This window comes from Silurus meridionalis, chromosome 25 (genome assembly GCF_014805685.1).
Source record: "Silurus meridionalis isolate SWU-2019-XX chromosome 25, ASM1480568v1, whole genome shotgun sequence".
NCBI lineage: Eukaryota > Metazoa > Chordata > Actinopteri > Siluriformes > Siluridae > Silurus > Silurus meridionalis.
Genome location: NC_060908.1, coordinates 5,068,540 through 5,190,435, shown reverse-complemented (window position 1 = coordinate 5,190,435; position 121,896 = coordinate 5,068,540). Strand labels below are relative to the sequence as shown.

Sequence of the window (121,896 nt, the reverse complement as noted above, 5' to 3'; positions counted from 1 at the left end):
TGCTAAATGCCATAAATGTAACTGTAAATGACCAAATAAATATATTAAAATAATTTTTAAACATCATTTATAATGGTCTAAGCATGACCAGGCTTTTTTCTTTGTGTCAATTGAGCAAGCCCCCCAACTTTTGAATAAGTTATAATAAATAAAGTGTATGTTGTTTTTTATCTCTAGAAGATTTGTATGAATATTTTACTCACTTACCCAGTTAAAAGTTTCAGTACTAAAATCTATGCAATAAACCAAACACCCCTGTAAAAATATTCTTTCTATCTAAGTTGGGGCAGAAATCTGATTCTGTAATCTTATGCACCATCACAGCCTGAGCACTAATGACTCACATCCTTGTTCGTGGATCACTAAGTGACCAGTGCTCTGCCCTAATCAGGTCACACAATTAATATGTGGCCAATTACGATTATTTGCGTGTAATAGATAATGATGCAATAATATCACGTTTTAAAAGGAACTTAAGGGTATATAAAGGAAATTCTTACGGCTCACAGAGAAACAGCTACTGCAGCTAGTGAAGCTACCAAACCTACTGTTTTTTTTTTCTTAACATCAGCCTTGACAAAGTAAGTCTTGTAAATATTGGTGCTTTTTCTCAATAAAGCAAATGATATTTAGATAATCAGACCAGAGTTTGACTTTAGGTTTGTTTGGAAATGTATGTATGATTTGTTGCATTGTTCCAGTCTAATATCCTTTTGAATTTTTTTCCACACAGAGATGTCTGGAGCACCACTTACTATCTTCTGCATGCTGTGTCTGCTGTCCATTTGTACAGCCTGCTACATCTCTAACTGTCCAATTGGTGGCAAAAGAGCAGTACAGGACATCCCTGCTCGACAGGTTTTCACATTTTCAATACTTTTATTATAATAAATCATAGCATTAGTAGAAATTATTCATTATGTGATCTGAATGCAATAGATCAGGAATAACACATGAGGCAGATGTGATTTTTATTCATTAAAGAAAAACAGGTTGCCATTGTTAATACCTTTATAGTTAATAAAAATTTCAAGCATTTTTAATTAGTTATTATCATGTTCTAGCAGCTATGAATCTTTATGTTCTAGCATTTGACTCACGCTTTTAAAGTGTGCAAATAAATACTAAGGTAACTAATAAAATTTAAAATTTGATGGCAAAATGATTCCTAGCTAATAGAAAACTGCATACATGAATTTTCAGAATGAGACTGGTTGAGAGATAATTATATTAACATGTGGACTTGTCTGTCTTCAGTGTATGGCATGTGGTCCTGGAGATAAGGGTCGATGCTTTGGTCCCAATATCTGCTGCGGAGAGGAAATGGGCTGCATGGTGGGAACTCTGGAGGCCATGCGCTGCATGGAGGAAGACTACGTGCCTTCTCCATGTGAGACTGGAGGAAAACCATGTGGCTCTGTGGCAGGACGCTGTGCCGCACCAGGAGTCTGCTGTGACTCAGGTCAGCTACTGTTGTCCGTCGCAAAGTAGACAATATATAAGTAAAATGCCTAGTATTATTTATCTTCAAATTACTCCATAGTCATTTTATTTGATCATTTAGCAGTTTAACTGTAAGAATTACAAAAACTTAATACAATGGGTATTTTTGCATCAGTGCTGAAATACACATACTTTACATTTAAACTATACATTTCTAAATATAAACAATAGACAGACAGACAGACAGACAGACAGACAGACAGACAGACAGACAGGCAGGCAGACAGACAGACAGACAGATAGATAGAACATTTTAATTTCTATTTATATTCTCTACATGTGCAAAAGTTTGTGGACACCTGACCATAAAATGTATGTGCACTTATCTGACCATTCCATTCCACATTTAGTCCCCATTTGCTGTCATAATAACATCTATTTTTCTGTAAAGATGTTTTTGATTTGTACTTCAGCCTCAAGGCCACTCAAGATCTTCTACTCCAGCGCATGTAAAGCATATTTTTACAAATGCTGAAACAGGTTGAAGTTTGTAGTTCAACTGAATGGAAATTTAATGTTACAGTATTCACATTCTATACAATTGTGTGCCTTCAATTTTGTGGTAACAGTTTGGTTAAAAATCCACATATACCTGCAAAAATCAGGTGTCTCAATACATTTGCCCATAGTGTGCATATATAGAAATAGGTTAACATAAATAAATTAGAAGCTGATTTGCTAACAAACTGAATATTTTTATCTGTTATCTGGTTGGAACTTTTGAGGCCTTTTAAACAATAAATGTTTAGTTATAGAAACATTATTATCTTCAGATTTACATTACAGCTGATTTTTTTAAACTAAATATATTGCTAAACTTCTTTTCTTAACTCTTTTCTATGACAATTAACGCAAATATGTTTGATGTGTGAAACAGAGAGCTGCACCACTGATCCCTCATGTCTGGAAGGAGAAGGTGACACATCCTCTCACAACCTTCCTGCCAGTGGCAAAGACCTCCTTCTGAAGCTTCTTCATTGGACAAACTACAGACCTTACCAATGAGCTGTCCAAGCAGGGATTACATCGTTCTCTTTAGGAGCAGCCAAACACCAGCCAAACCGTCACATGACCTTGTGAAGTTTTTAAAGTTGGAATCCCGATTTAAAATGTGAACAGATACGAATATCGGTCATGTATTTTAATAATTGTAATTGATTTAGTTTTTCTGCAGTAATAAAAAAAAATCACGTTATGTGGTGCTTGAACACTTTAACAGGACTTTGTTTACTTTGTGTATTGAGGTGTTTCATTACTATATAAAAAAATCTGATTAAGTGTTTGTGAACAAATCAACACAAATCAAATACACCGTTGACAATGTCACAAATAGAACCACTAATTTGAAAATCAGTGAGCTTCAGTATTTTTCTGTAGTATTGCAATCAGTTCAATAGGTCAAGAATATTGAACAGGCGTAAAAAAGTCACAGTCAACAAACACACACACACACACACACACACACACACACACACACACACACACACACACAGGAGTGATCTATAGCATTGCTGAAAAAAAAGCACATTTAAATAACTGAAAATATTTAATGAATAAGTCTTTAATCAAAAACAAATCTGACAAGTTTCTGCGAACATTTTTGACAATTCACATGAAATAAAAAATGTTTTTTTTGTGTTAAATAATCCACATACACGAGTCAGACTCCAATACAAGGCTTTTATTTTCTAACATCTCAATTCAATTTTATTTTAAGTGATTTACAAGTAAGTAAGAAGTAATTGTATAAATGTCAACATGATAGTGATGTAAAGAAATCTTAATACACACTCTATATGTTCTTCTCCAAAATGTGTTAGCCACAAACCTGAAAGCACACATTTGTATGGGATGTCTTTGGATGCGGTAATAACATTTTGCATTCACTTGAACTTGGAAACCTAAACCTGTTCCAGCATGGAGCCCCTGTGCACAAAGATCTTGAGTGGCTTGCTATAGAGCTCTGATCTCAACACTACTGCAGCTTTAGGATGAATTGGAACACTGAGTGCACCCCAGGCCTCCTCACCTCACCCACATCAGTACCTGGCTTTACTAACACCCTTGTGGCTGATGAACACAAATGTCCAAAAGCACATTCCTAATTCTACTGGAACATCTTCCCAGAAGAGTGGAGGGAATTATGAGTGAATTGGGACTAAATGTGGAATGAGATGCTCAGAAAGCACATACCATGACCAGGTGTCTGCAAACGTTTGGCAAATTAGTGTATTTAAAATTGTGAAATCTTTTATAGTAATAATAAATGTGCTTTAATAAACATAAACCTCAGGAATTTAAACTCACTACCTTCCAGGCACTAAAAACAGTTAATGTGTATAAAACAGCACGCCATGTTGCCGTGCAAAACCGATAGCCTCGATACGCTCTCTTAATGCCATTTCCCAGTTCTCACTTTGCTCCAAATGTGTAAAACGTGTCTCCATCTTTTCCAGCCGCCTCACTGTTTCAGGGAGGTCGATAGTCAGGCCTGCTTTCTGTACCACTTCGGGAAACTTGGCTGGGGATGCTGTCGCAATGCAACACCTAGAGAAAGGCATGGACAATTTCTTTCAAAACAGTCATTAGATTTTTACTGAACTGTGTTTACTCGTATGACTTTGTGTTTGACTTTGGTGTGATGTGTTTGCGTCCAATGATGAGGAGTAATACAAGTAAATACAAAGCTTATGTGTGAAAGGGGGGTTATGTGTACGCTTGTGTGTGTGTGTGTGTGTGTGTGTGTGTGTGTGTGTGTGTGTGTGTGTGTGAGACCTATTCTTCCCAGTGCGCACAGGACAGTGGTAGTGATGCCAGACTCCCACAGCCGTATGAGGACACACCAAATACTGATTTTCCTCCCAGCATCTCTTCATGGCCTCAATGATCCCTTCATCAGACACCGAACCTGAACACATGATCGAAACCAACTACCCAAACAAAAGATTTTTTATTTTTTTTAGCCACGTCCACAAATTTTAGGGCCCTAATTAGATTCACTTATCACCTGAAGGCTAATATTCCCTAGCAAACCTGGCTGCTGTTTTAACAATATAAGTTACCTTAATGGTTATTAGCTTCCTCAAAACCATGACTATTAATTTTAATTTTAACACAAAAATAATTGGCCCAACATCTGCTAATGTCTACACAAACCTGGCAATTGTTTATTATTATACACAGTACTAGCTTGCTTTTAACCTTGGCTACTGCTTTACATAATATAATTACCAGATACATGTTTGCCAACTTGCTAGTAACCCTCACTTTTACATAAAATAACAGTATGCTTAATGTCAGCTAACATGCTACTAACCTTGGCTACTCTTTTATATGAGTTAGCCCAACGTTAGCTACGTTGCTAGTAACATTGGCTGCTTTACATAATTAAAAGATTTAGCCTAATGTCAGCTAGCTTGCAAGTAACCCTGACTTTGGCTTTACATAATATAACAGTATGCTTAATATCAGCTAACTTGCTAGTAACCTTGGCTAATACTTTATATAATATAAAAAATTAGCCTAATGTTATGTGGGTTTCTGCAAACCTGAAGTGCTGCTTTAACATAATATAATCACTAGTCTAGTGTTTGCTAGCTTGCTAGTAACTCTGAGTTTTGCTTTACATAATATAGCCAAATATACTCAAGAATTATATTAACTTTGGCCACTGATTTACATAATTATGTGTTAGGTTATTGTTAGATAGTTGGCCTGCATAGTTGATCACTGATCTGCAAATTCTCCACTTGGAAAAAGGTAGAGAACCCTGGAGAACCAATAAGACTGCAGCTTTTAAGAACCTGAAGCTTGTGGCCAGAAATGTGTACAAACGCTATCAAGATGCTTTGTATTGCACAGCCATTTATTTTAAAAGGGATAAGAAATAAATAAAAAAAGCTGTATAAGACTATATACAGACCTTTTTGTGGAGTGTTTCAGGTAGACAGAGTGTGTGAGTGTCCTGAAACTGCTCCATCATCTTCTTTACCAAAGCGCCATTATTTCCAGATAAGAGCCAGAACACACGCTCCATGTTATAAGGATCCTAAAAACAGGTCATAATTACAAACATGCTTTGTGGATGAGAACATATACTGGAAGAAAAAATGTGAAGCACCTGGATATCGATGGCCGGAGCCAGAGTTTGCTTGACGCTGTCAGCCATTGAGAAATCTCCACTCTGAACTGCACGGTGCACCACATCATTAGAGTTCACCATGGCCACAAGGTGCAGAGGAACCCCCATCTGCTTAACGATGCATCCAGCTACAATCCACCAACACACACACACACACACACACACACACACACACACACACACACACACACACACACACACACACAATTGCTAAATGCAAATTAAACAGGACCTATTATTATACATTATCTCAGACTTGAATTGAGGGATTTAGAGGCATTATCAAAACTTTTGCATCTACTGACCCATGTGCTATTGTCAAGATTATATTTACCCTGTGTTGATCTAAACCCTACAAAGAGCCAGCTGATAAAGGTCAGGCCATGTTGTTACAAACTGTCCAGTTTTTAGGAGCCTTCTTTTAAGCTCACTGACATGAAATGCAAAAGTGGTCCTTTTCTGTTGTCTTCTATCAACCTCAATGTTGCACATTCAGAGATGCTTTTCTACTCAACATGGCTCTAACCCGTGGTTATTTGAGTTACTAATAAACCACAAGCCCAGTAATAAACTATCAAACATACTGTAACTAGCAAGCAAACATTCTGAGGGAATAATTAACAGAGTTCACAGACATTTTTTATGTATCACATGGCCACACTGCTGCCATACAATACAATGCAATACAAATAGTAAAAACATTATAAATAGTTAAAATATCTTGAATGGAGTCAATTTATCTAGTATTTATTATTACAAAATTGCAATAAATCAAATATCGGATTATGAAACCTTTTTCTGAACATCAAGCTTTTATTGTTCTTTTGGCAGTTCTTTTTTTTATGAGCAAAATGACCTAATAATAATCTTTAATATTTAATATAATTTAAAATATTATAGGAAATACAGTAATAGATACACTGATTTATTGCAATGCTGTAAACAAATAGTGTATAATGCTCTTTCAGTTACATGAAGACATTAATTCAGGTACAGATAAAATGTTTGCACTTAATTCTGGTATCTGAGATGAGTCTGGTGTAGTACATTTTTCCAAAAGGTATTTAATTCCATCTTGCATAATGTACCTAAGGGTTTGTAACTGTTTGTGTATGTTGGTAACCTATCAACAGATGCTGCCCACCTTATAAGTGGTCCTTCTAAGGCTTCTGTTTCATGCCTCTCATTTGACAAAAATAATAATGATCCAGTAAACAAAGCTAGAGATTTAATGCCTGTAGTCTATACCTGTTATATTTCCTGCTCCTCCTGTGGGCACCACTACCTCCAGAGTGGGTAGTGCGTCTCCTTCCGTATCCCCGACTCCACTCAGTTGCAGGTAGGCGTATATAAAATGAGCGAGCTGCACCAGAATGCGTGACCAGTTCACAGAGTTCAGGCTCATCAGACCATAGCGCTTCACCAAGTACTGATCGGCAAACAGCTTCCTCAAAGGCACGTCGATTTCATCCGAACTTCCGTCCGCTTTAAATGGAGCACATAAACAGAATGAAATAACAATATACAATAAAATAGAAGCCGTCATAGAATTTGAAGGGCTTTTAAAGGTGATGATTGGAATTGTATTGGTTTTAATGGAAACATTCATGGTCCCTGTGGGGGTCTACTGGTAATTTGTTGCATTCAATTAGTGGTAAATCTGATGGACCAATAGAACTCTTTTTGCAACTTCTATTACATGTCACATAAAATATCTATTGGATACTATTAAGGCCATTAAGACACCATTATGCATCCAGACTCCAGTTAGTTTCTACACTGGTTTTTTAAATGGTTTCGATAGTTAACAGCTAATGGTTTGCTAAAGCCTTTTTAATGAAAACTATTACAATTTTAATGGATTTTTTCAGCAAGGAAAAGTTTGGGAATGGTAACAATGGTAGGTGAGTGCAGATCATGTGGTGGTCATGTGACAGGAATTCAAATGACCTTTCAGTTTTCTGTTGCTACAAAGGTCACTAAACATGAGATTGCTAAACGTCATGTAAAACCAATATAATGGGGAAAAAAAGAACTGCTCAGAATTTTAGATGTTCTCTGTATGTTTTGTAGTTTTCTCCAGGTTCTCCAGTTCCCTCCCAAACATGATAGTAGGTGCATTAAATTGCCCCTAGGGAAATGGAATATATTTTGTAATGGTTTTGTTGGTCACAGCTGATGGTTTGTATTAACGCTCGTAATGAAAACCATTAGAATTTTTTGGCAGAGAAAAGCTTGGGATTGGCAGCAATGGCAGGTGAGTGCAGATCATGTGGTGGTCATGTGTCAGGAATTTAAATATCCTTTAGTTTTCTGTTGAATATATATTTTAAGCCAAACAGGGCATAATGGTTAAATACCTGCAAAAACATGGACATTGTCCGCTGTATGTGTGGTCATTTGTCTCTCCTGCACCTGAGTGATTCGTCCACGTGGGAAAACCACCACTACGTCCACGGCACTAAGATCACACACACTGCTGATGGCTGAGCCTCCGGTGTCCCCAGATGTCCCTATATGGAAAGAGAATTATTAACTTTTTTTATTTAGTAAGAGGTACTGTATATAAAGTGCTCAGATATTATGATCATGCTCTACTTCAGATATCCTGTTAATTTTATTACGTTTTTCACTTACCCACAAGGATGATGGCACGTCGATTGTCCTTGCACAGAAAGTACTCCAGAAAGCGAGTGGTGCAGCTCATGGCCAGATCCTTAAAAGCCAGCGTCTTTCCATGAAACAGCTCCAAAATAGACAAAGAGCCCTTCAGCCGCACCATCTTCACTGCATCTGGCACGGAGAACTTGGACAAAGCACTAGATATGAGGCCTGGAGTGTATAAAAAATGCATCAAGAGATTAGAGATGCATTCGGGATGAGCATGAGTTCAGAGCATTTGGGTTACCTTCCAAGTCATGTTTTGGGATGAGCTGCTCAGGGATGAAGAGCGAACACACTTCTGACACGAGCTGCTGGTAGGACAAAGAGTACCAGGATCGGAGAGTGGCAGGGGAGATCAAGGGAATTGTCTCAGGCATGAACATACCCCCATCAGGAGCATAGCCTGAGAAGAGAACTTCCTGAAAATCCCAACCGTGAACCTCTCCACGGGTGCTGCAGTACTGCATCTCGTTTGAATCTGACAGCCTGAAAAATACCACATGCTATTTTAAAAAAAAAAAGCCTGTTCCAAAAAAGAACATTTATAATAAAATACATGTTTAAACGGTATTTAAATTGAAAATGGCTTTTATTGGCAAGATGTTGAATTGTCATACACATTGCTATCATTCATCTGTCTACAAAAAATATCTCCATAGTGCATCTTTGTCATATGGCTACATTGCATTTCAAACTCTAAAAAACTTTGGAACTAGAACCTTCTTTAGATTTTTGATGCTAATTCAAATTTTTGTGTAAATATTCTCATATCTCCTCAAATCTTCTCCTACTTCTTTTATCTTTTAAACTTAGACCTTTTACTTAATGCACAATTTCTAAGAGGCCGATGGTGTTTTCATTTGGCTGCAAGTTGTATTCTGCAAATAACTACCGTATGTTTGTGACAAATACAAATCTTGAATCATATTGAACAATATTGTACATATTGAAGATATTGTTTCTTTGAACAGGAGGAATAAAAAAAACAACTCTGAACAACACATAAGCACTGGGATCACTATACACATCACAAATATTGCAATATGAAGAGATCTAACGGGTTTTACGCCAAAGTTTTCCTTTGTGTTTCATCGAAGGGGGCACCAATTTGGCATTCGAATCTATGGCAATTGAATTTTGTCAAAAATCTGGATACTACAGTCAATTGTAGATGAGAAGCATAGAAATAAAAAAGACTAATAGATTGGGATTTGTCAAATTGTTACTATATATATATATATATATATATATATATATATATATATATATATATATATATATATATATATATCATTATTTTGTCAAATGTCACTGATTTATAATAAAAGTTTTGAAATCAGAAAGCCTAGATTGATCTACATACTTACTGCAATGTTACAGAAGCAACTCAGTGACTGCAGCTATCCCCAGAACAGCAATATCAAACTGTAGTTTACTGTTATTTAGGCACACTGTTTAACATTAGAGTATGCACTTGTACATGAAGCAGGCATAAAGGGGGACAAAGTTAAGTGTAACACCAGAGCAAAGATCAGAGTGTCAGGATTAGATCTTCACATTCTGTAGATACTGTGCACCCTGCTGGCAAGAGTTAGAAGAGCAGTAACTTTAGAAGGTCTGGAAGGTCTGGATATATATATATATATATATATATATATATATATATATATATATATATATATATATATATATATATATATATATAATTAATACTATCATCCAAAGAAAGATGTAAAATGTAGTATGTAATCATGTACATTTTTTATGATTTGTATTGTTTGGTGATGTAGCAGGTTGACCTTTGAACCTATTCATTCAATTATTCTACATAGACCTTCTTTAATCGTTTACTAATCTGGATTAGAGAGTAATTCAATAGCATATTTCAGTATTGTTTATGATCCCATGATTTGCTGTGATGTAAATGCAGTGATTAGATATATTCTAATTTCCAGTGCTGGTAGATTCCTGCAATTCAGCTAGAAATTGAAAAGAAATAGGCTCTGTATTCATTTATCATTAATCAATGTTAATTCATTTACATTTGCATCTATTGCAAATGTTTCATGTATATATTGGAGCAGTTAAAGGTTAAGAGCCTTGCTCAAGTGCCTAACAAATGGTACCTTGGTAATGGGATTTGAACTCACAACCTTCCCCAGTACTTCGAAGTCCAACAGTTTCTTGTACAAACCAAATTACTGAATTCACAGTTGAAATACCCACTGTCACAAGCAAAAGCTTTGCAGAATCCAGGTTTGGATTCAAGTCCCTAGTGAGAAAGCCAGAGATGACAGCAACGAGGGAAAAAACTTTGCTGGACATCAGAATAATAGTGAATGTTGTAGAATGTACTGTAAAGTAGTGTATGTCAAGAAACCAGAACACCTTATTCAAAAATGTATTGGCCAATTTCCATGTCTTTGCAAGGTTTATTTACACAAACATTTTCCACATCAGAGATACATCCAGGGATATTTACCAACCAAGTGGGCATTTTTCTTCAAATCGAACCTCAACATTAGCATTGCCATTAACACTGCTCATAGTGTTATTAGTTATTTATTAGTACTTCTGAAGGGTTCGGGTAAATCCACCATTTAATTCGGATACTCGATACTCGATAGGTGTCATCAAATGAGTTACACTGTGTTTTAAGACCTAATTACTCTTGAGCAGTCTAGCAGTCATGGGTTTGTTGCTGAAAGCTGCCTCACGCATGCTGTGGTAGACGTGTTCATTCTCCTTAAACATGCGCAGCTCCATCTCAGTCTGTGAGCGCATAGCCTGGGGGGAAAGACATACACATGAAAAATGAGCGTATACATGAAATACACTCTTTACAATCTTCTAGGGTGATGGATTCAATGTCCGGTTCTCATATAGTGTATATAGTGTATGTAATCTGTATTACAACAAAACCACCATAATTGCTGTATGTGTGTATCACCTCATCAGTGTATTACCTCCAAGTCTTTAGTAATTGGGTGATGGGGTCCGTGTGTGACCATGAGGATTGCATAGGCTTTACAGATCAGGCCATGTGCAGCTTCGATCAGTCCTGCATGCCAGTGTGTCACACCGGCCCTCATAGTGGCCATACCAAGCTGAGCATTGTTTGAGTGATAGAGTTTCCTAATGGATGGCAAGGAAACAAAGATATAAACGTGAAAGGTTATTAACGGGGGTGTGAGATATAGTCCGTTATTAGAACACGCATACTTACCTGTAGCCTTCCACCATCCTGCGTGCGAATTCTGCAGCCTCCTGGAAGGACTGCTGATATGAGAGAACCTCACTGATCACCTTAAACACACGCAGCAGGTAGAGGTTCGTCTCAGCCAGCACTGGTTCCTGCTTTTTCAAGCACTCACGGCAGATTTTAACAACCTGTAAAAACAAAGAATAAATAATGGTATCATCTTCATTTTATATAGTGCCTTTAAAAGTTACATCTCAAAGCGCTTTCCAAGGATAAAAATAGGAAATAAATATAAAATATAAATAATAATAATAATAATAAATACTCTAGCATGGCATATGTCTGTTATTTAAATAGGACTGGAATTATTACAAACTAAACTGTAGGCTATTAGTAGTAGCGGCTCCCCAGTTTTGCTTGAAAAATTCCAATCAATTCCCAGTTTTCCCTACAAACCAAGGATGGTAAAGGCTAACTCAAGTGCTTGCTGAGAGAGGGATAAAGCCAGCTGGCTACATCTTTTTAAGCTACTTCTCATGCTGAGCTGAGTCACATATTTGAGTAACACACCCTGAATACTATTTACCCTCTTCTGCATACATGAGCTCATAGACACCCATACATAGCTAGTACTGCTTTGATTGACAGGGGGAAAAAGATTCAAGCACAGCTCCCCAATAGAGAGCGCAGACAATTTTGATCCCTTGGCTTTCAGCCATGGATTCTGTTACATCAGATATCTACTGATATGACACTATTTGTTTATTTGCCTTTTAAGAGCCACTATATATATATATGTGAAACCCCTCATTATTATAGTGTGCCTTATCTACAATTCATGCTTAATTATTTATTTGATTTATACCAGGCAGTGCAATATGAACAGTGTTGTATATTGTATGTATGGAACATAATATAGTTAATAATCTTTGATATTACCTCATGAAAGTTTCCCTCAACACGAGCTTGTTCAATTTTGGCCAAGGCCTCCACACTAAAGTCCATGACCTCCTTCACCAGCTCTGCTGAAGGCTGAGGATTCAGCATAGAAACTGACATGAAATCACATCCCATGCATCATCACAAGGCTTAGTCAACACTTTAAAATGTTCATGGTCTTGTTCTTAACCAAATGACCATTGATAATTCTTAATTAGTTTTTAAATGCAGGGTTTTAAGCAAAAAATAAATAAATATGACAACAGCTTTAAAAAAACAACAATTTCTGAATATAAACATGAGCAGATTTTGAGCTTTTGATATATTAGACTAATGTGATGTGGGAATGTAAAACAACAGAGTATGCTACTCAGAATTTTTATTTATTTCTTATGTCATATTGATTTACAATATAATGTAGTAGCTGTAAACATTCATTGACCCATGACTGCTAAAACTGCAAAACACCTTCCATTAATGTTAACAAAACATGTCCTTTCAGAAAGTGTTATTGTACCAATGATTATGCATTTGCTTTGTTAAATAACCACACTGTGGCTGTGGGAGTGTGGTCAAGCACCGGTTTGTGAATGGAGGGTGGAGTTGGAGGAAACTGAGGGGTAAGGCACACACACGTGATGGTGGCTTTCCACTAACAAATGTTCTCTGTCAGAAAGAGAGCCTAGAGAACGGGAGAGCTGGTAACAAGGAGCTGTGTGTGCATAGGTGTGTTCAGGAACAAAATCATTGAAAAGTTAAATGAAACTCTGTGGTACATAAAAAAACGTTTTGGGTTGAACTGTTGCCTCCCTCCTATTCTTTACTCCCTGAGCCAGAAAGCTCTCTACATACACAAAAAAAAAATTCTATTTATAATTAGGCTAGAATTTTGGAGTGTGGCATTACTAAATCAGGCATTACTATAGAAATGGTAACATGTTATTAATATGTTAAATATGTTAGTCAATAAGCCCACCTTTTTGCCATCGGTCTCTTTAACCGCCATCATGAGTTCATCCTTGATGCCACCACTGCAGTGTTCGCACTTGCAGTCAAAATAATACTGCTTTTTGAGCAGCTTCTGACGATCCTTGGATAAGTTTAAGAAATCCACATAGCTGACTGTAAGCTCAACGCCTTCTGGGATATTTTCTAAGGCGCGCAGCTCAATCCTACCGTCAGGAAAGAATGACAGCATGGTCAGAAGAAAAGATTAAGCACATCACAGAAGAATATTTTTTTAAGAGTGGATACACTTGAAGGGTTTGCATGCTTTCTTCAGGAAACTGATCTTAAACACAAGATGCATAAAATAATCATGCATGCCTCCAAATTATACAATTCAATCAATGTAGACACATATCTGTAAAAAAACGAAAAAACAAACAAAAGAAGTCTATTACAATGCATCTAAAACAAAAAAATGCATCTAATCCTAAATTGAAAGTTCGTATACTCTCTCATTAATATAAACAATCATTTAACTGCACAATAGTTATTAATATTAACATCACAGCAAACAAAAGCCACATACAGATCCTTTTAAACTGTCACATTGAGTAACTGTATAAACCTGAGATTTATAGAGATGATATGGAAAGGTATGCGGTAAGTTCATCCAGTCAAACATTTTAAATTCAGTTACACTTCACGAGCCTACCTCCTCTGAGAGTGCAATGCTGTATCCAGAGCTGTCTGACTGGAAGAGAAGGTAAGAGGCCAGTTCACAGACGACTACAGAGCAACACGATTTAAAATCACTTGCTAGACCGTGATCTAGATTTCTCAAATAAAACATGCATGCATACAAAAGATGCATACGAAACTTTGGTTAATCACAATTTACTGAAAAACACCACCAGAAACACGAAGTCTTTGTCTGATTGTTCTGTTTGTGATATGGTATATTTTTTTCTTACCAAATGTCTTCAGTTTTCAGAACATGGCTGTATAACAGGGATCTACCCCAAAGTGAAAAAATAATCCAGAAGGCTAAATCTTTTATATACTTATACATATACTATATAACTGTTTCATTTTATTTTTTTTTACATTTACTACAATTTAAACAATGAAAACTAAATTGAAAAAGTGAAGGGGGTACAAATACAAAAAAATAAATAAATAAATAAATAAATAAATATATATATATATATATATATATATATATATATATATATATATATATACAGGAGTGCAGAATTATTAGGCAAGTTGTATTTTTGAGGATTAATTTTATTTGAGGATTTAATTTGAACAACAACCATGTTCTCAATGAACACAAAAAACTCATTCATATCAAAGCTGAATATTTTTGGAAGTAGTTTTTAGTTTTAGCTATTTTAGGGGATATCTGTGTGTGCAGGTGACTATTACTGTGCATAATTATTAGGCAACAACAAAAACAAATTCATACCCATTTCAATTATTTATTTTTACCAGTGAAACCAATATAACATCTCAACATTCACAAATATACATTTCTGACATTCAAAACCAAACAAAAACAAATCAGTGACCAATATAGCCACCTTTCTTTGCAAGGACACTCAAAAGCCTGCCATCCATGGATTCTGTCAGTGTTTTGATCTGTTCACCATCAACATTGCGTGCAGCAACCACAGCCTCCCAGACACTGTTCAGAGAGGTGTACTGTTTTCCTCCTTGTAAATCGCACATTTGATGATGGACCACAGGTTCTCAATGGGGTTCAGATCAGGTGAACAAGGAGGCCATATCATTAGATTTTCTTCTTTTATACCCTTTCTTGCCAGCCACGCTGTGGAGTACTTGGGCGTGTGTGATGGAGCATTGTCCTGCATGAAAATCATGTTTTCTTGAAGGATGCAGACTTCTTCCTGTACCACTGCTTGAAGAAGGTGTCTTCCAGAAACTGGCAGTAGGACTGGGAGTTCAGCTTGACTCCATCCTCAACCCGAAAAGGCCCCACAAGCTCATCTTTGATGATACCAGCCCAAACCAGTACTCCACCTCCACCTTGCTGGCGTCTGAGTCGGACTGGAGCTCTCTGCCCTTTACCAATCCAGCCACGGGCCCATCCATCTGGCCCATCAAGACTCACTCTCATTTCATCAGTCCATAAAACCTTAGAAAAATCAGTCTTGAGATATTTCTTGGCCCAGTCTTGACGTTTCAGCTTGTGTGTCTTGTTCAGTGGTGGTCGACTTTCTGCCTTTCTTACCTTGGCCATGTCTCTGAGTATTGCACACCTTGTGCTTTTGGGCACTCAGTGATGTTGCAGCTCTGAAATATGGCCAAACTGGTGGCAAGTGGCATCTTGGCAGCTGCACGCTTGACTTTTCTCAGTTCACGGGCAGTTATTTTGCGCCTTGGTTTTCCACACGCTTCTTGCGACCCTGTTGACTATTTTGAATGAAACGCTTGATTGTTCGATGATCACGCTTCAGAAGCTTGGCTATTTTAAGACTGCTGCATCCCTCTGCAATATATCTCACTATTTTTGACTTTTCTGAGCCTGTCAAGTCCTTCTTTTGACCCATTTGCCAAAGGAAAGGAAGTTGCCTAATAATTATGCACACCTGATATAGGGTGTTGATGTCATTAGACCACACCCTTCTCATTACAGAGATGCACATCACCTAATATGCTTAATTGGTAGTAGGCTTTCCAGCCTATACAGCTTGGAGTAAGACAACATGCATAACGAGGATGATGTGGTCAAAATACTCATTTGCCTAATAATTCTGCACTCCCTGTATATATATATATATATATATATATATATATATATATATATATATATATATATATATATATATATATATATAATGCATTAAATTTATATATGTATAAATATAAATTAAATAACATTTATTTAAATAGAAATCAATTCTAATCATATAAAATATGATTTAAACATTTAAATTGATTAAATGACTAGTTGATTTTTACATTGTGTGAAATGTTAACACAGTTCCCTTTCTCATTTTTGCAACTATTATGAAAAAATTACTAAATGAAATGAAAAATTCAAGGTATTTAAAGAATTTACTTGGTGAGTAACTGAGTAACTGATCTACCATGTTGTGGACCAATAAACCTTAATATACTAAAAAAATGTTTTTTTTCATTCAGACTACCTGTTATATTTTTAATACACTGTTATGAAATTGAATTTTTTCTTCTAAACTACTGAACTCTTGTCAAGCCTCACCTGCCATGATTGAGGATGACAGTACAGTTGGGCCAGCAGTCATGGTTGACCAAACAGAGGTTAGGAAAAAGGCCCACACCGACTGCCTGGATTCCACGCTGGTCACTCATAGTGAAGGCATTGCAGTTGATCTAAAAATGAAATACAGAGATACAGAGAGTGCTACAAATGTGTAGGTGTAGCCTTGCATCGGCTTTTCTGTTTATCTGTTGTGTATTACTGTACGTTACAAGTGAACAGTGAAGGCGTGCATACCACACCGAAGATATGTGAGACGTAGTCTGTGCTATACTGCTTTTTGTTTCCTTTCCAGTAGTCCTGGAAGTTGTCAACATCCTTTTTGAGCTGCTCAAGGTCCTCTGGGGACATTGAAGAGATGTGGTCCTCCAAGAGGTCCAGAGTTGTTAGCTGTGTGTCAAAGACTTTTCCTTTGTGCTTCTGTGTGCGCCACAGAGCTCGGGCCACCAGACTGAAAGGAAAATCTTACACTAAACCTTAAAACATTCCAGAATCAGAAAACACAACCATAGGTAAATTCTAAGTACTTTTAGTGTGTTGTGTAACAGTTTATACAAAGCATTATAGTGATATTTAATATAACCTGTAACAAAAGCTGATTTCTGAGAGAACGTCATAATTATATATGTGTTTTAATGTTTTCTGCTTATGTTAGGATGCTAGCTAACAATTATTACAGCCTGACTAGATTTCTGAGCAGGTTTTTCAGTCATAAAGATGACAAGATACTAAAGTTATGTTAATACTACAGCCTTTCAAAAAAAAATAAAAAATTCATCATCAATGTTCTGAATCTTATACTACTACTAGCTCCTAGTGCTGGATTTTTAGCTACCATAAGCTAATCTGACAGGAATGTTTCATGTGTATAATCTTTACTGCCAATATAAGGCACATAGATTCACAAAAAGTGATAGGATTTCTGAAGGAAAATCATAAATGTTCATAATTTATTCCTTAAAAGTTCTTTTTTATTCAGCATTCATAACCCTTCCTGTTTATCCTGGAATGTTAGCTAACACGAGCCAACTTGGCAGTATTTCTGCAAAAATATTCTGATAGGATTTTTAAATTGTCATATTCAAAATTGTCGTAATCTTGGTAAAAAGCATATGCTACAAAGTTTGCCAGCAGACTAACCTGAGAGGATTTTTAACTCATAACTATAAATGTTAAAGAGCTAATTGTTCACTGAATGTTCATTGCTAATTCTGGAAAGCTAGTTTACATGTCACTGGACAGGATTTCTGATGGAAAATCATATTTATGAATTGCTAAAATGTGCAAGATAGCTAATATAAGATAACTGTGGTGATTTCTGAGGTGAAAGTCACATTCAGAAATGTTTAGAATCTTTAATGTTAACGTTGGCAGTGTAGCATTAAACATTGAAAATCTTGACATAACATGACGGACCTTAAGCAGACCTAGCGGCAAATGTCATATGTGCGCTCATAGACTTATACACCAGAGCTTCTTTTTAAATCCTGTTCTTCCCATTAAACAATGGAAACATGACAATTTGGATGAATCTGATATTATGAGACGATGTTTGGTCTCGGATGGATAGAAAGATGGATAGATGGATTGATACTATGTTGGTCTCTTATGTCACAGTTTAAATCCTTTACTCACCGCACATTCTCATTGGGTGCCTTGCCTTTTTGTCTGATGGCAGCACACTCATGCTTGTGCTCTTCCCAGGCAGCTCTCTGACATGTGCGGTCACAGTAGTGGGCAAACTTGCACTGGGCACAACGGTGTGGATTAACCTGTCTGCGGAAGCAGCTGTGACACACGTGCATGAAGATACTGCAGACCAAAGAGAGAGAATATTTAAGTATTGGTTTTACTACCCTAGTACGTTCAACCTATTTTAAAACAGATTAAATAATCTCTAATCTTGTACACTACACAGTTATAAGTATGAAAACACTTGACCATCATACTCATGTTGTAATAAGTTTCACTCTTTTGGAAAGGCTTTCCAGCACACATTTTGAAATTTGAGTTCATTCAGCCACAAGAGTTTTGGTGATGTTAATTGGTTCCTTTGGGATGAACTGGAACACCTACTGACATTGGGTTCACTTGGTGTTCCAGATCATTCCAAAGGTATTTAGTGGGGTTCATATCAGTGCTCAGTTCAATCATTCAAGCTCTTCCAATTCAAAATTGGCAAACCATGTTTTTATAGAGCTTGCCTTGTACACAGTGGAATTTTCATACTGGTTGGAATGATCGCATGCCTAAATTGATGTGACTGTCTTTTTTTTTTGCTTTAGATAGCTTCAAGCTTTTATGTACATTCCTAAACAAAGTTTAACTTAAACATTTGACAAATAAAATCTGATAGGAGAATCTGTTTGCCATATACATGCTATCTGTTTGTACATATACATGCACCATCAATACCTCAATAAATATAGCGAATGAAAAAAAATATGAGGAAATAATGAAACCTGCCAACTATTTGTTTTTACCTACAATGTGTATTTTATGGTGCAGCTAGTTATTAAAATGCAAGCTAATTTGTATTGTCATGCTAGAGAAACATGATATACTGTAGTTGTTTGCTAGCTTTAGTTTCCTGGTTTATTGGTAAAAGGCATCCAACATGTAAATGACCAAAATCCCAAAAAGCTTATCTTCAATTATATTCAGGTGCAAAATCCTTACTTATTTTTCATGATTTTTTCTTTAATTACGGAAGAGGTGTCTATGTATTATGTACATAAAGTATATGGCAATATCAGAAAGAGCTTTATTGCCAAGTATGTTTTCACTTGCAAGGAATTTGTTTTGGTGACAGAAGTTTCCAGTTGCACATTTTTATGAAAAATAAATCAAATAAAAAAGTAATAAAATAAGATTAAAAGAAAAGTGGTGTTGCACATTTTAGGTAAAAAAAAAAAAGAAAAAAGTAAATACACAGAAAAATTACAAATAAATAAAATATTGGTGGTAAAAAAATAAATAAATAAATAAATAAAAAAGTGGTATTGCACATGCCGACTGCAAAAAGTAAAAGGTTTTTATTGAATGTGTGGAAATTAGCCTCATATTTTTAAGATATATTTATCCTAAAATGACCTTTCAGGGCCTGGTTTTTTTCTACTTCCTCAGAATTCATCTGTATACACCTGTCAGGCTTCATTAAATAAGCCACTTGTCATCATGGCTTTCCAATATTTACATGGCAACCCATGGTAACCGGCAAACGATTTGGATCTCAGCTACCTCAAATATAAATACAAAAACAAATATCCTGTGCACCAGATTGGAAGACATCGGCAGTTTGCTTGGACCCTTTATAAGGGCAATATTGAACTCTTATCTCAGTATGAGTGACATAAAATCTAAACCCAGATATTTAGTTTTTATGAGTGTTTTTTATGAGTGGTATAAAATCTAAACCCAGATATTTTGTTTTTATCTTGGATATATGGGCATCATGGGCTGTACACTACTGTCATGATGCTTTATATAACAACGTTCCAAGATTGCAACTACAATCTTGAAAAATAACAAATATCAAATGATTTATGTGATTACATTTTTTCATCCGTCGCTCTTTCTGTGTCTTTACACAGTGCCCTGTTACCATTCAGTCCAGCAATAATGGAAAGCAGTGTTTCTGTTTACAAAGTCTATAAGTGGAAATTTCTGCATGCTAGCTTCTGACATGCATAACCTGACAACTATGCAGACCCTTCTTACTTTTTATGGCGGTGAAACAGTGATCCAGTCACATGAGAGTGAAGCCTGCTTCATCCTTTTGCTGCTGAAGAACCTTCTACAGTACATGTAAAGCTAAAATCTCAGGGCAGGGCTTCGTTTAGAATTTTACCGTTACATACAGTATAAATGCGAGTTAATAGAAATTGGCATTAATACAAAAGACACTAAATCTTAAATTATAAATCCAAGATGTAAATTAGAGCAGTCATCTGACAAATGAATATCTGAACTTGCTTCAATCTAGAAATAGTCCTGAAGTACATTGGCATCAAAAGTCATAGGATCTGAATCATGTGACTTGTGTTACTCGTTTGCACTGCAGCTAGAAAATCCCAGTGACAGCAGTTTACTATGTACTGATATTCTCCAGTTGTTTTCTACTATCACACATTTAAAGTCCATTCAAGCCACCCAATTCTTATCAGCACAGTTATATACAGTACTTGTATACAAAATTTACTGTACTGTGCAAAACATTACACTGTATTTATTGTATCCCAGTTTATACAGTTTATTTAACTGTAAACTATACAGCAGTGCAGTTATTTTGTAAAATTGTTTCATTTACAGGCAGCTGTTGCCAGAGGTGGACAGGATTTTTGATACATTGCATGTATTTCAAAAACGGTTTTCAAATATAAAATTGAATTTTGTCATGACAGGGTTGATGAAAATGTCTTCATATTTTGTGTCAAAATACTTTAGTGTTTTGTATATTTGTATATTTAAAATACTGTCAAATACTTTGTAAAAAAAGTCTACATGATGACATCATAAAAATGTGGCCTCTGATTGGTGCCTACTCAGTAATTTGCCCAGACTTGTTGAGATCAGATTGATCCATATGGAAGAAGGTGGTAAAGGTAAGAAACGTGCAGGCTATGTTACTGATGCAAAGTAGCCCTTCATCACCAAACACCAAGTAACTAAATTAGGATACAATTATGAGTCATTTGCAAAACTGTAAAACATTAAACTGTTGATTACTTTAAAACTAATTTTCATCTGGGAGATCACAGGGATATTGTATGTGAATATTTGATCTGTTAACTGGTTGCATATGTGAGATTTATTGCATCGGCCAGAGAAAAGCGGTTGCTATCAAACATTGTTTACTTAATCAACTAAATTAAGTGTAATGGTAAAGGAACAGATCAAATAGGCCAATTGATGGAAGGTTTGCTAAGAAATGTCATGCTCCATTGTAAAAGTATTTTTTGTATAAAATATTAAAAAATATTAAAAAAATATTAAAAATATTAAAATACAAAAATACAGTAGTTTATTTTTATAAATGGTGTGGCTGCTGTATTTTGTAGTTTATTTTGATACACTTAAATTTAAGGTATTTGTTATTTTATTATAAAATACATCTTGATGTATCTTTGCCCAACCCTGACTGTTATCAAACACTAGCTAAAACCTACGAAAAAAATTACCATTTCTTTTTTCTTTATTCATCTCCAAAATATTTTATTAATATTACCATTGAATTCTATATATTGTATAAGCTTATATGTACATGCAGGTATCCTATCCATACATCTAAACGTTCTTTTAAAAAAAATTTATGATACATTTTGAACTTGGTAAATAAATTGGAAAGCAGAGAAAGTGACAATTTTGCTGGAATCTGTGGATTAAAACATAAAAGCATTAACTAACTTGCTAAATGTGCCACATATTACCTTGTATGTAGCTGACTATGTAGGAATTTTCAAACTACAACAGCAACAACTTGAGTAAGCTGACTAGCTAAACTTGCAAGATTTTTTAGCTAGCTAAGTTTCTTAGTTTTCTGTATCTAGCTAAGATGTATCTAGATGAATTTCTAGTTTGCTAATTTCTATCTAGGTAAAATTCCTATATAGCTTATTGTTATCTAGAAATATTTAAAAATCTAGCTAGTTCATACCTAGCGACAATTCACATCCAGCTAGTTTATAACTGGTTAGAAATTCAAATACAGATAGTTTGTCAAGCTAGATTTTCTATTTGGCTAATTTGTTTCTACCTAAATGATATATATAGCTAGTTCATACCTAGCTAAATTTTATATCTACATATGATCATTCCTTTCAACTTACTGGTTCAATTAGAATCTAAACAGTGATGCTTAACTGAACCTGACTGACATGAAACATTAGCCGTGGACAATCAAGTCTTTGCAGATAAATGATAGGATTACTTTTTACTTTACACAATTAGTCTTTAATCCTATTTGAAAATATCTGTAGTATTGTCATATTGCTTGACAGAATGGTCTACTGAGACCCAAGCTGCGCAACTCTTCTAATAAATCTGCTCCAAGTTCTAATTTAAACGAATCTAATCTAATCTAAACCTACCCATAAGAGTTGTTAGAGTATCAAAAATGTGTTTTGAAAGCTCACAGCAGTGATCTTTATCGCTTCACTGTGCTAAGTTTGTTTTTATTAGCAGCACGGTGCCTGTTGTATCATTAGCTCATTATCTTTTCATTGCTAATTAGCCCATTGCCATTCTGTATTCTGCTCTTTCACATTCATAACTGTGTCAATTATGTTAAAATTAATTTAAATAAAATGTGTATGGAAGTTATTAGGTTAGCATAAAAGTCAATCTTGAGACCTCAGTAAGTGCTATTTACAAAGTCACAGGGTTTAAAGATATCATGTATCAGGGACCATGAACGAATTCCTTGCTCCCTTTTTATGAAATATAATATATAAAGGAAAAAGGTCCTTAATAAAGGCAAATATAAGTTAAGTTTTGTATTATACAAAACCCTTAACATTATTTAACAACTGTTTCCTTAAAGTTTTTTTTTTTTTTAATCAAAATACTATAATTTATACATTTTAGAAAAAATTCTAGTTAGGTCAAATACTTTGTTAATTAATTATTCAAATTGAGAATGATCAGATACTTTTTCTTTATTTAGGGATGAGTTCCTAAGTGCCTAAGTCATTCAGAATATCCTTGTGTAATAATATTTTTTTTCCCAGAACAGAATCATTTCATTGAATAAGAATGTCAGTTTTGTTGTTTTTGCTGTTCTTAAAGAAAATTCATATGCAGCTTTGATTTTAGTGTTGGGGCTGGAGTTTTTACTTCATGGCCTAATTTCTTGAGGACAGATTTGAACATAATTGAACAAACCAATGTGATTGGAATTTCTTGTTTGCTTTTTTATGAATTGTGACAGAAAAAATATTAACCTATAAGTACAAATAGCTTGTGTCAATACTACCTGCTTCTCCACTGGAATTATTTTGTAGGTATATTTGTAATTGCTACAAATTAAAAAAAGAACTTTTGTTACTAACTTTAAGTAGCACTGATCCTACCTGTCAAAGACCACAGCAGCATAGCTAGACTCCGTGAACACCACCTCACCAGTCTTCATCTGCTTGGTGGTCCGGAGGCCGCGGCCTTTCTCTCCGGCCGGGAACACCTCTACGCCATCCATTTTTTGAAGGGTCGTTGAGCAGAAAGAGAAAGGTGGCTGCTGCTGCTGCCGAGAGAGGAGCTGCACACACACACAGTGCACACTGACTTTCCCTGAAATTTACCTATCCATCCACTACTCAGCACATTCCCAAAAATAGACTCACCCTCTCTCTCTCTCTCTCTCTCTCTCTCTCTCTCTCTCTCTCAGAGCTGGACCACGTACACCATGAAGGGGGAGCTGGAGGTGTTGTCCTGATGTGTATGGACTCACTGCAGAGGTTGCAGGAGTGTGTATGTACCTATGTGAGTGTGTGTGTGTGTGTGTGTGTGTGTGTGTGTGTGTGTGTGTGTGTGTGTGTGTGTGTCTGTGTGTGTGTGTGTGTGTGTGTGTGTGTGTGAGTGTATGTCCTCCCCTTGTTTGGGAGAAGTAAGGCTCTGAGAGTATTTTTATCCAGCAGCTGCGTCTGCCTGTCACAGGAGAGATGGATGACATGGTATGACTGCTGTGAGACCTCAAAACAACCTGCAACTCAACAGACCTCCACCTTTTTTTACTGTTTAATTATTTATTCAACTGCATTGTGATATTTGTTTTTTAATGACAATGTAAAGCTTTTATTTCTGCGTATTTTTGATGAACCTTCCAGTTAGGGTTCCAAGTAGAGCTCTGTTGCATTTATGGTATTAAGCTCTTATCCAGAGCACCGTGTAACAGACCAGAAGTAGGATCAAGGGCCTTGCTCAAGGGCCAAGGAGTGGCAGCTTGGTAGTGCTGGGATTTTAACTCGTGAACTTTCAATTCAGTGCCTTAACCACTGAGCTAACACCTTCACAACAATTTTAGCATTTACATGCATAACCTTTATTCTTAGTGTACTTGCACCCGCTTCTGCACAACTTTACACTGCCCAGAGCCTTTATATTTATTTCTGTACACACACACACACACACACATTTACTAAAAGTGGAATAATGTGTAGCTGAAACATGCTTGTATAGTAGTGAATAACAATTTTTCTCAAAATAACAATAAAATAAAAACATCTCTTTTCTAAATATTATAAAAATAGTTATATATTGGGAAACCTGACTTTCCCAAACATATGTGCTTTTTCCCCAAACTGTTACCTCGAAGTTAAAGGCACACAATTGTACAGGATGTCATTAATTGTGATAGCATTAAATTTCCCCTTACACTCAGAGACCCACACCTATTCCAGCATGACAATGTCCATGTGCACAAATCCAGCTCCATGAAGATGGTTTACATGCTATAGAGCTCTGACCTCAACCCTATTAAACACCTCTGTTTCACCCCAAACCTTCTCACCTTTATCAGTACCATTCAATGTAATCTCTGTTGTCTGTAAAACTCCCAGAGATCCAACATTTTCCAAAAAACTCAAACCAGCCTTCTGTAAACAAAAACCATGCCATTTTCAAAGCCACTGAGATCACATTTTCCCACATTCTGATGTTTAATGTGAATATTGTATATCTGATTGGATGATTACCTAAAATGTGCACTCTTCTTTTCTGAAAGACTATTTGCTCACAATGTCTATATTCAAGTGAGTACAAACTTTTATTTGACCCTCCATTGACTTCCCACTGACTATTTCCAGTGACTAATCACTTTCATTCTTACCCTGTAGTCTAAAGAATACATTAGGGTGTAAAAAATGAATGAGGCAACCTAAAAAAATACAAATTGTTCTGTTTTTTTTCTTCTTTATATATTAATATTACCACATCATATTGCTTTTTTTGCAACTCAGTAGAGATAATTTTTTATGCAGGTGATTTATTCAGAGCTGACAGGCTCTGATGGATTTTTGGAAAGGGTCATCGCTATAGTCATGGACGTTTCCATAAACTTCCCATATAGCGAAATGTTTATACCAAGAGTGTGGAATGTGGAATGTGTTGTGTTTAGAGGTTGTGGGCTGTGTTGGATCAAATGAGACAAAATAAATACCCAGTGTGAGAGTTGGGAACATTTGTAGCCAGGATAATTACTTGTCCTTTAAATTGAGATTGAATAAAATACTATTTGCTGAATTAAACAGAACATTGGAAATAAGTAGCATAAAATAAGAGCACAAGTGAAATAAGGCACCTTTATTACATACAAGAATATTGCACATCACAAAATCACAACTGTACAACTACAAATTATACAAGACACATATTGGCTACAGATTACATGAATTATATTAACAAAACGTATGCACCACACCACAATATTGGATAGATTTTAGGTGGAACGTTGTACTTTTTGTTCCAATACAAATTGGCACGTCTTTATATTGCAGAACGACAGCTATAGCTTTCTACTTTGCTAGCTAATTCACATGTTATTTGCTGTATATTTATATTTAGGTCCTAGGAATTTAACAAATATTTTTAAATTGGTATGGTATGTCAGCTAACATTTAGCTAAGTGTTCTATTGGTAGATAATGTATGTATCTGTTTACCATGTTGTTTCAAGTAAACAATAAAACCTAAAAGTAACTGTTATGTGATTAGAATCCACAGGCTAGTAAACTGAAAATTAGGAAGCTAGCTAAATAAAAGGGCTAATTATTTTTGTATTCAATTCAGTTCAATTTAGCGTTATTTGTGTAGTGCTTTTAACAATAGACATTGTCCCAAAGCAGCTTTACAGCAGCTCTACTCAGATAAAGAGGTTATAAAGTTGTGAGGAATGTCATGTGGAATGTCATACTGTGATTCAATCCAGAAGCTAGGTTTGCTAGCATTAGGGGTGTAAGCTAGCACAGAATAGCGTAGTAAGTATGATAGTGAACACTTACAGTGTGTGTAAACATTTACTAAAAATCTAGCTGACAACTAGGTGGACATTCTTTAGTATTTATAAAGCTGATATAAAAATAATATTGGTAAAATGTTTTTGATGTAATGTTGACTGATGAAAGATGTCAGTGTTTAATGCCAACCAAAACTATACCTATAACTCTCCTCAAAGAGAGCATCTCCATACGTTCTCCACAAGTTTTAAAATCTCACAGGAATGCATTTACAAATCGTAAAAGTCTAGATGAGCTCCAGAGGTATAGTCATCTTTCAACAGGACCTTCATCAGCTTCCCCACAGACTCCTCACAGGTCAGGATGCGGCCTTCACAGTGCAGTGCCATTATAGACTTCCTGGCATTGTCGTCCGCTGTGTAGGTTCGGGCATGGACTTGCATTTCTGTGTCCAGAGGACCTGAGGAAAAAAATACAGGTACGTAATGCACTGTAGTCATAAGGAAACGCATGTTGGATGTTTAATAAATGTATATAAATGTACAAAACCAGACCTCTTTATTACACAAAGGCATTAGTTTTATTGGATTATTAGATATTCATTTGCTTCATTTTTGGTAATTGTGTAGTAGTTTATTCTTATATACTTGACAGTATAGGTATATAATTATATATTCTTATATTTTTGTTATTTATTTGTCTAATATCTTTGCCATAGATACAAAGGAATGACAAATTCAGAACCCAAAGAATAAAAATTGAGCTGTTATAAACCGTATATATTTATATTTATGGCATCTGGCAGATGCTCCTATCCAGAGTGATTTGATCACATTTATGAAACTAACTAGTTGAGGGTTAAGGGCCTTGTTTAAAGGCCCAGAAGGGGCAGATTGGTGGTGCTTGTATTTGAACACATGACATTCTGATTAGCATCTAAAATCACTGATCTACCACTTCCTCTACTATACACCATATATGCTTTCGTTTATGTTATTCTAGAAGCTATTCAAATGTGTACCTAGCAATAAGAATAGGTTCCTTAATATTTTTCTAATCAAAAAGGATGGCTGTTTAAAAGTTGTTTTAAAGTTTTTTTTTTTTAAATGCATTTTTTTTTTAATTATGTTCATATACATTCCAATAAAAGCAATAATTTTTTAGTCACCAAGTGTCAAAAAAAGATTTGTTTAACCCAGTTATTTAACCCAAAATATACCTGTCTACTATTATACACTTGTTTTTTATGAATTTCTAATACATTGATCTAAAAAATCTTCTATATTTGTAGTCTTGTATATTTTGTATATATAACGTTATTGAATGTTTAAGGTTTACAAGTTTACCAGGAGCATAGCTGAGAACCCTGAGCTCAGGTTCTTCCTTGGCCAGCACGCAGAACATCATGTCCCGTGCTGCTTTCCCTGTACAATAGAGAACCCAGGAGGGAATAGGCTGCAGGGCACACAGAGAGCTCACGTTCACCACACTGCGCTGCAGACCCACACGAGCTGGAAACGCCTGCAGGATCCCAGCTGTCAAACACAGGGCTGAGCTCACGTTCATCGACAGATACTCGTCTACATCGTCCATGTCAGTGAAACTTCGGAAGAAGCGTGAAACATCGCCCAGTGCAGCTAAAAGGGAGGAAATGCAAAAGATTATTCGGCTCACTTTTTGAAATAACACTCTATGTAAAGAAGTGATATGTGTCCATATTTTGGTCCCTTAATGATTCTTTGACTGATTAAATTGCTACCAGTGGGGGCTATTTCATATTAAGGGGCAAAAATCTAACTTGATTAAAGGGTCGGTGGTAAAAAGTAAATGTAGCTTGATAGTAAATGGGCCAAAAATATTTGTTATATTCCAAAAAAGCTAAAGAATGTTTTCTTACATAATGAACAGCACACAATTTCCTCGTCATGTGCCACTACCTCAATCTCTCCATAATTAGCAGTTCGTTGATTGTCAAAAAGCATGCTGTGACTGTACATTGAATTAAGCATGTATTAATTATAAAAAGTCAAATTCATACATTCATATATTTATATTCTCTATAATTAATCATTTATTTCAATTTACATTATTTGCAGCTTCAAAATAAAATTCTCATATATGGAATGGTTGGTCAAATCAAAGGTCAACAGGAGCCAACTTTGGCCCTCAAGGCCGTGGTTTGGGCATCTAAAAAAATTATTATTTTAAAGTAAACTTTATAAGACTATATTTGGGATCGTCGTTGTTGGATTCGATTTGTATTTCTCTTAAAGATAATCAGAATTAAGTGAACCATATAGGTAAAAGTAAGATTATATTGTATAATGATAATAACATTATATTATGATAGGTAATAACATTATTAAAATATCTCACAGCAAAACTAAAACTGATTATGGGACTTCTATTATTATTATTTTTGGCCAATTAAAAGAAATCTGATCCCAAAAATAGATGTAATATTAAATGAAAAAAAAAGACAATATTTTTAAGTATGAAAATTTATGCATATTTAATTTGACCATTTGCACGACCTCGTTTTTGGAAGAAAGAAAAATCACTCCAGAGCAAAAATAAATAAATAATTAATAATTAAAAAAAAAATTAATAAAAAAAGCAAAGATTGTGATGTTTGCTTGTTTAATATTTATAAATTCTATTCCACTTTATTGTTTTGCACACGTTTATGCTTCTATTTAATACAAATAGCTGTAAATAGTAAACTCAGTTTTTGACCATCCTAAAGCTTAAAGCCTACACTGTGTAATCATGAACTAATGATCTATGGGTTTTCTGTTCACATTTTCCTCACCCGCGTTATTAAAAAGCAACAGGCTGTTGATTTCAGAGCTTGGTGTCTTTTTGGCTTCTCTTATAACGCTTCCCACTCCGTCTTTCTGGCCCAGATCTGCGACCACACAGCGGATAACCAGGCCGTTTCTCTGCGAGGATAATTCCCCCTCCAGCTCCTGCAGCTTTTCTGCAGATCTGGCAACCAGCAACAGAACCGAGCCCGGTTGTAAAAGAGCTGATATTTCTTTAGCAAGACATCGTCCAAAACCTTTCGAAGCTCCTGTTATGATGCAGAGAGCCTTGCCGAAATCTTTCCTCTCACACGGAGCGACATTTGAAGTTTTACCGGCTTCCATATTGCTTCTCCCGAGTGTGATTTCAAAGCGAGTGTACTTGTTAATTATTTTGGACGCGAGACTGCAACACTTCCGGGAGTTGGACCAATGAGCTCCACGCTTTAAGGCACGCCCCCCTGGAGCAGCCAATTAAATATTGCATCATTACTCCAATGGGTAAAGGGAAAAATTTTGATAAACCCTGTGTCGTGCCATCGACCTGTTGCTGAGCTCAGTCATATGCTAGAATCGGATTTTCTTTAGTAATATTTTCCCTGAAAAATCCCTTTCAGACTTGTTCACTTATACAAATAATTTTGTATTTATATAACACAGGTGTCTAAAAAGCTATCCATCATCAAATAAAGCAACAGAGCAAACCGAGCAACAAAAACTTGAAAAACTGAGAAATTAGAAACTAACCATCATAAGTATATTTTATTGGACATTAAAATGAACATATTATGCATTAAACCTAAACATACAAGCTTAGATTTTCTGTGAAATCTTTCTCTGAAGTCAGCAAAAGATACCTATTTATCAAACACATTATAATTAACAGCTTGATTCAAGACAGAAAATGAAAAAAGTATAGAAAAAACAAAGAACGTGATACCAGGACAGATACACAGATCACTGATCACAGATAATGACTTTAAATACTATGCATAGCATTTCAAATGCTCAGAATTTCCATTAGTAGTTTCTACTGGTACTTTCAGGATGTGTTTCATACTGTTTATTTATCACTTTGTCCTCTAAATCTACCATTTTCAAGCCAACCACCTGCATGTCCTCCATCTCCACATCCATAAACCTCCTCCATGGCCTTCCTCTTCTCCTCCTGCCTGGCGGCTCCATCCACTCTGTATATTGTGTTCTATTTAATACTCGTATTGTCTGTATTGTCTCGTAGAGTCTATGCTAAATGTACAGTGTTATTTATGTCTGTGTTGCTTTTGAGAGTCACCAACAGCTGGAACCAAATTCATTGTGTGTCTCAACACACATGACCAATAAACCTGATTCTTATTCTGATCTTAGCACTTTTCTTCCCCATGTCCCTCCTCTGCACATGAACAATCATGCCTCTCTCACCTTTCTCAAAAACGTCCTACCTGCACGGTCTCTCTCATAAATTTGTTTCTAATCCTGTCCATCCTCATCATTTACAATGAAAATTCCAGCATCTTTAACTCAACCATCTCCAGCTTCTCTTCCTGTCTTTGTCAATGTCACTGTCAATGCCATAGCAGGTACTCATATATATATTTTTTTAACATTAAACATTAATACTGCACATATGGAATTGTGTTTTAAACAAAACGTGTTAAACAACCCAGAATATGTTTTATATTTTCAATTGTCCAAAGTAGCTAAATTTTGCTTTGATGACAACTTTGCACACACTAATGACATTCTCTTATCAAATTTACAAGACACTCATCAAATCATCAGAAACTGCCAATTTACATTTATTGCAATTTACCTCTTCTCAGAGTTTATAAGGCAGGCATATTTTAACATCCAGAGGAGTTGGTCTAACTGCAGAAATAAACCATTTATTTTGGAAAAACAACAAGCTTGCTTAGGCCAAGAAACACAAGGAATAGACATTGGATCAGTGGAAAGCTGTCGCTCCAAATTTTTGGTTCTAACTGTCACGTCTTTGTTGGATGTACAGAGGGTTAATGGCCGGTTCCTGAACGTGTGGTTCCCACTGTGAAGCATGGAGGAGTTGCTTTGCTGGTAACAGTCAAAACTGAGGGCACACTTCAGCAGCATTGCTACCACATCATTCTGCAGTGAAATGCCCATCTGGTTCGCACTTATCGGAACCATCATTTGTTTTCAAACAGGACAAAAGACCCCAAATATGCCTCTAGTTTATAAAAGAACTGTTTGTTGCAAGAAGGAGACTGATGGAATGCTGCATCAGATGACTTGGCCTCCCCAATCCCCTGATCTAAATCCAGTTAAGATGGTTTGGCATAAGTTGGATTGGAGGGTGAAGGAAAAGCAGCCAACAAGCAATGAACACCTCTGTGAACCATGACAAGTGACTACCTCATGAGTCTGATTGAGAAAATGCTAGGAGTTTTGCAAAGCTGTAATCAAAGCAAAAGGTGGGAATGAGAGAAAGAGAGAGAGAGAGAGAGAGGGGGTGAGTTGTACGTGAAAGGTTTTTTTCTCAATCTGGCAACCTCAGACAGCTCCTGCGGTACATACATGGCGGTATTTGTGTGCGGAAACACGGCCATTTTAGTGTAAACTCACGTGGTGCAGGCATGGCGGTGGATATGAGATTACCTGCGAGAAAACAGACGTGTTTTCCAATTTCTAATTCCAGCTCAGACCACAAACATTTGGTAGTTCCAGGGGATGTGATCACATCAGACACAGGGTTCATGAGGTGAATATGAAGTCTAATGTAGTCTAAATGCAGCACTATGACTCAATGAATGAGGGTTATGGATGCTGGATGCTAGTTTAATATATCTATTTTTTCCCCCTAATTTAATTTGTATTATTCTAATGTCTGTCCAACTGCATTGTAACACTTTTCTTTATTTACTTACGTCATTGGTTTTGTCAATTTGTTTATGTACCTACTTTATATTAGTATTTACATACTTAGGATACCTACAGATAACAATATATAAGCTAAAAGCCATTGTAAGCATTTTTTCCCCATTAATTTCATGTTAATCTAATAGTTTACTATTTTCTAAATTTTTCATCGTGTCCCCGTCCAATAGTTTATCCGTGCAAAACAATTCGGTGTTACATTTTATCCTGTCCTCCTGTTGCTAATGCATTGTGACGTAAGGGTGTGTAAACTTTTGCACTACGCTATATGTCAATTTTACCCCTCTTTTTTTGTGCTTCAGAGGCCATGGAACGTATATGGACGATGAGAAACTCACTGCTTCTGTGGCTGGTGAGGTAGAACGAGTCAACAAGCTCATCTGCGTGAGACCACTGAAGACAAGGTGAGTACTTTTTGTGATTGGATGGAGATCTCATTGATTAGGCTGTGAATGAGGGTTTTTCTCAAACCAACCCCAGGAAATCACATGAACATTGCATATACTACAATGTACCAAATGATGTACCTTTTGCTGTTCTTTTATTATTTTTTCTCTCCTTCCCCCTTCCCTCAGGTTCAATGGTGAAGTCGGTGATGTGATTGTTGGTCGGATCACTGAGGTTTGTGAATGTTTTAAATATAGAAACCTGCATTGTTTTGCCTCTAATGGACCAGAAAAAAAGATGTCTGTCTTTTTACTTGACTCTGTGACTGTAGGTTCAGCAAAACGCTGGAAAGTGGAGACGAACTCTCGTCTGGACTCAGTATTACTTCTGTCTTCGGTCAATCTTCCTGGAGGAGAGTTGGTAAGTAAACTATAACTTCATTTTATATGTGCTGTTAAAGGACAATCATATACCACAGTGGAGTTGGTTAAATGTTGAGCTTTTAAACTAAATGAAAGAATGATATAAACCGTCTTAAGATGGATTTGGCGAACTGGAAATGATGGCGTTAAAAAAATGACATATAACGAAAAACAGTAGCAGGAATTAACACCAACAGCTTCATTATTTAATCTTTGTCGAATTATATTTGTTAAAACAGTCAAGTAAATGTAATGCACTACTTGCGGATGGAATTTTCTCTCAAATGCCCTGTCATTTCAAAATATTTTATATTATTATTATTATGTATTTTATAAAATATTTGATATTTTAGTGTTATTGTGCAGAGTACAAGTACAAGGCCAATGAAATGCAGTTAACATCTAACCAGAAGTGCAAATTACTCTATCTATCTATCTATCTATCTATCTATCTATCTATCTATCTATCTATCTATCTATCTATCTATCTATCTATCTATCTATCTATCTATATCTAACTATATAAATATACAATGATCATATTATAGGAGTCCGAAAGTGCAATATTTATTACAATAATACTGTATAAGGTGAAAATGTGAAGATAAACACAGAAGGGTTGTGAACAATGTGAAAAAAGGCAACATGAGGTAAACCAATGACTATTGCTATATGATCCATGAGTATTTTGCATAAGGAGACAAGATCGAGATTTATCCTCTGGTTGTCATCCAGTATTGTGGTAAACGGTTTCTAACACCTTTAGGGGTGGCACGGTTCACAAAACCCACAGTTCGGTTCGTATCACGGTTTTAGGGTCACGGTTTTCGGTTCTGTACGGTTCTTGTTGTTATTTTTTCTCTTAATCTTAACAGTTATTTAACACTCCAGAAATTTTCATCAGCATTTGATATATAGCTTATTAGCTTTATTATCCACAATATCCACAGTATTTTACTGTCTATATGTATGTTCAGGCGAAACTGAGCACGGGGCTACATTGCGCATGCGTCGAACCGTGCGACGCACACACGAACCGAACCGAGACAAGCGAACCGAACGGTTCGGGTGTTTTTCCATGTACTGTGCCACCCCTTACTAACCTTTAACAATAATATTTCAGAGGAGGCGATCAGCAGAAGACGAACTTTCCATGAGAGACTACCTTCAAGAAGGGGACCTCATCAGTGTATCCTAAGGAGCATGACAAGGGTGTTTATATATTAGCACATGTCTTCAAATGACTGTCAGAAACTCTTTTTGCTTGTCATTATAAAACGACTTCCTTGACTTGTCTAAGGCAGAGGTACAGTCTGTGTTTTCAGACGGCGCCCTCTCTCTCCACACACGCAGCTTAAAATACGGAAAGGTACGTAGCCAATAATATGTTCACACAGAAATAAAAAATCAGCGACCACTTCCTGTCTTTAGTGTTTTAATATTTGAATGTCTTGCCCAGCTGGGTCAGGGTATTCTCGTGCAAGTCTCACCATCACTCATCAAGAGACAGAAAACCCATTTCCACAACCTGACATGCGGAGCGTCCGTAATATTAGGGAACAACGGCTATATCTGGATTTACCCCACCCCGGGGCACCATGATGAAGAGGCAGGAGGGTATTACACAAGCCTAGAGGTGAGAAGACTATTTGTTTTTGTTATATTATATTGATCAGGTACTGAATTTTCCGTGTTTTCAGTTTTCGGTTTGGTTTTCAGCCCGTTCCTCTCTCAGACCGGGAAGTCATTTCTAGACTGAGGAACTGTTTACTGGCTCTGGCAGCTCACAAAGTGATGCTGTATGACACCAGCATCCTCTACTGCTATGAATCATCTCTGACACACCAGGTAAAGTTTGAGTAGATTTGTTTAGCGGGATTCATGTGGATTTTTGGATCTTTTCGCGTGGATGTGTGGAGAGGTTCGATATGAAGCTTGTGGGTCAGAGATTCCATCTGATACCACATTAACATAAAATAACACAAGGCGTTAGGGCGACAAGTTTGGTTATATTTTGGGGAAAAAGTAGAGCATGTTGAATGTGTTTGGAAGATATTGCAGGCAAGGAAAGCAAGAAATGCATCAGAATGATGAAGCAGAATTTAGTCAAAAGAATGCAGAGTGATGTAGCTGAGGTTGAGGAACTGTTAAAGCCAGAATTCACACTCCTTCATGTAGAAATGCCAAAATTTTTAGCTCAGTGTTCCCAAGTGTATATTAGTCCTAAGGGTTTGTTATATTCTTCAAAAATATTGGGACGCCTAATTTTCCCAGCCGCGTATGCTACTTCTTTAAACTGTTACCACATAGTTGGTGGTACACAATTGTATGGGATGTCTGGCTGCGGTAGCATTTAATTTTTCCTTCACTTGAACTAAGAGACCCAAACCTGTTCCAGCATAACAATGCATAAAGCCAGCTCTATGAAGATATAGTGTGCATGGGTTAGAGAGGAAGATCTTTTGTAGCCTGCTATAGAGCTCTGATCTCAACCCTATTGAACACCTTTGGGATGAATTGGAATGCTGACTGCACCCCAGGTCTCCTCACCTCACCTACATCAGTACCTGACTTTAGTAACACTCTTGCGATCGAATGAGCACAAATTTCTACAAGCACACTCCGAAATTTAGTGGAACATCTTCCCAGAAGAGTGACATTTATTATAACAGAAAATACTGTAGGCTAAATGTGGAATGGGATGTTTTAAGAAGTCCACACTTTTTTGTATGTATAGTTTTTACATTGAATCACAGGTTTGTACGATCTGTATCTTTTAATGAGCAGCACTTCGGAAAGCTGCCTGGTTCATAGGTGTTTCGTTTTTGCAAATTATTTCAGAAACGTATAAAATTGCTCTTCTTCTTCAGATCAAAGACATCCTGAAACCGGAGACCATGGACGAAATCGTGATGGAGACACGGCAACGGCTTCTCGACCAAGAGGGTTAGAAAATCAGTCATCGTTCACAACGTGAGAAGACGAGTTCACACCCAACGTTATTTACCAGTGTTAAGAACAAGGTTAATATTAATTCTATGTCATATGTCTGAGATTCTTTTTGCGCTGATCATAAGTTGGAGAATGTGATATATATACTGCAAGAAAATGCCTAAATTAATACTCCAGATATTTTCCAAACCATTCTCTGTCCTTTTTGTAATATATCTATCTTAGTTATAACTTGCTTATGATAAAAGGCTAAGGACAGGTGTGGAAATATTAAACATTTCATATATGTGACCATTGTACCTCTTATTAATTCTGTATATGAAGAATTTTGTTTTGAATTTTCTAATAAATGGAGTAATATGTTAATGCTTTTTTTTTTTTTTTTTTTTTTTTGTGGTATGTATTCATGGACAAATCTACCCTGATAACACACCCTAATGTCTCCATGAAGATAGGTAGCTGGTAGTGAAGGATCTTGAGTGGGCTTTTATAGAGCTCAGACCCAAACCCCTATATACATTTGAGATGAATGTGAATGCTGACTGCACCCCAGGCCTCCTCACCCTCACCCTCTATCACCTACACTTTACTATCACCCTCGTAGCTGAATGAGCACAAATCTCCACACACAAACTCCAGAACATCTCCCCAGAAGAGTGGAGGTTACTACAGCAGTAAATGGAGACTAAATGTGGAATGGGACATTAAAAAAAGCACAAATAAATCTTACGTTTAGGTGCCCACAACTGTTCCTGATTGTGGTGTATTTTCTTTCTAAAAGAGATTCTCATCTCTGAACGGACATTCTACATTTTTTACTGATACATATAAAAATTTCACGAGCGTGTTCTTCAAACAAAAAAGCTTTGTATTTTATCTGCAAATGATGGAATGTGATTTTCCCATTCTTTTCTCGGTATGGGTCATGGCAACATTTTTGCCCGTGGTAATTGCGCGTGATCAATCTCCACTTCAAGACATGAATACGCATAGAGTTGACAAACTATTTAATATCCAGTGTTATTAAAAACCTACCAAATAATACAAGCTTAACTGTGCTGTATTTCCAAACCTGCACGATGTTATTATTAGTCAAGTCAAGTTTATTTCTATAGCACTTTTCACAACAGACATTGTCTCAAAGCAGCTTTACAGAAATTAACAGTTAAGGTGAACGGTGTGCATTTATCCCTGATGAGCAGTCGTGGCGACTGTGGCAAGGAAAAACTCCCTTAGATGTTATGAGGAAGAAACCTTGAGAGGAACCAGACTCAAAAGTGGTTAGTATTGTTATTGCCAAGAAGTAATAACCCGAGTTATTGTTATTGCCAAGAAGTAAGTACTAAACTTATGGAAAGAAAATTACTAAAATCCCCTTTATATAGTTGTGGATGGAGGAAATGGTAAAATTACTGTGAAAGCAAGAGATCCACAGGTCAGATTGGAGTAACGTAGCCTGGACACCACACACTGCATGGAAGACTTAAATTGAATCAGAAAACATGGGAAAGGTTCCTTTCTAGTCCAGGGAGTCCAAAGCTGATACTTTTGGCTCTCTTTTGGGCAGAAAGGCCCTTCATTCTCTGTGCTTCAGGGTTGTTGTATATATTATGGCTGATCTTCCTTACATCATTGGGATATGCAAAGAAAGAATTTCACTGTGCTTTAATGTACATGTAAAACGTAATGTATTATACAAACATTCATATATGTACATCATGTTAATTAAGCATGTTATTTTCTTGACATGTCTTATCCTCTGCACAATCTTGCACAGTTATACTGTATATTACTATATACACCATATCTTATTACCTACCACACCTTCTGTAAATTAAATCACTCTTACCCATGTACATATTGCTATTTATTGTAAATTGGCCAATTCTGCATTTCTGGTTAGATGCTAATTTCACTGGCTGTGTACATGTAATTTGCACAATGACAAAGTTGAATCGAATCGAATCTTTTGACTAAAATGCACTTCTCTGGGACATTTGTCTGATTTGAATAAACAGATACAGATTTTAACTCTGATGCTAAAGAACAGTTATACATTATACACGTAGGAACATCACATTGCCGCAAGGGGGCAGTGTTTACTCCTGCTTAAATGTATGTCCTCTATTGGTAACGATTCATGCATTTTTGGTTTTCAGATGTTTACAGATGCAGTAAAATAGGTAAAGGTGTTCATTAGGATAGTTTCCATGAAAGAGATAAAATATAAATAAATTATTGTTACTTTAATGGAAAGAAAAATAAATCTTGCCAATAATTTATTGCTACTGAAAAACATTTTTATTATAACATTTTTGAATGAAATAAGTATTCGATACATTAGAAAAATAGAACATAATATTTGGTTTGTTTACAATTACAGAGGTCGGACATTTCCTGTAGTTCTTGACCAGGTTTGCTCACACTGCAGCAGGGATTTTAGCCCACTCCTCCATACAGGTCTTCTCCAGAGCCTTCAGGTTTTAGGGCTGTCACTGGGCATCACTTTGTTTCAGTTACCTCCATAGATTATCTACTGGGTTTAGGTCTGGAGACTGGCTAGGCCACTCCAGGACCTTGAAATGCTTCTTACAGAGCCACTCCTTATTTGCCCTGGCTGTGTTTTTGGAGTCATTGTCATGCTAAAAGAACCAGCCACGACCCATCTTCAATGCTCTTACTGAGGGAAGGAGGTTGTTGCCCAAAATCTCACGATACATGGTCCCATCCATCTTCCCCTCAATACAGTGCAGTCGTCCTGTCCCCTTTGCAGAAAAGCACCCCAAAGCAAGATTTTTCCACCCCATGCTTCACGTTTGGGATTGTACTTATCCTTCTTCTTCCTTCTTCCATTTTCGAATAATTGCGCCAACAGTTGTTGCCTTCTCACCAAGCTGTTTGCCTATTGTTCTGTGGCACATCCCAACCTTGTGCAGGTCTACAATTTTGTCCCTAATGTCCTTAGACAGCTCTTTGGTCTTGCCAATAGTGCAGAGGTTGAAGTCTGATTGATTGAGTGTGTGGACAGGTGTCTTTTATGCAGGTAACTACTTCAAACAGGTGCAATTAATACAGGTAATAAGTAAAGGAAAGGTGGGCTTCTTAAAGACAAACTAACAGGTCTGTGAGAGTCAGAATTCTTGCTGATTGGTAGGTGATCAAATACTTATTTCATGCAATAAAATGGAAATTAATTATTTAAAAATCATAATGTGATTTTCTGGATTTTTTTTAGATTCTTGGTAAGTGGAAAATCTTGAAAAATCAGCAGTGTATCAAATACTTATTTGTCCCACTGTACATATATTTTATAGATTTTCTTTCTTTGTATTTTTATTTTTCATGTAGTATTTTTTTTTTACTGCTGCAACTGTGGTGGGTTTGTGTGAGTTCTTGTTAGAAACAAACTATATTAATAAACAAGCTCAGAAAATCATCCTATTGTCTATTCATATAACCTCCTCCTATTTGTAACTTCTGTTATATAATGTATATTTTGTAAGAATATTTTAATAGATGTTTTTTTTTCTCTATATATACAGAAAGAAAGAAAGAAAGAAAGAAAGAGCAAAAAACATTCAGCTTTTTCCAAACCAATTAAAAAACAATTGAAATACATTTAAAAGATGAAATAAATTTTTTCAGAAGGAAAAAAAAAGTTGTTTTAAATTGTTTTTTTAAAAAAAAAAAAAGTTTTAACTTTAGAAGCAAAATAGTTTTTTTTAGAAGGTAATTCCTTTTTTTATAAGAATAACAAAATAAATCTTTAAAAAATAATTTTTATTTTTATTTTTTTAGAAAAAAAACCCCCTGTAAGTTATTATAATTTTTTTTTTTTTTAAATAAGAATGACTGGAAAATAGTTTTTAAGAAGAAAGTTTTTTTTTTTTTTTTTTTTTTTCTCCCTTTTTTCTTTTTTAAGAAAAAGTTTGTTTTTAGAAGAAAATTTTTTTTTTTTGTGAAGTTTTTATTTATTTATTTATTTATTTATTTATTTATTATTATTATTATTATTATTATTATTATTGTTGATTTTAGAAGAAGAAGCAGAAGGGAAAAAGTTTTGTTGGCGGAAGTTGTGGACGTAATGACGTCAGACGCACGCCTGCTCAGGAACTAGCCCACCGTGCGTATGGAAATATGGCGGCCCCTGCGTCGACGACTACACGATAGACATTTTATTCCTCAAAACTTGTACGAGCACGCAAGAGATTCTGCCGGGCTGTAGGTGTGTTCACACCGGGGGCTGTTCCGCTTAGTGCCGCGGATTGCTGCTTTAGAGAAACGCGCTGACAGAGCTCGGGCGGAAGGCGAGAAACGCCAGGTTGTGCGGCAGAGTTGAAGTGCCTCAGGTCCGGGTGTAACGTTATCTGGAGCCCGGGAGGGACCGAGCGACGGGAAGCTCGTACACGGAAGTCGTGGAGAGGAATTTGGCAGGAGATACCGAACCTGGGAAGTGTGTAAAGTGTGTTTGGAATGACTTTGGAATGACTTTGGAATGAGTTTGGAATAAGTTTGGAATGAGTCCAAGTATTAGTTTATTGTGCTCACGAATCGTTTTTTTTTGGAAAACTTGCCAACTAAGTCAACTTGTTGACCGACTGAGCGCGTGAACCTGAGGCAAAGTGCAGCCAAGTGAAGACCTCGGCGATGCTAAAAGCTTTTTAACATTAATATTTTAAAACATAACCTTTAACAGTCATATTTAAAGTATAATTAATCGCAGAGTATAAATATGTCAAGTTCTATAACCTTCCAGTTCAGCAGGGCTTTAATGGTACAGCAGGTGGAGACTGAATGTGGAGACACAGTTCCCATTAATGATCTAAATAATAATAACAACTTCTAATATTAAAGTCTAATTTCACTACATTCCTTATTCCTGATCATTTAATGGATGTTTTTCCTAGTTTAGGGCTAATTTAAAAGAGACTTTATATATAACCCCAAAGACAAATGCAGTATAGTTCTTAATTAAACATATGCAATCTTTTCTACCAAATAAATTCCATGATAACATTCCTGATTATTCATTGGAAATGTTCTCAGGATATGTCTGTAAATGTGCTTGACAATAATAATGGATCTTCGCCAGGTCCTTCTACACGCCTCCTTGTACATTAGGGACATTTAGTTTTTGTGATTTCGTGGATTGGCGTTATCACGTCTAGACGCAGAATGTAGATTCACGTCCTCATGAACTTTGTATTCCGCGCTGGGATGATCCAATTTTGCGTTTTGCTTTTCACCCCGTCGTTCGTGTGCGTATGTGAAAACTGAGCACGTTTGGGCAACTCGATTCATGACACACATAACAAACCCGCCAGAGGTGATCCGGGTCGATTTGGTCCCCGTGGTGGACAGGGAAAAACGTCACCGTTTGGGATTTGGGGTCTGGATCGCGTCACGGGATCGCGAGCCTCTCTGACGGAGAGCGTGCTGCTCGAACTGGCCTTCACAAGGAATTGGCTTTGCCCTGTTCCAAGTGAACCCCATTTCTGTTTACCGCTTCGAGATTGACACCGAGCTCGTGATTGTGGACGGTTGAGAGTCCCGGCTCCGGCCTGGCATCCTGCCCTTATGGGGCAGCAGCCAGGGAAGTTTGTTGGTGACCAACGGAGGCCAAGTCTCCCTGCTCTGAACTTCATCAAGAGTGGAGGCAAGAGGGACTCGTCACGCCATGGGCCTCAGCCCCTCAACGTGTTCGCAGTTCACGGTAAGGAAGTCGAGTTTCAGTTCCTGATTTTGGGTTCTTTTAGGCTTCGGAGTGCTGGGTTTTGGGACGTCTGGCAGCAGGAGAATCACAAGTCATGGATTAAAGGGAGGTTTCTGGCATTTACATTGGAGCCACACTCATTTTGGTGTAATTTTGGATGCAGCATTTGGTAGATGCCTTTTTCAAGTGCTCAGTTGTATAAATTACCTTTATTGATTATTTATAAAAATGAGCACTTGAGGGTTAAGGGCCATGCTCGAGGGCCCAACAGAGGGAACTTGGCAGTGCTGGGATTTGAACTCGCAACCTTTCGATCAGAAGTCAGACATCTACTTCTGGTATAAATTAGAAACTATAAATTAGAAACTAGATTTAAGCCAATGCATTAAGCAAGTTCGACTGTTGGCTGGGCTGGTACATCACCTCCTGAGGGGGTTGTTTACAACTGTACCACAGCCAACAGTTCAAATGTGTAATTTATTCATGGATGGCACACAATCCAACGACTTATTCCTCCATCATAACGACTGAAGAGGTGGAAAGTCAGTAGTTAAGGCTCTGGATTACTGATCGGATGGTCAGGGGGCTCAAGCCCCGGTATCGCCAAGCTGCCACTCTGGGCCCTTGAGCAAGGCCCTTAACCCTCAGTGCTCCAGGGACATTATATCATGACTGACCCTGTGCTCTGACCCACATATTCCTGGCATTGCAGGCATATATAAAATAATTTATGTGCTGTAAAGCAGCGGTCCCCAACCTTTTTTGCGCCACGGACCGGATTAATGTCGGACAATATTTTCCTGGACCGGCTTTTAAAGTGTGGCGGATAAATGCAACTAAATAAAATGATACAACCGGCATAAAAACTGGTATTTTCTAAATATTATAATAACCGTGAATCCACTGTGGTGTTTTTTGTTCATTTTGCTAGCTTGCGGGTTTCAATTTAGCGGTAATGTATTATGTGTTAGCAGCCAGAGCTGCCCCTTTAAGAAGGTAGAGGATGGAGGTAAGACGTGACCGAGGCAAACATCTTGACATGCATCAAGTGTGAGTCATAGACAGATGTAGTGAGGAGAATCTGGTAATTTTCCAAAATAATACATCGTTCAGAATCGGATAATAATTAAAATGGAAATAATGTAAGTTATGTATTCTTTCAGTGCGGCCCGGTACCAATTGACCCACGGCCTGGGGGTTGGGGACCACTGCTTTACAGTACATGTCCCATTACAATTACATTTACATTACATTTCTGTCTTTCACGTGGTGGAAAAACCACTATGGCGTCTAAAAACGCTCCTCGTCCACACTGTCATTTTTAATCGTCTCCCAAAATGTTCTTATCCACACAGAATCCTCTGAAAACGCACGTGTCCCTGTGCTGCACACAAGCAAAAAAAACATACGACGATTCAACCGGCATCGTTTATTTACTTCCCGGCTTCACCATACATGTGACTTTACTGATATTCTTAAAATCATTACGCATTGGTATTGAATCAGTGAAATTGCTTCATTGCTGCTGCTTTTGAGATGGAACACTTTCTGACCAATCAGATTTGAGAATGAATATTCTTATATATCTAATGTATTTAATCATTTCTATATGTAAGAGTAGATAATTGGATTTTTGTCCGGCAATGATGAAGAAAGTGTTGGAAAAAGGAAAACTCCTGTCATGTACCTAAAACGGACTAAAGATTGAGGATAAACAGTGACTCGATCATGCGCAAAAAAAAACCCTGACTTCACATCCTGCTCCGAGATGTCTGTCCACAGTAGTCTGTGACGTGTGACGCTGATAACAGAGCCGGTGCTGACACCTCTGTTTTGTTCAGGACGTATGCCGAGCGAGGCCGTCCGCAGCAGTTCCTTCCCATAGCACACGCGTTGTCACGGCAGGCAGAAAAATGTCAGGTCTGTAAATCCGCTCTTGCGCAACCCGAGGCCGAGGACTCACGGGCGGGTTGGCAAACAAAACCTCCTGCCAGCTGCCAGTAAAGCCGAGAGTTCGTGTTAAGTGGCTGGAGGGTCAATGGGGTCATTCACAATGTCTCTCAGCGCTGTTTTTTCAAACTTGAGCGCTCGTGTAAAAGGCAGGGCCCTTTTTAGAATTTAGACTGGTCTTAGGAAGACTCCTCCTGGCTCGCGCTGTGTCTCACCGAGCAGGTTCGAACACCACACACACCGCAGGGAGACAAGCAAAGACCTGTCTGACTGCACCGCTTCGTCTGCCGAAACACTCGTATTCATAGAGCTTCATTTACAAGTCAAAGGTGTACAGTAAGATTACCTGTGTGTGTGTGTGTGTGTGTGTGTGTGTGTGGGGGCAGCAAACATGTTAGGATGTGGCGCTCTCATCGCTGCCGCCCTGGTTCGATTGCCGTTTAGGGAACCAACCCCAGCCATTAGGGTTGCTGACCACAAGATTCATATGTGCTTTATGAACATTGCATTCCACATTTAGTCCCAGTTTGCTCTTCTAGAACCCTCCACTCTTCTGGGCAGATGTTCCACTAGATTGTGCAGATGTGCTCATTCATACACCAGGCTGTTGGTAAAGTCAGGTACTGATGGAGGTGAGGTGAGGAGACCTGGAGTGCAGTCAGTGTTTTAATTCATCCCAAAAATTCATCACTTTTAAAAGGGTTGAGATCAGAGCTGTGAAGCAGGAGATCTTCCGTTTAAACCCACACACATGTACAACATGTCTTCATGGAACTGGCTTTGTGCACAGGTTTAGTTCAGGTGAAGGGAAAAATTCAAAGCTGCCACATCTAAAGTTATTCTTCCCAATTGATACATTTTATTAAATCAATATTTTTTTGTATTAGTACAGAATAAAACCAGTATATTCTTATTTTCATTACTATATATGTGCTTACTAGGTAGTAGTGCTGGGCAGTGTTATGAATTAATCAGCTATCAGCAGTGAGTAACGTGGAACTGGCACCATTCCATGACACCGGATTGCTCTGGAATACAAGTGTTTGTAAACGGGTTGTTGCATATGAGCTCAGATTTGCAGAATAATTTTTTTAAGATTGGAGATGAAGCATGCTGACAAACAGCAAACAAACATGACCAGATTACTGGCAATGCACTGTATAAAATATTGCTCGCTAAAAGATCCTCTTAATTCTTGTTTTTCTTTATCAAGAATATAGTGCGGCTCATGGTTCATTGGGAAGATCTCCAGGCTGAAGAGTGTGTGATCACTGTATGTGATAGTTTGAGTAGTGTGCATGCTACAGTTGATCTCTGGTTTTGAGTATGTGATATAAGCAGACATGTTGGGCTCCAGGACCACCAGGGGGCCTCGTAAGAATGCGGGATTTACTGTTCAACTTCGTTTTAACCAGTATTTTAATCTGGTATTGAGAATTGTGAAACCATGGAATTGAGGTCAAAGTCAAATTTCTGGTGCTAAAACATTCCTTGTTTTGGGCAAGTAGCGATTTCTGTATTTGATATTTTCCTTATATTTTTAATTTCAGATGTTCGGAGATTTCTCCGTTGCTTTGTTTCACGGGTGTACGCTTCATAACCAGATTCCTCTCCAGGCCAGCAGCTGTTCTGAACATGTATGGACCGCAGTGGAGTGGACCATGGTGTTTTTAAGTCTCTCTCCAAACCCCCCAACCCCCCTTCTTCTTGGCTGGAACTCATGGAATCTGCACAGTCTAGACACCAAAGCTCTCACCCCATGATTCTTCTGGGTTGTGAGGACATGGTTTTGTTTTCAGCTGGAGGGATTGAGATGCAGGCGCCTCGGCCTTGGTCATTTTCAACCAGCTGTTGAGCCACAGAGGCTCTTTTTAATTTTTTTCGTTGTCCAGCTTCTGCTTTGTACTCTTTGCGGACGTGAATTGCTTCTGTCTTTTGGAACAACCGAGTGTGTCCCACAGAAGACGTTTTGTTGAACTTGTGTGGATTGAGATGTTCTAATGAAAATGATCTCGATCGCAAATGTTATCATTTAGTATAAACTAACATGAGTTTGGCTGTCTTCGCTAAATTTGGTCTCAAAATTGTTGTAATGTCCGAAACTCTCCATTTTGGACATCTAAAGAAGCCCTCGCTTACACTCATGAACCACCCAATGAAAATTCCCCTCCCACAGGTTTTATCATAACCATGTGACCTGCACTTCTATAATGTTATGGACGTTGGAATGTTCTCCCACTTCAGTAGACAAAAGTTTGTGGACACCTGACCATAAGATTTGCATGTGCTTTTTGAACATCCCGTTCCACACTTAGTCTTCTCTTACTGTCATAAGAACCTCCACTATTCCTGGGAAGGTGTTTTCACTAGATTTATAGAGATTTGTGCTCATTCAATCATAAGGGTGTTAGTAAAGGCACTGATGTAGGTAAGGCGATGATGCCTGGGGTGCTGTCAGCATTCTAATTCATCTCAAAGGAGGTCAGAGCTCTATAGCAGGCCACTCCAAACCATATCTTTATGGAGCTGGCTTTGTACACAAATACTTTTGTCCATGTAGAATTCAGAAATTCTACAGTGATCAATGTTATGCACAGATCGTTTTGATTCGCTGACTGTCTTTTCATCACAAGTGAATTGTGGCGAATTCCTGCAGTAGGTAGAGATTAGATATGAAAAAAAGTCACCTTACTTTATCACAACACTTTATCTCAGAGCTCTTAGTCAGGGAAATATCTACCATCCGAGTATGTCTAGTAGCCGGAAACAAGGACTTTGAAACCGTAATTATTGGTAAAAAATAAAACAACTAAAAACTTAAAGTAAACTAAGGGTTCACTTGTGTTTTTCGTCAAAAACCTGATATCTGTGGTTTGGGGAAATTAATACACATTAATCCGAGTGATAAGAACCGTTGGAAAGCTAACAGATGCAGATGTTAATGCCTCACCGACCGTGTTCTGCAGAAACTTTCTGGCGTTTCTGAACTCTGAAAGGGATCGACGCTCGTGTGTGCAGAAGCGCAGCGTTCAAATATTACAGCCTGTTTGGAAGACATAGTTGAACACAGGGCAAGCCACAGCAGTGGAGCAGGAATGTGACCTCCTGTGCATTCCTCTCAAGTGTGTGTCTCTCGCTCTTTTTTTTTTTTTTTTCTTTTCCTTCCCCTCCCTCGCTTTCTTGTTTTCCCTCTATAACATCGGCATGCGGATATTTGCGTATTCGCAGCAAACGGGTATTAACCGCGTATTAACGTTTACTTGCTGACCAGGGGGTGTTTTTTGTTTTTTTCTTTTGCAACAGATGAACAGTTCTTCAGTGTCAATGTGATATTGTTTGTGTAGTCAGTTTGCAGTGTGTCTTTTAATAATAAGGATTGCATTATGTGATTGTGGATTTAGAGAAAGCGTACGACAGAGTGCCAAGAGAGGAGTTGTGGTATTGTATCAGGAAGTCAGGTGTGTCAGAGAAGTATGTGAGGGTGGTGCAGGACATGTTTAAGGACAGTGTGACAGCATGACAAACCTGTGATAGCAGTAAAGTGTGCAGTAGGAACAACAGACTGGTTCAAGCTGGAGGTTGGACTGCATCAAGGATCAGCTCTAAGCCCTTTCCTGTTTGCAGTGGTGATGGACAAGTTGACAGACGAGGTCAGACAGGAGTCACCGTGGACTATGATGTTTGCGGATAATATTGTTATTTGTGGTGAGAGTAGGGAGCAGGTTGAGAAGAGCCTGGAGAGGTGGAGGTACGTGCTGGAGATAAGGGGAATGAAAGTCAGTAGTAGTAAGACATTTACATTTGTGGCATTTAGCAGACGCTCTTGTCCAGAGCGACGTACAAAAGTGCTTTGAGTCTCTAGCAATGAATAAATCTACACTGGTACGTTAGACAGACAATATAAGTCAGACTATGTCAAGACGTGTGTGAATGAGGGAAATGGCAGTGGAGTGGTGCGGTTGCAGGGAGAAGAGGTGAAGGTGGAGGAGTTTAGGTACCTGAGATCAACAGTGCAAATTAATGGAGAGTGTGTTAGAGAAGTGAAAAAAAAAGAGTGCAGGCAGGGTGGAGTGAGTGGAGAAGAGTGATAGCAGAGCAGGAGTGATTTGTGATAGAAGGGTTTAGATGCTTGAACTCCGGTAAACGTTGCTTGCACCTATATTTTCTTCTTGATCTTGCAATGAAAATGGCCAGTGATTCTGACATTGCATTAAAAAGTACAACACACAGGGTGGGAGAATTCACACAGAAGTATCAATACTTTCGATGCTGGTTTATGACTTTTCTAGCCATATGTGGTTCTTTCTCAAACTGTTACAGCAAATTTTGTGGCACACTATTGTATAAGACATCTTTGGGTCACTTGTAGACCCAAACCAGTTCCAGCATGACAGAGCCCCTAGGCACAATGTGAACTACATGTAGATATGGTTTACATGGATTGGAATGGAAGATCTTGAGGGGCCTGCTATACAGCTCTGACCCAACAATACTGAACATCTTTAGGATAAATTAGGAACACTGACAGCATTTGGGCTCAAACAATTCCTCGGTTAATTTGATTACAACACACACACTGCGCTTCCCCACGGACCATTATTATTAACGCACCACCTGCTAATCTCTGGACAGGTAACACAGGAGGCGTTGCAGAATGATATATGTGGCGGCGTAGAGCAGGGAGTGGAGCACGTTTTTAAAACTGGCGATAAATCCACAGATTTAGTGCGTGGACCAAGAAAACCACATCGTGATATTGTGCGAGATTTAATTAATAAATAAATGAGTAAGAATAATAGTTTTATTAGACGGATATTTTCCTGCCACCTTCTCTTCACTGCCACTGTGGGGGGAATGGTTTTGACTATTTTGATGTAATTTGTCTACTAAATGCACTAAATGGTTTTAGTTTTCACAGATATTCTTTTATACAATTTTCAGCAATAAAATTTAACATTTTTCTAAAAAGGAAAACAAATTACCGGTTCATTATAAGAGACCCGTCTTATTTTCCCCTGTATTTTTAGTATTTCTCTTTTAATAATGAAAATTTACTTCTTATCCGATTAATCGTTAGGATACTCGATTAGTAAAATAATCGATAGCAGCAGCTCTAGACTGCACCCCTCCACACCCTATATTCATTACTAACGCCCTTGTGGCTGGGTGCCTCCAAACATCTACATGAAAGAATAGAGGTTATTATGACAGCAAAAGGGGATTCAATGTGGAACGGGATGTAAAAAAAAAAAAAAAAAAAAAAAAAAAAAACACACAAATCTTGACCACAAACATTTGTTCAAAAGTGTATCTTGGGATCATGGCATCATCTGTACGTTCTAAGAGATTTATTTTCAAAAACAGTAGAGTGGCTCAGTCAAAGGAAAAACAGGCTAAGAAGGTTAAAACATTCTCTTGTTCGTCATTCAGGAAAAACCTGTAAAGGGGAAGGAATGTAGAAACGTTATGCGAGTTTGATTTTAGTTTGGGTGATGGGTAGTGTAAATGAAAGAAACAAAAGCGAAATCCACCGCGTTGTATTCTGTTTAGTGTTAATAATGATGGCTTGCAAAAATACCATTATAGCTATCAGTATCTGAATCAACAATGCTGGCGTTGTAGTAAAAAAAAAAAAAAAAAGTATAACCTATACCATTAGGGTTGCACAAGCCAGTGCACTCTTGGTGCCGGTCCCAAGCCCGGATAAATGGGGAGGGTTGCGTTAGAAAGGGCCTCCAGCGTAAAACGTGCCAAATCAAATATGCGGATCACGAATACGGATGATCCGCTGTGGCGACCCCTAATGGGAGAAGCCGAATGAAAGTTTAGTTCATTAAACAAATAAAAGTTCTCATGAAGTTGAGATGTCCATCTAAGAAGCAGTGGTGGATGAAGAGCACAAACCATGTACTTGAGTAAAATGCCACAGTAAAAGAGTTGAGGTCAGATATTACTCCAGTAAAAGTGCTCCCTTTAAACTCTACAGATGCCTTTATTGGTACTTAAGTATCCAAAGTGCTGTGATTTATTATGGCTATAATGTTTCTATTATCTTTCTAGTCACAAAATAATTTGCTTAATCAACTCATTTTATATGAAAAGATTAGAATGAGTCTAACACTGATTGACATCTGTTTAAATGATCATGAGCCCAAAACCTTTTCAACTCCTTTAAATAAATGAATAAATAAATAATAAGGACCCGTGTGCTGCGGCAGGGTCGAGGTTCTTCCACTGTTTATTCCCCTCAAAATGTTCTGCTCGCTGTTGAACTGATGCTGAACTGTATGTTTGTGATCAGTAGATACATCAAAGCGCCAATCAAAACAAGTTCAAAACGGAGCGCGCGCTCGACCCTGATTGGTGGCTTGCTGAGGGTTTGACGAGGTACGTTTTCACCCGCTCATAAATAACAAGAAACTGATTTTGCAAAAGTCGAGTAAAAAGTACGATATTTGATTTTGGGGAAGTGGAATTTCCCAAATGTAAATAAGCCAATAAAGTGCAGATACACGAAAAAAGCTACTTGAGTCCGGTAACAAATTACATTTACTTAAATACGGGCAGTAGTTCAGCTTTTTCATGTTTAAGAAAAGGGGCTCTAAAGATCTAAAGAAGACAATCATATCCACAGTGAAACATGGACTGAGCTGTGAGCTGCTTTTCCTTTAAATCAGTATGTAAATCATAATTATACCAAGCCATAATCGAGGAGCAGCAAGAAAAATGAGCTCATCAGCATATGAATTGTAACCCATTGAAAATGTAGAGAGGGTTACGAAATTCCGAGTTCGTCAGTGAGACCCGTGTAACCTTGGGGGGGAAATGAAGAGGAACGGTTCCTCTTCTTGCAGTAGACGTTTTGCAACCGAGTACTAATGCTGATCATTTGTCCCGTCGGATATTTTTCTTAGATTGAGCCCCAGCACTGTAACTCTCTTCTGTTAATCCTGATGATCGCATTCGCACCGAGTTTCCAAATATGTAGACCGTCTTCTCTTTAAAGGATGTTTGGAATTACAGTTTAGGCAGCGAACCGATGAAAAACATCCCCGCTTCGCCTCCCTGCGTTTCCAGTGGATGTTGTAAGCAGAGTTGCAGGACTTCAGCTGGATTTATTTAACTCTAATACACTCTCAGAATGAATGTGAGCGAGAGGGAGGGAGGTGCTGTAGTTATTACACAGTGCTCTGCTCCTCTGGCTTTTGCTGTCTCTGCCAGTACAACATCTGCAGGACATCTCAGCACCGTCCTGCACATATAAAGCGCCTTGCTGCCTTTTTTTCCCCCTCTCATCGCTTTATATAAGTTTCCATTGTAATGCGACCCGCTGTGTTTTTTCATAACCTCTGACCATTTGTTTAGTTTTTTGACATGCTTTTTTTGTATTTCTCGTCCGTAAACTTCTGTATCTATTACCCATGCGAATCAGGTGTGCGTGAGTGCGTCAGTGCATTCGAGACATTATGGAATTGAGGAAAACGGATTGTGGTTGTCCAGGAAAGTAATATGAATGGATATTATAATATAGTTCTTTTAATTAATTTATGCAAAAAAGAAAAATGAAACATTTTGTCGTCCCTTGAGTCGTTTTGTCCGTCTTCACTACCTGTTTCTCGTCTTTCTGCGGTCGTTATTTAATGAGATACCAAGATCGGGGCACTAGAAAATATAAAGTAGTACACGTAAAAGGACAAACCCACTTTAAGATAAACCCTTTCCAGCTATTTACAGGCCTGGTTTCTGTTCTTCAAAGCTTATAGTGAAGCTGAGATCATCTCAAACTTCAGCATAGACGACTATCTTTATCTTATCTCATCCCGTCTGTGTGTTTCAGTGTTTCTAGGAAACGGATCCTGTGTGTTTGGGCCCCGGCTCCGATTCTGCCTTTATCTTCAATCTCGATCCCGCTCTTAATTTCTTCCATGTGACTGTATTTGGTTTTGTCATGTTACCCACGCAGCGATTTGGAAACAATAGACTTTGTAAATCTGAACCCGGGCCAAAAGTATAAGAGATGGTAAATTCCTTCTTTTTTTTTTTTTTGTGTGTGAAGCACTGCAGATGAACATCTCATGCATTTTTCTATTTATTTATTAATTAATTTTTTTGCTACAGTATGGATTCGTGCCATATTTGATCAGTGGGAGGCAGCAACGCTATGTGGAAATAAGGGTTTTTAAGGGAACGGTTGAGGAAAAACTACGAAGCATGTTGATGTATTTGTTGCAAAACAGCTGCACATGAGTGGGAGCACATGTTCATGTATCATCTTTAAGGCTGCCGTAGATCTTGGGATCTTTGAAATCTCTGTATGGTCTGTTTTTTTTTTAACACATCCAAACAAACCGATTGAAAAGACTTTTCATCGCGTCATGTTTTTTTTTTTTTTGTGTACAAATAATTTTTTTTGAGCACAATGTGCTCGATGGCGTTCTGATGCAACCTGATGCTGTAATTATATCACGAAGATGCCATTTTAAAAAAACTACCGCCTGCTGATCTACACACATCAGCTGAACGTCTGTATGAACATCTGTATGGACAATTACTGACGAGATCTAGCAAAATACGGAGCGGAGCCATCTTGGGGCATAACTGTGGTTACGTTTGAGTATATAGAGAGGTGATTTGGTGACTCGTGTGCTCTCATTGCTCAGATATGAGACTGGGAATGCGAGTCATGACTGTCAACATTTTGAGAGTTTTTCTGTGAATGGGAATTAATTAGTTGGTTTCCAGAACAATAGAATGATCAGTTGTTTGATGATATATATCTGTATTGGTTTCAGTGGTGTAACGGATCACAAACCTCATGGCTTGGATCAGATTGCTTTTTTCGCATCAGCAAAAAAGGGGAGGAGACCAATCTAATAGGCTTTTCATTTATTACAGGAGGAGTTACAGTAAGGAAATGCTCCCAGACGTGAGATTTGAATGATGATTTTAAGTTAGTCGTCGTCGTCGCTTGATTAACGCATCTCGTTCACGCGAACACATGGCTGATCCGCAAGTAAAAGAAAAAAATGAACAATTAATTTGCAGGTCACGCCAGAAATTTTGGAAAATTGATATCAAAGGTATCGTATACAAACATAAATATAAACATTTGGTTTTGGTCATTAGGGGATCAAATGCGATCCTCTGGACCCCTGATTAGTGTGCATGCATGTCAGCTTATGACAATATTTATATTTCTGTTTGTATACAACAGTTTATAACAATTTCCCCAAATTTCTAATAAATTCCCAGAAATTCTTAGAAAGTTTTCAACTATTAGTATCCAAATATTTCCAAAATTTCCCATGGAAGGTTTTTGGAAATTTACTGAAATTTTCCGATCCTCTGCAACCCTGGTCAGAACAGAGCTCCTCAATTCATAGCAAAAGCTTTGGACAACATGTTTAATACCTGATTCATTAGTATTATTGCACTGAACTAGCTAACTAGCTTGTCGTTATTGCGCCTACCACGTCGTCTTCTGTTCTCTCGCATGTTACCGGGCAACACACCAGAGCTATTAATTAGTCCCCGATGCAATCACTAACTAATGCATTCATGATGTGGCTGTTTCTGCTCATATAATTTTTGGCTATGTCCCTCTGTACTAATTTGACCCAGTGTTATTAATTCTTAGCATTTATGAAATGAAGTCACTCGTTGGCTCTGAATCGATCAGCGCCCTGCCTTGTGCCCTTCTTTCATTACACGTGCACCATGCTAGCGAGGAACTTGGCACCGACCGAGCTGGCCTTGAAATGGCCCAGATGCCCAGACGGAATTTCAAGGATAAACACTGTCGAATAGCTTGGCTGGTCCCTGCACGCGTGCTATTCGGGACTAGCCAGCCTTCTAGCGAGCGGTGCTGGCGTGATAGATGTCAGAGGAAATGTTCGCAAAACACTCTATGAATCATAATTAGATTCTTCAGGTGTCTTGTGCTTTTTTTTATTTTTATTATTTTTTTGCGAATAAAACAACATGTTGGCCTACAAATATATCAGAAAACCTCATTAATATTTTACTCGGAAATTTGCATTGTTTGCATGTGTCTCAGGTCCCTGCGTAGACTGCAAGCATAGATCGGGCGCTTGGGCTTTAACAAAAGTGTTGCATTTGCCGTGCTTAATTTTTTTCCCCCTATACAAATAAATAAGACATTTTTCCTGAGCTCAACCAGTTAACAACCACCTGGATTGCAACCAATAAATTACCTAGCAACTACCTGGATTTGTATCTCAACCAGCTAACGCCAATAGCCCCCATTTAACAGACTAGCAACCACATGTACTACAATAGCCCCCATTTAACAGACTAGCAACCACATGTACTACAATAGCCCCCATTTAACAAACTAGCAACCACATGTACTACAATAGCCCCTATTTAACAAACTAGCAACCTCCTGGACTACAATAGCCCCTATTTAACAACCTAGCAACCTCCTGGACTACAATAGCCCCTATTTAACAACCTAGCAACCTCCTGGACTACGATAGCCCCTATTTAACAACCTAGCAACCTTCTGGACTACGATAGCACCCATTTAACAAACTAGCAACCTCCTGGACTACAATAGCCTCTGTTTAACAACCTAGCAACCTCCTGGACTACGATAGCACCCATTTAACAAACTAGCAACCACCTGGACTACAATAGCCCCTATTTTACAAACTAGCAACCTCCTGGACTACAATATCCCCTATTTGATAGCTGAGCATCCACCTGGACTACAATAGCAACTAATTACTGACCCAGCAACCTCAACCAAACCAACGACCAAGCAGCCACCTGGATTTTTATCCAAGCACTTAACGACCTAGAATTCACCTGGACTATGATCTCAACCAATCAATGACCCAGAAAATGGCTAGAATATGATCTCGACCAGTTAACAAACTAGTAACCACCTGGACAATGATGGTCCAGTTAACAACCCAGCAACCACCTGCGATCATTCAGAAATGTCCAAGAAACCCACTAATGCCTGAATACCACCAGAAATGTTTTATTATCTTAGTGACTTTAAAGAATTTGGAAATGTTTTACATTTTTTATGTAAATTTTTTTTTTTTTACAATTTAACACACATACATTATAAATGTTTTAGCCAACATTAAAGCTCGTTCCTGAACTCTAGTCTTATACATAACAGCTTTGTCTCCTCCACACAAAAATCTTTATTTCGACGTAGCCGGACTCCGGTCCGGGGTTCCTGAGCAGGAATTCCAAGTTCCGAGGGAGTTTTATTTGCTTTTCCCCAGTCTACAGTCAGCTTTATGCTACCTTTATTAGAGCGCAGCATTGTTTTGTTTTCAAATCGGCACGGGTGCAGCGAATCTCCCCGATAGCACTGTGTAATAGTCTTGACATTTTAAAAGCAGTGTGATATTTTGTGGGGGTTTTTTTTGTATGTGTTTGCAGGCGAGTGATGTCAGACGTGCTGTGATGCCCCTGAGGCGTCCTGCACCTGGCTCATGTTTCCCCTGTCCATTAGGCAATGCAAAATAAAAAATAAATTCCTTTTCATTTGGATTAAAACGGGAAAAAAACAAACAAAAAAAAGTTCCTTACAGCGAAAATATCGTCTTGTAGGTGTGCAGCGAGTTATTTGCCTTTTATTTACTCGTGCCCTAGGGTTTGGAAAAAGACGAGAGCAGAAAAGAAGGGACGAACAAGAATGGGAGGGGGGGAGCGAGAGCATACCGTAGACGTCAGCTAACTGTTAACATACTGAGCGTGGCATTATATAAATCGTAACGAAGTGATTCTCCTGTGAGCTCATCACCGAACTATGTGCTTCACGTTTCTCCGTCCTCCTCCCTCTACTGGGTCTGAACCTCGCACTCTGAAATCCTGAGACGGTTAAAGCTTCTCAATTCTTTTTTAAGAGCTTTTTCCTAATTAGCTTGTGATGAACTTTTTTTTTTTTTTTTTGCTTTTAATAAACGCATGCTAAAAACCACTGCTTCTGCAGCGATTACCGGGTCATTTTGTGCATCTATCAAAATCTGTTTGTTTGTTTTTTGGGGGGGTATAAATTGTTTCCAGAGTTTGATATTGTCGATGATTCAAACCAGGTGTCTTGCAAGACCCTAAAGCGAAGTCCTATTGCGAAAACCTTTAATCCTTTTACCAAATCAAAACGCAAAAGCTCACTGTATGATTATCTCTGTTCTCCGTATAAAGAGCTCACGCAACTAAATCAATCTCAATCTACACGGGTATGCTGCAGGGTTGCTTTTCAGGCCCTTTTGTATTTAACTGTAAATGAAGTGAGGTAGCCGAAATACCACAAAGTCCTTGTTGCAGTCATTTCATACCTCAGCTCTATTCTCATTCCCTCTTGGCTGGACTACAGACTACAGAGAAATTGTATCATTGTCCTATTTTCTGTTGTTTTTCGCTCCCTCAAGAATGGAAAGTCGAGAGAATGTCTTAGCGGGCCAACGCGGCTCTGGACTCCGCAGCGACCCAGGTTCCCGCCTGTCTGGAGACTCCAGTCAGCTGGTGTAGAGAGCCGGGTGATGTCAGCTCCAGAAACATTAATACCTTTTTTTCCACATGCTCATGGCGAAGGATCAGAGCATGGAAATGAATTTGACCTAGGATTCGAAGGATGCACCTCATAACGGGCGAGGTTTTTCCAAATGAGAATATTACATAAGTTGTGTTGTAGGTAAAGTTCTGATGGCAGTCAATAGAAATGATCTGTCCAGTCAAATTACCGAAAATTGGGATTTCAAATGTATATATTGGGGTTTAATGGGACAAAAGTGAAAGCGTCCCGTAAAACCGCGCTCGAGCAAGTAAAAACGTACAATACGAAAGTATTCAACTTATGAAAGAACGAAATCGTAGCCACATTTTGCCTGGAATCATCATTCAAGCATTTCTGCTACTGGCTAGAATTTTACTTGAAATGTTATTTTAGGTTTTAATACTTTGCGTTATTGATCGGAAGGTCGAGGGTTCAAGCCCCAGTATCAGCAAGCTGCAAATTCTTGGGCCCTTGAGCAAACAAAGCCCTTAGCTGTCATTTCAATTCATTTTTTATTTGTATAGCGCTTTTAACAATAGATATCGTCACAAAGCAGCTTTTAGAGATAAAGCGGTTACAAAAGAATGGATATGTTCGTTCCTCGTAATTGTAATTTAGCAAACAAGGGCAAGGAAAAAACTGACGGTATGAGGAAGAAAACTTGAGAGGAACCAGACTCAAAAGAGAACCCACTCTCACCTGTGTGGCACCTGGAACCCTCTGTGCATCATCGCAGAATTTCACTATACTGCAATTCAGTGTACAGTGTGTGTGGTAGTATTATTTCATGACACGAGTTTAGTACCTGTATCATCCACACATCCTACGAAATAAAACTTCCTATTGCTTAGGTAATGTGGAATTTATATAAATGAATGATTTCATTTGGTTTGGTACATCCTATTGTTGTTGTTGTGTAATTATAAAATAATTTAAAATAAAGCTGAACTTAACCAGTTGGATTTTCCCCAACAATGAACCAATAATGGCAAAAAGCTAAATACGTCTTATTCAGTTTGAACTTTGTATAAAGCAATACACTATTAATTATAAGACAAAATGCATTATCATTGGACTATTAAGCTCGATGGACCCCCCCCCATCAATCTTGTGCTGGTTAGCCTCACTGCTTAAACAAAAGGGGGAAGGAAAAAAGAGGGGATGCTTGCCGTGACATTTTGCAGCACACTTGCTATTCTTCGTTTCTTCTAAACTGTAAACATTGCAAAAAAAAAATGGTGCCGTGCAACAAAAGGCAGATTCCTTCTCCAACTGTCTCATCCCGTGACTTGTTGCCAGAAAGAGAGTGCCTCGGTGTCCCACTCTGTTAATGTGTGTGTTTGAAATTATGTATGTTTCCAAGTAAGTGTGTGTGTTTTGGGGGAGGTGGGAGGATCCAGCCAGCTGATGTCATGCAGTCCAGCAGGCAGCGCCTGAAAGGGGCCCTTTGTTGGCAGAGCGCGGTTCTAGCACTCGGCTTCTCTCGCTGTCGCGCTCCCGAGACGTCAGAATGGCACCACCGAGAAGCACCTCGTCATGACTTACGTTTAAATTCGCTCTTCGATCAGCTTTGGGAAAGGTTTTTTTTTTTTCTTTTCATGTTTGGATGTTCCTCTTCCTTCCAGTTAAAACGATTAGAGCAGAGCTGGAATGGGGAGAAAATGGAGCCTCTCGCACAGGAAAGACGCTAGAAGAGCTGCGTAAAAAAAAAAAAAAGTCATAAAGTGGATGCAGCTGTGGAGTCTTGCGATGTGGATACCAGCGTTTAGTCTGAAGAAACCAGTTCCTTCGCTTTCCTAACTTTTGGTTTTCTTTCTTTTCTTTTTTTTCCTTTTCTTCACACGCAAATTTTTAAGGGTTTAGGTCGTTTGTCAACCTAAACAAAGTCTGCGGATTAAAAAAAAAAAACAAAAGCAAAAAAGAAAAAGAATTTCCCCCCTTTAAAGCAGGACTGTACAAATCAAATGAAAATGTTGGAAATCTGTCTGAAATTGGTGGGGTGCAAATCCAAAAAAGGTCTTTCAGCTTCCAGCTATAACCTTCAAGGTAAGAATTTGGGATTGCGTGGGAGCACATGAAAGTGGTGTGTGTGTGTGTGTGTGTGTGTGTGTGTGTGTGTGTGTGTGTGTGTGTTTTGGTCTTCATGAAGAATCCGTTACAGGCGAGTGTAGTCGAGGGAACTCTGGGTTGATGATCTTCTGAAAATCATAGGTTTTGGCAAATCTTGAGGCCTCCAAGCATTTCTGCCGTTTTGAAAAGTGGAGGAGGGGAGAGAGAGAGAGAGAGAGAGAGAGAGCAAAGCCAGACACACTGGCTCACAGCAAAGGAATCGGGGGAGGTAAAAAAAAAAAAGGAAAAAAGTCAGGGAGGAGAGAATACTAGGAAATCTGACTCCAGCCTGATTGCCTGCATATGTTCAATGTAAGCAAACGTTCACTTGTGTTCTAGAAATTCACACTCCCCTGTGTCCATAGAAAAAGGTGTTCTGCTTCGTGTTTACTCTTGTGTACGGTGTCTTCCCCCTCTCCAAAAAAAAATATAAAGAGCGAAAAAGGTTTCACACTTTTCTGGACTTTTCCTTAGATGTTTAGCAACTGAGGAGTTTTTCTGGGAAGGCCCATGTTTCACGTGTCTTGTTGCATGGTCTGGTTACTGTAAAAGGGGGAAAAAAACCTGAAGTCATCTTGAAGTTCCAGCAATTTTTGCTGTGGTTCTTATAAATAAACAGTTTTTCTTCCTCTTGTTTTGCTGAGGCTTGCTCCAGCCTTCACTTATTTAGATATTTTTTTTTTTGTCTCATTCTTTGCTAACTGTGTATTCGGTGTTTAGACAAACGAACCCAAATTATGAGGGGAAAATCTATAGATCAATTAGGCATTTTTTTCTTTTTAAATTAAGAAAAAATTCTTGGTTTGTTTTCAGAACCAAAAACTAAACAGAGGAAGAGAATCAAAGGTTATAATTTTATTTGTTTGGTTTTTATGTTTTCTACATGCAGCAAATGTAATCCTGAAGTACATTATAGAATAAATCAGAATGATCAGATGCCAGCTTTAGGAATATACACTATATTGACTGTCAGGACACTGGATTTTTCCAGCCATATGTGGTTCTTTTGCAAACTGCTGTCCACAAATTTGGAGTTCTTTTGGATGTGGTACAGTTTAATTTTTCCATTCACTTGAACTAGGGTTAGGGTTCGGGCTGTTCCAGCATGACAATGCGTCTGTGCACAAAGCCAGATCCATGAAAGTATGCTTTACATGGGTTGGAGTGGAAGATATTGTGTGGCCTGCTATAGAGTTCTGACTTTAACCCTATTAGACACTAAAAGTTGAATTGGAATGCTGACTGCACCCCAGGCCTCCTCATCTTCCCTACATCAGTAACTGATGTTACTAATGCCCTTCTTCGCTGAATGAAATAACAAAAATGCACATCTTATTGGAACAATTATAGTAATAACAAATTGGGATTAAATGGTCACTTATAGTCAGATATCTACAAACCTTTTGTTTATACGTGGTGCATATTGTGTATATTTCTATACTTTATATTTGTATAGTATACACTTAGTGTATATTGTCATACAATGCAGATTGCTATAGGATATCCATATCCATCTAACTGGTTTTAGACAGTTTTAACTGTTTTAATGTGTAAAGTGCATATTTTCTTAACAGGTTAGTCTGTTGTATAGATCAAATCCAGTTTAGGTGATAAATTTTATAATTTAATAATTTCCTTTAGATTCTTTTGAAATAATTGTCGCCTGCAGAAATCAAACGACTCATTGACCTCTGAAGTTATAGTTATTGCACCCTGGAAAGCCTAAAATAGTGCTATAAATTTTTGATCTATTGGACGAATATGCTCATGTTTTCCTACCCATATGGCCAAATGGCCTCCTACAACATTATCAAAGAAAGTAGAGGAACATAGTGATACCACTGAAGGTCAGAACCCCTAAATCCTCTCCTGTGGTCCGTAAAGGTGAAAAAAATAGAGAGCCAGCAAAGAAAACAGCAGTATGACTGTGCAAACTAACAAACTAAGGATTGCTAGTTTAGATATTTTTAAGGATGGTTAGAGTTCAAACATCTATGGAGGATTGATGGAGAAAATGTTAACTTCAAGTAAACAATTAGCTTCAATTTCTAGTAGCTATTTGACATCAAGCAATCCAAATTAGACTCGGACCGATTTAATCATCTCAACGTTCCTACATTGTCACAATATCCAATGACGTTCATTCTGAATATCAGAATAAATCGGGCGACTTTTATGCATTTTGCTCAGTACTTTAGTGCAAGTTATCATTTAGAAGTATGCCAAAATTATTTGCAGAGGTATTTGAACACCTTGATGTTAACTGGCATTTCTTGAAACGTCTCTCATTTAAAGAATGAAGAAAGGGGGACATTTTTTCAAAAACTTCACAGAACGTCCTGCATCAGTCAGCACTCTGATGCATTTATACTTTTAAAAATGAACTGAAACAGCAGCTGATTAACAGTTATTTTTTTGTTTATTTTTTTATTTTTTGCAGTTGCCACCAAGAAGTTCCTGACTACACAACTAATTATTACAGCTATGCTCTCACTTAATCTGAGCCTGAAACACCAGATAAAAAAATGTAATATCTTGGGCAGTCCAGATAGTCGCGATTGGCTTGCTGGTATGTCTATACTTGGTTGACCTAATCTTCAGAGCTTGCTGGCGTCTGCTTTGTGTTTTGAATCGCCGGCTCCTCTTATTAGGGTGAAGGGGTTCAAAACCGCTTTTGCTCCTAGCTCTGATCTCATACGACTCGTGAAACCTTGAGTACGTGAAAGCTTTCTTCATTTTACTGCGCTCATCCCACGTTACAGCTTCCGTCACGAGTCGAGCTAATCACGCATTCCGCAACATCCCCAAACGTTACACATCGCACCTCAACTTCAAGGAGGAGCCTCACTCCCCTCTTGTATGTGTGGCGGTTGCCTAACAGGAAAATCACAGCCAGTTCTGTGTCATTTGTTTATCTTCCACTATCGCTGCCTCATTTCCTTGCCAGACCTCATTTTTATGTCTCATCGTACAAAACATGTTTTTCAACATCAGATGCTATTTTATTCCGCATCACGCAGGAGATTTCGAATGAGGTCAGGGTTAATCAGAATCAGAAGAGAGGTTTTATTGCTCACACATTCAAGGAATTTGTCTTGGTGATGGAAGGTACAACATTAAATCAGTGGAAACGAAGAGAAAATTATACTTAATTTCCTGCCATGATCACGTGAAAAACATGTACAAATCGAATGTAGAGATGCATGCAAGTGGAAAGGAGTGCATTAAAATTGTGTTCGCGTGTCGCACTTGAACGTGTTTACGTATATTGCACTTGAATTTGATTAATGTAGGTATGATAAAGTTTCCCATGGTAATTGAATACTCCTTAAGATTACTGAAGACATGCAGGAATAAATGAGGCGGGTGTTATGGCTGAGGACGGGGATTTAACACTACACGTCTCTAAGGTGTCTGTTGTTTGTGGGTTTGTATTCTTGTTTATTTATGGGACTGTCTGTTTTTACAGAAGCTCGACCGGATTTTGAGCCCTCTGGTCTTTCTGAGGCGGCACGATGGAACTCCAAAGAGAACCTGTTGGCAGGACCCAGTGAAAACGACCCCAATCTGTTTGTAGCACTGTACGACTTTGTGGCGAGTGGCGACAACACTCTCAGCATCACTAAAGGTAAGACAGCAGGGCGTTGTGTCATTCAATCTTTTATTGGGATTGCAAATGTATGAACTCCTACTTCCTTTAAAATGAGAACTAGAGGTCGGCCGACTTTACAGATGTTGGATCGTATTTCCCGATAACCAATTATGTAACCGATAGTTTCTAAAATGGATACTGGATTAAAAACAAACACTCCGTATAAAGTAGTACTTTATTATAAAGATTTTAAAAAGTACGGAATCCCCAACTATATTTAATATTCTTACTTGACCCACTTTTATGAACAACCTTTTCGTTTTGTCATTTTTTCCGTTCAAAGTAAAGACAGCACACGCTTACTAGAGCAAAGTGTCCATCAGTTGTTCTCTTCAGTAATGTGTTTTGAAGGGCCATTAAAGTAAAAGTTTTCCACTTCAGCTCGGAGCGACAGATTAACTTGCACACGTTGTTTATGCACCGACGTGTAGGTAATGGTGTTTGTTAATAAGTAGCGAGATCGTTTTAAGATAAACTCACTGAGAAGTCTAGTAGGTTTATTTCTTTCTCAGAAAAACTTCTTGCAGATCGAGAAATGTAAATATTCATGAACCACAAATTGTCTAATAGTGAACTAGATATTATTGTTATTATTTTTTTATGTTTGCACCAGATCCTTTTTCCACAGTATCTGATAAAAGGTTACCCATAAACACGCTCATGTACCGAGACCTAAACAGTTTTCTGTTAATGAAAGCGCACTGGACGGTTTGTTTGTTAAGTGAGTTAAGTGAGCGACCCACCATGTCCATTCTGGGCAGCTGAGTGACGTCACTGTCTGGAAATCCACATATTCACCTCACGTTCTCTATCTCCCCTCTGCTTCCTTTTATCACGTGCATCATGCGCGTTTTTTTCCACTCGGCTCGCTGAAAAACAATACGGCAGCTGTGACTGCGCTAGAAACAGCTTTTCATGTGGGGAGATCGTACTTTATGATTTTTCATTTTCCCCCGAGTTTACATGACAAAATTAACTGCACAGTAATGGATGCAGAATGTTAGCGGTTTTGTAAAAAAACAACAAAAAAAACATTCATACAAGCAGAAAATTCAAATAATTACAGTATCAGTGAAGAGGCTTAAACTGGCCAGATTGTAACTTCAGTTTGTACCACAATGGGACGAAAAAAGTAAATATCAGCTTTTGAGCGCTGAAATTGTATATAACAGGGGATATTGTATGATGTGTGTGTGTGTGTGTGTGTGTGTGTGTGTGTGTGTGTGTGTGTGTGTGTGTGTGTGTGTATGTCTGTATGTGTGTGTGTATGCATATATATATATATATATATATATATATATATATATATATATATATATATATATATGCTGACTGTTTATCAATTTGACTTTGTGGTCATAGAGACTCATTTGTCAAACTGAATATATATTATCTATATTATATATGAATATATATGAAATGACAGAAAAGATTGATATTATATAAATTGTAAGTTTTTACACAAGAAAACAAATAGAAATCAGCTCAGAATTTCATAACCGTTCATATCCTATACTCGCTAGTAGGAACTGCTCGGCTTCAAATCATACAAGTGCCCCGAGTTTGTGGATGGATTCCGCTGTCAAATTTAAGCGAATTTAAGTATTGATTTCAATTGCACATTTTTTTGATCTCGTTTTGTTTTTCTGACTTGAACGAATGTGATCAAATCCAGAAAACAAATGAGAAACCGATAAACCCGTTCTCAAAAAACTAGTGTAACACTCCATGTGAAATAGCACTGAACTTGATTACAAAAATAAAAGAAAAAAACAGAACTGAATCGTGAAAATGTGCTAAAGGAAATATGAATATATTCATTATTCAAATATAATTAGATAATTATTAAATAAAAAATATATAGCGCTCTCCATGCAGCACCTCTATTCGCCTCTAGAGGCTGCTCTCGTAATGACTGTGCACCGGAAGGCGGAAAAACCATCTGTAAAATAAAGCAACTAAAGCAAAAAAATATTTGCTGATAGTTCCAGCATTCAAGCACCGGTGCGATTAATCAATCGACCTCTAGTAACCGTTTATCAATATAGAGGTAAATTAGAAAAACAGTGTAACATTACGTGTGAGAAGCAACACAATTAAAAACGCTGAGCGTTCGCTTAAATTCTGACAGAAATTACGTCCAGAATTTTTCAGTACGGATGATTGTGAAGTCCTTTCCATAAAATGATCTCATAGCAGCAGATATCTGTATCGGTCTTCTAGAGAACGGCGTGCAGCTTTACTCCACAGAGAAAGGGAGAAGCGGAAAGGGAGAAGAAAGAAATCTAGTCATACACTCATAAAACAAACAGAAATATAAGACCGTGTTAGTCATACAGGCATCTTAAAAAAAAAAAAAAAAAAAAAAAACTGTAGACGGAAATGCATCAGAACAGAAAAAAGGCCACACATCCTCTGCAGTGTGAAGTTGATTGGGTTGTTTTGTTTTCCTGAGTTTGCCAGAGGACTCGCTGGTATTTATATTTGAGAAAAAAAAAAACACGCACACAGTAAACAACACTTTCAGTCTTTGTTTAGAAATAAAATTGATGTTTATGTCTGACTTCATTATTATTCTACCTCCCGTCTTCCACAGACATGTTTTTTATTGTTCCTACAGAGGTGTTGGATTTTTATCAAACGCCTTTTTTTTTTTTTTTTATATATTCTTTTATCCCTCTTAAAATGTCAAGGCCCATCTTTTGTGTCCAGAGTTGCATTCCTGAACTCTCGTTACTACGGTCCTCTCCTGTTATTTTCATTGTGGTTACTGAATAATATGGTTTATATGAATAGCTGAAAGAGCTATTGAGAGGTCGTCGGTTTCAGGACAAGTTCTGGAATTCGATGACGCCATGTTGCGCAACCACGAAAACGAGGACGTTGTGTTTCGAAGGGAGAATACAATCGAATTACAACTCGGCCGGTTCGGAGTTGCAACGTTTCCTACCGAAATTTTATTTTTATAGTCTGAAAAAATAAACTTATCTTGGATCATAATTATCAGTGGTGAACAGTAACAAAGTGAATGTAATTTCTGTGTGTTTAAGCAGCTTTTTACACATATCTGTAGTTTATTGAATATTTCTGTTTGGGCAGACTTTTAGCAGGAGACTAACAGCGTCAGTTCAACAGAACATTTTAAGAGCAATAACTGATTGAAGAAACTCCTGACTCGAACTTGCCACAACACCCGTGGCTTATTTGCACAATTTATTTTTAAGTAGTTGAAAAGAAGGTTCTGGGCTCATGATGATAAATATTTATTAATAAATATCAATCAGTGTCTGATTCCATATCATTCTATAAATAGATTGCATGCTAAAAGTAAGTCTTTTTACTGTATTGATTAAGCAAAGAGTCTTGTGACAAAAAAGATAATAAGAACATGATAGCCATAATAAATCCACCATTGGTGGAAAAGGTTATCACGATGCAATTAGTGTCAAGGAGTCACACTCATACTACATCCGACTCAGACTATATTCTCGTGTCCAGATGTTTTATGTCGAACTTGTGCTGTTTCCTGTTCATGTTAAATATCAGGCAGTTCTCTGCCTCTACACTGTAGAAACAGGTTTCATCTGGGTTGACTAAAGGATTATATCCATAAGATTCGTGTTTGTGCCAAATCTTTGTCTTATGAGTCTCGGAAATCTAATTGTCTCTAAATGGTTTTTGTTTTTTGATGTTTATTAGGAGAGAAGCTGCGAGTTCTGGGATACAATCACAATGGCGAATGGTGTGAAGCACAGACCAAGAATGGTCAAGGCTGGGTGCCCAGCAACTACATCACTCCCGTCAACAGTCTGGAGAAGCACAGCTGGTACCACGGGCCTGTGTCGCGCAATGCCGCCGAGTACCTACTCAGCAGTGGCATCAACGGCAGCTTCCTGGTGCGGGAGAGCGAGAGCAGCCCGGGCCAGCGGTCCATCTCGCTACGCTACGAGGGACGAGTCTATCACTACCGCATCAACACGGCCTCAGATGGGAAGGTGAGAACACCAGAACTTACCAGTGCTTCTGACTTAACACAGTGCTGTTGAGTTCTTGCTTCTGATTGGGCAAGAGTTCTGATGTCATTCAAACCACATGTTTATATTATTATATTAATATATTATCAGTACCATAGTATTAGCGGTGACCCCGATTAGTCGAAGATTCAATGCTTTGGATAGGAAGAGCCTGATTCGACTAACGATTTCACAGTCGAATCTTCGCAGAGGTGCTATGAAACAAGGATCATACCATTTTTGGTTATATAGGGGTGCTCAAAGTCTGATTTTACATACAACTACTTGGTTTGGCAATAAGTTCATTATGATTAATGTTATAAATAAAAATGTGAAAAGAAAGGAGCTTTTAATAAATACTTTTAATGCACGTGAATACACTTTCCATGATCCGTGACCGATACAGGACCCTTTTGGTGGCTGTACTTAGAGCGCGCTCACACAGGCAATGTAGCCGATTTCATTTGATTTGCCGTCATGTGAAATGCAAATCCTGTCCGCAGTGTGGCCAGTGTGGCCGCAGTTATTTATTTTTTTTTGTGTGTTTACTGATCTGAAACTGATAGATACCCTTCTATCACAAATCACTTCTGCCACTCTTCTCCATCAACATTCTCAAAGCAAATATTGCGTCCGTAGTGCTCATCCTTCATACTGTTGCTCACAGATGGTCACCTCTTCTCTCAGCCTGGCTTCCACTACTCCTTTCCATAACTTCAAGGTGTGATCAACTTTATTCTCCTGTAGTTACTGCAGGCCTGCACATCTCCCTTATTCTTAAAACCCAGCACACTCCTTCTCCATTCCTCAGGCATCCTCTCACCTTCCAAAATCTTGTTGAACAATCTTGTTAAAAACTCCATTGCCATCTCTCCTAAACATCTCCATGCTACTACCAGTATGTCATCTGTTCCAACCAACTTTCCACTCTTCATCCTAATAATTACTGATCTCACTTCCTCCTTACTAAGCCTATCCACTTCCTGCATCACCATCTCCACACCATCCAACCCTCTTTCACTCTTTTTCCTTATTCATCAGCTGCTCAAAATACTCCCTCCACCTTCTCAACACACTCTCCTCACTAGTCAACACATTTCCATCTGCGTCCTTTATTGCTCTAACTTGTAGCACATCATTCCCAGCTCGGTCCCTCTGCCTGGCCAATCGCTACAAATCCTTTTCTCCTTCCTTAGTGTTCAACTTCTTCTACAGCTCCTCATATGCTTTCTCCTTGGCTTTCGCCACATCCCTCTTCACCTGCTGCCGCATCTCCTCGTACTCCTGCCTACTTTTCTCATCACTCTGTCGATCCAAATCCTGTTTCGCCAACCTCTTTCTCCTCATTCCACCACCATGCCTCTTTGTCTTTCTTTCTATTTCCAGATGTCACACCAAATACCTTTCTAGCTGTCTGACCTCTTCCCTGAATCTCACACTGCAGTCTTCCTCCTTCAGTTTCCACCATCTTATTCTTCTTTCAGTCCTCACTCTCCTCCTTCTCTTCTTCATTTTCCGAATCCATCCTACAGACCACCATCCGATGCTGTCTAGCTACACTGTCCCCCACCAACACCGTACAGTTTTCTTGCTTATTCATAACTAATATTAATCTGTCAGAGTCTGAGCTTCGCAGTGAGTGCATCAAGCTCAAAGATTCTTTTCAACACACCAGTTCGATCCTCCAGAAAATCTTCTCTGGCCTAGAAAACTGTAGGGAGGCTGGCTGCTTTTCAGCAGTTCCAATTTTATCACCGATAAAGAATGCACACTGTGTGTGTGTGTGAGAGAGATGCATGAGTATGTCACCGATCTGTATTGTTCAGCATGGTGAGGTAAGGGTGTGGAATGGTGGCTATGAGAGGAATGCCTGCAGTGGAGAGATGATCCACTTTCCTCATTGCGCCTTTAAGCAGCCAGCCGTTTTCAATTATTCTCGTCCGACTTTGGACCACAAAACACCGTGTGATTAATCCAGGGGTAGTCTGGATCTCTCTGATTTAGTGGTTTTTGTAATTCCACTGACTTTAATAGGCCCAGCTACGATTACCTCATTCCAGGAACTTCATCCTCAGGCTGTGTGTCACTACTTTTTTTTTTGATTTCTGGTCATGATAATAGTCATCATGCTATTCATTCTGAAGGCCTGCATATATTTCTTAGAGGATGTTTTTAGACCTGTGCACCAATGATTAAAACTCTTGTGTGTCTTTCAGCTGTATATCTGATAAACCATGGCATTCCAAGTGACCGAGTCAGTGAATTTCTTCTTCTTTCGGCTGCTACCATTAGGGGTCGCCACAATGGATTATCCATCTCCATACTACTCTGTCCTCTACATCTGCCTCTTTCAAACCAACTTACCTGCATGTCTTCCCTCACCCAAACTTCATGGTGTGGCTGATCAACTTTATTCCCCTGTAGCTACAGCAGGTCTGCTCATTTCCCTTATTCTTAAAACCCAGTACCGGCACACTACTTCTCTATTCCTCAGGCATCCTCTCACCTTCCAGAATCTTGAACAATCTGGTCAAAATCTCCACTACCATCTCTCCTAAACATCTCCACGCTTCTCCTGGTATGTCATCTGGTCCTTTTTAAGGAGTCTGTGAATTTATTGTTACATGCTCTTCCATGTTACAGGCATGTTTTTTTATAGAAAAAAATGAAGGTTGGTGTAATGTCATTACCACTCCAAAGGTATTTTGTTGCCATGATACCCCAGCAATTTCTCGCTTAATTGACAATTGCTTTTCATCCTTTTATAGATACATTTAATGATGTGGAAAATCCATGAAACAAGTTAGCCCCCTGGTGTCACACAGTTATCACAACAGTCATTTCTTTTACTTTTCTTGAGGTTAAAACTAAATCCTTGCCTCCTAAAAACTTTTCCTTACAGCAGGGGTCCCCCTAACTTGTTCTGTGAGGGCCACATCATTTTCCCTTTCTTTTATGGGGTTGGTTAGGAGGGCTTAGTTTGGGGACCCCTGCCTTACAGAAACAGCTTTAGCTCTGATACAAATGTACAATTTTTGTAATGTGGCTTCCGTGTGCAAATTTCTACGTTCAGAACAGTTCCATTATTTTAAAGCTTACAGCTGATCAATGCGACTGTTATAGAAAATCAATCAACAGCTTCTGACAAATCAAGAATCAAACAGCGTTGTTTCTTCAGCAATTTGAGCTACAGGAACTCGTCTGTTGGATCGGACCACACGGTCCAGCCTTCGCTCCCCGCGTTCATCAATGAGCTTCGGCCGCCCAATACCTTGTCGCCGGTTCACCACTGTTCCTTCCTAAGAGCACCTTTGATAGATACTGACCACTGCAGACCGGGAACATCCCACATGAGCTGTGGTTTTGGAGATGCTCTGACCCAGTCTTGTCAAATTCGCTCAGATCTTTACGCTCGGCCATTTCTTCCGCTTCTAATACATCAACTTTGAGGAAAAAATGGTAACTTGCTGCCTAATAAATATACCCACCCACTAACGGGTGCTTGATGACGAAATAATCACTCACCGGTTATACTCAGGGGTCATGCCTGCTGTATTCACTGCGTTCGCTTGTTTCCAATTTTCTAAGTAAAAAAATACTGTATTATCGAAATCATTTGTACAATTTGTTAATATTTTGTCAAATTGGTCTAATGTTTATCTAAAAACCTTTTAGATGGTTCCTGTGTCCAAAGTAAGAAAACCCCTGTCCTAATTTAGCACTATTCTTCACAGCTCTATGTATCGTCAGAGAGTCGTTTCAACACACTGGCCGAGTTGGTGCATCACCATTCCACAGTATCTGATGGCCTCATTACGACACTACACTACCCAGCACCCAAACGCAACAAGCCCACAATCTACGGTGTCTCACCCAACTACGACAAGTGGGAGATGGAGCGCACAGACATTACTATGAAACACAAGCTGGGCGGAGGCCAGTATGGAGAGGTGTACGAGGGAGTCTGGAAAAAGTACAATCTCACCGTTGCTGTGAAAACACTAAAGGTTAGTGAAGAGCCGTGTCCTTTTTGTGCAAGACATACAATGCACAATGGAAAATATGTGTGCCTTGGTTACAATTCCCTCTACTGTGATGGCTTCATACAAATTGTTTGATTATAATGGAAAAACCACAAAAACACAATATATTTCCATCTTCTAGGAGGACACAATGGAGGTGGAAGAGTTCCTAAAGGAGGCAGCAGTCATGAAAGAAATCAAACATCCCAATTTGGTTCAACTATTAGGTAAGTCCGGTCCCTCGACCAATCAAAAGAATCTTTGGTTTGACCTCACTGATTATAAACAAACAACAAATCAGGTACTTTTATAAAGAGTCTGCCTGCAAAGTAAGCAAGCAAGTAATTAAAGCATGGCAGCAAATTCAATGCTAATCAGATGTTCTCGTCTCAGGTGTTTGTACCAGGGAGCCTCCCTTCTATATCATCACCGAGTTCATGACCCATGGTAACCTGCTGGACTATCTGCGCGAGTGTAACCGCGAGGAGGTCAACGCTGTGGTGCTGCTCTACATGGCCACTCAGATTTCCTCGGCAATGGAATATTTGGAGAAGAAGAATTTTATTCACAGGCAAGAGAATCTCTCAATATACAGCTCGAATAGACTACAGTGCACATTTATTGTCTTTCATTTGCTTTTGCTCAAGAAAACGCATGCTTTTATCATTACGGCATCAGTTGTGGTTTTAGTGAATGGGGACGTTTGGTAAGTGTTCCTGGTGTAATTTAAGCATATAGTGACCCTGACCCCACTCCAGTTGTGGCAAGTTTTGTTGCTGGTCGATGAACACAATGTTACTCCTACATATATAATGCTCTCTAATTCACCGATATTCCTTCTATTGTAGTAAATGGGAAGAAAAAAAACAAAGGTTTTTTCTTTTAAAAATTGAATCCTTATGAAAGGCTCGGTCTGAACTAAACACTTTCCTTTCTTCTTCCTTCTCCAGGGACTTGGCTGCCCGTAACTGCTTGGTCGGTGAGAACCACTTGGTGAAGGTGGCAGATTTTGGTTTGAGTCGTCTGATGACGGGAGACACGTACACGGCTCATGCCGGAGCCAAGTTTCCTATCAAATGGACTGCACCGGAAAGCCTTGCATATAATAAGTTCTCAATCAAATCAGATGTTTGGGGTGAGTGAATGACTTTGATTTTTAAGTGGAAGTCACAAGGGCAGATATCTTACAATGTTGAGCTAATGGTGGTCTTGGTGACTCAGCTTTTGGAGTGCTGCTATGGGAGATTGCCACCTATGGGATGTCCCCATACCCTGGGATAGATCTGTCCCAAGTTTATGAGCTACTTGAGAAGGACTATCGCATGGACAGACCTGAGGGATGCCCAGAGAAGGTCTACGAACTAATGAGAGCCTGTGAGTAACTTTGTGTTATAGTATATATATATATATATATATATATATATATATATATATATATATATATATATATAGCCATTATATGTATTTCTTTGTTTTGGAGCTGGGGTTTTACAGAAAATGACTACCAGTAAAATTGTGGAGAATTTATACATTTAAATATATTTATTAAGAATACTAATGCTAGATTAGTTTTTGTTATGCACCATACAGACAAATGAGCACTACTTTGAGCATCGAGATATATCGCCTATTGAAAGAACATAATACTATCATAATGACACTTTTTTTTTAATATTTATTGCTATTGAAATCAAAACATTTACTTGCCTATGCATAAATCTAACAAATAATTAGGCTATGTTATAATTAGAGGTTGACCGATAATGGATTTTACCGATAGCTAGGTAGGAACATACTTGTCAATAACCAACCGATAGTTTTTAAAATAAAAAAATAAATAAAAAACAAACACTCCATGTAAAATAATACTGAACTTTAGTACAAAAAAAAAGTACTGAATCATAAAAATGTGCTAAATGAATATATTCATTAATAAAAAAAATTGCATAATTAATAAATAAAAAAGTTGTAATATAGCGCGCTCCGTGCAGCGTGCCATCTCACATGTAAAAACAAACAGCATGTGGCGTCAGTGATTCGCCTCTAGAGGCTGCTCTCGTAGTGACAGCGAACCGGAAGGCGGAAAAACTATCGGTATGGATTTTGGCGATAACCAATAGTTCCAGCAATCAACTATCGGTGCCTCGACCACTATTAATAAACTAGGGGGAAAACTTTTGTTCGAAACCCAACCTTTATTATCAAATTCAGATATATTATACGAGTAAAACATATATTTGAAATTTTATTTTCACAATATGTCTTTGGCATTGTTCAGAGGGCCGTTCCAAATGTTGGGGGGTTGGGCTGTAATTTGGAGGCAGTATCAGATTTTTATGTTTTTGGGTTGGAACAGGTTGGAAATGGAACCCAGCAGAGAGGCCGTCCTTTGCCGAGACCCATCAAGCGTTTGAAACTATGTTTCAGGAATCCAGCATCTCAGATGGTACTTGATTATCTTACTACTGAGCAAGAATTCTTGTTTGCTTTTCCCTGTGTAGCTAATGACATGATGTTTTACCTTTTCCAGAGGTGGAGAAAGAATTGGGGAAGAAGGGAAAGAAGCTTACACTTGGATCCATACAACAGGCCCCAGAGCTGCCAACCAAAACAAGAACGATGCGTAGACCCTTGGATAAAGATGGAGACAGCCCTGGTGAGCATCACTTTTTAGAGGAAACTGGGGGCTGGGGCTTCATTGCCCGTATATTGGTTTTAAATCAAATGTTTGTATTTCCAGACGGTGCCGAGGCAGAGGTAGCCGTGTCGCCAATGCTCCCCCGAAAAGAGAGGCTTTTGTTAGACAGCAATCTGAACGACGAGCCAAAATCCAAGACTTCCAGCCTCAACCCTTTGATCAGCTTAATCAAAAAGAAAAAGAAAACCGCTCCTACCCCTCCAACACGTAGCAGTTCCTTTAAGCACCCCAGGGACGAGTTTAACAACGGCTCGTCGTTCAACGATGCCACACTCGGAATCGACCCTTCTAAGTTCCTCTGCCTTAATAATAACGGTGCCGGAGGTGTCACTAACGGAGCCCCTGCATACCCCGGTCAGGTTTTTCTCCCCTACCCGCGGAAAAAGGGCGCACCAGGAACCTCCGGTGTCGGGAGATTCGCCACAGTCCCCCCAGGTGAGGAAGATCTGTCGAACTCGAAGCGCTTTCAGAGGTCCTCATCAGCCTCCAGCATGCCTCCGGGGTCAGACCGGACAGAGTGGAAGTCTGTCACGCTCCCCCGTGATGTGCAGTCTCGCCACTTTGACTCCAGCACCTTGGGGAGCAAGCCTGCCCTTCCCCGCAAGAGCACACCCCGTGGTGGCACGCTTACTCCGCCCCCACGCCTGTCCAAAAAGACAGAAGACGCATTGGACGAGGTTTTTAAGGATTCCGAATGGAGTCCAGGATCGAGCCCCCAGACCTTAACCCCAAAGCTCGGGCATCGGTCACAAACGCAGAGCGAAAACTCCAAAACCAATGCCTTCCAAGCAGACCTGATTAAACTGAACGCACTCTCTGCCCTGGGAGCAGCCGGGGAGGAGTGTAGAGCACGCAGACACAAACAACCCATGGATATCTCGGGTCAGCGAGAAAAGGATAGGGGGAAGTTTACAAAGGCCAAGCCTGCTCCTCCTCCACCTCCACCCTCGAGTGTCAAATCTGGGAAGGTTTCGAGGAGCCCCACGCAGGACATTACCGCTGACACGAAAGTCAAAGCCAGTGCTGACCTCAGCCCCACTGGCTCTGACCAAGGCAGGCCCTTCTTGCACCAGGAAAACACCAAAAAACACAGCACCTCAAAAGCACAGTCAGCGAAGAACATGTCCACATCTCCCACAAGTCAGCCGCTCGGAGTCGTGCCCATCTCCCCCGTTGGAGATCAGGGCTCAGCCACCGCGTTCATCCCCCTTGTGAGCACGCGCCGCTCTCTGAGGAAAACCCGTCAAAACGAACGCATCCCCAGCTCGACCATCACCCGCGAGATAGTCTTAGAAAGCACCGAGCTTCTCCGTGCCGCCATCAGCCGGAACTCTGAGCAAACAGGCAGTCACAACGCGGTTCTGGAGGCCGGCAACAACCTGTCTAAGTTCTGCCTGAGCTATGTGGATTCCATACAGCAGATGAGGAACAAGTTTGCGTTTCGCGAGGCAATTAACAAGCTGGAAAACAGCCTGAGGGAGCTGCAGATCTGCCCTACAGCCACTGGGGGCTCCAGCACACCACAAGACTTTACCAAGCTCCTGTCCTCAGTCAAGGAGATCAGCGACATTGTTCAGAGGTAGCGGAAGTGCCTCACTCCTCCCTTTCATTGTCCCCTCTTCAGGGTACCCAGCTGAATAATGATCTTGATGGCAGAGGGAGGGATGTTTTTGTTGTTTTCCTCTCTCTCGAAATGGCTGTGATGTACGTTATTCCTAAACAATCTGAAATCACCTCTCGCTTTAAAGAAAAAAAAAAATACTGTACGATTCAATATACTGTAGGTTGCGTATCATAGGACACAAGCGTCTTGATGTTGGACAGAAATTCAGAAGGATTAAAACAAAAAAGTATTAGTTACATTTTAAATATTCCAAATCACTGCAGTTCTTCTGTCTTTAAACAGATGTGCCTTAATCGTTGTTGGCCTTCATTTGTCAATGTCAAAAATCAGCCAAGTTGCCTTGAAAACCCAGGACTGACTGACAGCATTTTAACTTATTCACCTCCAGAGGAAAAAAAAAAAAAGACACTATGTGATTCCAAACACTACTGTCCTTAGGATTTGGAGGACTGGTAAAGCAAGACCAGCACCACACCACACGAACTACGTATCCGAATGTTTGTATTATAATTTTTTTTAACAATCTGTAAGCATGCAAGCCCGTTACGCTCGCTACGTTGCTATGTAACGTTCCGCACACCACTCGCGAAGATCCCAGTTACATCTGCCTGTTTTGGGTCGTCTCAAGGTTCAATAACGTATCCAAATAGAAGTAAAAGCCCTTTCCACAATCACTACTCGTCACTTAAGGACAGCTCCTAGCTGACCCTCCGTTTCCACGGAAACACGAAGCTGCATAATGATTTACATTATTGAGGTTGAAAGTGATGAGGTTTAAATGAAATCCAGGATGCACGAACCAGCCAGGTGTAAACGAGGTACAATTCGCCGACTCTTACGAATTATAATCACTAAAATGATTTGAGAATTTTTCCGACATCCCGCAGGTCAGTGCCAAAGTCGCTCACCTCTGTCTTATCAAGCCTCAAATGTATCGAGTGCTGAGGAATCGTATGTTAAACCAAAACCAATGAACCTTGACTGCTAAGTCAGAAACTCATACTGAAACAAAAACAAAAAAAAAGTTCCTTTTTGTTTTACTCGCATTGTTTTACAGTATTAGTGTTTTTCTTTTTTTTACGACACGGCCCTCCGACTGCGATGCTTGAGGCTGAAGCCAACCACAAGCTGCCTTAAATTCACCGTGGTAACGCCAATGTTGACGTTTGTCCTGTTTTTATCTTTAGAAGTCATGCCACTACTCTGGTCTTTTTTTTTTTTTTTTTGCAAGTGTCAACTTTGTACACTAATTTGCTCATTTTATGTAAATGTAAATACACATTTCTTTTTTTTTTCTCTGTAACCATGGTGCAATTCCTCTGTAAAAAAAAAAAAAAATACAAAGCAAATTTTTGTTACTTGAATGAGGGCAGGTTTTGTTCATGGTCCTTATTTGCTGGAAAGTTTATTGTTTTACATCAAAATCCTGTCAAATTCATTTCCTATGCAGAAGCAGTCGTCCCACCAGCAGGGCAAATCACAAGAGGTAACAACTAGAGCTTTATAGTAGATGCTTATCTTAATCTAAGACTAATAATAAACAGATTCGGTTTAAACATTTATGGAAGGAGTTTCCAGTATCAGCACTTTTTCCAAAACTGGAATGTATTCAGGATTTCATTTTCCAGTTTCCTGGTGTTGCAGCACAACATAAACCGGGCCTGTGGATGCTGCACTATGTTGCTATAAATAGATCAGGAAAAGTAAAATTAAACCACTGTGATTTAATGAAGAACAATATATACAGGAATCAGAAAATATAGATTATTCTTATATTAATTATTTTTCTTATAGCAGGACACCCTGACGTTGTTTTACTCCTTACACACAAGGTGAAATCAAAAAACGTATCTACTAGTTCACCTTCAAAATAATCCCCTTGCACAGCAATACAGCGCCCCCCAGTGTTCCTGCCACTGCTGGAATGTGTAAACACCTTCTGCAAATCGTGCTGGATCTCTGCAATGGTGTCAAAACGGCGACCTTTGAGCTGAATCATCTTCAGGAAGAGTGCGAAGTTCGCAGTAGCCACATTTGGAAAATTAAGGTGGGTGCGGAAGTAAGATCGTGTTGTTTCTGGCGAGAAACCGATCATATCAGTCAGAGTAGCACCAGTTGCACAGCTTTCGATGTACACAGGACAATATCTTGGCACACTGACTTACGAAGGTCAAGTGCTCCCCGTGACTGTGTGCGCAGCCTTGTGCTGCCATCTGTTGGCCAGATACAAAACTATTCTTTAAACTTTTTGATACCTTATTTTTTTGGTGTTTGAAATGACTAATGTATTAAATCTAATTTCTACCTTGAATACAAACAAAACAAACCAAATCAAATCTTTTCTGTTTAGAATCTTTTATTATCATTAAAATCAAAATATCGACATTTGAATCATATACACGCGAAAATGCATTTGAATGTTAGCGCAGCTCTTTCAAAATGTACTATGTATAAAGTGTATACATTTTAAACTGATGTGAATGAAGCCAGAAGTGGTTATTCAGACACGGCGGAAACGGACAGAGCAGGAAGAACTCTTGACACGTTCGCGTCCTCGAGGACAAAACCGTTCTGCGCTTTCTAAAGAACTTCCGTTTTATCGCTGGGACGGATTCTAAAAATCTTGCCACGCGTAAAGCCGAAAGGAGGTGCGTAGTGGAAGTTAAATGGAACACCGTGTGAGCAAAGTGAGGAGGCACACGTTTAAAAAAAAAAAAAAGTGGATGGTTATCAGTATCATCTGTACAAAGGAAAGAGTGCTGCTATATACCTTGCGCCCCCCCCAGACATATTTAGCCATATATACAGCAGCTGAGTGAAGTGTTATGATACAACTCATGATGTCTTCCCCTTCAGTAATCTGCAGTGTCTCTATAAAAGCCTATTTGACAGCGGCGGGTCAAATTTACAGCCGGAACGAGCGAATCCATCACGCGGCATTCACGAACGAAGCTTTTTTTTTTTTTTCCCGTCACACCGAGATCAATAATAAAAAATAATAAATCGCAACTGTGTAAAACGGCATGTTTAATTCTGACAGAGAAAAGAATAAGATTAGACAGTGATGGTTTTAATATTAACGCTAATCGTAAGACTGTAAGGCAACAAATCAAATGCTGGTTCTAGTACTAAATGGACATGGTTCGAAGGAGGGAGGGTTGGGGGGAAACGGGGGACTGAGGCCCAGTACAAAGAGAGAGGAATCTTTTGAATGATGACATGAAAGGAAGTGCCTTTTTGTAAAGTGTCATTTTTTGAAAGAGACTTTCCAACATCCCCAAAAATGAACACACTGTGATAAAATATACACTGTTAAGCTGATTCGGAGTATCGGTATTACGGTCGACGCTGCCTCGGATCGGACGCATGTTCCGTTTTAATGGTTTTGAGGATTCAGCAGAGCGCTGAATGAACACGTCATGCTTCCGTCATGCCTCTGAATATCAGCTGAGGTCTGCTCCTGGTCAGTCAGAGCACGACAGAAGAAAAGGGACAAACCGGTTAAATGGAGTGCGTGAGAGAGGGGGAGGATAAACTGTTGAGCATGTGTGAAGTTGCCTTGGTCTGCTGGCCCACTGCTCACACCGCCCCCTGCAGGTCGGGAAAGGATGAGGGTGGGTGAAAGAAGAGGAGTAGGAGGACAGGTGGAAGGGGATGAGAAGGTCGAGTACGTAGTGCTGGTCATTAGCAGCTGCATCCTTCCCTCTGAGGCTGTGATTCGCTGGTTAACCGGCCACCCTGAGGGGCAGAAGGCTTGTGTTGGACACCGGATTCGGCCGCGTTCAGGTCCAGGCTGCCGTCCTGAATGTTCTGGTAAATCTTCTTTGCAGCCTCTAGGAAAGCGTCCTCCACATTCTCGCCTCTGGGGGTTGGGAACATGGGTAAGATGACCATTACGTATCTTTTACAAATGACAGAATCCTAACCTGTAAATGTTAAGAGTTAAAGCATGAGCTATATTCTATTCCAACCCCTAACTTCCGTTTATGATTAATCAGCAGTTCTTTCCGTTTATGACCCATTTAAGACTCGGTCCACTTTCTCCCAGCGCTGTTTGCAATCTGTAAATCCGCCATTCAAACATGCATGAGTTTTCGAATTGAAATCATTTTCCCACTGCACAGTGTGACCTCGCCATAGACAAATCTGATTAAATAAAGCGACTCGTTAAAAACAAGAAGAAACACTATAAATGCTAGAAACATCTGGATATCATCTGTGCCCTTCACACAAGCCAGACTTCAGCCTGTATGATATATAATAATTACTGTTACATCACTGCTGGCTCTGATTTATTGTTGTTGATTAATTTTATACAATAGCAGCTCAGAGTTCTGGCTGGGAGGCGAACCACAGGTTTATATTAACTCGTTTAAATGCATCGTTTCTAGAATACCCATTTATTCACTGGAATTTGTATGGTTGATGCACCACGAACAATGGGATTAAACGGATCTCCTGTGACAGCACTTCCTAACAGTCGCTAGGTTTTGCACCACAAAGCACGTCTTCACGACAGAGGAATTTGGTTTTCCATTTGAACGACAATTACGTTTGTGTGTCAGATTAACTTCGAAAGAAAGAAAAGGGGAGGCTCTTCATGAAGATTCAACTGTATACAGCTGCTATAAAGCGGGTAAGGTCATTTGTTCCACAGCATTAAATGCATTACCTGTAATTATTAATGGATTAGAAAAAAAAAATACTTGAAATATTCCATATTTTTTGGCAAATTGCTGTGAAGAATGAGGAATAAAGCACTTCTAGGATATCAGGTTGAATTCAACACTGCTACGTTTTTGTTTTGTGCTCATGCATGCACATATTTTTTTTTTACACACACTGCAAACTTACGTTTTCGCGCTGGCTTCCAGGAACAGCAAACCTGCAGAACAGGAAACGACAAATGAGTAAAGCAAAAGGCGCTCCTCCTGTGTGGATGTTGGGTAATAATAGGTTTTATGAGCGTGTGCTGACTCCCATAACCTCCATAACCTCACCGTTCTCCTCAGCAAACTGCTTGGCTTCTTCATACGTCACATCTCGCTGGGCTTCCAGGTCGGCTTTGTTTCCTATGAGAATGATCACCTGTAGAAACACAAAAATAAAATTTTTTAACTTTCTAAAATGAACCCATCTGACAGAGGTTACACTCTTTACAAAGACACATCTTAGACGGTTTTATAGCAGTTTATTTTAAAACTCCATAAAGAAATAAAAGTACTTACAGTATTGGGGTTGGTGAGGTTCCTGGCATCAGTAAGCCAGCTACTGAGGTGGTTATACGTGCTTCTCCTGTCACAGCGATAGACGCAAACTATGTCAGCAAAGCACAGCAGAGAGCCAGCACATAAGCACCTGTCATTATATTCTACTTTAGCAGCGAGCAAACGTATGCGTTTATATAACCGCCGTACCGAGCCTGTGATCAAAGTTGTTTCAAATGACTATGAATAGAAGTGTTCACTAAATTAATAAAATGCTGATCCACTGCATTGTGCTACAAGTGTAAAATACCATCACTATATTTATAAATCTATGATACTACACTTGATCATCCACTACAATACAGTGGAACCCGGTTATCTCGCCCTCGGTTATCTCGACAACCCTATTAAGTCGACGTTTTTGAAGTGGAACCGCCAAATTCTCGCTTTTTCTAAGCATTTTTTATCGGTTATGTCAACTTTTTTTATGTCGCCGAACCCTGATATCTCGAGCACAAGGGGGGAAAAATTTGCCATTTAACGTCGGTTATCTCGGTGCAGCCGCAGAAGAAGTGGCGGAAGTGGCGGAAAAATCAAGTCTTACAGCTGCTACAGGTGTTGTATTGTATACTGGTGAATCTCTGCTGTTAGTTAGTGCTAGTGTTCGTAGTGTTAGTAGGGGCGCGGCACGGCTTTGGGAAGAAAAGAGCAGCCGTTGAGAGAGTGCCGGTGGGAAGGCACTTACCGGGATACGCATGAGCGATAACAACGACCGCCGTGAACCAACATATACCAACAATAACGGACAGTGAGAGTGTGGAAGTTTAAATAGGAGCTGGTGATGATAAACGAGCACCATATGTGCGCGATTGAAGCCGAGCTTCAGAGAAAGCGGCGGCACCTGACACGCTGAAGGGGGCCGAAGGGGGCGTGGCAGGTGGATTCCTGACAGATAAACATGTACTGTATGTATTTTTATAGCATGCCTTCATCAAACAAATCGCAGCAACGCTGTTGTGTAAAAAAACCCTTCAAAAACACGTGCATGCACATTCTCATTTATTAACGCACATCATGTACATAAAGAAATTTCAAGCACGTTAATATATTGCCGCCATTTTGATTTTCGTTTATCTCGATCATCGGTTATCTCGATGCTTTTTGGCGACCCCCTAGGACATCGGCATAACCGGGTTCCACTGTACAAACATTCTATTGAGCAGTTTAGGTTTAGGCTCTTCTTTTTTAATAAATAATGCAAAGGCTACGAGAAATCATTTAGGGAAAACAAAATGACTCAACTCTGATCCATTTAACTCACTAAAATGAGCCTCCTGTTGCGGCTCACCTTGCATCTCTAGGCTAAGGGATAAGAGCTATGTGCATAAACAATACACTGAAGGATGAAGTTTCTACCTGGTGATGTCGTAAACCATGAGTGCTCCGGCAGCCCCCCGATAGTAGCTGCGTGTCACAGCTCTGAAACGTTCTTGCCCTGCCGTGTCCCAGATCTGCAGCTTGATCTTCTGCCCGCTAACTTCGATAATCCTCGTTCCAAACTCCACGCCGATTGTATGGGGGCAGTCGGCCATGACTACAGGGATTGGGAGAAATGACAATTTCTTTGAATGCCAAAGGGGGAGATTCTTACACGTGAGGCTAATCTTCTATTAGACAACACAGTAGCAAACTTTACAATTGTCATTGCAGAGTAAGCCACGGCACAGTACCTGCTACTTAATGGTTATCACTTTAGCCAGGATTGAAGGTGTAGCGCAAAAAATAAAATAAAAGTAATACAGATCAAATCCAATTGTATCATCAGACAACATTTTTGCTGAAATCATCACCCCGAAACAACCAGAAATGCTTTATATCCTTACAGATGTGTGATGAGAAAATGGCCAGTGGAAAAGTACACTATATCCCCAAAGGTAATTGGACACATGACCATAATACCCATATGCTTTTTGAACTCCACTTGCTGTTATAATAACCCCCCACTCTTCTGCGAAGGCTTGGGGCTTTAAGAAGTTGTCCATCCTGCCACAAGCGCGTTCACCCTGGTGTGCATGGGAGGACAAACAGGCAGCTCCAAGCGAACAGCAGAAATGCACGTACTACCCTGCTTTAAAAAAAACGGAGAGCTCAGGACTGCTGTTGTTTCATGTTGGTGCACGAAATGGCATTTGAGATTTCGCAGGTCAAAATTAACATTGATGAAGTCATTGATGAAGAAAAGCAAGTGCTAACAAAGCAAACGAATGTCGGAAACACAGGTTAAATTCTGGGACTAAACAGTGGCATAAAAAACTGGATTCGATTTCAACTTTGATGCAAAGAAACTTATTCCTGGATCTATAAAGCTCTCGAACACCTAAAAGCATTTGTTCTCACCTCCGCCCATTAAATAACCCATTTGTCATCACCTAAGCTGGAAGAAGCTACAAGAGCTAGAACCAGCTAACAGAGTTTCTCTGTCGCATTTTTAACCTTTTCTCTTCAGACTGCACAAGTTCCTGTTTATTTTGCGCTCTCAATGGCCCACTTGTGTGGAGTGATACAGGATGCGTCCTCGGTGAAACACGGGCCCGCTCCCTCAGCCAATAGTCCTAAACCTTTATTATGCATTTTGGAGAAGACGTTCATCATGCGCTATTCAGCCTCAAGAGCCTCATCCTATTTCTTATCATCAGTGATTTCGAAAAGCATCACTCTAGCATTTCCTGTGCATAGATATTTGTGACAAAAAAACGGTGTGGTACTTACATTTCTTTTCTGTAAACTGGTGAAGCAAGCATGACTTCCCGACCCCCATGTCCCCTGAGGATAGAGCAGAAGACACGTCACATTCCACACAGAAATTTAATAGTACAGTCACACAGTATATGCTGACCCTTCTTTCTTACAGTGTGAGAAAAGAAAGCCATGTACAAGGACGTCCATGGTTTCGTCAAATAACCGAAGACAAAGAGGAGAATAAATCCATAGTCGTTAGAGTAAATATGAATAGAATACAGTTTGTCTGCACAGGCTATAAACTAATGCAGAAGGTATCTAACTTGTTAACAAACGAACAAACTCTCGTACACACTTACCGATGATGATGTATTTAAAAATGTATGAGTAGTTGTACGGTGCGGTGGCCATTGTGGCTCTAAAAATATAAAGAAAAAGGAGAGAGAGAGAGAAAGAAAGAGATCAATTTAATCATTACACTGCTGAATTGGCAGCTCCTCCTGTGTGCATAAAGACTATCCTTAGCCCTAATTCACAATATTCTCACACTAGACATCCTTTTACACTGCACCTCTTGTCTTCAATCTTGATTTGTAATCTGCTTTCACCTCTGTCTTGCATGTCAAGGATGAGATGTCAAATGTTAAAACCGCTATACAAATAAAAATCAAATCAATCAAATTCACGTTAAACCAGGTGCACACTGCGATTCTGGCCATGATTTGGTTGTCTGAGAAATTTGGTTGTCTGAAAAAATCCTAAAAGATTCCTATAATTTCAACCAAAATATGCGATTGCTGCTTTGGCATGTTCACCGACAGCCGATTAATTGGCGCTGCGATCATTTCTGTCCTCCGATGAAATTCTGGCAGTGTCAACAGATTTCAGACTCTTTCCTGCAGCGTGACTTCTCCTATGGCGTAAAATGCATCAGGTGGACAGAGTGGACAAATTTTGGAGTTATGGGGGGAAAACCACAAAAACGCTACAGATTGTTTTGTTGCTGCTATACTATTAGCGAGAGAACGTGGGTCTGAACATGGAGGGATGACGTCCAAAACTTCGAATGAGTCTTTTCCTCGTGTGCATCAGTCTTTCTGTTGTACAGTCTGACACTATGAGAATTGAGATACAGTCTGACAAGCAAACAATCGTAAAGGACTAATAAAAATCGCCCGGCGTTAGACCTAGTGACTAGTACAAAGATAAAGAATTGTAATTCTTTAATTCCAGTGGATGTGAATACTCAGTTTAGGGTGTGGCTGAATTTGGCACTTCCAATGTCAGTGGGTCCTCATACGAAATATGATGTGGTTTGTCACTTGATAACGACGCTAAATAACTACCATCCTTTTTTTTTGACAGTCAAAATAAAAAAAAGCTGATGATCAACAGGTTTATTGGCTGAAGAGTCTAAATCTGTCAATGATGAACACATTTAAGGAGACTTTCCTGTAGCAAAAACACAGCAGCTTCTAACCTCATGGAGGCTCTTCAACTTAAATTAGACACAGCTTAAACAGAACAGGTCACACCAATAACCTACACAAAGAAACATTTATTGATGAAGCACACAATGCTATTAGCTGCCAAAAACATTACTGATAAAAATCTGTTTTTATGGTTGCCCATTTCCTTTTACAAAGAGGGGGGGAGGGGGTGTTTGTTTGCTGGTTTATCAAAAATTACCCAGTGTCACTAGCCAACTTTGGGTGTCTGTGAGCTCATGACGGCTAAATAGAGCTGACTTAGCTTTCATTAAAACCTTTCTAAAGAAGCACATGATCTTCACCCTGGAAGCTGTAGAGAGATCTAACTGGTGGAGGGAACTAGCCAAAATTAAGGAAACGAGAAAAAAATATATATTTAAAATCAACTGAATTGACCACGTCTATTTAAGACTCTTCAGAAACAAATACATGATAAAAGAAATCTGAGCTGAAATAAACACTTTACCAGCATACAGTTATGGTGCATGTAAAATTATGTATTTCTTTCTTAGGTGGTGTAATTCTTCTGACTATAACCAGAATCTGCACAAAGCTCCGTTTTAAAATTTACAAATTTTTTTTTACCTCAAAGCATGTACATGGTTAAGTAAATGTATAACTAAATAATGTAGTAACTGTGGCAATGAGTTGTTACGTGGTATGATGTAGAACTCTGATCACGCGCTGTTGGGTGGGGAAAAAAACTCTCTCGGTCACTAATCCATTTTTGTTCAGCAGGGAAACAAGAGCACATCCAGACTGTAATAAGACGAGACATAAACCAGATGATATACTTGTGTTATGTGTCAAAAGCTGCCCAGGCCTCTAAAATATGACTTAACATCACCTTGATTCGTGGACTAAAAAGCCTTCGTAGCTGTTCTCTACATCCAACCACGTGTGCTAATCTATAAACCCAACACTATTACACGGATGAATAGCAACAAAATGAAAGCATCTCAACTATCGTAACAATAAGTCAATCAGTTTTGACCTGAACACATGACGCACAAGTCTGTACGCTTTTCTAGGAAAGACTGTAAAGAAGTCACACCGGTTTTCTGAGATCGATATCAGTTTTGAAAAACAATTACTTTTTGTGATTCATAAATACAGCATGGTTGATTTTTCCCCTCGCATTCAGAAACCGCAAGCTCTCAGCAAACTACTGCTTTCTCACCACCCCTCATATGACTCTGCCTCATTTGACAATTTCATTATTCTTCACGTAAAATGTGAGACTTCAGCAGTGCAAGAACACACCTTCTTGCAATTGTAATTCAAGGTGATCCGAGACCACAAATCCGATCTCACAGAAGAGAAATACGACCACACTATATATATATAAAAACTGCAAAAAGTCTTTCTGACTCGATGCACAGACCTGCGTTAAGGAGAAACAGAGGAAGCATGTGACCAGTCTGCCGTCTCAGCACTTCCCTTCTCTGATTCAGAAAGCAGAAATCTCTCACAAGTATTCATTTTCTTTTCCCTGCAGAACACCACACTCTCAGAATCATATTTTTAACAATTACACATGACATAATACAGATGATTCTTAACTGCAGTAAGACACAGTCAGTGAACTAAACCATGCTGTTCATTTATCTTTAGGGTCTTGGTGGTCCTGGAGTCTATTCCTGGAAATACACAATGGATACCAGTTAATGGCACAGAGCCATGCACACACACAACAAATTTCCTGATCAATCCCGGAAGAAACCACAGAACCTGGATAAAACTCACACATACACAAAAACTACCTGCAAAAGTCCACAAAGACAGTAATCTGAGATCAGTATTAAACCTGGAGATGTGATGTGGCAATACTGGTGCTATGGTTCTCACAGAAACCATCACTGCCAAAATCTTCTGCCTAATATAACTTTACTGCATGTCCCTTACAGGCTTTACAGACATCTAATATCACCAGTAGCCAACATCAGATAATGAATAATGGCAAAACAAGTCTCAAGTAAACTTCTTTTGTCCTGAATACGTCCCTGTTTTAAAAAACTACACAAAGCATACAAAGACTCCGTCCATAAAATGAACATGTTTTACTAAGAATTTATGAATTAATAAACAAAGTACATCTTCAAAGCCACTATTAACATATCTCAAATAAACAGCTGAAGAGTTTCCTTCAGTGACAAATGTAAACTCAAATCCAAAATACTAAATTATGTTTTAAATACAGAATAAAACAAACAGTTCATGCTGTTGAATGGAAAATTATAATCATATAACAGCAACTTGGCAGTGATTACCTGTTTTTCTTTTTTATTTATTAGGATACATCTTACTTTTATCTATTCACAGGTAGCGCTGTGGAATGATTGCAACACAAACTCCCTGAAACAACAGGAGGAAGAAAAAGATCCAGACTTAACAAGTCTAGCACGTGTGGCATTTGTGAATAGGTTGATAGTGTAGAAACAATAAGGGGCTTTTTACTTGTTAGGAAGCTGAGGTCAGACATGACACAGAGCGCCCCCTAGAGCACAGACAGTTAAGGGCCCTGCTCAAGTACCCAAGAGTGGCAGCTTTTCAATACTAGGCCTTGAACCCCCAACCTTCCAATCAGTAACCCAAAACCACTTCCCTGAAACAGAGCCTGTGATATAAATTACACCTCCAGCTACAGTCAAAGCCAGTTTTTTGTAGAAAACTAATCAACACCTGCTGACTAATAAATAATAAAAAAAAAAGGACAATACATGAAAAAAAAGCCTTCTAAGCCAGACATCTGGGTATATTTATTTATAATTTCCATGCAATCCTTTCGTTAACCTTTATAATGATAAAACCTGACAGTAATGTAATAACATGACACCAGTAACATTAGGCTCTTATTCAGTATAATCACTAATACTGAACCTGAGGTTTCTTCTAAAGCAATACCTCTAAAACAAAAGAAATAATGTGTGATAACATGGCTCATAAAAATTATTAATTCTGTAACATTAATTATGCATCTAATACAAATGCACTGTTTGAACACCAGAGCTTTTAACTCGTGAAACCCTTAAACGTAAAGCATTGAGGGGATGCTGGTTACATGATCACATTCTTTCCTTTAGATAAATAGAGTTAGTTAGTTAGTTAGACAGACAGACAGACAGACAGACAGACAGACAGGGAGACAGACAGACAGAAATAATCTGTCATTGCATAATACAAGTACACAGCATCTTCCAGAAGTGCAAATAATGGAGTGTTTAAACTGACAAGTTCAGATAAATATGTAAATATGTAAAACAAATAAATATAAAGGCAGTGAAAATGTGTGCAGACACTGTTAACCAAGTACATTAATGGAAAAAATAGAAAGATATACATATACACATACACACACTTTGGGTCTGACTTTGGAGCTCCATTTCCAAAATAATTAAAATAATGCCTTTATGTTTTAATCCATCGTTCGCCCCAGTTTTGAGACTTTAGTCAACATTTTTGAAAATAATTATGAACCGCTTTTCCTTCTTTTCTTGTATAATTGTATAATAGATTGTGTCTAAAAACAGTGTATCTTCATTGCAGGGGGTTTTCTAGGCTCCTTAATATATATTATATATATATTTATAAAAATACATATCAATCCAATCTGACACAATACTGGTAACAGTGGTGGTGTCATTAGAAATAATGCTGAGTTACTGTAAACATGAAAACACACCATCGGCCATCTCTATGATACATTACAAAGATGCTTAGCAGGCAAACCCAAATAATAAAAGCTAGCTAGTCTGGAAAGAAACTACGAATAGAATAGTATATATCAATTTCGAATTAATTTTAAAAAATAAAATAAAATGTGGGTGTAGTCGGGTTGCCTGCTTCCTGTTTTCCCACCAACAGTCCACTGATTCCTGCACTTGCTAACTCGCCTGTGAGTCCAGTGCCGCTTACCTGAGGCAAATTAGCTCGCATGCTAACCGGTTTATTCTAGCGGTTGACACTCAAACTGTTCACTCTAGACATGTACACCGGGAGACTACTTATCTCGTGATAATTGTATGGGAGTGTGAGGCAAAATGTCTGCCCTAATTACACACGAATAAAGCGCTTACCAGGGGGGCTGTGGTGTTGATTTCACGCCGTGAGCTTTCCGAGCGGATCTGCAGCGTCCTCTGTGCTGGAGGAGGGAGACTGCCTTTCCAAGATGGCGGCCCCTGTGACACAGGGTTTCCTCTGGCGTACACAAAGGGCCACTAATACTACAGAGAATGTCACAAATAAGGATTTAATCATATTTATTGGTTACGCCGATCTGGCATATAACATTATGACCGAAGTGAATAACACTGATCATCTCTTTATTATGGCACCTGTTAGTGGGTGGGTATATTTATAAGGCAGCAAGTAAAGAGTTTGTCCTCAAAGTTGACGTGTTAGAAGCAGGAGAAATGGGCAAGTGTAAGGATTTGAGCGAGTTTAACAAGGGTAAAATTGTGACGGCTAAACGACTGGGACAGCATCTCCAAAGCTGCAGCTCTTGTGGGATGTTTTCCTCTTCTGTGATGTAGCTGTAAGAAAGGATTCTCATTCAGTTGTATTTCCACGCTTCACCACTAGAGGCAGACATAAAGTTTACCAAGCATGACAAGTTATCTATGACGTCACAGTGCACCGTTCTCCATCAAGAGTATTGATGCCATGTAATAATAAAAAAAAAATTTAAATAAATAAATTTAAAGTATTGATGCCATGTGAAGCGAAGGCTGGCCCGTGTGGTCCGATCCAACAGACGAGCTGCTGTAGCTCGAATTGCTGAAGAAGTTAATGATGTTAATGCTCGACACCAATGCTCGGTGGTCGTAATGTTATGCATGATCCGTGTAAATATCAGATTTTCACAAAAGAACAAAGTAACATATAAAGGGATCTTATTGTTGTGCAGCCAACAAGATTGAAAAATAATATGTACATCGTAACAATCATTCACTTAATATTGCCAATCAAAAGCAGTGATTTCAAGTTCAATTATAGAGGGGGCCCAAAATTAAATACTGGATCTAAGCAGAGACACAAACACTGTCAGACAAGACACAGACAGGATACTTGGGCAGTTATAATTGAAATATGATTACTTCGTAGGCCCGATATAATGGATCGGCAGGCCAGTTGTGACCCGGGGGCCTTAAGTTTGACCAGTCTAATCTAACGTGCTGCACATATCCATTAATATAGGGATCTTCCTTTTAATATTGATTGATTGATTGATTGATTGACTGATTGATTGATTGATTGATTGATAACAATACTTTGATTGATCTAGGTTTACATTTTTTATTTATTAATTTAAAGACACGACATGACCAGAGTTTTGTGCACACCAGACCTATACGTGCTGCTGGTAAACTGGAAGCACACTGTTGTCTAGACCATTTCTAGGAAGTAAACAATAACAAAGGCTAAAGCATTTCCGGTGGCACCATTTTTAAAGCATGGAGCTGTCAAATCAAAACAGGTACTTGTTAGGTTTAATTTAAACAGAAGAGTTAAGATATTTCTAAAAAACAGACCAGACACTGAAGCGACATGTTTTTATTTAGAACATTAAACGTTTACCTGAAGTACCGTATCCAGATGTGTATTATGATCTGCTTGAGACCGAGTGCGTCCACACGAGAGAAGCAGTTCGAGTCGTGCGTTCATTTATCACGTGACTCCCATATACGTTATGCAGTGCATTACACAGGAAACAACATTGAGTAGTTCATCTCATGGGTCCGAGTCGATCGTCCTTTTGTCACGTGAATAAAGGCTTAAATGAACAAAATTAACTTAATGACTCAAAAAAGATTTATTCGTTTTGATGAAAACCAAAGAACCAAGTCACTCAAATGATCCGATTTTATAATGACATATCTTATCATAATAATTATATATAATAAGATATAAAAGATATATCATTATAAAATAGGTTTATATATAGTTTTTTTATTTGCCATTTGGCATTATGCTATTAGCATTGGTCCTAGTTAATTCAATATTTTATATGCATTTCACTATATAATGTAAAAATGTATTTTTTCCTGAGACTGGTTAGCTAACTTTCTGAATTGTTGCATGCATACTTTCAGATATTATGGGACTGAGATGTTATAAAATAAAAATAAAAGCAGAGAGTTTCTTAAACAAAATCATGGACTGCTGTTGTAGAATCACCAATCCTCCTTTGAGGAAATTTTAATTTGATAAAATGATTTTTATTTGTAGTATGAATCTATTTTGTCAGTGGTGTATTAATAGGTTACTATTTCACTTTCTTTTTTAGTTATTTCAGTTTCTAAACAGACTATAACATATATTTCAATTAGAGCTATACAAGTTTTATTTGGAATAATAGGAATACAGCACATTATGGTGATATCCATGCTTCACCTATTTAATTTAATGCACCCCTGTTTTTGAATAAAGCGCTGATTTATTTGCATGTACTATACCAAATTATTTAGCTTTTTTTAACCTCCTTGTATTCTAAGCTACATTAGTTAGTTATATAGAGAGATAGAGAGATTTGCAAATAAAGTTACCAAAGCACTGAGTCGAGCATTAAGTTAATTTAGCAGACTACAGAAATGTTACTCTTGAGTTATCACATCCAGTTGCCTAGAAGCACAAGAGACTCATTTGAAACTAAGATTTTAATAGTGACATCATTTATATACAGTCCAAAACACAATCACATAATAATGTTGAATATATGTATGCGAAACAAAACACAGATTGGCTCTGAAAACATATCTTACCCTTAGATTGACTTGATATGTAAAAAAAACTGGATTAAACCATTTAAATTAGGACTTTATTATTTACATTGGGTTTTTTGTTAGTTTTTTTTTACATTCATAACTTCTCAACACCATCCCTTTATTCAGTACAAGATGTTGTGGCTTATCACTTTGTAAAAAAATAATAATAATCTATATTATTCAAATGTATTTTTATTCCCAAAAAAATATTAATGGCAGGTAGCAGATAAGATCACATCTCACAATCCCATTGATCAGTTTTTAGTTCAAGTCCCTTATTGGCTGTGGGAATGCAATCTGCCACATATAATGCAAAAGGTTTTTTAAAAACATAAAGAAGGACACATTTTTGAGCAGTTTCACTGAAAGTTCTCAGGAGGTCTCTTCTTTCACAGATTCATCACCATGAGGCCAACCAGCATACAGATGTAAAGCAATGATCCTGGGGGCCAGCAGGGAGCACTGTTACATAAATCTGTATCACAGCAGTGGATGTTCACTCCAGGAAGCTCCTGCTGCTGACAGTGGCGGGACGTGGCGCATCCACTGGTCAGGACAATACCCAGTGCCACTGTGGAGTTAAAACAGGGCATAGATGTTCAGACTAGTGATTATCTCCACAGCACTCTGTAGCAAACCTTGTCCCTTTGCATTATGGTGTACTCCTAAATTCATAGATAAAACATTATTAGAAATCAGGAATTAGGCCTTTTTTCTACAAATTATCTATACAAAATTATCAAATTTTATATCAGATTTCACTTTCTTGGTCTTCTTACCTAATTTCAAGAATGCACTACTATAACACAGAATATCGGATAGTGTTTCTTTCACTATCAATATATTAACATAAACTAACATATTGGTTGCTTGTTATAATGAACATCTGTAAAACCAAATCAGTGTTATGTACCTGCTAATTAAATGTCTTTGCCTTCTTCATTTTGTTCTAAGGTGAAGTTAGTGACACATCTACATATGCATCTCTGAATTTATTAATTTTATCCTAATGGACGGGTTTAGACTTGTGTCGGAAATTTCTCCTTGTAAATAAGAGAATGTTTAATGCATGAAAGTAAATTCCTTTAAAAATTACAATACGCCTGTGGGATAGCGCCAAAACAGGTGAAGGTTAGTTATGTTTATGTCAAAAGTTTTTGTATGTTTATAGTTACACTTTTGTTACACTAATATTAATCATTCGTGACACAAGTTACATTATCACTCAAATTTATCACTTAAACAGAAAAATTGGTTAGACATCATTTGTTTTGGTAATTTTTTAAAGTTAATAAGGCAAAAACTTATAAGCCTGCCTTTATGAAGACTTTTCTGTGTTGGGAAGTTTACTGATTGTCAAATTAAGTAACAATAAACACTTATGTTATATGTTAAATGTTGAAGAAAGCATCACTATTTTTCTTTATCTTGTTTTATAACAGTATGTTTTGGATGATTCATTATTACACACACACACACACACACACACACACACACACACACACACACACACACACACACACACACACACACAATAAAATTTTTATTTCAGAATCCAAGACTTCAACAACTCTCTGGCATATACAGTTACAATACATTGTATGCCATTGTGGGTAAATTTATATATAATTTTTTCTTAATACACTATTAGAGTTTTTTGAATGCAAGGATGTAACCTGTTTGTCGTCCGAAATATGTTTTGCATGTTAATGCTTAATTTCCTAGAAGCATTTTTGCCCTAAAACATAATGTCCAGCAAGCAGATGCTGTAAAGCCCGTTACATAACTGCTCCAGCAGGACTGAGATTAAGACTCTCTTCAGGTCCAGGACAAACCCATGAGACTCGGCTTCAAAGTAGCCTTGTCTCATACGTCAGTCTGTACGCTTACTGACGGCCCGTCATCAGCACTCCCTGACCCTGTTATTTCCCTGAGCCGGTGAAAACAGTGCTACCTCAGCCCTTAAGCAAACATGCAGAGCGCTACAAACGTCGTCAAGATTGATGCCGTGTCTTAAGTGGACATTAGCGTGCGATTCATTATTGACTGTTTTGAGGTCCGGAATGTGCGCAATACAAAACAGATTAGGGTTGTAAGAGGAATTGAAGAAAGATTGACAAAGCAAAGTGGTCATTAATAAATTAAATGGAAGGTTATGTCTACTTAAACCAATACACAGACATATTATGTATTATCTAAACTGTCATTGTCGAAATGAATGTATTCACAATCAACATGTGGTATTAAAACAGAAATTTTGTTAGTCATCACAGTACTACCTTCAACATCATAATAAACACACTGTACACTGACAGGATTGAAAAACTGATACTATTTAAACCGGTAAACAGGCCTCTGGGTGAAGATGTGAAGATTAAGTATGTACAATGCATGTCATCTGCCATATAAAAGATGGATATAAACTTATTAGAAATGATCTATCTATTCGAAGAGAATTATGTAAATTCTCACATAATTTGTTTCTGAAACAAATATTCATACATAAGCCACAAATATGCCTATTTACATATACATTTTTAAAAAGATTTGACCCCAAATGAAACAGTTTCCCCCAGACAACTTAATTTTATGTAGAACTTGTTTTAGAAGGTGTAATATCGAGAGAAGTATTATTAGGATTTATGTTCCTTTTAAAATATAAAATAGTTTTAACTTGTTCAACACTTTCCATTGTCAGTGTACGAGAGAGAGAGAGTGAGAGAGAGAGAGAGAGAGAGAGAGAGAGAGAGAGAGAGAGAGAGAGAGAGAGAGAGAGAGAGAGAAAATGTTTGTAGGTATAGAATCTCTCTTTTTTTAAAATCTTTTTTCTTTTGTAACCCAACTTTATGGAGCTTTTTTTGTGCACGTGGGTATTGTCATGCAGGTATGGATCTCCTTGTTCTAAAAAATGTTTAAAAGTAAATGAAATGCTACTGCATCCAAAGGTATCCTATAAAATTGTTTGCCTCCAACCACATGGTTGGAAAACTGTGTATATATGTACATATATGTGTGTGTGTGTGTATATATATATATATATATATATATATATATATATATATATATATATATATATATATATATATATATATATATATATACACACACACAACAATGTTACATGTACAACAATACTTATTAGGAATTAGATCCACACTACTGTATTACATTTTCCACTTTTCTTCTACATATAGTGTACTCTACCAGTCAATAAATGTTTTTCTACTGTGACATTCTTTTCCATAATACCAATGATGACATTAACAGCTTTGGAATAGTACAATGACTAAGGAAAGTGTTATTATTTTCCCAGGCTGTTACACGTTTCTTATCAAATGACTTAAATTCATGCAAACAGTACTCACTGCTTTCTGTTTTGATGCAGAAGCGGTGCTTAAAGCCTTTGTGAGAATGAGTACAGGTGATGATTTCAGGTTTAGAGCATCCGACGTCCACATACTTCTGCCCATGAATGACATTACAGCCGTAGCACTGCAGTCCATGGACTAATAAAAAAAAAATTTTTTTTAAAGTCTACATACATTTTTATCTGTCAGTTGAGTAAAAACATATAGTTAATATAAAAAAAACATCCAAATGTGATGTAATGCTATAAATATTGTATGATATTCTATACCAGACTAGTTGTAGTCTAGCTGTTAACCTAATCTTAACCTTTATATGATTTAGCTACAAATGTGGAAGTGAAAGATACACTGAGTATCTTTACTCAGGACATGGTTGCGGCAGAAATTGGCATTATGGAATGCACAGGAAACAGGGGTTTTAATTAGGAACACTTAAAGGTAATCTGATTAGGCATTGTTCTACATTGATTGAAAGGGCACAGCATGACTATTAGTGTAAATGGCAGCATATAATGACTCAAATCTCAAATTGTATTGCAGGTTATAAGGATAAAACACTCTGACAACTGTCTGTTTACATGCACAACATACCAGCAAATAACATTAGCAAATGAACCTATATTTTATATTTACACTACACCTATGTAGCTCCATACAGAAAGCTGAATCTCTCAATCTTCAAGAAAAAAACTGAAAACTCATCTCTTCCACGAGCATCTAACTGCATCTCATTATTCTTTATCCCTTCCTGTCCTTGAGTTTATTATTTTGAATGATAACTGAAGCTTTGCATAATGGCTATTTCTTGTCTTTACTACCGTCTTGTGATAAATTGCTTGCTGTATTCCTCAGCTAAGTTGCTTAAAACACAAGATTCTGCCAAATAAATAATTAACAGTTATAATTAACATTAACAGATTATTAAATGTTTAAATCTGTTGATATGGCCAAACAGTAAAGTTGCTTGGGTTGCAAAACATCATCACATCCTTGACTATTTCTCTATAACAGCATGACTTCAAGTGTTTTATTTTTTTCTTCCTTTATGTCTTTACGTCCTTATTAGTTTGTCATACTGGACCATTAACTGAGTGGTCACAGACGTCATGGAAAACATCATTATGTTTGCAAAATCAGAGAAAATTTTACTTCACTGTGTAAATTCCTATACCCCATATTTAAAATAAGCTCATAATGGCTGCCTGTATGTTTGATGCTCCTTCACACCTGCTCAAAGCCTACAAATCTTGTGGACAAAACATTAGGTTATTATTGTGCAATACCAGTCAGAATTATACTCGTCGTCCTCCTCAATCGCTTTACCACTCCATTAAATAATCACTGCCAAAAGCTTTCAGACAGATTTCCAAAGCTCATTAATCCCTACTAAATGTTCTAGAGTGAAAAAAAAGTAAAAAATGTACTGTATATCCTCAAGGTAACAAGAAGCACCACTCAAGAAACATGTCTGGAGCACGTACCTATTTTAGAATTATACTGTATTATATAATATGGTGTCTAATACAGGATCTCAGAGAAGTTTTGAAATAATATATTTTATATTAAGCGGGAATTTGCACTTTGAGCAAAATATTTTAATTCATAATCAGTCAATATTAGATATTTTTTAGTTAGATTCCTGAGATTTCTTTTACAAAAGAATATATTGGAATGATTGTTTTATCTGGATCAGGAATCTGTTGATGAGGTTGTGGTGAATATGCAGTTACTGTACATGCATCACACCAGATATATTAAGACGAAGAGAAATAAATCTACAACATTTTGTTCAAACTTGATTTTTATTTAGTTTCATATGAAATATTTGATCTGTTTAATTTTGCACATAATCCTCCAGACTGTCCATTTTTCCTATATAGTAGATATTGGATACACAAAATGACCCCTGTGTTAAACTGATGTTTCATTGTTGTTTTTCAGCTTCACTCTCAAAAACAGTCCTGAGAAATATAAAGCAATTATTAAATGCAGGACAGAATGAGATCAGAGTTTTGCATCTTTTGTTTTTGCATCTCAGGCAAATATCGAACCGATTATCAGTATCGAATCAGTACAGTACATCCCTACTCATCTTCTCCCTAGGGTAAAAAAAAAAACATCAGTGCATCTTAGTGATTATTTTGTATAGGTAAAAAGACATACTACCAATGTCCTACCAATAAGACAGCTGTCCAGTCTCCTTTTGGACAAACTGTATGTATTTGCTTATACCCACCCTGGGAACTGAAGAGCGCCGATGCCAAAACGAATCCGACTCCGTACAGCAGCCAAGTGTGTAAATTCATGGATGCAGTTCTGCTGAGCTCGTGTCCGTTTTGGGCCGGAAGTTTACCGCAACCGAACCGGCGGGGTTTTCAGAGCAGACTTCCTGTCGAAACTAGTCCATAAAGCGCACCAAGGCTGCTCCGTTCCGCGCGGCTGTGAGCGCAAGGCGCAGGCGGATCTGAGCGCATGCATGAAAGAAGAAAAAAAACAGTGGGTGGGGGTTCGAGAAACAGTTCAACCATCACACCAATATATTTTTTTGGTCAAATGAATTTGTCATGAATTTTCTTTTTTAAAAAAGGTGCTAAAATGTCTAATTGAAACACTGACTGATGCCACTGACATGGTGAGGCAAAGTGGGGACCTAAGTGATGGCATCATGGTACCACCTACATCACATTATGCCATCATTGTAATGCATTAACACCAATAGACTCTCATCAATTATTTTAAGTCACAACCCTCTCAGGGCTGAGATTTTATTCATTTCCTCTCCCCAGTCAATTTTACTCATATTTCCTCTCCCCAGTCCAGAAAAATAAAGACTGCAACGAGATGCCTCCAATCCTCCCATAAAAATGTTTCAAACTGCTGCTCATGTTTCATCCACAGGAAAATGCTATCCGCCCTCTTCCAAATACATGAGCTCACAAATCCCTGTGATTGGTTACTGGTTCTCTGAAGAAGAGAGAGGGAGAAAAAGAGAGACAACATGCCATTCCTCAATCAAGCTTAATTTCAACAAGGATTGTGGTATCACTGGGATTCAAACTTGCGATCATCTGGTGATAAGACAAATGCTGTTCTGTGTCGCTCGAGTTGTGGTGGACCTGCAACCTGCCCCAGGAAAAATGAAAGAAGGGGTGAGAATACCATCTACACACTTAGTGTAAGTCAGCATAGCCAAGCCACCCAGGGGCATGTTTTTTAAGAGGTTGGAGGAAAATTGAGAACCCAGAGAAAACCATTGTGGATATGGAAGGAACGTTAAGAACATAGAAGGTTAAATATGATTCAGGTACATTTAATGAGATAAAAAATAGAGTTGTTCATTTATTAAGATTTTTTTGAAACAGAAAAAAAAAATCTGTTTCTGCATTATTTTTTACAGGTGCTTTATTGTGTAATATTAAAGGAATGTGTTTCATTATAATCAGATTCATTATTTACTCTGAGGTATTAAACCTCTCAGAGATGTGACTTCATCTGCCTTTGATTTATGTGTTCTGTCTTTCTTCATAGCAGGTTACATCCCTCCATCATATCCACAGGCTTTTCACTCAGTAAAGACATTCCATCTAATCAAGAATTAAAGACTAAATCCTTTCTTAGAGTCCATAATGCCGCGGATAAGTCAAGCTTTTGCGATAAGCTCCCACTCTCTCTCAGCCACAAAGCAACATATGGTTGCACCTGATACATGATTTCCTGTGATCCTCACTCTGAACAAGAGATCTGTTTACAAGGATTGTGATATATTTCACTCAGGATGGCTTTGTTTCTTTTTAGACCATGGTTAAGTAATGGCAGAAAGGCTTCCTGTGGGTTTCTGTGTCCTTATTCTCTGCTGTGAAGAGAGATTGTGGGGCGAGGAAGCGGTGAGGAACAGTAGGAGCTGAGCTGAAGGCTTTTTGAAATCCTTATTAATATTCTACTCAGAGCTAAGCTGTGTGAAAATGGCATTTCATCCAACCAAAACCCCGTCACAAACCATTACACTGTCAGTAGGATGCACCAGTCTTAGGAGTGGAATGCTGGTTTACCATCTTCACATATGATGTAGGTTGTAAGGGGGAGGTAGAATTGGGGTCAGCTGATGAAAATATGTCCTTGATGAAAATATTTTGATGATATTCTGAGGAATTAGTAACTCTACACAGAACAAAAATGTCCAAGTGACTAAAGTCCAAGCGCAGCTTCTGAAGCTTCTTTTGCCTCAGAGGTTAAAAGCAGTTGAGCTGTGGTTCTGAAATGCACAGGCATCTTTTAAGGAGCTTTCTTCTTATCAAATGTCACAGAAAACGTCTTAAAAAGCCCATTTTAAATCCCTCAGCAGCAGAGTGACGGCTATAGGATTGTAGCTGTGTAGTGTGTGTAGAATACTGTTCAGAATTGTTGATGAAGCTGCAAAAAAAAGGATTTTACAAGGATATACTTGAGGCACTAGATATACATATAAATATATAAATATATAAATATAAAAGAGTGATTAATGCAGCACACATTTCTGTTTGACCATTTTTATTAAAAATATAAGTAGATAAATATAAAATTGTATTATTTTTAAAATTTTCACATTTATTTGAGATGTCCTTTCTTTACTCAGATAAATATATATATATATATATTTTATTTACTAAACCTTTGTTTTTACTGATGTGCCAAGTCTCGAATAAAGCACCAAAATCCGCCATGATGCGACATCCAGCAATTACAATCATCCGTGTGGAAACATAGCAAAACTTCCGTTTAGTGTCCTGACGATTTACGTTATTTAAAATGCCATCATTATTTTAAAACATTTACAAGAATATTTTGAGTATTAAAACTTGAAAAACATTCATTTAAGGTACATTAAAAAAAAAAAAAAGAAAAAGAAAATATATATATATATATATATATATATACAGTACAGACCAAAAGTTTGGACACACCTTCTCATTCAAAGAGTTTTCTTTATTTTCATGACTATGAAAATTGTAGATTCACACTGAAGGCATCAAAACTATGAATTAACACATGTGGACAATATAGGTTTATATATACAATACAAACCTATATTGTTTCAATAGTAGAAAAGTAAAGAAAAGCTCTGGGGTGGTAAATTATTTAGAATTTGAATAAGTTGTCAGATTTGACACTGTAAACTGCAGTTACCTCGTTTTTAGGTGAAGCTGCATATTTGAATCAATCTAATGTTTTGGTCTGCTTGTGTCTCCCCCCTGTGGACAATCACTGCAACAACATGGATATAGCATTTAACATATTGACAAAAACATTTCAGAATATTGATTGTTGCACTTTATGGAAGCAGATGACTGAACTTAGAGAAACATTTAACTTGGGAAGATAATAACAGCAGGCTGTGGTCGTGTTACAGATTGATCATTTTTTTATGGATTTATTAAAGCTGCCATTACACAAGAAAGAAACACTTGATGCTAAACTATCGGATAAATTCTCCTAAGGCATATATAGACAGTTGTACCATACTGGTAATGAGAGGTATTACATTTTCTTTAAATAGATGATGATGAAATGCTTTAAAAGTTACATCAATGCTTCAACTTACATATACATTTCACAGGCTTGGGCTACTGTGTCCTGTGGGTCACAACAGGGTTGTCTGGTTTCTTCATGCTGTCTAAAAAACTATGGACTGGCTATGCTAAATTGCCCCTAGTGTATGTGTGTGTGTGTGTGTGTGTATGTATAAGTGTGTGTTAGTGTTTTTAGATTGTGCCCTAGTGTTAGATGGTGTTTTCCTGCTTCATACTAAGTGTTCTCTGGATTCTCGAAAAATCCTCAAAAAATGTGATAAAACACTGAGATCTTGGCCTGCATGATTCTTTATACTGTGCTCCTGTCACGTGAATGGCTCTTCTAGAGAAGGAGAAGGAGTGTGGAGAAGGAGAAGAAGAAGGAGAAGGAGTGTGCCGAGTGTGCCAATCTTTAAGAATAAGGGAGATGTGCAGACCTGCAGTAACTACAGAGGAATAAAGTTGATCAGTCACACCATGAAGTTATGGGAAAGAGTAGTGGAAGCCAGGCTGAGAAAAGAGGTGACCATCTGTGAGCAGCAGTATGGTTTCATGCTGAGGAAAAGCACCACAGATGCATTATTTGCTTTGAGAATGTTGATGGAGAAGTATAGAGAAGGTCAGAAGGAGTTGCATTGTGTGTGTGTGGATTTAGAGAAAGCGTACGACAGGGTGAAGCGAGTCTAGTTGTGATATTGTATTAGGAAGTCTGGTGTGGCAGAAGTATGTAAGGGGTGGTGCAGGACATGTATGAGGACAGTGTGACAGCAGTAAAGTGTGCAGTAGGAACGACAGACTGGTTCAGGGTGGAGGTTGAATTGCATCAAAAAGATGCTGAGATTTTCACTGGGAGTGATGAGGATCGAGCCGATAGGAAGGAGGAAAAGAGGAAGGCCAAAAGGAGGTCTCCTTGGCCTTCTGGATGTGGTGAGGGAAGACATGCATATAATTGGTTTGAATGAGGTATGGAGATGGATGATCTGCTGTGGCGACCCCTAACGGAGAAGCGAACGGGAAAGAAAAATTGTAGTTTTACTTTACAACCTGAAGATGGCGCTAATGCAACAAGGAGTTTGGGAACGCGCTGAAAGAGAAGACGACGAAGAAGAAGCGTGCCACACGTGTTCCAAAATGTCGAACTCCACTGTTTTGGTTGTTTAGTTAATTTTGTACGAAGCGATTCAAACTATTAAATAGTTTTACGTTGATACAAGGAGGCAGCTCGAGCTGTAAGTAGCCGGATATCAGAGGACACCATGGCGCAGAGAAAGAAGAGATTGTGGAAGAAGAAGAAGCACACTGGGAGCAGAGAAGCAGATGTGGACTCGGATGGGGGAGATTTTGAGTTGGCTGCTGAAATTAAAGACGACGTTGTGGTGGGTAGTGAAATAAAATATATTTATTGGTAAATTAAAAACATCTTTACTGTAGGACTGCATCTTATGATGATATCCTGTAAATCCATTCAAGTTTCTCAAGCCATCACAGACGATGAAGGAATTACTCTATAAACTGTTGAAAATGGAAACTTATTTCAGTAAACATTGTGGAGAAAATAGTCATATATCTGTTTATAAGCAATGTAAGATAAGCTAATCATCCTTATTTCTTCACATGAGAAGATTTGTGGTGTAAAGTGGTATAATGTTCTCAAATAATTTTACTCCCCTTTTTAGGATCTAGCAAATGGCCTCTAAGATTTACTCCAGGGTGCATTTACTTATGCATTTGTCCCAGGGGTTTAGACAAAACACCCTAAATGAACTTTGCTATGACCCCCAGCTCATGGAAAGACTTGATGTATAATGTTTAATTGCTTCAGTAGTATGTTAGTAATCTAGTGGAGAATATTGTGGTGTTTATCAGTAATCTTGATCAGTAATGCAGGGTGGTGTGACACGTCCCCTGATTTGAAGCGCTCTGGTTTTGATTTTGTAGAAGCGATAAGAACATTGCTGTGTAATGTAGAAACGTGAAAGATAAAAAAATGACACCATTAGACGGCATTCCCAAAAGCCAAACTCTGCCCATCAGGTAGCAATTTCATGCTTTTCTCTAAAATCCTCTGTCGTCATGATTATTGTCATGAACTGGAAGGTGAAATGTGAGCGTTAGTACTCAGTAATGTTGTGGACTAGTATGCAGTTTGACCAGGTTACTGTGTCACTGAAAGGGGAAAAAGCATCAGGGGTTTGATTTAAATAGGGTAACGTGTGAGAGAGAACTAAAACAGATGAACTTTGAACATCCCATTCCACGTTTAGAGCTCATTTGCTGTTATAATAATCTCCACACTTTGGGTAAGATTTTCCACTCGATTTTGCAATGTGCTTATGGAGATTTGTGCTCATTTAGACCTTTAGTAAAGTCAGGTACCGATGTAGGTGAGGTGAGGAGGCCTGGGGTGCTATCAGCGTTTCCAATTCCTCCCAAAGGTGTTGATTAGGGATGAGATCAGAGCTCTACAGTAGGCCACTTGAGATGTTCCACTCCAACCCAATTAAAGTATATCTTCATGGAGTGCACAGGAGCATTGTCATGCTGGAACAGGTTTGGGTCTCCAAGTTTAAGGGAAGGGATCGTTTAATTCTACTGCATGTTAATACATCGTATACAATTGTGTACCCAAAAAAGCAGGTGTCTAAATTCATTTCCGCATAGTGTATATTCATATACAAGAGCTGATGTAATTGCAGGTTTTCACTTAATTAGTTTACTGTAAATTTACACACACAAAAAAGTGCTCGTATTGACGTGTACGACTGTTTTTGCCCCCCACAGTTTGGTAAAAAGCTGCCTCGCTTCCCCACGTCGTCTGATTGCATATCAGATGTAGAACCGGACACCAGAGAGATGGTGCGTGCCCAGAACAAGAAAAAGAAAAAGTCTGGAGGATTTCAGTCCATGGGTATGTCCATTTGAATACTTTTATCCAATAAAATCCACATTACCGACTTTTACATAGAGCAACTCATTTTCCCATTGCGTAGGCCTCAGCTACCCTGTCTACAAAGGGGTCATGAAGAAGGGCTACAAAGTTCCGACCCCTATCCAAAGAAAAGTGAGTCCACTTTCGCTCTTCAGCAGGTTCAGATTGGTTGTTTTTTTTACCCCGTGACCTTTCCGTGATGTTCGATTTTGTTGCGATAGACGATTCCCGTCATCCTGGATGGTAAAGATATGGTCGCCATGGCGCGGACAGGAAGCGGGAAAACGGCTGCGTTCTTGGTGCCCATGTTCGAGAGGCTGAAAGGACCTCAAGCTCAGACAGGAGCCAGAGCTCTGATCATCACACCTACAAGAGAGTTGGCACTACAGACCATGAAGTTCACTAGAGAGGTGACGTTGAGCTGGTTTTATTTTTCTTTAATTAATTATTAATAAAAAATATATATCATAAAAATCAATATTGTAGTTATGAGTATATAATTATATTGTATAAATGTGTGCATTTTTATATAAATATTTTCTTTTCATTATTAAGTGATTAAAGAATTGTGTATATAATTTTTTTTTTTACTTTAGCTTTAATTGTTAATATTGATAATACAGTGGAACCCGGTTATCTCGACCTCGGTTATCTCAAAAACCCTATTAAGTCGACGTTTTTGAAGTGGAACCGCCAAATTCTCGCTTTTTCTAAGCATTTTTTATCGGTTATGTCGACTTTTTTTATGTCGCCGAACCCTGATATCTCGATCACAAGGGGGGAAAAATTAGAAATTTTAACGTCAGTTATGTCGATCGGCGCTGTGCAGCCGCAGAAGAACTCGCGAAAGTGTCGGAAAAGTCAAACCTTACAGATACTACAGGTGTTTGTATTGTATACTGGTGAATCTCTGCTGTTAGTAAGTGCACATATGCATTTTTTTGTTAAATGTTATGCGATGAACGGGAGCGCGGCGCTTCCGGCTTCAACTCCTTACCGAGCGGTGGGGTAGGGCAGGGTAAGGAGCACGGCTCTCTCGGTAAGGAGTTGAAGCCGGAGCTTCAGAGAAAGCGGCCGAGAGAGCACCTGCCACGCCCCCTTCGGCCGTTCACGTTTGAGACTTTTCTGTCCCTCGTTTTTGGTTTCGGGTTCGGTTTTGGATCTTCCGGGTTTTCCGGCTTCTCTCTCTCTCTTCCCTCGCATCGCGGATGTAAGTTTTTCGGACACTTTGCTTTGTGTGTTTGTGCGGATTACTTCAGCCTGATGGTCATAAGTTTTCAGAAACTTAGTTACTGTTTTTTTTCTTTCCACATGTGGACTAAATGTGAGACGGCACTGTGCAGCCGCTGTTTTTTTTTTTTTCTTTCCACATGTGGACTAAATGTGAGACGGCACTGTGCAGCCGCTGTTTTTTTTTTTTTTTTTTTTTTTTTTCTTTCCACATGTGGACTAAATGTAAGACGGCACTGTGCAGCCGCTGTTTTTTTTTTTTTTTTTTTTTTTTTTTTTTTTTTTTTTTTTTTCTTTTCTTTCCACATGTGGACTAAATGTAAGACGGCACTGTGCAGCCGCTGTTTTTTTTTTTTTTTTTGAGCGATCTGTGTGTTTATAATGTTGGAGAATATAATAAAGGTTTGTATGGAGAATGGACGGTGGTTTGTATTGTATACTGGTGAATCTCTGCTGTTAGTAAGTGCACATATGCATTTTTTTGTTAAATGTTATGCGATGAACGGAGCGGCGCTTCGGCTTCAACTCCTTACCGGCGGTGGGGTAGGGCAGGGTAAGGAGCACGGCTCTCTCGGTAAGGAGTTGAAGCCGGAGCTTCAGAGAAAGCGGCCGAGAGCACCTGCCACGCCTTCGGCCGTTCACGTTTGAGACTTTTCTGTCCCTCGTTTTGGTTTCGGGTTCGGTTTTGGATCTTCCGGGTTTTCCGGCTTCTCTCTCTCTCTTCCCTCGCATCGCGGATGTAAGTTTTTCGGACACTTTGCTTTGTGTGTTTGTGCGGATTACTTCAGCCTGATGGTCATAAGTTTTCAGAAACTTAGTTACTGTTTTTTTTTTTTTGAGCGATCTGTGTGTTTATAATGTTGGAGAATATAATAAAGGTTTGTATGGAGAATGGATGGTGGTTTGTATTGTATACTGGTGAATCTCTGCTGTTAGTAGGTGCACTTATGCCTTTTGTTGTTAACAAACGTATGCACATTTTTATAGCATGCCTTCATCAAACAAATCGCAGCAACGCTGTTGTGTAAAAAAACCCTTCAAAAACACGTGCATGCACATTCTCATTTATTAACGCACATCATGTACATAAAGAAATTTCAAGCACGTTAATATATTGCCGCCATTTTGATTTTCGTTTATCTCGATCATCGGTTACCTCGATGCTTTTTGGCAACCCCCTAGGACATCGACATAACCGGGTTCCACTGTATTTATTTTTGTTATAATAATTGTAAATTATTATTTTTTCACCAGCTGGGCAGGTTTACTGGGCTGAAAACGGCCCTAATCCTTGGAGGCGACAGGTAAACTTTTTTCAGAATTCATTTAGTTTTATTTATTTATCCATTTCTGCTTTTCGACATGCATTAATTCATGCTTTTATTTTCTTCTCCAGCATGGACGATCAGTTTGCTGCTCTACATGAAAATCCTGACATGTACGTCCTCCATCAAGCATTATTCAAATTGTTCTTTCCGTTACAATAGATTTTATATTATACACTACGCATAGATGATATCACGTGATCAAGAAGTCTGAGAGACATTTTTGTTTTTCTTCAGCATCATCGGTACTCCTGGGCGTCTGATGCACATCGTCATGGAAATGAACCTCAAACTGCAGAATGTGGAGTATGTGGTGTTTGACGAGGCAGATCGGTAAGCTTCCAGCTTTCTCGGGCGAGTTTTTGCAATAAAATCCTGGTTTTCAGGTGTTTTTGATAACCTGTTCCCTCTGCACTACTAGTAGTTCAGATGAAGGTTAAGCACGGGTGCAGATCAATGCATTTGTTCCAATACGTTTTTCTATGCGTTCTTTCTAGATGTTTGTAGATGTGTGTAGATTTATATAACGCACTCTATTCTGAGGAGATATTTGTGAACGGCTGCTTACAGCTGTAATATTTAACGTATATATAACGCAATTAAACGAACACATTCATGTGGATGTTTATTGATAAATTGTGAGCGTTGTTTCTACTGCTTCCTTTATTATTATTATACTATTACTTCAAAACAACTGACGTGACCTGATGTGTAATCATTGCAAAGTTGATTATATGTCCAGTGTCCTGTTGTCAGCTCCAGATCTTTTTTTTGTGTTTCTCAACAGATTGTTTGAAATGGGTTTTACCGAGCAACTGCAGGAGATCATCAGACGTCTCCCTGAGACCCGGCAGAGCCTGTTGTTCTCCGCTACGCTGCCAAAACTGCTTGTGGAATTTGCCAGAGCTGGTTATTTCTCTTTCTCTTTGTCAGGATCAATACATAATACTCAGACGCCACGGTTATAATCCTGGTCTCGATCAGCACGTCATAAGCATCTCTCTTCTCTCTTGAACAGGATTAACAGACCCAGTCTTGGTGCGTCTCGATGTCGACAGTAAGCTCAGCGATCAGTTAAAGGTAAATCGGATCAAACGTCACACGAAGGAAACCTACAAAAAACCCGTCGTAATGATTATTTTTTCTTGCTTTCTCCCGATTAGCTGTCATTTTTTTCCTTGCGCCTGGACGAGAAGCCCGCGCTGCTGCTGTATCTTCTGCGGAACGTCGTGAAACCTCAGGAGCAGACAGTCGTGTTTGCGGCTACCAAACACCACGTGGAATACCTCAACCAGGTAACTAACCACGACTCTTAAACACAGGCTTGAAGAAAACATTGGGGATGCCGATGCTGTGGCATCGCTTTCCTCATTCCGATTTGCTCTTAAAATTCCCTCTTTTCTGTTGGGAAGGTGCTCCAATAGATTTCGAAGTGTGCTTGTGGAGATTTATGTTCATCACCCACAAGTGTTTTAGTAAAGCCAGGTACTGGTGTAGGTGAGGTGAGGAGACCTGAAGTGCAGTCAGTATTCCAATTCATCCCAAAAGTGTTCAGTAGGGATGAGACCAGAGCTCTAAAGCAGCTCATTTAAGATCTTCCTCTCCAAATCATGCAAACCAGATCTTCACGAGCTGGTGCACAGGGGCGTTACCGTGCTGGAACAGGTTTGGATTTCCACGTTCAAGGAACGCAAAATTTAATTATACCGCATCCAAAGACGTCCAATACAATTGTGGGCCTTTAGGTTTGTGGTAACATTTTGGAGAAAAAACACGTGGCAGGAAAGGTCAGGTGTCCCAATACTTTTGTGTATATATAGTGTACATTGTGATTGTTGTTATATAAAATGTCTGGCTCAGTGTGTTATGTATGATGATTTTTTTCTTCCCCCATCATTCATGACTAGCTTCTGACTTCACAAGGAATCGGGTGCGCGTACATATACAGCGCTTTGGACCAGACGGCCAGGAAGATCAACATTGGCCGCTTTGTCCACCGCAAAGCAATGGTTCTGCTGGTGACGGACGTCGCAGCTCGCGGTATCGACATCCCGCTCTTGGACAACGTCATCAATTATAACTTCCCTTCTAAGGGCAAGCTCTTTCTGCACAGAGTCGGTATGTTTAGTGCACCTTGTGTAATAAACATGTTTACTAGGGGTAAAAACAAAGCTGTAGAATAAATCAATGTGGATTGGATAATGCTGAGGATTAATACTTAATTTTCAGTAAACAGTATCGTTATATTCTGGCATTTCCTGGAACATTTTGATATTTTTCAGGTTTTATAACCCACCGTAGTCATGTTTTTTTGTTTCATTATGTTTGTGTGTGAGCATTCACTGCTCTGATGTGCTCTTGGTGTTTTGTTGTGCAGGTCGTGTAGCACGTGCTGGCAGGAGCGGTCGAGCCTTCAGTCTGGTGTGCCCAGATGAAGTGCCCTTTGTTTATGATCTTCACCTCTTCCTTGGAAGACCTTTGCACCTTGCAGCCATTGACCACACTCAGGGTATCTCACCTCTATAAGATTCGTTGTGTTTTCAGTGTAGTAGGGCTTGCTTTCTAAGAATAATGTGTGAATAGATATATATATATATAAAAAAGTAAAAAAAAAAAAAAATCATATTTGGTATATCATGACTTTTTTTTCTTCTTCTTCTTCTAGATGTTGACGGAGTGCTGGGTCGCGTTCCACAGAGCATCTTGGATGACGAGGACGCGCAGGTCCTCGCAGCCCACGAGAACTCTTTAGACCTCGAGAACCTCAAACGGATCTCGGAGAACGCTTACAAGCAATACCTGAAGTCCCGACCCAACCCTTCTCCAGAATCTATCAAGCGGGTGAAGAACTCTGATCTGTCGTCCATTGCTGTTCACCCAATACTAGGTTTGTTTGGTTTTACATTGTTTTAATGCAGTTCGTCTTGTTGTTTTTGGCTTAAAGTGGACTTTCGCATGTTTCCAGGGTCAGGACTTGAGAAGATGGAGTTGGAAAGACTTCAAATGGTTGATTCAATCAAGGCTTACAGATCAAAATCGGTGAGTTAATCATTTAAATACATTTGAAGACTGGGATTCATTCCTGCATCAGTAAAAAGCTAAATAAAAAAGTACTGTAATTAAGACATGCCCCATTGGAATCTTTTAGACCATATTTGAAATCAACTCCAACAACAAAACCAGTGCTAGCGAGGTAATGAGGACGAAGCGATCCCGGGACAGCCATCTGGTGGACAAATTCCAGAGGACACGAGAAGAGATTCAGCAGAACCATTCAGCTATTCAGAACTTGACCCCAACACAACCGCAACACGGAGAGGAAGTGGGGGATGACGAAGACGACGACCTCCAGGTGAGTCTAGAAGCCGGTTTGCTTTGTGGTGTCCTTGAGTGTCCTTTACAGTTTTTTTTTTTTTTTTTTTTTATATAAGTGAGTCACTTTAGCAATTTTGCACTTCTAATACATTACACAACCAAAAAATACAGTCTGACACTCGTTCATCCGTCAGGGTGTGTTCTCGGAAGTGGTCGGAGGAAAGAAAAGGAAACGGGACGGCAACGTGGACTGGGCTAAGAACAAAAAGAACCGGCAGTCAGGTCGAGACGAGGAGTTTTACATCCCGTACAGACCCAAAGACTTTGAATCAGAACGAGGGTAAGGTTCCAATCTTCACACTGATTCTTAAAAACTCAAGGAAAACGTATTAAGCAGCTAATATTCATTTGAACATACTGAGAAAATGCTTAGATCATTTCTTTTTGAAACTCAGATATTTGAATATTCATTTTGCATACTAAATTCTAATGTCCCCTCCCCTATTTATTTATTTTGTATCTTTGTCATTAATTACTGATTGTTTGTTGTTTTATAGATCCTAAGACCCTGATCTGTTTTATTTATTCAAATGAGAACATATTTAATCTTGTTTGAGGCATGCCATTTAGGAAATCTGGATTTTTTTGGATCATATTGGAATCACTCAGTGTTTCTTTGGATTGTTTAAATATTATTTTTTAGCTTTCCAAAAGAGAGAAAACGCTCTTAAGTTTCTGTAATCACACTCCAAAAGTTGCTAATCCACAGTGAAATGTCTGAAAACGCTTACGTCCCTGTACCATGCGTGAGTAAAAAGATGATTCGATCCGCGTCATTACCGCTTGCCGTTTATTTACTTCACACAGTCACAGTCACATGACTAAAAATGCAGCATCGTTTTCGTTTTTTATCCACTTTGGAGAGGGTTTTTAAAAAGCTACGTTTTCGTTGTCATCCGTTTAAATGTGGACGAGGCCCAAAACGGAGAGGAAAACTATGCATTTTTAAAACGAAAGGTAAAAAATGTGTAAATTTGTGTCCCTAGACTCAGTCTTGCCACCCAAGGCAGCTCATTTGATCACCAGGCCTCCTCGGCTGTCCTGGATCTAATGGGAGATGATAACAGTACGCTGGACCAGCATCAGAAAATGATGAGATGGTGAGAGGATCAACACGTTCACACACACATTGAATCAAACCCAAACAAATCCTGTCGCAATACACGAGCAATAAACCATGTCTCCCTCGAATCTCTCCAGGGATCGCAAGAGGAAGCGCTTTGTCCATGATACGGGTAAAGATGACAAAAAGAACAAAATAAAAACGGAAAGCGGGCAAGTGGTCAGTGTCAAGAAGTCAAAGAAGAACTTGTATCCTTTTTATCTGGCGTTCTGTTGGTAATCACATCGAGTCTGTTCAAATTTATAATCAATTATTTGATAAGAAAGGATTTATTCCTTCACTCTGGCCCAGTTATGAGGAATGGAAGAAGAAGTACAAGGTGGAAGATGCAGATGATTCAGACGGAGAAAATGGAGGAGGAAAGGGGCTTAAATTTGGAGGTATGAACATCTCTAAATCATAAAACAAATTGTATTTCAGACCCCAAAAAGAATAGTTTGATCATTGAAAACAGAATTTGTATTATTTTCATTTATTAATTAAACATAATGACTTCAATTGCTTTGAACTTATATTATGTCAGTTTACCGGCTGGATTGTTACTGGATGATACCCAAATTTCCGAATTCCTTCAGTGTCCTGCATTTCACTGAAAAAAGCTGCTTCTGATGTATAAATCCGCTTCTGTGTTATTAAGGTCGCAGTGGCCGAAAGGGAGCGGGACCTCAGCCTCTTAACAAGAACGGCTTACGGGTTCGTTCGGAGCTGAAGAGCAGGGAACAGATCCTGAAAAATCGCAAGGATCGCTCCAAGCAGCAGTTCCTGCAAAGTGGCGGCTTGAAGAAGCTGCGTGGCCGAGGCAAGCAGCGACTTAACGACGTCATGAAGTCTGGCTTCGGGCGCGGGCGCTTTAAGAAAGGCAAAATGAAGAAAAGACTTTGAGCTTGAGGGGTCAAGGCTTAAGGCAGAAACCCATAGCTGTCAACTTGCCAACAGATTTGACAAGGACTCAAAAAAAAAAAAAAATTGCGACTTATTTTAGTGGATAAAGTAGTTTGAATCCGTCATTGTTTTTTGGGGGGCAAATGGGTACTGGGAGAGCTATTCAGAGCAAGGCCATTTGAGCATTTTTGAAAACTATAACTATATTATAACAGTGTGAAATTTGTTATATATACATGTGCATTTTAAAATCTGCATTCAATACAGATCCTATTAACAACAATTTGCATCTAGTGTGTGATTCCTGACTGCTAGAGAAGGTTGTTTGTTACAGACAATAGCCAATAGAACCAACTGCAAATCTTGCTCAGGATCAGCATGGTTTATCCACAAGATGGCAGCAGGTGCAGCGACTACAATTTGTACTTGGGTCTGCAGGAAACAGCTTCCACCCAAACACAATACAATTATTTTCAATTCTTAGGATTTGGTGCTCCTTTTTCTGAAATAGTAATTAAAAATGGCATGCTTCTAGAAATAATCAGGTTTGCGCAACAGCAATCAAAACAAGCCCGTGTGAGAGTTGAGGGACGTGTAGGTTGAGACGGGAGAAAGAAAGGAGAAAAAAAAGGCGAAACGTAAAAATTCCTTTTGTGGAAGACGAGACCGTTTCCACAGCAGAAGTATGCAGCCAGTTGCAGGACACATGTTGAGAGCCGTGGTCTCCATATGGATGCAGTTAGTTTAATTCATTCTTGTTATCGCAAGGTTATCTGAGTTATGCCCATGTCTGATTTAACCCATTAATGATTAGTGAACGCCTGTCTGACTCCGACCTACAGCAGTATTTGGTAAAACCACTGGGTAAAGGCCTGTGTGATGCTGGAAGGTTTTGATAAACGTGATTGTACCTCTTACCACACTATAAGAACTATAAACGGCTAAATCACGTACAAGAAAATTTCTCTCATTTATAAAAACACACTCATTCCAAAGTTAAATGCAATTCTATTTACAGCAAATGTCATAATCATATTAGTTTCTTCGATAAAAACAATCATGGGTTTTTGGAGAGATGTTAGCTTAGTGGTTGAGGTACTGTACTCTGGATCGGAAGGTCAAGAGTTTAAAACCCAGTGGCACAAATGTGCCACTTCTGGGCCCTTGAGCAAGACCCTTAACCCTCAGCTCAGTTGTAAGTTGCTCAATAGAAGGCTGTATGCCATATAGCAAAAAAAAAAAAACTTTTATGAGAAAAAAGCTTTCAATTGTATAACGGACTTAAATCTCGTTAAACCTTTTTGAGATGTTACTATTGAAACAATATATTAGAGCATTTTTATAACCTGTGATTTATCTCGCAAACAGAATCTCTTGCTGTTAGAGGAATGAATCAACCATCAGATTAGAGAATTCAACCCCCCCCCCCTGCGGTTTTACTGGGTTTCATTTATTTAACTAATTTTATTTGTAAAATGTCTTTTACATGCGTTAATAAAAAAACTTGCCTCATTAGTTATTTGTAATCAGTTGTAGACACCTGATGTGATCAAATAACGTTCATTCTCTTAGTATTTTTGAAGCTAGAGAATGAAATCTTCTATCTTATGCTTTATTATTTCCTCTATATTTTGCATTATCATTTGAATGCTAGCCTGTTGCCAGGACTAGAAAAAAAAAAAAAATCACGTTAAACAAGATCAAAATTTAGCCCTCCCAAACTCTGTATAAGATTCCACATCATGGCAGTCATTACCTACTATATTGTTTGCACTAATTTAACTGACATTTGAAGAAATATTGAAACAAGCAGAATTTCTAACCACTTTCATTCTCAATATGGTATTGCAATAAATACAATATATTTATATATTTAGAATTAATAAAGCAATTTGCTGATGCAAAGCACGCATATTTATGCAGTAGTCATAATATTGTATGTATTTCTACTGAGCTACCATTTGTGTTATTTCACTGTTTTAATAATAATCACAGCCCATGTCTAAATGCAATAAACTACGCATCAACTGGTTTTCTGCAAAAACATGGCGATTGATTGTCTGCTGTATTGCAGACCTCAGTATTGATCCTCAGGAATGAAGCTTGTCTTCAAAGGAGGGACCTGTATGCGAGCTATTAAAACCTCAGAGATAGGACGTAGGCCCTAAAACAGATGAGAGCACTTTTAGACCTATCAGATTGCTTTATTTTTTTTCCGAGCACCAGCTCTATTCTAAAGTGAAGAGGAGCGACTGCCTTATCGTCTTTCCCATGGCTAACACAGCATCCACTTGAGATAGGACTGAGACACTGCTGTTCCAAACTGGTGAGACTGCCGAAAGTCAACAGCCGATATGCGACAGGGCCGTGTGAACCGCCTTATCAAAACCGGCGGTTCACACAGGCAGCCAATCAAGTCAGCTTTCTATCGACGTTGCATTTATTTAGTTATACAGTAAGAGAACTATAACTATGCCTCTAGAACTGTTGTGCATCGTGCATAGGTTTCAGTTCTTTTCATTCATTTATTTTTATCCTGGTCTGGTAACTTGGTGGTGTATCTAGAACGCATGCATGCATAGGTGCTGTCCCGCTCATGCACTAAGTTAAAGTAGCCATTTTTTGGTAGGTGAAAGGAAACGAGAGAACACTGAGGAAACCCAAACCCAACGAGGACATTTAAAAAAACCTATAACTTGAGGTCAGGATCAATCTGAGAACCCTGGAGCTGTAACACAACATGCACCATGTCAATTCCCACTACCATTAAATTACATTACACACAAAAAAAAACAGAAATATAGGCTGAAGTAGCCTGTACTGTCGAGCATCCAGGGTGCAGAGTTGTTGACACAGCATCTCAACAATGGACGCCTTGGGAAGGGCAGGCTTCCGAGTGTGTTCCCTCATTCGGCATGTTTAACGGTGGTCTGGTTTCAGCAAACTGTCGAAGGCTGTTTGAGTTGCACTTCCATTGGGGACTTGATAAAGACAACTTAATTGATAGTTTGTTGACAGTTTCAGTAAGTAGAGTTTGAAAAAGGTCCTGCTTTAATTCATTCTCTGGTCGGTCGGCTGAGTTTTTAGTATTGAGTATGGCAAAATAAAACTAAGCTTGAGTAATTTAACTGGAAGCAACCTTATGTATTTTATTTATCTCCTTTTCAAATGGTATATTTTATATGCAAAGATAAATTTGACTGTAGTGCTTATGAAAATTTTAATGGCAGTTCCTGCTAATGATACATTTTTAAAAAGAGGGTTATTCATTATTATAACTTTTGTAAGAATGCTTGTCAGAAAGGATCACATGGAGTACATGTAACTTGGAGGCATTAGGTTTCAAGATGGGTATGAATGGTCATTTATGTAGCTTGTGTTGTGATGTGTAATGCATTTAGATAGTGACTGATTAGTCAGGATCATGCTGTGATCATTTCTGGTGAATATTCGTATTAAACAAATGCAGATAAATATACAGATAATGCCATTGTGTTAGAAGTCTTTTTGTAACCTTATTAATATTTGCTTTTTATCACTAAATCACTTTACAGATTGTCAACATCTGGCTCTTATGTCACCAACTGTGAAGCCCTCAATATGAACTCCATATTGCACTGTTGGTTCGTCACACCTCGTGTTGCCATGAGTTACTTAACCCCCCCAACCTCCCAAACCCTTCTGCTTTTGTAATAATCATCACAATTCTTCAGATCTAATCTTTGCTCAATCTTTAGCAGTCCTACAGTCTAATCAATTACAAAAGCACTCCCTCCTTCCCTTCCTTTTTTTGGCTTTCCAAGAAATTTTGGTCCTCATAGTGATGTGGAGTCTAATTGGCACCACAGGACCCAATAAGGGAAAGTGCACATCTGTAAAGCACTGTCACTTGCTGTATGGAGTAAAGACCGTGAAGTGCTGCGTGCTTAATGGAGCAAAAGCCAGTGTTTTGATGATACAAGTGTGCATTGATCTGTGAAATGTAGGTTTAGCTCAGCTTTGTGGCTTTTAAGGCCAGTTTTCAAACACCTGGTGGTAAACCTTGTTCTGTAATCCAAGTACAGAAATACTCAATTACCCAGAGATGCCTAACTTGGCCTGGGTATGACTTAAATGTTCCTAGTATGCCATCGTATGCAAATTATTTAGGGACGACTTCTATCTTTATATACATTCATGTGTTCCTCTTCTTTATTTAAATCAGAAATATTTTTTAGTCGTTCTTTTGATGCCTTCTTTCAGCCTTATAATTCGTTTTTGTCCTCAGGGTTTGATGATGTGCTTATGGCATACCAAACACACTGAAATCCCATTAATTCTTATAAAGCCGGGAGAAATAAAATCTTTTCTCTGGTTTCAGCTACCACCTGTCACTGACACATGAAATACGGGTTAAGCTCGGCGTAAGGTAGGCTGCAGGATGGTCTGCTCAAGCCTTTCGTCCCACTGCGATAAATCCTCATGCACCCTATTCAGACAGCTAAGTGAATTTGAAGCGTGAGCATTTGGTTACAGCACATGGAGAGAGAATGTGCTCTGTCTTCTTGCGAGAGTGCTTTCAGCACGCAAGCGTTTCTTGACTTTTTTTTTTTTTAAATATCTTTTTCATGCTGGTTTGCTTTTCAGCTCTTTTTTTTATGAATTAGAGTCTACTATTAATTTTGTTGAACGTGAAGATTTTAAAGTTGGAAGGAAACAGATATTTGTGGAAGGAATAAAACACAATAGGGCATCATGCTGGTGTGATGTGACAGACCATCCCAGAGTGTTTTCTTCTTCTTACATCACAGCAATGCATCAACACAAACCAGAGATGGGAAGTAAAGAATGACAAATACTTTGTTACTGTACCTAAGTAGATTTTTCTGATATCAGTACTTTACTTTTACTTTTTACTTTCAATCATTAAATTTTTTACACAAATATCTGTACTTTCTTCTTCTTACATTTTCAAACCAGACTCGTTACTTTGGTTTGAATCTATTTGGTGACATGATCAATATCTTTTCCACTCATTGCCTCATTGCCTGCCGTTTTCAGCCCATCAACCTATTTCTTGTTATTGCTTGGTTACCACTGGTGTATTACTTCCTGTTCCTGTTACAGACTTAGGCTAGCCTACGAAGCTGACAACAAGCAATGCAGAAGGCAACAAGAAGTCTGGGGTTAACGTGGATGAGACAGAGGGAATCAGCGATGTAAACATGACTGAGAACAGAGACTTTCCTGATCGCCTGATCATTGTCTTTTCTCCGCTTGTGTTCTATATGGTGGATGGATACATTCATAGAAATTTTTTTTTATTATTTTATATTAATATATTAATATGACGTGAGATCCAGGTACCAACGTGACATAAAACAGGTCATACTAATGGCTAAGGTTTACTTAAGTACATGTCAGAGCCCAAACTTTTTCAGGTTAACTCGAGTGAGAAAGTATAGTCAGTACTTCAACTTTTAAAACATAAACATCTGTACTTCTACTTGAGTGAAGTATGTATGTACTCTAACATGTTCCTTGACCAGCCATGTCATGTTACAGAGAAATTAAAAAGTGCAACATCATTTGTCATAAAGATTTTCCTGTTGTGGAAAACAACCGACTGCTACTCCAGTGATTTTTTTAAAATCTGGAATAAATTATGTAGAGCATCCACAATGCAAGTCCTTGTGAATAAATTGTTGCTATAGAAGCAATGCATTAGAACAAGTGCATTAATATAAAACTGTCAGAGTAGTTTTAGAAAATTCAACACTTTTTGATTAATAATATGTAATTAATTATTTATATATAAGAATTTAACAGTTCAGTTGTATATATTTTGAAGAACTTTTTACTGAAGTATGCGGCATATAAAAGATGCACAGTGTATATGCATAAAAAAATATATATCTTTTTTTAGTTTTCCAGCTTACATAAGTTGTTAAATATGTAAGTTGCCAAATATTGTACATTTGAACTCAACAGAACATTTTCCAGATTCTCCACATTTTAATTTCTTGTGTGATTTTTGCCTTTTAACAAGTTTGCTGTTTGACAGGAATTATATATATATATATATATATATATATATATATAGCTGTGGGACAGTGTATATAGCTGTGGGACAGAGTCAAATACTAAACCAACATGGCCATCATTCATTACATGACCTAAAACATATGTCTAAGCTCTGAAAGTGTTGTTTAGAGAACATAGAGTCAGCTGGACTAACCTTCCCAGTCACCACACCTTATCGAACTGCTCTGGGATAAGCTAGATCACAAGATCAGAAAGAAATACCGAAATAGTAAATAACACCTTCAAAAAGGGTTACAGAGGCATGTCAAAGTATTTAGAGAAACACTCTAGATTTCAAGAGTGTCTAAAGCTGTTATTCATGGTAAGAGAGGAGTTTTCAATGAAAATAACATTTACAATGTGTACACATATATTTGTTTGGTCAAAGTAAATCATGCCATTAAATGTTTGTTTGCAGAAACATGCATGTGTCTATAAAAAGTCAAAAACTATAAAAGTTTCCAAACTTTTAACAGTATATTCACCTTCTAAAGTTCTTACTTCTTTTAATTAATTTATTTTTTAATGTATTTTGTTTAGTTGATTTCTCTGTTTATACTATCAGATGAACCTTGTGAATAATCAAACTATCTAAATTTATTAGATAAAAATGCATATTTATATAAACCAACTGATGCCCTAGAAATAGATAATAGTATAACAGATGAAACTGTAATTAATATTATGTTCGTAGAAACAATTTTTTCCTATGTAATGGAAAATACTCTAAGTCCAGTGTTATTTTGAGAAAGTCCTCAGGTCACCAGTGGCTGATCAGAAAGACCTTATAAAGTCAATGGACTGACCGGCGGAGGAAAAAGTGGGTTATCACTACACTCTCGTGCCTCGTGACACCGACTCGTTCACATTTAGTCGACACCTTCCTCCCACTGCTTGCTGCCCCTGGCTTCCTACAGCAACCTTTAGCTTTGTTTGGTCTTTCCTCACACATCAGTGCCTTGAAAACATGTCCCATCTTCATTTCCATGTGGCTTGTATTATTCAAAAGAAATGATGGGTCTCCGGTTTAGCCATGCCAATGTCAGGCACTTACATTGTTAATGGCTTTTTGGTGTTTTCCAAGCTCTTCCTGCCTTTTATATATTTATTTTTAAGATGATTGTATGATAAGTTCTGGTGCAGTTTGAGGCTGGAATATGATTGAAGCACACAGCAGCATTATCAAAGTAGAAATTTAGTAATCAAATTCAAAGTTGCTGCTTATGTAATTGAATTATTTCCTGTTGCATTCTCTTTGAAGGTTAAGGTTAAACCTACGTTTACAAATAAAACCCAACTATACCTCTTGTATTTATAGCTTTTTCATTTTTCTGGCTATGTGTCTTATTTAAGTAAGCAATCTTGAGACGCCGAACTCGGCAACATTTTCTTCACTCACCCTCAAACCTCTTAGTCATGCACCGAGTGAACTGGAACAGTTTAAAAATCACAGGTCACAGGCATATTCCCTTCACCCCATTTCATGATTTTCCAAAAAAACCTAACCAAAGATCCCTCTTCTTTGAAATCATGAGCAAGAGCGCTTTGTGTACAAAAGTAATGTCACAAGCAAGCCTGAGTTTGGCCTAGCGCATCGGCTTGCTTTTTACTCCACTGATTCCCCATTTCTCTCTTCTGCTAGATGTCTGATGTAGCCATGTGTACTCAGAGTCTCCCCGTAACCGCTCTGATGTGCCCTGCCCCTCCGCGGTTAGACACCTCATTTGTCATTGGAAGGATCAGAGGAGGCGGTGAAAATCAAAATAATCATTGCACAAAGTCGCTAGCAGAGGAAAAAAGCCGGCCCCAAGATAACAAGACTTCTTGGGTTGCACTCGTACAGTCATGAGATGGAAATCAGAGGCAGATACTTTTTTTTTTTTTCTATTTTTGTGCCCAAGTACTGGTTGGAATGATAGATAATAACAAATAACCTCCTTAATTATATATATATATATATATATATATATATATATATATATATATATATATATATATATATATATATATATATATATATATATATATATATATATATATATATATATATATATATATATATATATATATATATATATATATATATATATATATATATATATATATATATATATATATATATATATATATAATATTTAGCATTATATTTACATGTTTTAATGTTATTTTGTTAAAATTTTAATTTAATTTAATTTATATTTGAGTTATATTCAGGTAACTTAATGTACTGATATACAAAGTGCACCAGAAACAATATCATTATTGGTAAAAAGGTAAAAAAACACAAAAACTTTATTTTACAAATGTAATTTGTGTTATTATTATCATTATCATTATTATTATTATTATATTTTAATTAAAATTAAACTTTCAAAGAAAGTTCTTACTATTATACAAGCTTGTATGGGGAGATCTCAACTATGTTTTAATCTTTTTTTTTGTTTTTTGTTTTACTTAAGTTCACTGACAATTGGGGAAAAAATTCAGTAACATTGTTACACCATACTAAAACTCAAACTATTATGACTTCTATGTGATGTTGACTACTGACTGTGTTTTGCAATCATAAAAATCCTAATCCAAGACAAGAAAAATCATTAGGATCATTTTTAGGATACTGAACCGGTTTCGGATGTCTGTGGGCTTTGACCGTTGCTGGTGGAAGCTTGGGTTGGCTGAAGGACCAAAAATGTCTCACATAACTGCTAGGAGCTGAAAAATGGAGCTCTTTAATTTAAAAAGTAAAGATCTCATACTCATCTGATTACTTGAATTCACACTATAATAACATTAATTAAAACATTCATTAATATCCTGACATGAGATAAACATTTTCTACTTTCTGAAATCATATCCAATATTAACAGAGGACATAAACATTATTAATAAATATTTATATTTCCTTTCCTCCTGGTTTCCGTGGCATATTTCTTAATAAAACATATCTATTACAGGACTATTTAATATTTGATTTTTAGTCAGTTAATAGTTAATTTGAGCTGAAGAATTCAAACAAGCTACAACACTGGGATGTTATATTTAGACGATAAAAAAATGTAGAATATTTAAAAAAGGCTACAACAGGATATTTGTCTAAATGACTTATAATTCATGCTTATTTTAATCACATATTGTCTAAAAAGCTCTTGTCTGTGTATAAGGTCAAATTCAGGAGTGTAAAACTAAAATATCTTTATCCCCACCCCCGCTAGATTTGATATCATAAAAGAGAAAATGTAATTTTGTAAATAACAAGAAAACTAATTTGACATACATTTTTATGTCAGTATGTCATGTCTACCATTTTAATTATAATTAAGAATGCTGCTAAAGCAAACCTAAACCACTGTCTGAGAAACTTCCTGCTTAGCCCCACCTCTCTATGACATCACATCCATAATGTCATATGGCTTTGATAATGGCTGTGTCTCAAATCGCAAACTTATGTATTACTCTGGCCGATGTTTGAGTATATAAAACTGTCTAGTGTGGACACACTGCTAAATACAAACAAATGTAGTGCAGTTAAAAGGCCTGAGTTATGTAGTGCATTTGCCAAACAAATGAAGTGTAGACCAATGGACACTTTGTCCATCAACCTGTCCCAGCTCAGCAATGGGGGAGGGGCTTAGGAGAGAAAACAAAATGGGAGAAACAAAATGGCTGTCGATGAAAGCTGTTTCTTTGTCACAAGTGCGAATGTATACTAAATGAAAATAAAATTACCAAATTTTTAACTTGACTAATTAAGTTGTTTTTGTAAGTTGTTTATATCAGCCAAATGTAGTTTTAACCTTAATTCCCTGCTGTACATTTAACAGACTTCAAAAGAATGCTATGGTTCTCTATTTTTAAAGCTTAAAATGCTGACTTATTCTGTATTTCGACCAAGAAATGAACAAAACATAAGTCCCAGATGACATGAATTTACTGTCCCTGCTGAAATATTCAGCTTGGTCTGGCCAGCTACCAGCTACCACAAACAGACCCAGCTTGTAAAGCTTGTAGATAATCTTTGGAAGTTGAAAAGTTAAGTTTCCAGCCTCCTAATTACTTGACTAAATAGATCAATAAATGTGCAAGGTTTTCTAATTTCTGTAGTGCTGTGTTGATTTTTCAAAAATTCTTTCATTATGCTGTGCTCAGGGTGCTTTGTATAAGATAATTTATGTCATATATAATAACGGCATGTCACACCTTGGGACGTCTGATGTGTGACGTTGAAAAAAAATGAAATTGATGCCTCCGTGTATGTTTTTTTTTTGTCTGTGGAAGATTTTAAAACTCATACAAAGCTACTTTAAATGCTTTTAGGCTCTTTTTATATGCAGTCAAACTAAAATATTAATGCATCATCCTGGACTGAAACTGCAGCACAGCAACAACAGCAGATCATATATTAGTGATAAACCTAACATTGATAATTGCCTAGTCAAAACAGTGATTAATATGGTCAATGGGACAGTTTTATGTAGGTGTCTATGGTATATAGGTGGCTATACAGTATATCTAAATGATCTAAATCCATACTTTTGTTGATTTGATGTCACTCCATATACACCGAAAGAACCGTTGAAAATTCCATCCTCATGTTGACAAGCTGAAATTTTTGGTTGAAGGGTGTTTCCTTTTCTGGATTTCAAACAAAGAAGCACCAAAAAAAAAAAAAAAAAACCCAGGAAAAATATGCTGCTGGTAAAGTGTATTCTAGTGAATACACTTTTTTGGGGAAACTGTTGCTAGTTTAAGCTAAATTAGTGGTGGAAGTTTAGTAGCCACTAGAGGGCAGTGCAGCTGCTCTGGTATTTAAGATCACCAGTTCACCTTGTATTAACGATTTGTCGTAATATGATATCAGCATGTTTCCTTACACTGTAAACCACTGTACAGTGATGAGCAAATGAACATATGCTTTTAATTTTTAGCCATTTTAAAAAAGTATACACAGTCCCTGTCCTTGTCATATTATGACAGAAACATCATGTCATCAGTTGCAATGTTGTTCATCTCAAGTTGGAACGTGTGTGTGCTAGTATGTGCTTTCTACATTGTGCATGATTAATCCATAGCTTTGAAGCTTTGAGGACCAAATGACTTTACTTCGTCTAATAAAGCACGCCACGGGAGGGCGGCTGACCATCCGGGCTGCATTGGCGCCCAACGAGGCCAAGAGGGGGTTGGGCCTAAGACCCCCTTTACATATTGTGGAAGTGTGTAGTGGACAAGGGGCAGACAGGACATGACCTGGGAGAGGAAGTACTGTGCCCGCTTGGAGAAGGATTCATCCATCAAGCAGGGGCAGAGGCCAGTGGTCAAAACCTCAAAAGGAGGATTAGTAGGCAACTTATTATTAATATGTATGTCTGCATGTTCCTCTGGAGTTGTTTGAGAGGGATATGAAACTTTCCGCAGCCCTGTGATGGCTCATACTAGGATGGTACTGA

At 38.2% G+C, this 121,896-nt stretch overlaps 8 protein-coding genes across 12 annotated transcripts; 4 read left to right on the top strand and 4 right to left on the bottom strand.

Annotated features, from left to right (window-relative positions):
• Positions 1-735: 735 nt before the first annotated feature.
• oxt (oxytocin) lies at positions 736-2,716 on the top strand. Its single transcript, XM_046838532.1, has 3 exons — positions 736-858; positions 1,258-1,462; positions 2,381-2,716. The coding sequence occupies exons 1-3, from the start codon at positions 736-738 to the stop codon at positions 2,506-2,508; spliced, it is 456 nt and encodes a 151-aa protein (XP_046694488.1). The 3' UTR covers positions 2,509-2,716.
• Positions 2,717-3,595: 879 nt separating this feature from the next.
• Positions 3,596-9,811, bottom strand: thnsl2 (threonine synthase-like 2). The gene is made up of 9 exons (XM_046838523.1): positions 9,676-9,811; positions 8,553-8,794; positions 8,282-8,476; positions 8,005-8,157; positions 6,893-7,129; positions 5,624-5,772; positions 5,426-5,551; positions 4,279-4,433; positions 3,596-4,050 (listed from the first exon to the last, which is right to left on the bottom strand). Exons 2-9 carry the CDS (start codon positions 8,773-8,775, stop codon positions 3,834-3,836), a joined length of 1,455 nt encoding a protein of 484 aa, XP_046694479.1. The 5' UTR covers positions 8,776-8,794; positions 9,676-9,811; the 3' UTR covers positions 3,596-3,833.
• A 917-nt stretch (positions 9,812-10,728) lies between these two features.
• smyd1a (SET and MYND domain containing 1a) lies at positions 10,729-24,149 on the bottom strand. Of its 2 annotated transcripts, XM_046838524.1 has the most exons (10): positions 23,733-24,147; positions 18,298-18,474; positions 16,900-17,113; positions 16,645-16,775; positions 14,110-14,148; positions 13,426-13,621; positions 12,450-12,542; positions 11,535-11,698; positions 11,275-11,443; positions 10,729-11,095 (listed from the first exon to the last, which is right to left on the bottom strand). In XM_046838524.1, the coding sequence occupies exons 1-10, from the start codon at positions 23,852-23,854 to the stop codon at positions 10,970-10,972; spliced, it is 1,431 nt and encodes a 476-aa protein (XP_046694480.1). In that variant the 5' UTR covers positions 23,855-24,147; the 3' UTR covers positions 10,729-10,969. The 2 variants fall into 2 exon arrangements, with proteins under 2 accessions (XP_046694480.1, XP_046694481.1); XM_046838525.1 differs by lacking the exon at positions 14,110-14,148 and having other exon boundaries at positions 23,733-24,149.
• Positions 24,150-25,941: 1,792 nt separating this feature from the next.
• Positions 25,942-29,839, bottom strand: spra (sepiapterin reductase a). The gene is made up of 3 exons (XM_046838527.1): positions 29,421-29,839; positions 27,955-28,245; positions 25,942-27,068 (listed from the first exon to the last, which is right to left on the bottom strand). The coding sequence occupies exons 1-3, from the start codon at positions 29,755-29,757 to the stop codon at positions 26,878-26,880; spliced, it is 819 nt and encodes a 272-aa protein (XP_046694483.1). The 5' UTR covers positions 29,758-29,839; the 3' UTR covers positions 25,942-26,877.
• A 2,113-nt stretch (positions 29,840-31,952) lies between these two features.
• On the top strand, positions 31,953-36,452 carry exosc2 (exosome component 2). The gene is made up of 9 exons (XM_046838533.1): positions 31,953-32,149; positions 32,628-32,729; positions 32,901-32,956; positions 33,050-33,132; positions 34,258-34,323; positions 34,435-34,503; positions 34,594-34,770; positions 34,854-34,982; positions 36,005-36,452. The coding sequence occupies exons 1-9, from the start codon at positions 32,025-32,027 to the stop codon at positions 36,083-36,085; spliced, it is 888 nt and encodes a 295-aa protein (XP_046694489.1). The 5' UTR covers positions 31,953-32,024; the 3' UTR covers positions 36,086-36,452.
• Positions 36,453-40,186: 3,734 nt separating this feature from the next.
• Positions 40,187-74,658, top strand: abl1 (c-abl oncogene 1, non-receptor tyrosine kinase). 3 transcript variants are annotated; one of them, XM_046838517.1, is made up of 11 exons: positions 40,190-41,802; positions 61,872-62,030; positions 65,754-66,049; positions 69,802-70,074; positions 70,232-70,316; positions 70,483-70,660; positions 71,040-71,224; positions 71,311-71,463; positions 72,446-72,535; positions 72,620-72,745; positions 72,830-74,658. In XM_046838517.1, exons 1-11 carry the CDS (start codon positions 41,667-41,669, stop codon positions 74,368-74,370), a joined length of 3,222 nt encoding a protein of 1,073 aa, XP_046694473.1. In that variant the 5' UTR covers positions 40,190-41,666; the 3' UTR covers positions 74,371-74,658. The 3 variants fall into 3 exon arrangements, with proteins under 3 accessions (XP_046694471.1, XP_046694473.1, XP_046694472.1); XM_046838515.1 differs by having other exon boundaries at positions 40,187-41,802; positions 72,620-74,658; XM_046838516.1 differs by lacking the exon at positions 40,190-41,802 and adding an exon at positions 57,424-58,339 and having other exon boundaries at positions 72,620-74,658.
• A 2,763-nt stretch (positions 74,659-77,421) lies between these two features.
• Positions 77,422-88,353, bottom strand: rab14l (RAB14, member RAS oncogene family, like). 2 transcript variants are annotated; one of them, XM_046838530.1, is made up of 9 exons: positions 88,182-88,353; positions 87,924-88,070; positions 82,717-82,775; positions 82,388-82,441; positions 81,035-81,212; positions 79,640-79,706; positions 79,412-79,499; positions 79,266-79,296; positions 77,422-78,273 (listed from the first exon to the last, which is right to left on the bottom strand). In XM_046838530.1, the coding sequence occupies exons 3-9, from the start codon at positions 82,766-82,768 to the stop codon at positions 78,096-78,098; spliced, it is 648 nt and encodes a 215-aa protein (XP_046694486.1). In that variant the 5' UTR covers positions 82,769-82,775; positions 87,924-88,070; positions 88,182-88,353; the 3' UTR covers positions 77,422-78,095. The 2 variants fall into 2 exon arrangements, with proteins under 2 accessions (XP_046694486.1, XP_046694487.1); XM_046838531.1 differs by lacking the exons at positions 87,924-88,070; positions 88,182-88,353 and adding an exon at positions 87,763-87,862.
• A 12,246-nt stretch (positions 88,354-100,599) lies between these two features.
• On the top strand, positions 100,600-110,672 carry ddx54 (DEAD (Asp-Glu-Ala-Asp) box polypeptide 54). The gene is made up of 20 exons (XM_046839793.1): positions 100,600-100,901; positions 102,307-102,433; positions 102,516-102,586; positions 102,676-102,864; positions 104,939-104,988; positions 105,081-105,122; positions 105,247-105,342; positions 105,797-105,918; positions 106,028-106,089; positions 106,173-106,304; positions 106,917-107,127; positions 107,387-107,518; positions 107,675-107,896; positions 107,975-108,048; positions 108,158-108,361; positions 108,519-108,664; positions 109,371-109,484; positions 109,585-109,695; positions 109,799-109,887; positions 110,145-110,672. Exons 1-20 carry the CDS (start codon positions 100,782-100,784, stop codon positions 110,387-110,389), a joined length of 2,559 nt encoding a protein of 852 aa, XP_046695749.1. The 5' UTR covers positions 100,600-100,781; the 3' UTR covers positions 110,390-110,672.
• The last annotated feature ends 11,224 nt before the right edge of the window (positions 110,673-121,896 follow it).

Bases quoted from the DNA above. Each gene is read 5' to 3' on its own strand.
- oxt (XM_046838532.1), top strand. From the start codon at position 736: ATGTCTGGAGCACCACTTACTATCTTCTGCATGCTGTGTCTGCTGTCC. The intron at 859-1,257 runs GTTTTCACATTT...GTCTGTCTTCAG, and splicing joins AGGACATCCCTGCTCGACAG to TGTATGGCATGTGGTCCTGG. The intron at 1,463-2,380 runs GTCAGCTACTGT...TGTGTGAAACAG, and splicing joins AGGAGTCTGCTGTGACTCAG to AGAGCTGCACCACTGATCCC.
- thnsl2 (XM_046838523.1), bottom strand. From the start codon at position 8,775: ATGCAGTACTGCAGCACCCGTGGAGAGGTTCACGGTTGGGATTTTCAG. The intron at 5,773-6,892 runs GTATAGACTACA...GGTGGATTGTAG, and splicing joins AGGAGCAGGAAATATAACAG to CTGGATGCATCGTTAAGCAG. The intron at 5,552-5,623 runs GTGCTTCACATT...ACCTGTTTTTAG, and splicing joins CTCCGGCCATCGATATCCAG to GATCCTTATAACATGGAGCG.
- smyd1a (XM_046838524.1), bottom strand. From the start codon at position 23,854: ATGGATGGCGTAGAGGTGTTCCCGGCCGGAGAGAAAGGCCGCGGCCTC. The intron at 17,114-18,297 runs GTGAGTAAAGGA...TTTTCCTTTCAG, and splicing joins GCACCCAATGAGAATGTGCG to TCTGGTGGCCCGAGCTCTGT. The intron at 11,699-12,449 runs GTAATATCAAAG...TTGTTTTTACAG, and splicing joins TTGAGGGAAACTTTCATGAG to GTTGTTAAAATCTGCCGTGA.
- spra (XM_046838527.1), bottom strand. From the start codon at position 29,757: ATGGAAGCCGGTAAAACTTCAAATGTCGCTCCGTGTGAGAGGAAAGAT. The intron at 28,246-29,420 runs GTGAGGAAAATG...CCTCCCTTTTAG, and splicing joins GTTGCTTTTTAATAACGCGG to CTGCACTGGGCGATGTTTCA. The intron at 27,069-27,954 runs GTAAACTTGTAA...TTTTTTCCTCAG, and splicing joins GGTTCTCAGCTATGCTCCTG to GTCCTCTGGACACAGAAATG.
- exosc2 (XM_046838533.1), top strand. From the start codon at position 32,025: ATGGCGGTGGATATGAGATTACCTGCGAGAAAACAGACGTGTTTTCCA. The intron at 32,150-32,627 runs GTGAATATGAAG...TTTGTGCTTCAG, and splicing joins TCAGACACAGGGTTCATGAG to AGGCCATGGAACGTATATGG. The intron at 32,957-33,049 runs GTTTTAAATATA...CTGTAGGTTCAG, and splicing joins GATCACTGAGGTTTGTGAAT to CAAAACGCTGGAAAGTGGAG.
- abl1 (XM_046838515.1), top strand. From the start codon at position 41,667: ATGGGGCAGCAGCCAGGGAAGTTTGTTGGTGACCAACGGAGGCCAAGT. The intron at 70,661-71,039 runs GCAAGAGAATCT...TTCCTTCTCCAG, and splicing joins AAGAAGAATTTTATTCACAG to GGACTTGGCTGCCCGTAACT. The intron at 72,536-72,619 runs GTACTTGATTAT...TACCTTTTCCAG, and splicing joins GGAATCCAGCATCTCAGATG to AGGTGGAGAAAGAATTGGGG.
- rab14l (XM_046838530.1), bottom strand. From the start codon at position 82,768: ATGGCCACCGCACCGTACAACTACTCATACATTTTTAAATACATCATC. The intron at 82,442-82,716 runs GTAAGTGTGTAC...CTCTATCCTCAG, and splicing joins TTTTAAATACATCATCATCG to GGGACATGGGGGTCGGGAAG. The intron at 79,500-79,639 runs GTAAGTACTTTT...GTGTTTCTACAG, and splicing joins ACCTCACCAACCCCAATACT to GTGATCATTCTCATAGGAAA.
- ddx54 (XM_046839793.1), top strand. From the start codon at position 100,782: ATGGCGCAGAGAAAGAAGAGATTGTGGAAGAAGAAGAAGCACACTGGG. The intron at 104,989-105,080 runs GTAAACTTTTTT...TTTCTTCTCCAG, and splicing joins CTAATCCTTGGAGGCGACAG to CATGGACGATCAGTTTGCTG. The intron at 105,919-106,027 runs GTTATTTCTCTT...TCTCTTGAACAG, and splicing joins TGTGGAATTTGCCAGAGCTG to GATTAACAGACCCAGTCTTG.